The following is a 112301-nucleotide window of genomic DNA, read 5'->3' on the forward strand; positions in this document are numbered from 1 at the left end:
ATTATTATTATTATTAATTATTTTTTAAATTATTATTAATTAAAAATATTTTAAAATGCCTCTTCAAATGACAAAAAGCTAAAGTCATTTTCTTGTATGCTTTTATTTTCTTGTAGGCAGTTCTTTAAGTTTTCTTGTTTGTTTTTTATTTTAGTTAACTAAAATGTTTTTACACCAACTAGCTTTGGTATAATGTCGCTTATGCATATGACTCCAAATTATTCAAAAGTACATTTAAGAAAATTGCACTGTCAAAGAAATATAGTTTAAAATATTATCTAACAGTAGCAGCATATATGTGACTCCTCAATCATTGCTGGAAAAGTATAACACTTTAACATTAAATCTTCCTTTCAAAACACAGACTACTGAATTATTCTAACAACTATATCTATATATCATAATAAAATATATATTATTAAACGTGATGCTCTATTGGATTCCGATCCAGTGACTGTAGAGGAGATTTGAGTACAGTGAATTCATTGTCATGTTCTCAAATTCCACCTGAATGCCACAGCAGAAATCAACACTCATCAGACCAGACAACAGTTTCCCAATCTTTTAATGTCCAAATTTGGTGAGCCTGTGCAAATTTTATCCTCGGTTTCCTGTTCTTAGATGACAGATGGCACCCAGTGTGATCTTCTGCTTCAGTTTGATGAGCTGTTACATTCAGAGATGCTCTTCTGCATACCCTGATTATTTAAGCTACCATTGCCTGCCCAGCTTGAAGCAGTCTGGCCTCTGATCTTTGAAATCAAGACACTCTCCCCTAGAGAGCTGCTGCTCACTGGAACATCAGCAGATTGTCTTGATCATGTTTATATTCCTAAATCCACTCAGTTGCTGTTGTGGTTGACTAATTAGATATTTTGAATTTCTCAGTTGAACAGGTGTACCTATCAAAGTGGCTGGTGAGTGTATATATTTGTGTTCATACTATTAAAAACGTCAGGACCTTACATTTAATGTGACGCTAACGCCTGGGTCCATTATCTCCTTTATTCTAACTGGATGATGGATGCTGCTGATTATGGTGTAGAAGGTGTAACTTTTTACTCTTCATATACAGGCTTTAAAATTCACATTAATGTTCTGATGAAATATTTCCTTCTGAAAACGTAGAGGAGCAGAAAAAGGAAATACTCGAGTAAAGCATCTGAAACCCACTACTTCGTTACTTTCCAGCTTTTGTTTGGAGTTCCAACGAGGCAGTGATGACAACACCCGGCACTCCTTCTCCTCTTCCGGTCCTTGCCTCAGAGGGAAGGAAACCCCTTTGGGGAAAAAAAGCTCAACCTTCAGCCAATCAGCTCCAAAGCCGCAGACAGAATAACCAATCATTAGCCTGGACTAAGCTATGCCCCACCCCCCGAAGCCAGCTGGACTCAGCGCTGCCACAAACTCTCCACAGTCAGTAGGTCAGCAGCCTTCACTTACTTCCAGCGCTCTCTGCTCCATCACCAACTGTCCATCCATCATGAGGGAAATCGTGCACATCCAGGCCGGCCAGTGCGGGAACCAGATTGGTGCTAAGGTAAGAAAAGCTAGTGATGAAAAAAAAAACCCCACCTTTTCTCTTCTTTTTTGTCGTTATTTATTTATTTACCAGTTTAATAAAGTTTTTGTTCAAAGTTTTTCATTTTTAAATCATTTAAATTGCTGCTCTTTTTGTACAGTTTCAATACATACTTACTCTGTATTAAATCACGAAATTACATGGAAATAAACTGATTAATTCCTGTAATTTACTAAGAGGACTTTTGTTTTTTATTTTTTTAAATGTACAAACCTTTAACTGGACCCAGAACAATTGAGAGTTCCATTGTTTTCCCCCACTCCCCCTCCCCCTGACCATTTAAAAGTTACAGTATTCTTTTATACTTTAGCTAACCTCTTTGTAACCTACTTTCATCTAAAGGGGAATGTGCATATTTTGTGTTTTTATCATATGTTACATGAGTCTTGGATTTTTTTAGGTAAAAGATTGACAGAGCTGATCTAATCCTTTTATTAATAGATTGAAGCACTCTTAGGCAGAAACAATAAATCAGTGTAACAATAACTTTGCTATTACATATGATAATTTTTAATGAAGTATTATGAAGCTGTAGGATCTGACAAAAGAATGTAATACATGGCATATTAATTACAGCAATATAATAAGACTTCTGTCTAGCAGTAGTCTTTCATGCTTTCTCTGCACATGAATACAGTAACATTTGCAGATTTTTAACTGCAGGCAAAACAGTGACTCCAGTCACTGAGCTGTGATTAATGAAGCTGGGCAGACCGGAGCCGACTCACAGGGCCAGCTGCTGCCTTGGCTGCCTGTTGAGCTCGAGTCTTTGTCATCGAGGAGAAAGAAAAAAACAAGAGAAAAAAGGGTGAAAAGAAAGGAGAAATTTGCTGAGGCAGAGGAGAGGAACGCGGCAGGAGGAGGGTGAAGGGGGAGGAAGATAACAAGTGGTTCAGTGTCTACGCTGAATGCACAGATGAGGTCATTTAAATGGCTGCCTTTTCCAGGCAGTGTGACACATGCGCACGCCCCAGACCCCCCAAACCAGCAGTCCTCATCCCTGTTTACCCATCGGTAATAGGAAGGGTTTTCTATTTATCTGCATTTTGTTGGAACAGTTTAAAGGATTTCTTGGAAATCTACAGCTACTTACCTCAAGCTGCAGCAGTTAGTGGATCAGTCAAGGGATGCAAAATGAATCCAGTGAAATACGGTTGTAAAAATCCCCCCAAACCACAGTTCAAAACATGATTTTTAGGCCACGGTTTCAGAACATATTTCAGTTTTTCTTCAGATGGATTAAAAGAAAGAGAAAAGACAAATGCTTCGAGATTTGTCCTGGATGCTCTTTGATCAGAAAAAAATCCTTTATAAATGCTGGTCCAAGGAGAAGAATAAACTCCATTATTCTCCTTTTTGCATTAACTAAAAACACTCAGACATTACAGCTTTTAACAGCATGCTCTAACTCTGCATTAATATTTCAAGCTGCAACCACAGTATCATTTAATTTGTAAGCTTATTCTGCCTCCTTTATGGAAGTGTCCCAGTAAATTAATTCAGCAATGAATTGTTTCAGCTATATAAAGGAGACGTTTTCTTTAAAAACAAGCATGCAACCCTTGCTTTCCTTAGAAATTATGGATATTTTTTACTTTTTTGGAGATTTTATTGACTGATTAGTTAATTAAGAAGATAATACACAAGGTAAAGCTTTAAAATATTGTACATGCAGCCATACAGTCACAGTTTTATCAACTAGATTTTTAGTAAACTCTACAATTAAATAAGAATGAATCACTTATACAAGAACTACTTTAGATATCATAAAACAGCTTAAACATTGCGTGCTATGTAGCAGCATAACAGCCACCAGGTCATGTGATTTTAAGAATGTGATTCTATATATAACTTGAATTTTATTCGTACATTTGGCCTGTTCTGCCCTCGTACAGCTCAGCACAACAGCGGGTGGGGCAGCAGCATATGGGCTGACTTAGTCTCTGCTACTCAAAGGTCCTGATCGGTGAAGACAAGTGTATTTACAGCGGACTTAGTGAGGCTGAGGTCATTTCACAATGGATTAACTGTGCCTGAATTCACCCGCTTACCCAATCCGACCCAAATCTGCTGAGCTTTCCCACGTTTCTGGATAACTTCTCATAGATACGACTGAACAGAGGCTTAGGTTTTCAAATATTGACTTCAAACCTGCCAGCTCACATGCGGTTTGCAGTTTCAGAAATCCTGAAGTGTATGTTTTTGCCTTGGACAAACCAACCTTTCCCCTGCTTATCTCTTTCCCTTAGACACACACGCACTCTCACAGATTAGGGTCACTTGACTGAGCTGGTGTGACAGTCTGTTGATGTTTCAACCCGTGAAACACAAAATCCTCTGAGAGAGTCCTGACCCTCTGACAGCAAATAGAACAAAAAGTTTTACTACTTTAAGCTGTGGGCAACTTTTTATGAGTCTGTGTGTGATTCACTGAACCAGCTGGAAAAATCCAGGTGGGGGTAATTACATGACTTCCTCCCTGCCTTTCCTTTCTAAACTCAAATCATAGCTGAACTACAGAGTAGAGCTGAAGATAAGAATGTCCAGTTTTCAATTTTAAAGAGACACATTTATTCCCACATGACACTATAATTTATACGTTTAAATTTCTGTCTCTCAAGCAGATCCAGTGAAGGCTTCATCCAATGAAAGACAGATTTCTTTCTTTTCTAAAAAACACATTAAAATATTTTCATTCAGCCAGATTAATGTGCTGTTAGCCTTTTAAATAGCCGCAAAACTTTAAACTTCAGGGTAAAAACAGCTCATAAAAAGAACATTATCTGGTATCAGTTTATCTTTGAAGTCTTTTTTTAAGCAAACATGTTAGCTCTAGCTTTCAGATATAAATATTTGTTGCCTTTTTCGCAGTTTTCTATCATTAAACTCACTGAACTGTATCGGAAGTTGTGAATTTCTCAGCATTTTTAATCTAAATGACAGATTATGTATTCATCACGTGACTGCGTGATTAAAATAAATCGGAGCTGCCGTGTGTGCTCGCTCTTGTTTGCTTCTTTTATGCTCGTTTCTCATCAGCCTCCTGTACTTCCTCCTGTTTTCCTGTCCAGGTGTCAAAGCTTTGAAACTGCTTTGGCTTGTGCTTCTTCCAGGAAGTTTCACTCAGAGCAGAAACCAAATATATCCACAAGACGTACCTTTGATTATTTACTGGCATGAGACATAAAAGGACTGAGTGTATTTTGTTACAGTCAGACCAGCTGTGGCAGACCCAGAGTTTGTCTTCATATCCATCTATTTTCTTCACCACTTATACTGTTGGGAGTGTTTGTAAAACATGTTTTTACAGGGAGTTTCCTTGAAATCAAAAGAGGGCTGTTTGCACTGTTATCAGATTGTCTCGTCCACCCTCTCCATGTGATTTGCAACGTTTGCAAACTTGAGTCACATGCAGGCATCTTCTTTACTGTTTCTACACTGTGTTCACACTCAGAGACTTAAGCTGAAAAAACTCTGTAGCCTGACATCTTCTGTGTAGGAGATTTATTGAGGGACTCAATAAGAAATCTGAGCTATAAGTGAGAATCAATACTGCCACTGATATTGAGACATTATTAAAAGCATTTATGTCTAATCTAAGAGCTCCACAGCATGTTCAGCCAAAATTAGTTTAATGGTTGGAATGGAACCACGAGGTGACTGTTTGTCGCAGGAAATCCTTCCTGCGGTCTTACAGAACACGTCGCTGTTTTTAGGTGATCTTGTGAATGCTAACTGTGATCATATGTCAGTGAGTCTTTGGGAAGCACAGAGGTCAGAAGACTCTTGTTTTTCTTCTAAATTTGTTTGCAGTTATGTCCTAAATAACACCACAAAGACACCTCTTTGTGAGATGTTTCCTAACTTTGAAAAACCTTATTGAGCACTCTGTTAGCTCTTTAGTTATGATGACACATGGATGGTACAGGGGTTAAAAAAAAGTGCTTAGTATTATGCTTGCTTCACATCATTAAGTGTATAAAACACTGACTTGTGGATGCTTTCTGTATTAGTTCTTGCAGTAACAGCTTGTCCACCTTTATTTAGTTCTGGGAGGTGATCAGCGACGAGCACGGCATCGACCCGACGGGCACCTACCACGGAGACAGCGACCTGCAGCTGGACAGGATCAGCGTGTACTACAATGAAGCCACAGGTGAGTTCATCCCGACTACAGCGAGGTCTGTGTTTGATAAAATGAAAGAAGACATCTCCTCCCTGTGGAGACACCGGCTCACTGCAGCAGAGAAGCAGAAGATGCAGATAAAAATAAAGCAATGAAGCACTAATTTTTGGTTCGCTGGTTTCACATTGTTACAGGTGAGGATGTGTTATCTTCACCTGTTCTCATGATGACATTTATTAGGGGGGCATGTTGCCTTAAAATGCCAGAAACACTAAACAAGCATGCATTAAACAAAGGTAGTTTATCCTGAAAAACATTTGTACCAAACTCTGTTTGACACAGTGATAGTGGACTATGTCAGCCTTAATTATTCCCAGTCAGAGCCTCAAATGTAGCCCAGGAGCCAGAAGGAGCCTGCCAAAGGCTTCATCCCACTGCTCTGGATGGCTTTAAACATTGCAGTGGAGTCAGTAATTACTCATTTAGTTTCAGTAGCATACATTTTCATGGCGTGGTGATGCCAGCATTGGCTTACTACTACCAGTAAAAAAAAAAATAGAGAAAGTTAAAAGTATTTCTGGAACCAGACGAGTTGTTCAAAACATAAAAACATAAAATACTGTTTCTGTTTGGTTCTGAAAACTTAACGTCTGCCTTTTACTTTGGTTTAAAAATTATATTGAACATGTTACGCTCTCTTAAAAAGGTCCTAAAAAGTAACAACAGGGGTCCAGGTTGAAAAAGGAGACAAGGAAGCAAAACTGTTAAATTAAAGGGTTTTATTAATGTTTCTACTACTAACTAAACTAAAAGAGACGAACAAGCCGACATCACCTTAATTAAATTAAATTAGTTTTTCACATCCTTGCTTGTTTTTTGTTTTCCTAGTTTAGATTGTTGTTAGTTGTTTGCTTGCTGTAGTGCTGTCTCAACAGGACCTCATAACCTAGTTTTATTCCCTCTTGTGCTTCTTGTCTCCTTTCTGAACAGCAATAAATCTCTTGAACCTCGAAAACCTCTGAGGGCTGTTTGTTGTAAATATAACTTGTTATCCAGAGGTTTAACTTGTCCACCCTCTTGAGATCAAACTCGACTGTTTGCGGCCCGTGAACTAAAACGAGTTTGACACTTCTGCCTTCAGTTGTTGCATAAACCTAATTTAACCTGACAGCCTAAAGCAGCCCAAAGTAAAGCTGAAAAATCACAGGTTGACTCAGGAGCTAAGAAACTAAATAAAATGGGCATTTTATTTTAATGAATGAAAATGAGCTGGATAAGCTTAGCGGAAAGCTCACAGGAGTAAACGGTCTGTTAAATATGCAGTTTAGCCTCAGTGTGTTGAGTCTAGACATCCTGTAACTTTGCAGTAAATGTCTCCATCTACTGGCTACATGAGATACTACAATCATCGTTCAGCTTTCTTTCTTTTTACACTTACAGCTCCTACAGGTTTACATACTTTTTGTTAATCTTTTATTTCATCTCTCTTTGTGTCTATTTTAATATATGCAGGTGGGAAGTACGTGCCCAGGGCCATCCTAGTTGACCTGGAGCCAGGAACCATGGACTCAGTCCGTTCTGGACCCTTTGGGCAAATCTTCAGACCCGACAACTTTGTCTTTGGTAAGAACACCACCTACTGAACAGGATGGGCTGCACTCGCTGAACACATGAACTGTTTACACATGAACTTTGGTCAGTTTTGGGACAATCAGGTCAGATTGTCCACTGTTTTTTTCCTCACATGTAGCACGCAGCAGGTACTGGTCTGCTCCACATGCACTCACATCACCGACTGTGTTATTAAAGTGAAGGAGCTGCCTGGATAGAGTGGGCAGGAGGGAGCACATTTGACTCCCACTCACTAACTGGGCAGGTAGCTGCTCTATGGGCACATCATCACGATCAACAGTCACTTGGACATGTAGAGTGGGGAGCTGGGCGGTTAAAAACCAGCTCATGTTTGACTGGACAGCACTGGACATTTGCATTATCACATGCGCCTCTTCCAGGTCATCTCTAGAAAAGTTCAAGCCTGTGGTGCATGTGTGAAAACAGCTATAAAGTTAAAAAGTATCAGATGGTCTGGAGCTGTCAGGGTTTGGACTCCTGATGAGTATCTGTGCTGCTCTATTTTGTGGCTAAAGTCACATCGAGTCCATCGGTCAAATTTAGCTCAACAGACTGTCCTACATGGCACAAACAAGCTCACTCCTGCCATAAAATCCCAGCATGAAACCCTCTGGGACCTGAGCTGACTGATTCTGACTCAGTACGATGCTTCAAAGCCAGGCTGACTTTCCTTTGTTGCTCTTTCCTTTCGCAAACAGTGGGAAAAATGTTTTCTTAAACAGTTTGACTAAAAACTGAAACAGTATAATCAGCTTCACTTTTGTTTCCCAGGTCAAAGTGGGGCAGGAAACAACTGGGCTAAAGGTCACTACACGGAGGGGGCCGAGCTGGTGGATTCAGTCCTGGACGTGGTGAGGAAAGAGGCCGAGAGCTGCGAGTGCCTGCAGGGTTTCCAGCTCACGCACTCTCTGGGAGGAGGCACCGGCTCCGGCATGGGAACCCTGCTCATCAGCAAGATCAGAGAGGAGTACCCCGACCGCATCATGAACACCTTCAGTGTGGTGCCCTCCCCTAAGGTAGAGCATTGCCCCACAGGATGCACTTTTTAAAAATGACCTTTCAGTGCTTACTTATGGTAGTTTTAGAAGTCTGAGCAAAGGCTGCACAATAAAAGATCAGAAAAGTGAAGCCGTAAATCTGTGTTCGCTCTAATAATCAGCACGAGGCAAAGTCTGTAAGACCTCAGCACCTCAGTAAACACTTTCTTGATGACTTTGTGTTTTCAGTTGCTAGTTTTAAGTCATTTTGAAAATAATATAATGTCCATTTTGTAAATTATGTCCCAACAACAGTCAGAAATGAAGATAAAGCTGAGTATGAGTGACAGGTTGGCATATTTCAGTGCCCATATATCTGTGTTCAGCACTTTGAACTATGGGAAATAAATCTACTGCACAATAAATCGCCTGTTTGTTTATAATAAATGTTTATGCTATTTCTGCATCAGCCATGAGTATCGACGTTTCCTCTCGCTCTGTCTTCAGGTATCAGACACGGTGGTGGAGCCCTACAACGCCACGCTGTCCGTTCACCAGCTGGTAGAAAACACCGATGAGACCTACTGCATTGACAACGAAGCTCTTTATGACATTTGCTTCCGCACCCTCAAGCTCACTACGCCCACCTACGGCGACCTGAACCACCTGGTTTCGGCCACCATGAGCGGCGTGACCACCTGTCTGCGTTTCCCCGGGCAGCTGAACGCCGATCTGAGGAAGCTGGCCGTCAACATGGTGCCCTTCCCTCGTCTCCACTTCTTCATGCCCGGCTTCGCCCCTCTCACCAGCCGGGGGAGCCAGCAGTACCGCGCCCTCACCGTGCCGGAGCTCACCCAGCAGGTGTTCGACGCCAAAAACATGATGGCGGCTTGCGACCCTCGCCACGGACGCTACCTGACGGTGGCCGCCGTGTTCCGTGGGCGCATGTCCATGAAGGAGGTGGATGAGCAGATGCTGAACGTCCAAAACAAGAACAGCAGCTACTTTGTGGAGTGGATCCCCAACAACGTCAAGACGGCCGTCTGCGACATCCCGCCGCGAGGCCTCAAGATGGCCGTCACCTTCATCGGCAACAGCACGGCCATTCAGGAGCTGTTCAAGCGCATCTCCGAGCAGTTCACGGCCATGTTCCGCCGCAAGGCCTTCCTCCACTGGTACACCGGCGAGGGCATGGATGAGATGGAGTTCACCGAGGCAGAGAGCAACATGAACGACCTGGTGTCAGAGTACCAGCAGTACCAGGACGCCACCGCCGAGGAGGAGGGGGAGTTTGAGGAGGAGGTGGAGGAAGATGCCTAAGTGAAAGCAAGAAAAAATGATAAAAGGAGGGAAAAGTTAATAATCAAAAACAAACAAAAACATAGAAAAAAATAAAAAATGATGTGAAATGAAGGAATGTAGGAGAGCAGATGAGGAAGGTCAGAGGAGGGTGGAGGTCTGAATCGGTTAATAGGACAGAAGAAGAGCGGAGAATGTAGACAGAAGGAAAGATGATGTCATGACCAAATTAATGTGCCATGGTTTACTGTTTCGCGTGACGCCACGTAAGCTGGTTTGATCAAAACTAGTCTCCCAAAATCTTTGTTTTTAATTCTAAGTGCAACAGACGCACTTTTTATTTCACTACATACAAGGATTTTCTTTACTGTGAAGGATTCAGCTGCTGTTACACTGAGGTTAAACCAAACCCTGCTCCTACATTCAATCAAACAAGCTTAGTGTTTGACCTGCGATCAAAAACACACTTTCAGCCTCAGTGGAAAAATCATCTTCGGACTTCTTTGCTGATTTTGTGCAGAAGAGGTGGAAAGTGTATCTGTGACGCCTGATTCAAAACAAATAACTGAGCTGTGCAGTCGCACTGGGCGGCCTCTTCATGTTTGGCATCAGCTGATTGTTGGTTTTGGTCTTTTCATTGAGTTTGTTGAACAAAATTAGAAAATCATGTCGGCGTAATCAAGGTTATCACATTGAGTGTTGAGATAGTTTCAGGTGTGTAACCTTGTAGTCAGTTTAAGTAATAATAAATCATTCTGTTATCAGTGTTAATGCCTTTTATCAGTGTTATTTACCGTTTTGTCTCAGCTTTCAAGATCAACTCTCAGTGATAAATGTGATTTTGGGCAGCAGGTGAGAAAACGTTATCAGTATTTCTTCTTCTGAGGCAGATATGCTTAATTAGCTGGATAATCTCTCATTTTTGACGCTTTTGTCGCAACCTTTTTAAGACTGCATGAGATAAAGAGTCCTGTGTGAGTCAGTCTTACGCTTGCAGAATATACTTTTTCTTTTCCGGACATCAGGGTTTGCACCTTTGTGTAAACGTCTCTCCAGCCTCTGTGAACTCAGAGAGTTGTTTTTCTACAGCGTCGTGCTGTCATTCGCTTTTGTGGGGAAGAGGCATTCTGGTCTTACTAGACTGAAGGGAGCCATCAGTTATAATCAGGCCATTAATCTTTTCTTTTTCTTTTTTTTTAAATGGAAGCACAAGATTGAAAGTTAATGTCAAAGACGGGAACATCTGTTATCTTCTAGTAAATACAGATTCTTGGAAGTGGTTAACCACAACAAAAGTCACATTTAGTAAAACGTCAAAGAAAATGATTTGCTTTCCTGTGATATATACATTGGCAGAGCGTTCATAGCAGCAGGATTTTTCTCAGACGCCAGCCAACGTTTTGAGGAGAAACACACTGCACATGCTCAGTGTCCATTATACTAGTAAGTACAGATCCCTTGAAGTGATTAGCCACAACAAAAGTCCCATTCAGTGAATTTCCAAGAAACAAATTCATTTTTAGATATATATTTATTACCAACCAATGTTAGAGGAGAAGCGCACTGCACATAACAACTGCTCTGTTTTCCTTTCATACCACATCTCAGGCTAACAGAGCCTTCAGCTCCTCTGTGTTAAAAGCATGTCGGCTGTTGTTGGATTAACCAATTCAACGGGACATTTTCCAATAAAAAAAAAGTATTTAAATTCAAGCAAAGAAACATAAATCTGAGTGTTTAAAAAGTCAGAGTGACAGGAAAGATCAGCGTCTTTGAATTGTTAACGTTGTGGATAAAAGTTGAAAACTTCCCTCACTATTATTATAACCTCACTATTCAGGCCAACATCTGAAGATCTGAAGTCTAACCTTAACATTTCCTGAAACATGTTTTAAAAATAAAATGGCCAGGTGCTTTTATTTTGAAAGACAAACCCCCCAGCTGCTTTGCAGTTTTATATTTCGTCCTTTAACATATTAATTAAATTTTTCATTCTCCTAAATCTTTTCACACTGAGCCACTACAGTATTCACGTGAACTTCAGCCATGTTTTCTTTGTGTTTCCTCTGTGCTTCATGTTGTTTGTACTTTTTTTTATTTTGAAGCTCGTTTGAAACTGTTTCATTTGGTATCCTGTTGACTGTGAAACATTTGGGAGAAATAAAAACACATTTATAGGAAAAAAATCGCCTGCCGTGTCAGTCATTATTAATGATCAGCTTTTAGTCTGCTTGTAAACAGCTTTCAGCGTCAGCTTTCAGGAAGTCGGTACAATATTATAACAGCAATAAACCGAGTGAGAGCTGCAGGCAGAAGCAAACATCCAAAACATATTTTCCCATCAAAGCAAAGTTAGATTTCTTGAGCTGAAAAGTGTTTTTAATCTCATTTTTTATTTATCTCGGTATTTCTTTAAGATTAAGTTAGTATTGAGTTTATAACATGTAAGGAAATTATGAAAGATTTTAATCTGATTTCCACAATAACTTAAAGTCGTCTTCCCAACAAGCTAAAACATAAATATCATACGTTTGCTATAGTAACTCATTGTGTTTAACAGATGGCTATTTTATTATACAGCAAGGTTTTAGGTATCAAAGTGGGGATGCTTTCAGAAATTTTTAGCTATATTTATTAGTTAATATGAAATAAGCAGGAACTGTGAGTGGATAGGATAGTGGGGGTGAGAGCTGATCAGTTTTAAACAAGCAGGTCTGAGAGTATTTGCTACTTAGACAAGAGTAGACTTTAAATTTTGGGCAGAAGGTGGTTTCCAGAAGATTTGGGACGTGTTTCCCAACATGAGGGACATAGCAGAAACCACATAGTCTCTCAGTCTTTCCTCATTTCCTCATGGTGTAACATGTGGGAAACTGGAAATCAGAGAACAATCCAACAGGAGTGGGTGAGAGTGAGCCAGCCAGACTTTCTGATTGGTTTAAGGTGAAAGGGGAAATTGGAGAATATAATGAAGTGCAGGGCAGAAGTAACAAATTAGCAAACCAGAAGATACTGTGGCTTGAACAGGAGGAGCAGGGCCAGGTTTAAAGATCTCCCATCTATACTTAAACTCCTGTTTTTCCTTTCACCTTACACCAATCAGAAAGTCTGGCTGGCCCACTCTCACCCACTCCTGGTGAGAGTGTGTCTGCCAGAGAGCTCCAGAGAACAGGGAAGAAAAAAGGGACAGAGGAGGCCATAACAGCTACACAGGTAAGAAACAAGGGATTAAATACAAATAACCAAAACATAGTCAAACAGGGTTAAAGTTGATCCTGTTTTCTGCTAATGTACATCTTAAATCGGGGTACCTATACTGTATACACTGCAGGTGCATATACTTAAAACATGACACATCAGTAAATACATAGATCAATAAGCACAAACACAACTGACTCAATAAAAATTAGCAGGAGTGATCCCTTTCACTCTGTGGGGGGAGGAGGTTACCATCTGCTGCAGTGCTCGTTGCTCTTTGAAGATTTTCATTATAACTCCTCTGTGTGTTTGGGGTCGCTGTGCTGCTGCAGAGCAAATCTGAGGCCCATCAGAGGCTCCCCTAGTGATGAATGAGCATCTAAACATCTTCAGCACGTATGCACGTCAAGTCTGGACAACTAATTCAAGTATAATAATGTCCAGACTCCACAAATAGGCAGATAAATAGCACTTCTACAGGGCCTGCACCTCCGGCAGGTCGAGGCTGTGATTCAGTCGAAGGCAGTGACGCTGGGGGCTGGCATAAATCAGGACCTTGGACAGCATCAACAGAGAAGTACAAGTCAGGAAATCGGGATCTTGGTCAGCACCTCCTCAGTAAGCCGGGAAGATGAAAGACCGCACTAATTTACATCCAACATAGATCTCTTGTTGATTTATTGCTAACAGTGTAAAACAGAAATGACCCTCTGGGTCAGTCCAGATTTTTGCATCCATTCTAAGACAAATAAATAAATAAAGTAGAATAGTACAGTGCATTAGACTATGAAAATGTTTCAATAAAGTAAAGTCTTTTTCTCACATAAATGAAATGTGATGAGTCAAAGTGGCTCAGTTAATATTTTTTTTAATAAAATTAAAATATAATATTGTAAAACAATTATTTTTAGAAACTGATAACAAATGTGTTCAATCTAGTAAAATGCAATAAAAAAACAGAGATTCTAAAAACAGCCCAAACTTATTGGAGAAGAGTGCTGTCAATCATTCTCTGGCACAATGACAAGAGCTGTTCCAGTACTGCTTTTACTACTTTTCTGCTTGTGTTAAGATGCTGGTGCAGTAACATTAAGCACTGCTGCTTGTAAACAGTTGTTCCACACTAAAATGAATTTAAAAACACCTACAAACAACCATGACTGATGAGCACCTGTGGCCTGGTATACAGAGGTCTAGTATACCTCCAAATTACATCGATGAGTTTATTCTACTATTTAGCAGCAAACAAAAAGAGAACAGCTGTTTTTTAAAATGCTGTTTTAAAGCAGAGCTCACCCAGCTGGGTGATGGCTTAGAATGGGAAGAAAGGATGCATATTAAGTTACTCCCACCTCATGTATGCTTTTCTAGCTGTTGATCACACATGTATGCAATAAATTAATCTGATGAAACACAGAAGCACAGTCTAACAACTTGTTGTTATTTGGCTACACATCTGCAGGGAGTTATTTTCAATACTTTTGTGATTTTAGACTAAAAAGAGATAACTATACACAGTTAGAAGTTGCTATGGTAACTTGCCAGCCCCTTACGTTACAGCTCAATAAAAACTGGAAATTGGGTCTTTGCACCTCATACTGACATTACTCTCTGCGAATACATGATCAGACTTTATTACAGGATGCCAGCTTAAACTGAGAAACTTGATCTGATTTGCACCTGCTCTCTTATATTAATAACTAATATGCCAATCTGCTTTCTATTTTTGTCTGCCCTACATCCATTGGTTAATAATTTTCTGCATTTGCAATGCACATTAGCATCATGTTATCTGTAGATCTTTAGGATATGTTGAATTTACTGTAGATATGCAGCATATTAATGCAAATGCTGAATATTTGCATTAATACACAACAGAGGAACTTTTATTATTGCAGCACTGGAGCTCTATGTGTGCACTGTGACAGTTAACAGTACGAAGCTGCCTAATGTCTTCATTAGAACATAATGCAAATCTTTTTACCGACTCAGCAAAATGCGTTTTAATGACACTCCAAAAGCTTCTGCATGTTTTATACAGCTTAAGGGGTTTTCTTTTTTTTGCAGCGTGTTAATCACATTGCGCTTGTGATTAACAGGAGACCATTCACATGCCACTTATTGATTTTAAAAGGTGTGCCTGTCACTTCCTGTAATTGGCTTTCTTCATTTTTGATTTGTAGTTATCTACCACTTCATGGGTTAAATATGTCTGTGTTTTTATGTAAATCTTGTTGATTGCAAAGGAACAAAGCGCTTTAATGTAACTGAAAAAATAAGAGACGAGCACATGCTGTTAGAAATAAATACTATAAAATAATAATTATGTAAATGTACGAAAAACGACAATGCAAAAAAATATAAACATAAACATAAAATAGTTTTCGATGGTAATTTTGAACAACAGGCTGGAGAAATCGTGCATGTGTGATGGTGGCCTGAGGTTAAACTGCAGAGCGGTTTCTTGTGGCTCCGAGCCAGAATCGACGCTTTCTACCGAAGCTTTCCGAGCAAGGCCGAAATGAAATGGTCCACAAACCCGACATCAACCGAAAGTCCTCAGCCCACTCCCGAATCGGCCTCATTGAAGTCTCTAGTTGTCGAGTTGGGGGGTGATGGGGTGGACGAGATTGGTGAGATAAAGAAGGAAAAACATTTCCATCACTCCTGAGCCCCTCCCTGTCCAGTGATTTTCGGATCTGAGGCTTGACAAAGGTAATTACCCTCATCCATTTATAATTGCATATTACAACGACTGGTCTTTTTTCCTCGTGATTTCGCTCAGTCAGGGAGGTAGTGGGTTAAATTCTGCAGTTTTTCTTCGCTGTTTTGACTATTTGCTTGTGTTGAGCGCTCGCACCGGTGATGTAGGGCGTGTAACCACCGGCGGCAGCAGTTACAGGGATTTCCTTCACACAATAATAAAGCAATTAACGCTACATTAGGGGCAAACTTTCTGAATTTCCCGGGAAAATTGCAAATTCCACAGCATTCAGGCAGAAATCAAAGCGCTGCGTTTGTTTGCATGGTGCCACTGCGCACAGTGGCTTCCTCCATTCTCCTAATTTTGGCTTAATTCTGTAAATTCATTCGTGTTTCTGCTGACGCCACTGAAAAAGCAGTCTTTGCACTCATGCTGATAATCAGATCGCCAAGTGGTTTAACGCTCGAAATGCTGTATAGCGTATGATCCCGTGCTGCCCCTGGCTGTGGTGCATTATCGTGTGCTGTGTTCGGGAAATACCCGTCTGAAAACAGGGTATTTTCCAGGCAGAAACGGTTATGCAATGCACTATAGCACACACCACAGCCTCCCGCTGAAGGGCTGAAGTATTGGTCACTGAAAAGTCATTTACATTTTATTAAGAAAATGGATGGATGAATAAATGCTGTGGTGAACTGTGGGAAGCCTTGCTTTTATTTTGTGGTAAATACATGAACCAAGCCACCGGTCTGTGCGTCATATTTATGAAAAATGCTTCTTATTAGGGTTCGTTTTGCTACAAATCTCCTCTAAGTGACGTGCCAATATTTGATTACTCTTTACTTAAACCATAAATTGATGGTTTACTGTTACCCCTCTGACATCTGTGAATTAATGAAACAAAGAGAGTCTCCATTCATGTTCACTCTGTCCCTTTACTCCCCTCCATTTTATCTGGACATACACAAATTGGGACCGGTCCCATTCATGCTGGTGTTGGTCGTGACACACCCTTGGCTGCACCAGCTGCTGCTTCTGGCTTTGTGAGCTGTATAAGGAGGGGTTAAAGGGGGGATGGGGGTGGAGGTGCAGAAGAGAGTACATGCAAGTCCACAGAGTGGAGCCAATCTTGAAGGTGCAGCATCTTTAGATTTGAAGTTCCACTGCTGATCACTCTGACTGGAAAATGGGTACAAGGGAGAAGCTTTGGATTAGCATTCTGAACATCAGTGATGTTCAGCATTTTCAGGTGGTGCAGAAGGGACCAGGTACCACTTAGGTGTGGCAGGTAGGAAATAGGAAAATGCTACTAGGAAAAAATAGCACTTGAAAATTGAAAAGTCATCGAGTTATAACCATCACAGCTGACCTCCATAAACATGCATTCCCAGCATTGTCAGTATAAAAGATGCATGCAGCCACCATCACTCATAAGTAAGGGAAGTGTCATTAGGAAGTTAAGCATTTTCTCTGTTCCCATCTTGGTGTTTTGAAAGTGGATGTCAGGAGTGCACATCAACTTTTACCTCTAATAATGACCAAAGCTTAAAAAACCCCAAACTTCAAGTTTCACTCAGTATGACCTGAAACCACTGAGAGAGCCTATGAAGTCATCAGGAAAATGTCTACTGAGATTGTGGAGCAAGCTAACAGAGAGCTGTTTTTACAAAGCCTTCTTTGGAAGTTTAGATGAGTCGCCCCCTGCTGGCCATTAAAAGTAATTCAGGTTTAAGGCTTTTCTGCACTTCTGTGGAAGCTACTTTTACCTTTTATAGCATCTTAAGTTAATTTCTTGCAAAGTAAAGGAGTTGGAGAATAGTAGATCATAGATCAACCCCCCCGAGAAATCAGCACCTCACCGCAGTGAAAGGGGGTTATAGCAAATTGGTCTCAGGGGGGGAATCAGACAAAGAGCGATGGAAAACAGAACAGCGTTCTCAGTGTCGGTTAACCTCGCCTGGAAGTGGGAAATTGGGGCTCTCTCTCTCAGAGCCAGGCCTGTAAGAGGTGTCTGGTGACCAGGTCAGTGTAGATGGGGCCTGTTTGGGCACAGCTCAAAAAAGATAACGTGCTTTAGCCCCCCTGTGGACCCACCAGTTGTGTCGGCGGGCACTGGGGTTCGAGCATGTAGACCCTCAGCATCACAGACTGGTTTCTGGAACACTGTGAGGCATATGAAGGTGATTTATCGTCTCAAATTCATATTTAAAGATTTCAGTGCATATGATTATATTACCTTTTATTATATAGTTATATATGATGCAGTGTGGAGGACAACACTGTGTCCACCTCTTATTTCCACCTGTGCTTGCACTGGTGCGACAACGCAGTTTTTGAGAGTCGAGGTACCCCAAACCTTCACTTCTTCTGATGTTATTGAGAAACTGTCACTGCTGTCTCAGTACAGGTGGAGGATATTTGACATTAGTGCACTATCATCACAGCTTATGAGTCAGACTAACCTTGAAAGGAATCAGAAGGATAATTAATGAGAGAGAAGACAAAGAAGGGAAAGTGTTTAAAGATAAGATAAGAAGTACAGAAAGACAAACAGGAAACCAGAATCAGATTGAAGGTGGGAGATGAGAGAGCTGATACTGAAACAGGAGGAGGATGGAGGCATGATGCTGCTGCCCTCCGTCTTGTGTGGGAGAGCAGCGATGAGGTGGAAAAGGCTCTTAAATCCGTCAGTCACGATTGATGTCAGACTGATGAGATCAGCCGGAAAGATGTACCCTCCGAGCCTCTCACCGCGGGGCGGCTGCTGGACGTGTCATACGCACTTCACTAAATGCTATGCCTTGTATAGTTTGATTGATCCTTTTAGTTATAATAGGAGACATGAGAGCTATGACCCCATTTAGACTCAGCCTCTATAAATGGACACGAGAGACTCAGCCAAAGGACAACGATTACATCTGTATAATAGGCTTCTTAGCTTATTATGGCTTTCCTCTGACGCAGCCAGTGAGATGTTTAGAAAACCAGAAACTCTTGAAAATGCATCATCATACCTGCACTTAGGAAGAAATCCAAACCGGTGGTGTCAGGTGTGAGTTTTGTTTCATGCACAGCCACTACTCCCACCGCACTTCACTGAATAGATATTTCATGTTTTTAAAGTGGATGTGTACATTTATGTAATCAGCAGCAGCCTGTCATTTTCCCGTCAGATGCATGCTTCCTCTCAATCAATGAATCAAACCTGTGATTTATGTCTTTGCTGCAGCCCAGCATGAGCACTCACACATGCAATAAACTAATGCCACTGTAGAACATTAAAGTGAGATGATTTAAACCTGCTTCAAAAGGGCGGCGATTAGAAAATATGCTATGAGTACTGTGTTTTCTGCAAAGGACTAAGAGCCTCTGGAACAGTTTTCCTGCCCACAGTAATGCTAGGGTGTCATTTTGAAATGTCCTCACATGTGTTGATGTGCTGAAGGAAAGTGCATGGGCTGTCACCTCTTTTTTTCTTTCTTTAAATAGCACTCTAATCCCTCGTCTGAAGGAGCTGGCAGAAATGCAGTGGCATTTTATTGTTCTCTCAGTCTGAAGATGCCGTGATTCCCTCTTTTCCACCATCCTGAACTGGATCCAGGCAGGAAAATAAATTATACTTCCAAATATGCTGCAGAGCTCTGAAACCTGCTTTAAATTTAATAACTTTTTGCAGGCTGAAATCTGTCATCAGCAGGAAGAACCACTTTATTTGAATAAAAACTGAATTATCAGCAGGTATTTGGCATTCCTGTTCATTTCGTCTTTGTTGTTCAGAGTTATGTGGAAGGTTCAGTAAGTTTCAAATTAAAAGCGGACATATTTAGCCCGCGCCTGTTTGTGTGTTTTGTTTTGCTGAGCAGGCGTTTTGAAGTCGGTTGTGTCAGCCGCCCCATTAGAGCAGCGCTGTCGAAACAATGGCAAGGATGGAAGCAGGTGGATTGATTATTGTCATCCAAGTGTCAGCCTGATTGCAGGTGTAGTGTTAGGACAGTGGATTTGTGTTGTAGATGAATGCAAGTCTTTGATGTGAATCTGCAGTTAATTTAATACTTCGACAGTATGTCAGTCTTTTACACCCACATGTCGTCGTGTTCCCCGACAGGATTATTACTAGCTTTTATAACAGGGTTGTGCGTATAAGATGGACACAGACGGCTGTAGACACGAAGAAAATGAAGTAGTGACTCCTGTAATGCTTCTTTGACGTTCTCCTGAATACTGCATGTGTAGCTGGAGCTCATAGTGCAGCACCTACCTCTTGTCTGTGAGGGGCATTTAGTTAGAAGAACGGTGGCTTAAATGAAGTTTGGTCTTAAAATTAAAGAAGCTGAAGCAGCTGGTTTTAGACAGTGAATATAATGGGGCGCTACACCAGCATAAGATGATAAAGGATTATTTTGACCTGTGAATAATGTAAGGGATGTTGCTTGTTTTTGGACTCCACTCGAATTTAAAAAATGAGTATAAGGTGCTGGAAATGAGCATTCAGACCTACTTTAACGACAGCTACTCTGAGTACTTGACTACTGTTTTTTAGCATTGATTTACAATAATGGGGGCCTGCTCAACTGGTCAGTAATACTTGTAGTAGTCCATGTGGAGATCAGAGTATACACCTCAGTGGCCACATCATTAGTCACACCTTACTGTATCAGGTTAGACTCATTTTTACGTTCACAACTGCCTGTATTATTTGTAGCAAACATTCAACAAGGTGCTGGAAAGATTCCTCAGAGATTTTGATCTGTGTTGGCATGAAAGCATCACACAGTTGCTCCTGATTTGTTGTCCGCACATCCATGATGTGATCCTCCCATTTCAATACACCCCAAAGGGAAAGATTGAGATCTGGCAACTGTGGAGGCCATTTAAGTACAGTTTTGTGACATGGTGTATTCTCTGGCTGGTAGATGGGTACACTGTGCTTGTAAGAGATGGACATAGTCAGAAACAATACTCAGGGAGGCTGATAAGGCTGATAAGAAACTATAATCCCCACCACCACCCTGAACCACAGATAAAAGACACGATGGAAACCGTGGTTTCATGTTGTTCATGCAAAATGCTGAAGCGAGCCGACTGTCAGAGTTCTTCTTCATTCTGATTCTCAGTTTAAGCTTCAGTAAGTCGTCTTGATCGTCTCTACATCCCTAAATGTTCATTAGATTTTTGCATGAACCAGTTTAAGTTGTTAATCTTTCTACTCCTTTTTGTTTCTAGCTGTTTCATCGTGTCTGTCTTAATCTTTCATCTAATTATCCCACCTTAATAACTATGCTACTACTGCTTAGTGTAAGCCGGTGCAGTTGCAGCTAAAGGTCAGTCCCCTCGTGCCAGCTGGCTCCTGTCCAGCTCATCATCCCAAAGTAGTGGCTGTGCACTCTTGCATTTAAATATCTCCTACTTTGTCTTCATTTACTCTTCATCTTTTTTCTCCTCTTGATTCCTCCCCTCGTCCTCCGTTGCAGTTTGTGATCCTGTGTCGTGAGTGGAAAGCCGATTATCTCCCAGCACCACGGGAGACACGAGGAGCCGCTGTTCAGCTCGCGCAGCACAACATCACGTTTTTGTCTTGAAGACACTTTATCTATAAAACTTGACTTAATAATATATTTGACTTTGCAACAGCACTATAGGTTTTCTTGCCAAAGAGTGTTGGCGGAAGTCTACTCTTAGATATTTACCGAGCTAATTTGCGAAAAGCTCCTCAATGCCGCACAGCGGTGTAGAGAATTTAGGGGTGGGCGGGGTTGGGTGCTTCTCCTCAACTTGAGGACAAAAATTGAAGTTGGCATGCTTCTACCTTAGCGAGGTGTTTCTAAATTAAACACAGAAGCTAACAAATATATCTTGTCAAATAAAATTACCATATGGGAAATGTTGCTTTTTTTAAAAACCTGGAGCCACGATCCTGCTATAAAAAGCCTTTTTTAATTTGTTTTGTATTGTCTGTGGGTTTCTCTTCTCTTTTGTGTACAGATCAACTGTTCAAGATGAAAGTAATCGGCGCCGCAGTGCTCAGCGTCCTGTTCTGCACGGGTAAGCAAGAACATAATCAGTCACCAGGGAGAGAGTTTAGATAGATGAACTGTTGAAACAGACTTCCTGCAAAACCACATTTGTTTTAACTGGGTGATTAGCATGGATGCTGTGAAAGCCTCACCAAAGAAGCTAAAACACATTGTGATCTAGTTAATTTCCACTTATTTCCTTTCATTTCGCCTGTAATGAAGAATCTGGCTCTTTGTTTTTGCATCCAGTCTATTGTTAGCTGTCATTATTGGCGGCATTTACATTTCAAATGCTTTAATGCTTTCTGCGGAAGCTGTGTGGTTTTTCACTTGGAACAAAGGAAATGATTTAAAGGTTTTTGTATAATCCAGCAGACTAAAAAGAAACGCGCATTCAAATAAACTCATTTTAAACTAATCTTTTGTTGTTTTCCCACAGTCCTGCCAGCATCTGCAAAAGGTAAAAATGGTTGTTTGGATGTTAATGCACGCCTGAGAACGCTCTTTGAGGATTATTATATTATATACATGACAAAGAAAGAGTGTTTGTGCTTTCAGGTTAAAACCAAGTCTAAAAACGAACAAAAAGAGTAATTCAACATATCTAATAAAAACATCTTGATTGCTTCTACCAGTAAAAACGGAACACAGGACAGCTTTCTTTGGCGAGGACGTCCACATCGATGTCCCACGCGGGAATGGCAGCGAGGTCATCTTTAAATCTGCGACCAGCGAGTCCTACGACATGCCGCTGATCACAGCGGGGAAAGTGGTGAATCACAACATTTCCTATTCCAACACTTTGGGCTACCTGGTGCTGGAGGACGTGCAGGAGCAGAACGAGGGCACGTACATCATCAAGGACACAAACAATCCGAACACTGAAAGGCACTTCAAACTCATCGTCAAGGGTAAGCCTCCCTCTGTCTTCTTCATGTGCTTTAAGTTAGATTTTTTAAAATGTGGTTTGGAAACAGGAAAAATGCTGGACACAAGAGATACGAAATATGAAAGAGACATTCTGTGCAGGCCGGCAGTATAACCGTGAAAGAAATTATAAATGTCCTCTATGATCGGTCTTGATTTTTTAAATTTCACCTGTCTTACAGCAAAGATTGTTCAACTCAAACACACAAAGAAGACCAGGTTTTACTTGCAGGAAGCCAGAAAATACAAATTAGTCACCATCTTAAAAGGAAACGCAACACGTCATGTTAGATGACTCAAAAGTGCTTTGGGGCATCTCATTTTTAAAAATGTGCTTTGTAAATAAAAGTGACTTTACTTGACATAAGCTTGATAAGATACACACTGTGCTTTACGTACATGAAGATACAGGACCCATGTTGACAATAGTGCAGAAGAGAGGCGAGAAGAGAGCGCTGACAGGGTGGAGTGAAGGGTGAAGACGAGTGTCAGGAGTGATTATGACTAAAGGATAGCAGCAAGAGTGAAGATGATAGCGAGAGGTGGTGTGTTTGCTGGGTTTTGTTTGGAGCTGACAAAAAGACAAAAGCCAGAGGTGGAGGTGGCACAGATGGAGATCAGTGGAACAGCTCAGGTTAAGCAGGTGGAGACAAAGTCAGAGAAACAAGAGATGGTTTGTACACGTGCAGAAGTCAGATAGTAGATATGCTGGACAGACAATGGTAAAGATGGAGCTGCCAGGCAGGAGGAAAAGAGGAAGATGACACCGAGCATTCATGGATGTAGTGAAGGAGGACATGAGAGGGTTGGGCTCACTGAGATTTCTCCTGAGAGTTTAATATTTACACTGAGGTGACTTTCGCCACAACATGACAAATTTCTCATCTTTGACTGTTTGTTCTGTGTGTCGATGATCAGACTGCGCCTTGGAGCAAATTGTCAAATACGGAGAAACCTACTACATCCATCTTAGCAACATTAAAGGACCCATCACCCTGGAGTTCAGGTATGGTCATCAGAGTTAATCAGTACCAAAGCTGGAATCATTTTCTTTACAGATTGTTTGAATGTTTTGAATGTGTGATGAGAAGATCCTGGAAATGGTTAAAAACAAAAGCCATAAAATCTAGAAAAAGGGAACACAAAGCAGAAATCTAGAGATAACAGATGGGTGGGTGACAAAGGCCAAAGGGCTGTATACACAGAGGACTGATCACACATTAGGAAACAGGTGGGAACATCCAGGGAAACATTAAGTAAAAGCACAGAAGACATACAAAGAAAAACAGTTACCAAAAATAAACCAGAAAGACACACATGACAGAGAGAGGGGACGACTAGAAACACACAAAGGAATAACAATAAAACACATACAGAGGCTGCTCTCCAGCTCCTTCTGTGCTACATCTATTGCGTGTTGAAATAAGCCAGAAATGAATTAATAAAGAGAAGAAGAAACAGGGCGGTTAACATCTCTGGAAACATCCTTAATCGCAGTCACTGTGTTACTTTATCTGTTCTGTATTATTCTGATTTTTCACAATTTTTAGGCCCAGTCCGTCTCAACTTAATCAGTCAGAGACGCAGTACACAACCGAGCCTCCACCTGTGGTGCTGTACGACCAGACGGGTGTGTTGGCAGAAGAATACATGAAACGCCTCAGCGTGTCGGAGAAGCGTGTGGTGCTGCACTCGGTCAGGATGACAGATGAAGGCAGCTTTACAGTAAAAGACAGCGAGGGCAAAGTCAAGATTCGGACCTGCCTGAATGTCAGAGGTAAGTGAAGATCTGAGCTTTACAGCATCCTGTCGGCTTTAATCGATCACTCGGTGTTAAAGTGAGTCATTCTGTGTGCGTGCAGATGCTTTGTGCCTCTGACTTCCTGTCAGTCAGTAGCTCTTTTCTTTGTATTTTACTTAAATTCTACCACAGCTCTTGTTTATTTTCCCTGAACGTATTTACACTTCATGTATTATTTTTTCTGCTTGGCCCACCTGCAGTGACTCTGCCCCCAACTGGGGTTTGTGTGTGTAGTTCTTAACCACACAAGCCTAAGGCTACACTTATAAAATTTTGCCTGAGGAGAAAAAAATCAAATTTAGTCAATAAAATAAAGTGTCAGGTAAAAATAAGTAACCTTGGGCTCTATGCAAGAAAAAAACTGTTGATGCACAGTAAGGCTAATTTTAAATATTGTTAGTTCAGAGTGTGATTTGAAATAGAGATTATAAAGTTTTTGCAATATTTTTCTACCTAATCAAAAGTGACAAAAAAGCCACGAGACAATCATTCAGCTGGTGTTACTGAACCTGCTTTTAATCAAGTCTTAACTTCAGCTCTTCTGATATGTTCCTGAGGAAATAAAAAGCACTCAATCCTGTGTTTACTGCAGTCACAGTAGTAACAGATGGCCTCCTCAGTTATTGTGTTGTGATTGGCAGTCTCCAATTTTCTCTTAATAAATATGTCCTGGAACCAGAAAAAGGGTCTCTAGAGGTTAAGTAGCTGAGTAGCTCGATGTGCCCGTCATTTATTAAAGCCTCCATAGTTTTTAATAAGTGATTTGCTTTTTGTGCTTTTCAGGTTTTCCTAGATTTTCGCTAAATGGTCATGTTGGCTGAGTGCCACTGTCTTAAAATCCTTAATCTCAGAAAAGGTCAAAGTCTTTATTAAATATATTAAAAAAGGTTAAACCCACCTATAGGGATTCTGAGCTCAATCAAAAACACATTTACTTTGGTGAAGGTTACAGAGCCAAAATATTACAACTGAAGACTGATAAATATCACTGAAATTAAAACACCGCTGAGTTTCTACAGCAACACGAGAGCTTCTGTGAGGCTGGTCTTTGAGCTAAATGCCAACATTTGCATACTTTCATGCAGATAATGTAGTTATGTACCATTTTAATTAACTAGTATTATAACAATATACGGCTAAGCCTCGTGGGAGACTTTATTATGAGTAATATAGATGTTCTTTTTCATAACTGTGTGGTTTTGTGTTTCAATGTCATGAGTAATTTATCTCATTGGGAGGATGAATGTCCACCAAATTTCATTAACCAAACTCATTAACCTCTAATCAGTTCATCCCATGTTTCAGTCCAGCCTCAGTGCAGCAGACTCATTGAATGAATGATTGATATGTTGCTTCATACTCAATAGTTTCTCCGTGCTCCACCAAGTCAGAGTGGGGTCCTTCCTGCCCACTGCTGTTTGTCGGGGGTGTGAAAGGGAACTGAAACGCAGGACTCACAGACACAAAATAATAAAGTGAAAACAAATTTTTTTATTTGGAGGAATGTCATAGTTCATAAATGAGGCTCAAAATGCAAAACAGATGTTCAACACACTCAATTGCAGGAACCTAAGAGGGAAAATTAACAGTTGCTGATACAAAGGACGAAGGGAAACTGGGGCTATATAAACACAGACACTGAGGGTTAATCATGGAGTTAGACACAGCTGAGCCTCAAAGCACAGGTGAAAGTAATCAGGAGAACGACACAAGTGAAGTAAAACTAAATTTAAAACACAACTAACTAACAAACTAAAACAGAAAGGAACTAAACAGGGAAACTGAAGACACAACAGTAAACTCAAAATGAGAAGTCAACAAAAGAAGAACCCGAGGAAACTAATACTTTTGTACGAGCAGTAACTGTAACTAAACGTAAGAAACAAAAAGATAATGTAAGACATAAAGACTCAAACAGAAAACCAAACAGATATTAATCTCTGGCTCTCTGCCACTGCATGTCTTTTATCCTGTCTTCCTTCTCTCATCCCATGCAGCAGATGGCCACGCCCCTCCCTGAGCCTGGTTCTACCGGAGGTTTCTTCCTATTAAAAGGGAGTTTTTCCTTCCCACTGTCGCCAAAGTGCTTGCTCGTAGGGGGTCATCGTTGTTTTTTTCTCTGTACGTATTACTGTAAGGTCTGCCTTACTGTAATAGGTACAGCGCCTTGAGGCGACTGTTGTTGTGATTTGGTGCTGTATAAATAAAATTGAATTTAATTGAACTGAATATTGTTTAATAAGATTTTAAAAAGTCCAAAAGACATACAACCCTGGGTCTCACTGGCCTAAAGATAATCTGGGAAAACATCCCTGTTTTATTATTATTAAACATTTCCACATGTTTACATGTAATTTTCACCAGTGCAGCACAATGGTCTGTTTTAAAGACAACTATTTTGCTGACCCCTTGTCTTGGGTTAGGACAGCAGGGCATCCACAGACCCCCACTAATGCAGGCTGGCTTAGAATCATATGATTACGTTTGTGGTGACACATTTATATCCTGTGTTTATGCTATTGTGGTGAGCAGCATCAGATTTAAGTTTTATATTTGCTGCATTTAGAAAAATTAGTCTTCCAACAGGTTAAATCAAGTTTAAATTTCTCTGAACACACACACAGAACTATGTGTGTTTTTTGGTCTGCCACAGATCACCTGTATTTCAAGCACCTCGCCTATGGAGACAACTTCAACATGCAGCTCCACCTGCCCTACTCCAGCGTCAACGTCGTCTTCAAGCCCAAATCAGACAGTCGGGGCCGAGCCATCGTGGACGAGGGGGTTGTGGTGACGCCGATGGACCCGCTGCTGGAGGGCAGGGTGAACGTGGAGGGTTCACATCTCACCTTGAAGAAGGTCCAAGTGTCTGACTCGGGCGTCTTCAGTGTGACAGACCTGGCTGGGCATCTTGTAGCTGCTGTCTACATAGATGTAGCCCGTAAGTGAAAAAACACACTTAAATGAACAACATGCTCTGTATTGCTGTTGGCTAACAAGCATAATAAACTAATTAGCATAATTTTTGTATTGTAAAAATGCAAATAAAGACACAGAGAGGGCTGCTAGCATGTTTGCAAGTCAGTGTAATACAACATGAACTACATGAACAAAGGCTGGAAGCAAAGAGAGACAGAGCACCGGGCTTACCATCAAACTTTTATCGTATTCAAACTCACGCTGAGAAGTTGGAGCATCAGAATCAATACAGAGAGAGGAAAGTGCCTCTGACTGATAAATGAAGGACAAATGATGCCTGAAATCATTTCCAGCTTTTTTGCAGCTAATGGGACCGTAGATTACAAAAGAACCTCGTGTTGTATTAAATAAGACTTGAAGCTAGCATTTCAAATCAAAAACTCATTAGGAAAGTGTTTGCTGAGTCATAGATGAACTGAGCTGTGAGATAGTTTCCTCAGCCAGAGGAGTCGCCCCCTGCTGGAAATGAAAAAAGCATTTTTTCTGCATTTTTTGCAGCTTAGCATTTCAGGTCCAGAGGCTACATACAGCTGTTATACATTCATTTCTGATTTTCCCTTTTTTAAAGAGCAGACACTGAAGCTGGTCTTTCTGTGTCACAGTGTAGTCATAAATATTAATAATTTAAGCAATAACATGCTGAAGGATGTACAACACTGCAGGCTGCTGACATTTATGTGCCTGCGTGCCCTCGATGTATTTCTATTTTTATATAAAGTGTAATACAAAGGGAGTCAGAAGAGCAGAAACCAATGAATAATAAATAAATTAGTGACATTTTACTTTAATACTTCCAGTTTAACATTTGTGAGTAATATTTATAAATATAATAAATGCAAGTGGATAAGAGCACCTTAAATCCCCACATCTGATCGTTTAATTCCTGCTGAGGAGAAAACGCATGATATTTATCATGGCTCTGCAATTGTGTTTTTCTGTATTATAGTTCACGATGTTAAATGCTTATTTATTTCTTATCAGTTTTATGCGGGCGATGTTGCCGGCACATGTGCACGGATGACTGACGTGTTAACAGCAGAAAATGATGAGATTTAAAGGAGGCAGAGATGAAAGCTGATATCTGTTCTTTCAGGGTTTTGAAGCATCATTCCTGTTGTCACAGAAGACTCATTATTACTCGCCATGGTTGTTTTTTCCTTACCCGTCCTCGTCTGTCTCGCTCAGCTTACAAGCTGCCTCCCCTGACTCTGGCCATCCTCGCGCTGCTGGGCCTGGTTGCCCTCATGCTGCTGGCGTGCCTGCTGTCCTGCATCTATAAAGTACATAAGAGGAACGAGAAGAACAAGAAGTTGACGCTTATTGCTCAGCAGGCTGGCAAGAGTGACGGCGAGGCTTTCAGACAGGTAACCCCCATCTTTAGTTCTTTATTTCTCTTGGTGGTGTAAAAGAAAGTGAGCAGCAGGACAGTGATGTCTGTGATGGGAGGGAGAGGCAGACGGTCCTGCTCCTGCTGTGGGAGTGAAGATGGTCAGCTGGTCAGCTTCCTCCCCTCCAGTGCTGCACCAGGCAAACATGTTCACACCCAAATTAAACAGATCACCATTGCTGAGGACGACTCAGTGGAATTGAACTACAAAGGAACATTCCCAAAACTGATATCCAGGGATGCTGACACAGACAAAAGGACCCCGAATTTAAATAACATAGAAAAAAACATGCACACCTTTTTTATAAACATAAATACACATACACACAAAAACTAGTTTTGATAAATTAAGACATACATAAAGACATCGGACCATGTATACATATGATTTTGGAGCAAGTAGCAAGTCAGGCCTGATACTGCAAAACTGTGATTTTTACTTCCATTTCTTGTTATCATACGATTCTTATTCTTATTCACTGATGAATTCTGGGTACTGCACACAGCTGTAGCTTACATACTTACCGACCTCTGCCAGAGTCCTTTGCTCTGAACTGCACAGTTGCAGAAGTGAGACCAGTGAATCCACATCTCCTTTTCTCCACCTCTTCTTCTTCAAATGATTTTTTAATTGCTTCATTAATAGCTTGAGGTGCAAAGAGTGACTTTTATATGTTAATGATGAATTTATTGCTAAAGACCAGAACCAAAATGAGGCTTGTGCATGTGCATAACATTTCATAATGACTAAGAATGTAAAAGAGCACAGATGCCTTTATAAATATGCTTTTCTGCTGTGGGCATTCACACAGTTTTATTTGTGAGTCTGCACAGAGTTTTATGCCTCTGGGCTGTGGTATTTTTTTAGAGACTGCACTGTGCAGGATACTCATGATTAGTTTCATTTTAATAATTAAAAAAAAAAGACAAATCCATAATAAATGTCTCTTAATTGGAGCAGAAATTGTTTAGAACCCACCAGGTAAAAAAACTTGATTTTCAGTTGATTTGTTCATGATTTATAGTAATTTAGTGCCATTAATCAGCCTTTAGAGAGTCTGTGTTGTTTTTAAAAAGTAGTTATAACACAAAGCCTTTTTGAGCTGTGGTTATTATTTTGTTTCTCATTCTTGAAATGTCAATTTTGAATAAAATATATTTTAATTATGCTGAGCCTGCAGAGACAAAAACAAACTGGTGACTGTTTTCCAATCAGCTCTTTAAAATCCTCGCTTTCTTTGATTCACCTGCTCATTACCGGCTGATCAACTGACGGATTGGATGATTTAGAAGAGTTGACAGTTAACCCCGGCTGCTCACCCGGCGTCCCCAGGAGGCGGTTTGTTAATCAAGTGAATTTATGGATTCCCATTAAAACCCCATTACACACCAAACAGATGACTCGCCTATAGAAAGCACCTAAACATCACGCTCAGAAATTGATCGCTGTGCCGAGGGGACGCCGGTTCGATATGAGCAACCAAACTGTTTGAGGAAAATGTTCAGATCAATTTTATGAGCATTTAATAGAAAAGGCAGTGAATGCTTAAATCAGTCTGCCTGATAAATGAAGAAATAAGAATTCAGTCTTTTGATGTAATTAAAAATAGTTGGCAGGGATAATCGTTCAGCTTCAAACTAATTTAGACAGAAAATAACAGTTTTTCACTGTTTTAACTAAAAGCTGACTGTGAGGTCATTAAAACTAGTAGAGCGTTAACACTTTGCTGCCCAGAATCCCCATTAAATGATCCTTTACACCGATTGGACCAATTAAAAACCTGCTGCAGGCAGATGGCTCACTCATTGTAAACAAACCAGCTACAGCCACAGAGACTGATGGCCCTGCAGATCCTATTAGAGGATACCAAATGTTTACAATAACAATATGTCACATTAATTACTTAATGGAAAGGCTAAATTCACAGTTGTGTCACGATGGATGGATAATTAATGTTTCGGATTTTGCATTTTAAGCTGGATTCTCATCAAAAATCTAAATGTTTTATGGCTTAATCTTAGCGCTGCTTCACATTTCAGTTACTTTTTTTATTTGTAGATTAGGTGACATGTCTTTAGCCCATGTAGGCGGGGTTTTTTTGCATTTACTGCACGATCCCCAATCCACAAATACATTTTAGCTTTACTAACCAATGACAATGTGACAAAAATAAAAATATGAGGTATCTTCCAGTCATCACAGAAACATAAATGCACGCATTGGTTTTTATGCTCTCTGTGTTTTTTAAAATATTTAAGATGTTAGATTGAAAACTGTTATGGTGCATTAATGTTGTTTATCTTGCTTCAGCTTCATGAGTGTTTAGTGAATTGAAAGTATGAGCGTGAATAGAGGCCTTCATGCTCTCAGCTGGATGTCTCTGATTTCTTGGCCCGGCTAACGCTGATGCATGTGCGTTGCGTTTTCTCCCTCTTACTTTAAGGAGCCTCACACGGAGCCTCTTCTTGGTGAGAGAATTGCGTTCTGGCCTCTTTTACTGCTGCTCCCCCTTCTTCGTTTTGGTGTCTGAACAGATGTGTTGCTTTTGTGGCAAATAAGTTCCTTGATCAACTGGCTTTTGTGCGACCCGACCATTGGTGACAGTTTCAAAAACGATGTGTTCAGTGTGTTTGAGATTGTATGAAGCCATTAAAGATATTGAGCACTGGCACACTCGATAAATCCTGGACACGAGAGAAACTGCTATCAATCCTAATGAACAAGCAGAGGTTGATCGAAGACCTAATTTGACAAAAAGTCGATAAATTACCGTAAGTGGATCTGGCTCTACGACTTGGAACAAACTGTTTCTGTGATCCTTGCAGACTTTCAGCAGTCATGTGACTGAGCTGCATCCTTTTTAATTCACTTTATAAGGTTATTATGTGGATGGAGTTTGATTGCTCTACATTAATGGGGTAAAGAATGCAATATTCCACAGTGGTCCTACAAAATTAGGCAGTTCCTCTGTTTTTACTTTCAAAAACTGAGATTTGAATTAAGAAAATCAGTTTAGATGTTATATCATATTCAGGTTTCACAGCTCAGTCAACTTTAGGAATTGTCTTGCAGGATTTCAGTCACAGTTTTGAGCCAGGTCGGGGTGCAAACACCAGAAATGCCCATTTTAACAAGTCATTTAATCCATTATTAAGTCTCAAGTTTTTTAAAACAAGTAATAATCTCAGTTGATGAAGAGGAGGGCTGTTTCTGCTTGGCTCCATCTGAGTTTGGGAACAACAGAAACAGCTTTACTTGCTTTAACAAAAAAAAACTTTGATTTTTTTAAAGTTTCCCTCCACTCAGAAATTTTATTTTCACTAGTGGCTCTGCCTCCAGTGTTCAAAGTTTGTCTGGAAATATAACTTTAAGGTGTTCAAGCAGGAATGATGATGCTACACTAGAAGTTAGCTGTGGTTCAATAGATGACTTTCACTAGCATGATGTGGAAACTTGAGGTTTGATTTGCACATATATTGAAAATAACCCTTCAGTGGTGTATAGGAGACACCTTATAGGCCAAAAGTATTACAATTTTGAAGCGGAAGACATTTGCGTATTCATAAATTCAGGATTTCCCATTAAGACGGAGGGCGACTATGTCATTTTAGGCATTTCCAGGAGGCTAATTAACCTTTTTTTAAGGGAAAAACTCGGACTCGAATCATTCTTTTAAACAGAGTCTGCACACATGTCTGGAGGGGATCTTTAAACTTCAGTATAGTGATTGAATGACCTGTTGAGATGGCTTTAACCTCCTCAATATTGGCGTAACTTCAGCTGGGAATTTCTAACTTTGAGAAAGTCACGCTGATATCACGTGTGGCGCTTTGGTTCCAGCATCAGTGAAATATTCCCGCTCCGTCCCTCCGCTTCTTCTCTCCCCCACTGCTGGTAAAACCTCAGAGCACTGCAGTTACTCATAAACAGTGTGGTTATGATAACTGCTCATACTGAAGCTTCACTGCTAGTGTAAAACCCAGCCAGCTAAGCGTGCACACGTTTCTTCTTCTTCGGTGGTGTTTTATAGTGTGGCGTGAATCACAAGGTAAATATGCAGTGTAATATTTGTGGGTGTACGTGCTGTTTGTGTGTTTTAGTCGCTAACAGAAAGGCAGTGTTGAAGAGTTGTGTGCATTGTATGTGTATTTTGTTTGTTTGTTGTTGTGTAGAGAATTTTACCTGTGCAGCCAAACAGCCCAGAAAGTGTGTGTGTGTGTGTGTCAGTTGTTTCCTTTTAATGTGTGCGTGTTTATCTGCATTCAGTGTTATGTGTTCATTTTTCTCGAGTGATGCAAAGTAATAAATTAAAATGTGACATGATGTGAGACACCCCCCATTTATTTGCTGCTTTTACATTTACTCCTTAATGACACCAGTCATGAAAAATTAGTCTATCACTTGATGCCCGGTCGTTATTCTTCCAGTTGCTTACCGTACATTATTCACAAGTAAGTTTCTTATTTTCACATTAAACTGTTGTTATAATTTGGCTTTGACTTTTGTTTTTCATTATAAAATATTAAATAATCCATAACACTTCTTACTAATAGAGCTCGGTCTTATACATACATTTTCTTAACTGCTCTGGTCTGTGGGCGGCTGGAGCTGATCCCAGCTGTCACAGAAGTTTTTTTTTTAAACTTTATGGTAAATGGCCTGTATTTGTATAGCACATTACTAGTTCCCAAGGACCCCAAAGCGCTTTACACATCCAGTCATCCACCCATTCACACACTGTTGATCGCAAGCTACATTGTAGCCACAGCTGCCCTGAGGCGCACTGACAGAGGCGAGGCTGGCGGACACTGGCGCCACCGGGCCCTCTGACCACCACCAGTAGGCAACGGGTGAAGCGTCTTGCCCAAGGACACAATGTCCAAGCCGGGGCTCGAACCGGCAAACTTCCGATTAAAAGGCGAACTCCCAACTCTTGAACCACGATCGCCCAATATTTATATTTTTACGTAGTGAAAATGGAGGCTGCTCATAAAGGTAACCCAGTAGCTCTAACACATAAATCAAACCAAAAAGTGACAGAAAAGGTTAAATGAAAGAGTTCTTTCTATCCCCTCAACTCCTTCTGGAGACCCTGCCTTGGTGCTGTCTCCTGCCTCTCTCCTGATGCAGTTTTTTTCTTATAATTCCCTGTGCATCGGAAAAATCTCAACAATCATATTTGCCCTGGTTAAAAGTTCAATAAAAAATGGATTCCTGTATCAGGATGTGACAAGCTGTAAATTAGAAAGTGTTTTCAAAGAGACACAAAACTGCAATACAGTGAAAAAGTCTGTAATTTTCCAGGTCACAGGTAAATCAAGTTAAGCATGTGTTTGTGTGCTTATTGGGTAATCTATCAGGTTTGTAAAGTGATCTGATTTAAAGTCTTATTAAAAAACATTGTTTTATTGTGTAACATTCTGCTCATTTATTTATGTATAACAAGTTTAAAAATGGTTAAATGCTGTGTTCTGGATCCTGTCGGGGGAATTCCTCCTTAGAAAGAAAGAAAGAAATCTTACAAGCGTGAATCAGGTCAAGACTTTTCCTTTATCACATATTTTACATGCACAGGAAATGTGATTGTAACAGGATTTCACACAAAAAACCACAGCTGTGATTCTCGGTCTTTCTACAGTCTTACTCCTCTTTATAAGTTCAGGCTATGCCTCGAAGCCAAGCTCCTAAAAGGATTAACTCTCCCCTGGTTTTAACAGATAAATAGCAGGCTGCTGGCCTGAACCCTCCATTTTCCAAGAAACAAATTATGTGGAACATTCAATTATGATTTATTATCTAACATCTAACAATCCTTCCAAGAAATGTTCTCATGTAAAACTGTTTCAAGTCTCAATTTAGGCTTAAAACAGTAAAGTTATGCATTACAAGAACATAGGTTTTCTAAAAATATGCTACATATTACAAAAACTCACTCTCTTTATGAAGCAATATGTAATTTCAACTAGAATATGTTGGACACTTTTTTCATCCAAATTGGGGAAACTCGTTTCCCTCCAATTCAAAAAACAAGAAATAGTTTCGACGCTGTTCACAGTTACAACTTAAAGCTGCAAAAAGTCATTTGAGACTTTACAGATTTAAGGCGCTATGGAGCAATATCACTTCTTAAAGTGTTAATTAAAAAAATCTGTCAGCTGCTTGGACAAAAGCTCTGAAGTTGCTCACCAAAGATGGCTAAAAATACCGCGTCATGGATGCTTTTCAAAATAAAAAAACATCCTTAATTTAGCCTTAATTAAGTTTCCATCAAAGGGTGATTCTTCTCACTCTGTTTATTTTAACTACATTTACACTACAGTCACTGTTACAGCTCACTACTGTTAAATAAATATCAGCTGCTGTTGCTTCAGTTTTAATCAGGACGTTAAAAATTTGAGTTGCTTTTGAGTTTGGATTTCTTTGCTTTCCTTGTGTTTGACGTTTTTGATTTTTGTGATTGTGTTGTTGTGTTTGTGGTTTATGACTTGATGATGTTATCGGTATTTCCCTGCTCTTTCCTTTCCCTCAGTTTTGTCTGTGTCTTCAAGCCTTCTGGGTTTCCCTCTGCCTCGTTCATTCAAGTTTAGAATATTATTTCAAAGTTTCAGCGTATTTATCTTCACCTGTATCTTATCTCTGTACTTATATAGTCGTGCCCTCCCTTTAGTCTTTATCTCAGCCCCTCTCCCCTGATGTGCTCTCCTGGCCGTCCTGCATTTATTTCCCTGCACCTTTTCTAACAAATATTTACCAATAAAACACATCCTGACCTGTGATTATTTCAATTTTTCATGATTACTGATGATTGTGGGAGAAATGTTAAAGCAGCAGAGCCTTCCAGCCCTCACTGTATTTGTCTCTGTGCGGTTACTTTTTCTGAGTGTATGTTTGTGAGTCCTAACGTTTTGTTTGTGATCACCAGTGATGTACTGTACATTTGTGTTAATCTCTAATGTGTGTTAAAGCTGTGGTGTTGTGTGTGAGCTTGATGTGTGTTTGCGTGTTGACAGCCGAGGTTGAGATGACAGCAGGCGGCCTCGCTGTTATGGATTTTCTTGTAGCTGTTAGATCTCAGACGTGCGTGAGAGGATGTCAGCAACCTTTCGAGACTTAACCCAAGAGACCGACATGAAGCTCAGATCAATCACGCCTGACTCATCACCTCACCTGACCGCCTGTCTCATCCTTTGCATTTTATTACATCCATCTCACCGTCCTGCTCTCCTCTCTACATCTTCACTATCTGCTGATTATTTCTTCCACTTTAAGTCTCTTCTGTCACATTTACTGACGTTTATCTTACTCCTGCTTGCTGTCTGTCAAATACCATGTTTATCTTTCCAGCTCCCTCCTCCCCCTCTATTTGTACTACTTCTTTGCTTCCCTCGCTGGTAAAAAGACATCAGATATGGAACTTCTTGCTAACATATCAGCTGCATTTATTCAAAAAAAGTTAAAAAAAAGTCAAAGTTTTCATCCTTTTTATGTTTAGCGGATATTTTAAAGGAATTTTTTTTTTAAATTTTGTAAACTGGAGACAAGCAGTGTGCTCCTTCAATCATTTACCCTTCAAACACCACAGAACAAACAACAGTAAATTTCCATGCATGATAAAAAAGTTCTGCGAGTCCAACCATAACAGTAACTTTTAAAGCAATAAAATTTCTTTATACTCTTGAAGGTCATGTTCTCATACATTTCTAAACTGTTTGATGAACCATGAATTCCTCGAGTCACACTGTGCCACGTCACGTCATTGCTGACACACAGCGCAATAAAAAGGTGGAAATGTTTAGTCCTCCATGTTTAGCCCGCCCATTGCTCTTGGCAGATTTGGCTTTTTGCAGCTTTGCATCCGTCTCCCAGATTTTATTAGAAGAGATACGGTGCACACTATAAAACCACAAGTTGAAGTGATCAGAACAGGTGTTCCTGTGGGAGCTGAAAAAATAAGCAAAAGAGTACCAGCTTTACCAGAAAGACTACCTTGAAGTGGATGCCAACCAAGTTTTAATCAAGTATGATTTTATTTAATTAATAAAGGATCTTGAAGTTAATCTTTTTTATCTGCACAGCCTCCTCAGCAGGATTCTCTCTCTAAGCACAAAGTCAGTCGTTTGCTTAATGCCGACTGTAATCCACACCGTTCCCTGTCTGTGTCCTTATCCCTCCACTGTGCTGACTAATGGACAGTTTATTTAAAATGCACAGACCTCTCCTGTTTACGCCTTCACACTTTTCTTGTACACATCTCCACTCATCCCGATTTTTCTTGCTTTACCTTCTTTTTTAGCACATCCATCTGGCTCTTTCTTGTCCTTTTTAAAACTTTCAGAGTGCACCTTGAGTCCATCTACTGTATCTTCAATCTGCCCCCATGCTGTCTTCCCTGCAGTTGAAGTGAATAGGCACTTGTGAAATATTGTAACTCCCCCCTGGGCTCTGTTTCCTCTCAACCTCCATCCCTGACATGAAGACAAAGAAGTGCTCTCTGTCATGTCACACAAGGATCCTTTTTAATCTGTTTAGGAGCTTTCTGTGCAGTTAAATGTAGCCTGTGTATGTGTGTCATTGTCCTGTAGTAACGTAAAACATGTATGATGAAACGATGTGTAAACAGCTGCTGTTGAGGGTCGATTTTTACATGCATCCTGCATGTTTGTATGTGTCTTTCTGTGTGTGTGTGTCTGCAGGTGGTTCGTGAGGCTTACAGCAGGTTCACCGAGGAATCGCTGACACAGTCGATGTGTGATAAACCCATGGAGAGCACAGAGGTCACCATCAAGGTCAGTGGTGGAAACAAAAAGCCATTAAAATGCAAAAACATGTTAAAATGATAAATAAAACATAGCAGAAATTAAAAGATCACAGCTTCAAACTTGGTTTTTTAGCTGCAAATTCATAGATATTTTAATAACCATGCATCAACATAGTAACACATAATCTGAAAGACAGATGAAGAGAAAGATGATTCACATCTTGGCTTTCAATGGGCAAGTTTGTTGCACAGCTGAGCTTTATTCACTCTCATGGTTCTTACGTGCTCATAAAACTGTACAATCCCCACGACCAGCTGGAGAACTTTGTGGCGTGTTAACTTTTTAACTTTCGTATTCAAAGTTTGAGCTATATTAGATTTTATAGACCAACACTATAAAAAAAATATATATGAGACATTTAACATGATGGTCTGTGGATGTGAAGCAAGCAGTCAGCCATCTGTGCAGTGCACAAGTGTAAGGATTAGCTGCTAAGGAATTGCTCTGCATTCCTGGGTATAGCCTGCAGCTGTGCAGTGGTCATTGGTTGTGGCTGCCAGTGATGATTACATCGACCCTGAGTATCTCGGGCCTTTTCTGCTCTGACAGTGTTTCCAGATTTTCCTGGGATGCAGCTGTATGGCTGGCAGAGAGGTACAGGTTGGAGCAGCTGATCTTTGTCTCGTCACATTTTCACCAAGTTCAGACGTGGTGCTCTCAGGGTCATGTAAGGCTGCAGCAACAGTTCAGACCTGCACGCCGGCATCTGGCATGCAAATAAACTGGCCTGGAGCAGCTTTGTCATTTGCAGCATGATGACACTGATCACAGTGTTGTGCACACACTGATTATTTGTATTTTTGAGACCACTGGCATAATAATGTAGTAAACTGAACCTTTTCTAAGGAGTTGAAGTGAGCGTATTTGTACTCGGTAAACAAATTACGGCCCTGCCATTGACTAAAATCAACAGGAACCAACAACTACTCAAGTTTGTGTTATGTAAAGGTTTAAAATTATATGCTGAGAAATGGATTAAAACAAAGACGGAGAACATATTCAAATATTCATGATATAAAACTCATGTTGCTTTTTTGACTACACAGCAAATTCAAAAGTGTTAAATGTTTTGGTGTTAATAGTCTTCTTGCAAAAGTAGAGTTAATTTTACTCTAAGCAGAGTCACATTCTTTTAATGTAACTCTGAGGTGTAAAATGATAGTAGTTGAAATCGAGTGTTAAAAATGAGTGTTTCTCTGTCAAATCTGGAGGTGTTACAATGGAAACATTAACTCTTGACCTCTTAACTCTGAACTCCTACAGGAGCTATGACACCAATAGAGTGAATTCACAGACTCCGCCCCCAGCACGGCTCCAATCGAAGCTGAAGTGAAGCCGTTTCAGAACATTTTGCTCTACATATTTGAGTTGTTTGCTATGCTTGGTAAGTCATTTTTTCAAAGATTGTTTCAATTATTATTATTAGCTTTTACTTCTGTGGCTCTTTGGAGTTGAGACAAAGCTGTGTGAAAGGCATTAGCCATGTTGCTCGGTGATAGCATAATATTCTGTTTTAGCTAGCTGAAAGGTATTGTTTGCGGGCAAATACCACAGCCTTGAAAAAAGCTTGCATGTGAATTTTCAGTCAAACTTTTGGTCAAATACACCTAAAACAATGTCTAGAATGTGAAATGTTGGTATAATGGTGCTGCTTGAAGCCTGAAAACGATCGCCCATAAAAAATAAAATAAAAATTAAAAAAAATAAAAAAAAAACACGAGCAAACAGCAGTAGCAGACGTCCTGACTGGATTCTACGTTAGCATAGATCCCTCCAGAGTTTTGTGCACACGGTTTAGGTAAAAATTAAAAAGGTTGCGGTTTTACATTTAGTTCAGTATTACCTGTTGCCTGTGTCCTTGTCTTTTGGGAAAATACTTTACACAAGTAATGGCTCAAAGAGGATTCCTTTTTCTTTTTTACTGTGCTGCAATTGTTTACTGGATTATTTGTGCCATTAATTAGTGTCAACTAATTTTTATTCAATCTCCGCACAGGATATGCTTGTGAAGATGGAATATGGGGGAGAGCAGAAGTGCGTTGAAGTTCCACAAAGGGATGAATGAAGGACATGCATATTGTATTGAAGAAATAAGTGATGAGAATTCTGTTATTTGCATTTACCATGTCAGACCTTTTGATAAACAAAATTCTAATGAAAGTGAGAACATGTACACTGTTACATCTTTCAGAAAATGTTTTGAAATTGTGGTGCACAGTTCAGAATAAATGTTTTTCAAAAACCATTGCATCTTTTTAGTAAATGTTTATTTCCAAAAGAAATTTCTAGAAGTTCAGAACAGTAAAATTCCCGCTTTTTAGAATGAATTAGAAGATAACTCTTACGTAGTTAAACTAAAATACTCTTTGAGAGTTAATATATAAACTCTTAACACCAAGTGTTAAATTATCAACTCCAGACAGATTTGGTGTTTAACACTAAATCAGAGTTAACGTACCAACTCTCCAAAAAGAGTTAAATTAACACTCTCTGGTGTGGACCCATATAGACACTTTAATAGTGTTGAAATCAAATCCGACAGTGTTAATTTGGACATGCTGGATTTGCTGTGTAGTGTAAACCTAAAACTAGATGCATTTTTGTTCAGCTAATAAAGGATAATAAGAATACTGGTGTGTAGCCAGATGAATAAGCATTTTTGGGCTCCAGCTTCTTATCTTTGTGCGATGTTGTTTGGTCCTGGTGTGAAAATCAGGCTAATAGGTCAACAGAAGAAGAGTTTCACCATCAGCTTGTATAGGTTACATAATTGTTAGTGATAAGAGCTGTAGATACAAGAACGATTAGAGCAATATCGTCTGAGACTGAAGTCTTGATCTTGATTATGAGAACAATCTGAAGCTTAATAATGTCCAACACCTGGTGTACTTTTGGAAAAGTTTGCGCTCAAAGTAATATATTAATCAAAAAAAGATTAAAAAAGATTTAAAGACAGAAACATCATTGCCCATCTTTGTGTTTGAGATTGCTCAGAAACTACCTGCTATAAAATGTCACCTCAGTGCCAAGAGTAATTAAAATGCAATCGACCTTACACGCTGCACTCGGCAGTGGAACAAGTTTATAACTGCAATAAAGGAGTAAAGAAAGTGAAGTGGTCAAGGTTCAGGGAGTCCTTTAAAACGGTTGATTCAAGCTCCTGCAGGAATTCTTGCTCTCCAACGTGGAATATCACAATAAAACTACAGTTCTTTTCTAAATTTGTTGTTTCAAAAATCAACGCAGCAGCATCTGGATAAAATTTAAATTAAATTTAGTCTATTGTTACAAACATGTCTTACAGTTAATGTTAAATTGAGTTTTGTTGTCTTACATCAACATGCATGTGACAACAGAGAGCTTTGAATCTCAGGAACAACAACAATGAAAATGTGATTTCTACATTTAACACTGAAAGCAGGTGTAGCCCACATCTTACAGGCCAAACATTTAGTATAACTCTGATTTGATCTATTCGGGTGTTTTCTTTATCATTTTGCTGCACCTCTTTGTTTGTGTCCATGTAACATAAGAGTAGGGATGGCTGCAGGAGATGGTGAGGTAAGTCTATAAATACGGTTGGAGAAATGTACATAAATTATTCACTTTTTTCCTCTGACCTAAATTTTAACCACTTGTTTTTCTTCCGTTCTTCGATCCTATATCACCTCCTTCCTTCGTCTCCTACGCCCTGTTGGGGGTATCTGTTTTGTACTCGCTTCGACTCCTGCTTCTTTTGTCTTTTCATCTCAGCCCTCTGTCCCTGTATAATATTTTCCTCTTTACCCTTCTACCTGGCTTTCTTTTGCTTTATCGCCTCTCTACTTTCTAGTTGTTGTTTTTTTCAACTTTACTTTGTCTTACTTTCATCTTTTGTTGGGTCCTACTTTCTCCTCTTTTACTCTTCTTTTCCTCCTTTATCTTTCCTTTCATCTTACTTTGCATCCTAACTCTTCTGAATTGTATATTTATCTTGCCTTTCATCTTCTTCTGCCTCTTTTTATGCAGGGCCTCGAGGTGTCCAAACCAGGCCGCTACCACACTCTCAACTCAGATAACTTTTTGGAGATGAGTGACTCCGGAGTCGAGTTCACCAGCTCTGGCCTCCCACTGGACAGCGACACAGATGCTGCGATGACCTACGCTTCCCACAAGCCCCTGCTGAATGCCGCTTCCCCTCCAGCCATCTCTGAAGGATCGCACTCCGAGGGCTTGGAGGCCACTGTGGTCCCTGATGGCGACCTCAGCGCTAGCCAAACCCCTGACTCTGCCTTGAGCCCCATCTCTAATCCTCACTCGCTCGCAGCTGCGACCCCTGATGGAAGCCTCCGTGGTGCTGCATCGCCGGGAACCGCCTCCAGAGGCACTGCTGAGTCAGATACGGCCAAGTCGGAGGGAGGGGCTGAGAGTGGAGAAGGTGAGCAGAAGGAGGAAACGGCCCAGAGCACCTGAGAGGGAGTACCAGGGTGTATTTTTTTTTAAGCTCACCTCTCCCAACATATCCACAGTCATCTGGCAGGAACTTATCATATCTCACACCATCAAGTCCTTCGTCACTGCATTTGAAGCAACATCACAGACAAACGTTAAAGCTTGGATCCAGATGTCTAGCCTAGCCTAGAAGAAAATAACTAAAGCAGCAGATGCTCAAAACGCACAATGCAAAATTTAAAGCTCTGAAAAATGAAAGGTAAAAATAGAACCCCCCGAGCTGTATCAAAAGCAGCTCCGTGCATCTGGAAAATGCATGCATTTAAATTAAACATTAGAGTAGCTATCATAGTTCAGATCTACAGGACATTGCTGACATTAGAGTAGACTGCATGCCTGCTAAAGAAGCATAGGCTCACAAAAGAAGCTGTGATGACACGAAAAGGGTAAAAAACATTCATCACTTTTAGGGAAACGGCTGAAGGGGATCAAATGATTATGATTCCTGTGAAAACTGGTCAAAAAAAGGCGACAGCAGTGTGACAGTTTGACAGGTAGAGCCAGCGCGCGTCAAGGAATCAGACATTATTTTCTAGGACCAAGCCTACTAACGACAATAACAGCAGAGAGCGTCTCCCTTTCCAATGGCGAATCTCAATGCGTTGCCTCTGACAGCACTTTTGTCTGCTCTCACTGCATCAGACAAACACAGTGATGATTGCATTTCAGCCCACCCACACGCAGCCTCACTATTATTAACAGTACAAGCATGTCAGAGAGCGCCTCCACATCTCTGACAAAAGTGCTTGTTTCAGCAGTCATTTACCCAGAGAAAAATCTACTCGAGGTATTATTTCTCAAAAACCTGCAAAGTGAAACAAGCTAGATTAGATTGAGTACCCTACTACTAGGTGGCTGTTTCCCTTTCTCTTATATCCAGTGTGTCAAATCTGCCAAATTCAAGGCATCATCTGGAGAAAACCGCCTAAACGTCCACTTCATCTCACTCGCACTAATGATAAAAGCTAAAAAAAAGAGGGGAAAAACACCCAAAAGAGCAACAACTAACTGCAGAAACTGTCCTCATCTGTTTTACCCACCCAAGGGAGTTGTCACAAGCCCTATCAGAGGAAAATAAAATCCAGAGACTAGCGTTCAACACGTCTGGGGCTTTTGGAACGGCTCCTGAGAACGTAATTGGATTCTCGGTCTCTTTGCAGACGGACCAATTCACGGACACCGTCGAGTGAGGAGCGGTGATAAAAGAGACGACAGAGATGGAACAGTGTTCTATTCGGCGAACAGATAAATGACTTGCATGATTTAAAGCCCCCTATTTTCATCTCAGCCCCAATCCATCTCACGGTGCTCCAATTATTGTAGCCCGGTTGTTTGCCAAAATGAAGTGAGTGGAAAGGCACAGTTTGGATCAGTCTGCGATAACGATGCAGCCCGCAGCCTCAACAGAAGGAGACTGAATAAGTCGTGAGAAGTGTAAATGTGTGTGTGTGTGGAGGGGGTGGTTCGTGTAAACCGAAACAACATTATTAGACACTCAGTGCTTCGTATGGAGGAATGAGTCAATTCAACCCATTAAAAACAGGAAATTAAAAAGAGGAGAAGATACAAATCACAAATTAAGAGTTAAACTTGTTGCTTGTGCTTTATGAATCCCAACTTATCACATAATTCACTATATGATAGTCCAGTGTTGTTGACTTAGCTGTTACAATGTTACAATGTTACAAAGGCATCGCTCAAAATCTGTTCAATCACTGAAGTAAGAGCAATATTTAAGTTTAAGTGCTGCACGGCCACCTTTCATCCATTCAAGGGCATTCGAATTGTGAAATCGTGCTGCAGATTTGAGCTTAAAAAGTGTGATTTTAAAAAGAGGCCACAGAATGGGCTGGAGATGTAGTCAAATCTCTTTTAAATTACATCCTTGAATAAAATTAGCTTTTTCTTCTTCTTTTGAAGGGGCTTCTTTTCACATGAGGAGGTTTGGTAAATTAGCGGTCACTTAAGAGCAATCAAAACATTTTGTGGGAGAACACACACAGACGCTACAGGTGAGAAATGGAATAAGTGACGGCAGATAAAAAGTTTTTTAAAAGAAGCATGAACAGAGTCAATTAGATTAAGCTCTCTCCATCCTAACAACTGCTTCTGACTAATTGGTTCCCCTTCCTCGCTGTGAAAGGAGCTCGTGGGCTAATCCAGGTCACTGGAAGCTGATTTACACCGCAGTACGAGGCATCTCACGGCGCTGACGAAACGGCGTCCAGGCATGTCCTGTCCTCCGCAGGGCCTGACAGTCCGTGATACCACCAGGGTTGTGTCACGGAAACATCAGGCACACGCTCCACCCTCTGAATCACACCCGAACCACGCTTATCTTCATCATCGAGTCCACATTTCGATAGCACTATTATGGCTGCCATTGACAGCTGTTAGCAGTACGGCTACCTCATGCTGTAACCGAATCAATGTCAACTGGAAAAGAGAGATTTACGATCCAAACCTCCCAGGGTGACTAATAGCGGTCAGACAGGTGCAGATAATCGATGCCTGGCAAAGAAAAGCACAAAATTTAACAAGTAATCTCTTTTTTTAAATGTTAAAAAGGGTCCATACTGTATTTAAAAAGGGTAAAAGATAAGAAGCAGCTATTGTAAATACAGTAAGGTGATTAGCAAACACATAGACTTTTTATTAGCTCGTTCCCTTCTTATTCAGGAAAACTTAGTTTGAGTTGCGTATTTCAGTGTCATGTGTTTACAATGACTTGTGTGCCCTACATTAATGTGACTGAATGATTTTATATGGCTGTTTTCTATGGATGTGCTTTTGCTCATGTGTAAACTGAGGGGCTTCCAAAACTCTTGTTAGGTGAGCAAATTGATGGTCAGTGGAGTTTCAATTAATTCTAAAGCAATATTAGTATTATAGCACTTACACATTACTATCACCCACAGGAAAGAGGAATCAGGCGTAGCACATCCTAACATGATCATGTTCACTTAGGTATCCTTTTTTCACAGTTGTAAATATACAGATATGTGATCTGCATGTGTATAGTGTGAAAATACTAACATATTTCTTACTGCAAGGCTTATGCAAGATTTTATACTATTAAAAAGCTGCATTTATCCTTTAACCACACATCGACAGTAAGCAGAAAACTATGCCTTTAGCTGGGAAGACTCGTAGCTCATGCCATGTTTGTGTGTTTGGGCCTCGGTCGTGATCTGTGAAGTCCTTTCATCAAAGCTGATGTCAGCAGAGACTCTGCCGCCTCTGGGGTGCAAAGCATCAAGAGCGCTGTTGATTTAACCTCGCACTGCCTCCGAGACCGGGGCAGGAATGTCGGATTCACATAAAGTTCCAGAAATCCAACCAAATGCAGGCCAGTAGGATATAGTTACAGGATAATAAATTGATGATATGTAAAGAAACGCATCTGTTTCTCATAAATACGCGCACGCTTCTTTGGTTTCTTGCCCAAATTTGTAACTCCAGGAAAGTCCCAGGTGATTCTGGTCGTGCCTGAAATCATTCACTCATTCGTTATAAGCTGATGCCTGTAAAGGAAGTTCTGTGTAGACAGCTGTCTGTGATCAAAGCTTCTAATATCAGTCAGGTGACTCTCTGCTGCTGTCACAGAGTTAAAACATAACAGCATCAGCTTAATAAACTGGCAGTATTTTGGGTATTAATGCTGATTTTCTCAGTGTCATAAACAGAACATTTTACCTTTCAGCACAGCGTGCGATGGCATCTTTTGTAGTAGTTGTACTTACACTATTTAGTAGAGCATTGTGGTATATTTTAAGTGCACGATAGGGAAAAAGGATACCAGACACTTAGACGTAGCATATATATTCACTATATATACACAATTCACTATATTCATATATATGGAGAGAGAGAGACATAAAATTGTGAATGATTTCTGATGCATCGTTTGCTTGCATGTTTTCTGATGCATCGTTTGCTTGCATGTTTTATATAATTATTAACTAGTAGCAGAGTTGGGATTTTTTTCTAAGTTACAGAGTGTCTGAAGGTTTGTGATAAGGTAACATGAAGTGCATCCTGTACCAAGGCCAGGGCTTATCAACTTTAAAGCATCAGATACACGTTCCTCTTGTGATCATGCTGCACGTAACCACCAAGATTCAGATAATTCAGCCTGTTAATTTACAGGCTAACCTTCCTTAGAGACAGCTTAAGCCATTTATCTGGCATCTGCAAAGCTAGCAGCTAGATGGAAACGATGCATCTTAACTAGGATGCTGTTCTTGTCGTGCTGCCAGACGTGTTGCAGTTTTACTGTGGCACAAGAAACATAATTAGCATATTATTCAAAATGTTGCTGTATGCTAAGTCGAATTTTTTAAAAAAGCTCCATTTAACCACAGCGGGGTATATCTGCTGCACAGGCTGCCAAGATATTCAGCAGATATATGGAGTCCTTTGTGGAGCCCCAGATACTGCTCAAGACAAATATCTGCCTGCTATGCTTACTGTTCGGTCTGAGCTGTTATGAAGTTATCACATCAGAATATCTGAGATGCATTCATCAGGAAGATTTAACATTTACGTGCAGATATTTCAGATCCTGGTTGACGTTTTATTTTGTGTACTTCAATTTTGAGAGCAGCATACTTTCTCAAATGCGTTTTACTTCATAAAGATGAAAGGTTTCAGATCGAACATGCATCGTAAAGCCTCTTTTGGAGGGCACTTTGTGCTTGGCAGGGTGAAAGGACACCGCCCTCCTTTGGATCGCAGCCTGTGCCTGCTGGAATAATAAAACTTTAGGTTCAGGCAATCACGGCTGACATAGGCTTTATGAAAGGATTTCACTTGCTGTCATTCATCCTCAGTCTGATGTTTTCTCTTTCATTACACATCTGAGCTGCTATTCACAAAGCCTCTCAGAACAGAAGTGTTGATCCGTGTGTGGGTAGGGGGAGATTTAATAAAATGTTCTTTCAGTTCTGGTAGATTCGCTCTCCTGTTAATCTACTATTCTCTGTAAATCCAAAGAATGTAATAAAAAAAAACACGAAATGATGTCTGCAGTGTGGCAGTGCGCTAATACCTCTGATCATAACAGAAATACGCTCTCGCACGAAATATCCACACTACTGTTCACTGCAGCTTCTGACTCTCACATCAATTAAATTTAATTCACTCCAGTTCAAATCAGTGGCTTTTGTGATTGAATTTAGTCTCATCTCTGATTCATGACGGATAATTGGAGAAACTAATTGGAAAGCACTTATCACTCCGTCACTCTGAGTGCAATATTTTACCACGCTAATGTTGCCGGTAATCTTTTGGACAAACTGATCCCGGTTCGGCAGCACTTTGGCTCTGAGCAGCATTGTGAATTATTCAGAAATGCGGTGTACCATTTTCTGCTTGAAATCTGTTTTGTAGTCAAACTTCTGACCTATCGCGAGCCTCCCAGCACCTGCGGATGTTTTTCATGTAAGAAAAGGTTAATAAATGTACGTATGAAAAAAAATCATATAATAAATGTCTTTACTTTGAAATAAATGTACTTGATCTCAGAGGAGAGAAGTGGATATGCTTAAAAACTCACCTCCTTTGAATGAATGACTTTCATTGTCTGGGCTTTTTATAGCATCACATTGAGCACCAAAAAACTAGTCTATCTGTGCTTAGTATTTCTCCTTACTCTGATATTATAGCCTATACCTGCTGTCCGAGTATACCTAAGAGTTAGTGTAACTGCAGCATGCCGACCAGTAGATTGCTTGTGGGACAGCAGACGTGACCTAATATTGATAATAATAATGTGAACTGCACTTTTCTGTACAGCCGGCCACCAGAGTTCACTGTGAACTCGTGGCTGTTGTTTCCCATGATCCTCCTTAACCTTACAAAACAAAGTCACCTTTCACTGCAGGGATTCAGCTGCGAGTGTGAGTTGAGGATGAATATCAGTGCTTTTTCACATGTACTTTTCTGCCATATGTTCATAAAATAGATTTTCCTTCAGAAGTGGATGTTTGTTGCATTTATTAACACCCAGTATGAAATAAATGATAACCGTGTGAAATATTGAAGAATTTTGCCTTTATTTGATTTAGTCTTGAAATGTGTTTTTATCATATTTAACTTTTTCATTTTTGTTTTTGACAAAAATAAAATGGCATGCATTAAAATGAGATTGCCTTTGATCTGGTGTTCTCCTTTAACACACAGCTGAATGTGCATAGACTGAAATTCTTAATTGTCAAGTTGATGTCTATTTCAAATCTGAAATGCATGATCTGACTCTAAGTGGCATTAAAATTTGTATTACAGATGTTTAGTTTATGTGACTGGATATTACACTGACACTGGGTGCACCTTTCATCATGCCCGGTCTGTTTATTAAGTCTACCTGTGTGTTTATCTCCTTGGCTTAAAAGGATCAGGTAGTCAGGGTGGTTCTTGAAGCTTAACTGGATCCTCCTTGTTGTTTTAGCCCATCAGAAGTATTGTCATTGTCGATATTACCGTAGCTTTTTCTGCAAAAACACATCTCTAATGTTTTATTTAGGACTGTGTTTGAAGTTGTTTTTTTTTTAGCGTGCTGGGATCGTTTCACTTTCTCTTTCAGTTTGATCGCCCCGTGATCTTTTGTCTCCGTGGACTTTACACTAAAAGCTAGAAGGTGACTGTTTTTTATCAGCTGATTTGAAAGTGAAGTGTCTCTCTTTATGCTGAGCAGTGGGGTTAAACGGAGAAAGTAATTGAATGGCAAGCCTCTAATGTCTGATGCAAAACAGTCTTTAAGCAGGTTAACTTTTTTAGCCTGCATTTTGGAGGAAAATGTGAGAAATATGCAGGTTGTGCTGAGTTCTGACTAATTTTGTGAAGAAAAAACACTGAAACATAGAAATCTGTGTTAATATTGTGAGTCTAGGTCACAGGAAGTGAGACAGAACGATTCAAGGAGACATGATTGTACCTGTTTGAATGATACCAGGAATTCTGGTCCGATTGCTTTCCTCTGTTTTTTCTTTTCTGATGAACATCTTGCTTTAATTTGAAAAACAAATCAGGTCTTTCAGGTCTCACATGTAGTCATTGACTCTAACAATACTTCAGTGTACTGCCATAAACAAGCCTGGTTTGCTTGAAGGAACAACAACATGTGCTTATTTGTATTACCTTTGAGACCTTTTGGCATAATGGCACATACTTTTGTAAAGCTCCTCTTTTTTTCTGTAATGAATGAATAATTCCAATTAAATGAATTTTCAACCCAGAGCGAATCACGAGATTTATATTTTTGTCTCGCTGCTTTTTTAGGTACTCTTTCCATTTCCTTCATTCAACTCAAGTATTTTTCATTTGAACTTCAATAAAGGATTAGCACGCATTTCCAAAACATATCAGAAAAGCCACATTATATATAAATGGTTTTAATCTGTAAAAGAAGGTAACTACTTTCCCGAGAAAGCACAGAGCACATTTTGAATTCTTTAAGTTCACCTAAATATACCCAGAAGTAATAGGAAGTAGTGATGAAAGCACTCCAGTTGATTGTGCAGTGCTTGCCTGTAGACATCGGTGCCGCTTAAGTCCTTTTGCATAATATTATCTCAGTGCTTTAGAGGTTGTAGTGCAGACTTTTAAGAAACATTATCCCGAATCATAGATAATGATAAAAGGCAAAAACACACCAACAGGAAACATATTTCCTTATAAATATAATCACTGTATGGGTTCCCTCTAAACAGGCACTAATAATAAACAGTTAAATGAGAATAAATGCTCCCTCTGACTCGCTCCTCCTGCTGCATCAAATTAACAAAATTCCCATTAACAGAATCACATAAAAACAACACAAATACAAATGAGGACTATTAATGTGCCTGCTGCTACTTTGACATCCTGCATTCGACAATGTCTCACTTGCTGTTCCTTCCCCTTGATGTTTGTGTTTGTGCAGAATAATAGCGTTTAGCCATGACTGTGAGTTGACCTGAAGACTCTTTTGTGTCTCTTTCTCATCTTAAATCAGACTTTAATATGCGTGAGTGTAAATAAAATCATTTCAGAAGGCTTGTGTAAGTTTTTCTGAGGACTTGGCACAAAGGGTGTTTGAAGCATCTTGGAGAATTTACTGCAGTTTTTGTGGGTTTAGTTTGTTTCACAGACTTCTGTCCATCGAATCCCAGATTGAGACCCACATGCAGGCACTGGGAAAACATGCAAACTCCACGCATCAACATCCCGACAGCCTGAGGGTGAAACCAGAAACCTTCTTGCTGTCAGGCAACGCTGCACTGCGCTACCACCGTTTTTCACTTTTATGCTGTCTATACTTAAACTTAGTTATTCTGCATAGAGCTACTGGGTGTGTACAGCATGAATAAGTGTGCTGCAACTTTGAGGAAACCACTCGGTTGGATAAACTCAGTTCTGTTGTATTGAAAAGCCCTCTAGACTCAGTTTATAATTCCAATTTGATCAGACCACCAAACAAAGGCCTAAATGAACACAGATTTTTCTAGAATATCTTAAAGACTACTCGACAACATGAGGAATACTTTCTTTTTCAGTTGTTCTTCTCATTTACAAAGAGACCCATTTATAAAACAAATGAGAATAAAGAAGATAAATAAGCACAATTTTAAGAAAATGCATCAGTTTTACCACATTGATTAAATCTATTACATTATAGTTTATAACAGTGGAAAACCACAACACCTGCACATGTGGAGTTTTTGGAATGAAGTATTAGTATTTTATATTTTTATCATTTAAATAAGTTGTCTAGCTCTGGAAATACTTTTAACTTTCTATGCACTTCCACTCCTGTGTAGCAGGCACATGGAAGCTCCACCACATGGGAATAGCAGTTCATTTTATTAGAAAATTAGAGTAATTTTGAACTTCAATTCAATTTTCACACTTTGCAAAGCCAGCGGGCTGAACTGGATTCGTCGGCAGGGCAGTTCTGGCAGGCCGTTGTCATCCGCTGGGATGGCTGTGGCTCAGAGCGGGTCATCCACTAACAGGAAGGTTGGTGGTTTAATTGCCGGCTGCTCCAGTCTGCATGCCAAAGTATCTTTGGGTAGGATACTGAACCCTGAGTTGTGCTTATTGGAGTGTGGATGTTAAATATAGAGTTTAAACGTAGAAAAAGTGCTTGTATTAGTGTGCATGTATATGGGTGAATGAGATATAATGTATAAAGTGCTTCATCTCATTCATGCTATAAAGTGCACATAAGCTGAGTCCATAAGTGCTTTAGAGACAAACACATTTCCATTTCAGGTTTTTACAGAACCCTGTTTCAAAATACAAGAAAATGTCAAAATCATAGTGTGGTTATTAAAATGTGTTCAGAATTTGCAAATTGACAATGAATCGTCTCATTAATTATGACACTGCTCTTATTAATAACCTCTGGCCCTCTTCCACAGTGTGTGTTTTTTATCCTGTCTTTCTGCCATCACCCCCAAATGGTCGAAGCAGACGGCTGCCCCTCCCTGATCCTGGTTCATCCTGTTAAATAGGAGTTTTTCTTTGCCACTGTCATCAAGTGCTTGCTTGAAGGGAATTGTTTAATTATTGGAGTTTTCTCTGTTCTTGTTGGGTCTTCACCTTGCAATAAAGCACCCTGAGGTGACCGCTGTAGCGATCTGGCGCTATATAACTAAACTTATTAAGTTTATATTATTGCCTGTACAGGCATACACAGTATATTGCTACAGCGCTCAGTTATTATACAGCTTTACTTAGATTTAGTAATCAGATCTATACCAAACTTTGTAGTGCTGCACAGCACCAGCATCTACCGCACTAACAGTATTTTCCTCGCTTTTTCTTAACTTCAGGTCCTGTTCACAGCTCTTTGTGAGAACAGTTTAAGCTGCTTTTAAATATGTTGCTTTGTTGTTTGCTGTTTCTGTGTTTGAGTTTAACCCTTATTTGTCTGTTAAACTTCTGTAAACTACTTTTACTGCTCACTGTGCAGCAGTTTGGCCTGCTGAGCTTGAGTAAAGTGGCTAGCCCAGCTGTGACACTTGCGTCGGGCCTCCTCCTCCGGCCGGGCCGCTCCTGCTCCCGCTGAAGGCGCCCTGGCCCGCAGCCAATCGGGGCGGGGCAGGACGTGACGTCGCTTCTCGCACAAGGAAGCTCCCGGAGTGGCGCGCCAAATTTCAAAGGACTTCCTCCTGGGAGGAAAGACGGCGAGAAGACCCACCGAAGTCCGGCAAACAGCGGCGACAGAATACCGCAGAAAAATAAAGTTAAGCCGGTGTTTTATGGGTGAAACGCCCCCGCTGAGCCGTGGAGTGAGTCAATCTGCGTGGATCTGAGGATTTAAAGACATGAAGTCGGTGCGCAGCTTTGTCATTGTTGTAAGTGGCTGCTTTGACTTTCACTCCACCTACAAGGAACTAACGTCAGCTAGCTTCAGCAACCACTGCTTATCTTAAACCTCATTTTAACGCCAGGCAATCAGGGCTTCGTCAAATATGCGCATTTAAACGAGAATATATTGAGTTTTTATTTGAAAAAGCGAGTTTTTTGTGTGAATTTGTTTCGGTTTGTGTGCTTTGCTTTGTGTGCTGATCCCGTGATTGTCAAGGAGTCTGCAGGCAACTGATGCACGATGCAGCCACCTCTTAAAAAAGTGCAGCTGACAGGGTTTTTCTGCTCTGCTGTACAGTTAACACAAGTGTGATATCCTCTTACTTCACCTGCTGCACCGTGTGATGTGACAAAAGGGGTTTTAAGCTTTTCTGTCCTCTCTAAGTGTCAGATAAGTTGTATTTCTCAGCTGTTTTTTTTCCTCCTTCAGACACGAAGTGGAGCAATTAAGAAAAAGCACCTTACATCTGAGTGACTTTTCTCTTGTTTTCTTTCAGATTAGACAGTCCCCAGCTGGTGCACCCTGTCAGGCTTCCCACATGTGAGTCGGCTCATGTCAATTGATGTCAGCGAGCCTGGGATTTTAATCTCCTCCACACACACAAACGCACACGCACAGAGATCAGGCCTCTGCTGACAGCTGCTCAAACCTGAAAAATATTAGTTTTCCAGCTAAAAGTCACACCTGTTACCACCAGGTTTACTTTTCCGGGGTTTAATATTTGCGGTACATTAGCGTGGGCTCGGTCCGCATCACAGCAGCTCTTTATTCTTGGGCCCACCGTCTTCTAGCCTCCACTCCACGGGGGATTTAGTCTGTTTAAACTGGGCCTCATAACAGTGTGGGAGCTCATTTCCACACTTGACCGGCTTATATGCTACTCTATATCCTCATTACTTATTCATGTATGCACAGGAGGACACAAGAAGACATCAGCTTTCCATACTAATGCAAACACCTGTTGCTCAAAGCGGCTGCACCTGTCTGTAACCTTCACACTCGCTGCTTTCTGGTGCATGTCAGGAATATTTTATCGTCAAGTATAGATCGCTGGTAGCTGTCAGTGCTCTTGGGTCGAACGCAAATGGCTTCATTTTAGCTCTTCTTCACTAGCACAGGTTTGTTCAAAAATGGATCGTAACTTGCTCTAACTCAGGGCCTGTCACAGATCAGGGGTGGCCTCTGGGTGGGGCAGGTTGGGGGGGGTTTCGTGGTGGCAGACAATCGCAGGCTTCAGCCATGCTGGCTGGGGTGCAGCCGTGCTTCCAGCTGCTTCGGATCGGGTCGTCGGCAGGCGAATCTGCGCGGGACCTGTACACCTTCAGGCCGGCGCAGAACCACTCGGTGTTCCGCCTGGGTCGAGCGGCGGAGCTGTGCGACGTCACACTGGACTCGCCGTCGGTGTCCCGCATCCACGCTGAGCTCGAAGCCGAGAGGGAGACGGGCGAAGGAGTCGAAGCTCAAGAGGAGGAAGGATGGAGGGTCCACATTAAGGACAGGAGCAGCCATGGTGAGACACGAGGGCTGAATCACACACAGCATCACAGTCAACCTGAGATTCTCACACTTTCACACCCTCCCTCAGTCATTGTGGAAGAGAATGAGGTAAAAACACACCTGTTTACAGGAATAACACCACTTCTACTGAGAACGGAAGAAGTATTTTATTAAAGTCAGGTTGAAATGAGTGTGAAAACACATTTCAGTGAACTGACATGAAAAACAGTCCTCAAAAAATTCTAAGAATACAGTAAAAAATGTCCTTTAGTTTGAAACTTTGACAATTTATTCAAAGTTATCAATGAGGCTTCAGCACGTCTGCAGGACTCTCACTCAGCAGCCTTCAAAATGTGTCGCATCTTCTCTGGAAATATAAAAATCAAACTAAAAAAAATGAAACTAAACTGAAACAGAAATCTTAATTAACCCTCCCCTAAAGCTCTGTTGTGCACTCGAGCAGTGAAAACATTCTTCTTCTTATTTACCGACCGAATTATCAAAACGAAGTGAGCAATTACGCTCCTGAACGCAGCTGTAGGCGTGCAGGTAAAGACTCGCGTGCATCACGAACAAATTGCTCTATCTCTGGAACCTCAACTTCAAAAACTTTTCTTATCGCTGCCCCCAGAACTTTTATTTTATCGGAACCGTTACAGTTACAGAATTTTTCAGCCCACCGAGAAGCATTTTAGTTTGATTTGTTTAAAAACAAACAAACAATCAAACTCAAATTAAAGCGTGTTGGTGATAAGGAATTAATTAAACTCAGTTGTTCCTGATCTTTGACCCTGATTTTACCATCCATGCAAGTGTGAGCACGAAGCATGACGTTAGCTTCAAATGGATTGTGTACACGTTTTATTTGTAATTATAAATTTGAATGCATGTATTTCTCCTCTGCAGTGCTGCAATTCCATCTGTTTTAAAGATGCTGCTTATTTCTGTGCTGTAACTGATCTAAATGGCAGTCCCACTGTTTGGTTTCAAAACACCAAAAAATTTGATAAAAAAAAAACAAATCAGCAGCCGTGTCCTTCTTACACAAATCCTCACCTGGTTCCTCAAAAACATCCACAAACCTTGTTGTGAGCAGTTTCGTGTAGGAACTGTTTACTACTCTGTTACACCTGCTAGCGTATCATTCTGAAGGAAGTAAATGGGCATTTAGCCGTGACGAGGGGCTCCTGCTAATGACAACGTGACAGGATGTAAACACTGACGGGGTTGCCCCTCAGCTGTGCTGTAATGTTGGTGCCATGGTTTGTTGTTGTAGTTTTTAGAAAGCAAATTGTCCTAATATGAAATGATTTAAAACAAGCTCACGATTTTTGCAGATGTATTTATTTCTTTTTGGGGTAACTGTGCATTCTGGGAAGAGACTTGGCTCCACTTTTGGTACTGCAAGACAAGTTGCCATCTGGTTCAGTTAAATTCAAGTGAAAGCAGCATCTCTACAGCAAACCAGCAGAAGATAAAATATGCATTTAATATAGGGGAAAGTTCCTCTTTACATCTTAAACAAAGCATAACGTGTATCAGCTTTGAGGTGCGCAGTGTAAGACACCTGACCTGTGAGTGTATGTTTCAACACCTGTTATAGGTGTTGATTAAAGAGCACAGGCTTGGACTCTTTCATCCAGAGAGCTTTCTTCCAGAACCTCAGAGCAGTCCAGCGTTTGGAGGAGTTTCTGGATTTCTTCTTAGCAGCTGCTCTCTTTAAGCATCGTTTGTTCAGTCGTCTGCTCAGGTCTATCTGGAGATCTATGAATATGATCTAGAAGCAATTACCTGTAAAGGTCAGAGGTAAATGAGCATCCTTCTGTCTGGTCTTCTTCCTTCTAGCACTGACTTTTAGCCTGACATTCTCTTCAGCCAGCTTTCGTTTTCTTCTTCCTTGACGTATTTTTGTAAGTACGGCTCCCGGCAATCAACTCCGAGGCATACTTGACCACACTGCAAGAACACTTTTTACCCCATTTGTTTCAAAGGCCGGCCTGCATCACAAAGTGGTTTAATACAGCCTCTTTCCTGTTCGGCACGTTCTCTGCATTTTAGACACTTTACTGTTTTTGAACAGGAGAGAGAAATTTCTAACTGAAGTCGTGTTTTTGTAGCAAAATTTGAGCCAAAACACAGAATCTCTCTGAGAAGTCAGAAATCAAACAAGCATAAAATTCAACCACTGAAACAAATGTATCTGCTCAGGAATGCAATTAAATAGTTTGGAATTTGACATCTTAACTAAAAAAATAATGATGCGTGTTACTTTTTTGTAAAGCAGTATATTTGAAAATTCATGGATAACAGTAACAACAATGATGTTTTAGCATTGAAATGATGAACTGACCAGTACAGAAACATGGAGTGATTTTGGTAATTACCAATACTGTGGTATAAACCTGACACTGGGTAGTGATAAATATGATAAATTTGTCAAGCTTCTGGTTGTCAACTCAAATGTCTAACGAGCCAATCACACGGCAGCAATTTATTTAGTCACATACATGTGATCAAGTTGATCTGCTGAAGTTCAAGCTGAGCTTCGGGTGAAAGGTGATTTAAGTCAGCGGTCCCCAACCCCCGGGCCTCGGACCGGTACCGGTCTGTGAGTCGTTTGGTACCAGGCCGCGAGAGTTGAGGCTCAGGTGTGAAACGTATGGTTTTCAGGGTTATTTTATTATCGGTTTTTATCGTTTACTGTTTTCCTGGGTCTTTTCACGTGTGTTATGAATAAATTTTCTTTTTTTCGGTACCGGTACTAGTTTTATTTTGATGTATTTATCCGCGACACCTTAAAGGCCGGTCCATGAAAATGTTTTCGGGCATAAACCGGTGCGTGGCGCAAAAAAAGGTTGGGGACCGCTGGTTTAAGTGACTTTGATGATGTTGGACATCAGAGGACACCAGACTGCTTCATACAAAGGAAACGGTAGCTTAAATAACCGTTTGTTACTAGCAGTGTCTGCAGAAGAGCATCTCTGAATGCATAACATATCAAAGCAGATGGGCCGCAGCAGCAGAAGACCGCACCACCTGGGACGCCACTATAAACAGGAAACTGAGGACACAGATCCAATGGGCTGTATCCTCAGAACTGCACTACAGAAGAGACTAGAAAGGGAAAGGATGACTCTATCCTGGCTCGTATCAGTCGTTGAGGCTGCTGGTGGAGATCTAACGGTGTAAAGGATATTTTCTCTGTACACTTTGGGCTCCTTAGTACCCACCGAGCCTTCATTAAACACTACAGCTTACCTCAGTGTTGTTGCTGAACATGTCTATTCCTTTATGACAGCAGTGTGCCCATCATTTGATGGCTGCTTCCAGCAGAGTAATGCACCGTGTCACAAAGCTCAAACTGGTTTCTTGAACATGACAATGAGTTCACTTTACTTGAATGGCCTCCACAATCACCAGCTCACCTTCAGGATGTGGTGGAACTGGAAATTCACAGTGATGCGCAGCAGCTGTGTGAAGCTGTCCTGTCAACATTGACCAATATGTCTGATTAATGTTTCAGCACCTTGTTGAATTTGAACCAAAAAGAAGGCAATTACTGGTATTAACGAGGTGTACCTAATAAAGTGGCCACTGAATGTGTGTATGCATTGCTTCACACCATCCAGTGAGGTCACAACACGTGATTCTATATTATTAACAGGATATATCTGATCAAAAGATTACCTTTGTTATTTAAATGTCAGAGTCTATGAATATCTGTGGCGGCGTTATCAGATGATGCTGACCGGTGTCAATGCGAGAATGCGCGCGGCTGCTCTGTGCAGCTGAACGGGCCGCAGGCTCACCGTATAAAAGAAATGTTACGCTTAAGAATAGAGCTGACAGAAAATATTTGATTAATTGTTCAGTTTTCAGACGGAAAATAAATTAAATGTCAGGCGTTTCATAAATGGATTAATCAGCGATGTCAGTTTACAAGCAAACATGCCAAACATGTCTCCGTTCCACATCTTTTTCTACTTACAAATCACATTTGGTTTGATTACAGCTGTTGGTCATGCAAATAAAAAGAAAAAAAGTTTATAAAATCCTGGCTGATTCTTATAGCCCGGTAAAATAAAAGCTTTAACTATTGCGTATCCGAACAGTCGGGGCTGACACGAACAGATAGATGCATAGATTTCTGTCAGATGCCGTAATGCAGAAGCATCATCTGTCACTGAAAATGGACCGACTGTGTTTGCTGCAGGACCCCAAAAAGCCCATTCAGAGCCTGCAGGAAAGAAAAGAGCCATCAGCTTCAGCCTCAGTTAGAAATAATAGGACAGCCTGATGGATACAAAATTGTGCAAAAAAGGCACCACAAAAACAGGAGTTTAAGACATTTGGTTTGAAACTTAACAATACCTGCCGCCAGGTGCATTCTGCTGTGAATGAAGACAATTAACATGTTACGCGTTCACACGCCGGCTTTGAAAAGCAGTCGCACCGAGGAGGTCCATTTCATTCGGTCTCAACGGGTCGTTCACAGCTGAGAGTGTGAAATTGACCAGTAAACTCAACTTTCAGGAGAACAAATAAAAGCAAATGTACAAACAGAAGAACCAAACAAAAAAATTCATGAGTAATTCAGGACACAAGATAGAGTCTGAACCTCAGGTTGCTGAGAGTCGTCAGTGCAGTCTGAAGTAGACAGGAAGATGCACGGAGTGAGGAAGGGGGAGATTAAGAGTGAGCGTTGCGTCTTCATTCAGTCGCTGTCCGACAGGCTCAGAATCTAAACTGCACCCTTACTGCCTAATTTTTCAAGTAATTTCACAGTCTGTTTCCCACATTTTTCATTTTTGCTATTAAAGTTACATTTTAGTATTCGCCCCGCATTTCTCATTTTGTGCTGTGCTGTCATGGCCGTGTGATTGCCTTGTAGCCTTCCAGCTCCTCAGTTCTGGGTCCATCTCGCAGACTGTTTTACATTTCTCCTAGATTCTGGAAGCTGTAAACACACAGTCACCGAATGACTTTATTTCAGGGCTCTGCTCTCATGATTTATTCTTTTTTTTGCCCCTGTCAGATTCATATATTAAAAAGCTCTGTGAATATCTAGCCTCCGGTAACGTCGGCCTTCAGTTGTAAAACTGTTGCTCGTTTGTGTCTTCAGAGAGTTTCCCACTACTTTACATGTCAGTGTGACCTCCTAGAAACCTCTAAAACGTTTTATTTTGAGGGCTGATCTGTGCCCGGCAGTGTGTAGTTTAACATTTCTTCAAATCTTCTTGGTCTTGTGTTTCTAGGCACATGGGTCAATGAAGTCCGCCTCCAGCCGGGCATACAGTGGGAGCTCTCGGACGGCGACACGCTGATCTTCGGAGGCCAGACTGATCCAGGGAACCCGGAGTTCTACTTCCTCTTCCAGAAGGTTAAAGTTCGCCCGCTGGACTTCGATGCAATCACGCTTCCAAAAGTAAGTCCGTGGTTTGGAATCAACTATTTACATTCAGTATGAAGCCAGACTCATGGTGACACTTTTCTTAAAAAATAAAGATATCGAAGGTTCGTGTTTCTCACCAAGTCTGGGGTCAAAGGATAAATCTGGACATGTTCTGTCTGCTGCATGAGTAAATGCACCATGTGACACTGCTAATGTCCATATGTCAACATTACACAGTTCAGACATTCCTCAATATTATTTTTAGCAGTCTGCATTGATTATACAGGAGGGAGAAACTTACTAATCGACAAGTCTAAAAGTATGAAAATTTAAAAACTCAAGCCAAGTTCAACAGACGAGGTTAAACAGTGAGTTTACAGATATTTTGTGTCTATTTCAGTCATTTTAAACCTTTCTTAAAAAGTTAAATTGTTCTGTTGAGTAAATCTCTAGCCTACAGAGCCACTGTTAACAATTCACTCCTGCATTAGATTAACGGGTGCTTGTAAATCAGCTGTAGGTGTGTATAGTCGTGTGGCAGCCAGTCCAGAGTGTGCCGTCCTGATACTCTGTGACAGACGGGCTCCAGCTCCTCTGCAACCCTGAACTGGAAAAGCTTTAAAGAAAATGGGCGGATAGATTCGGGTAGTGGGCTCAAAGTCTTTTTCCAGCCTCTGTACTATGTTTGCTAATGTCTGCAAATGTTAGAGGATTTCTGAATGAATAGTTTGCAGTAACATTAACGGTAGAATGACGGCCTCAGAATTGTGGTGCCCATGGATCTGTAAGCTTGTGTGCTTGCTCTGATTCTCCTTTATGCTAAAAATACAACAAATATTCCTGAAAGTTACATCTGAGTCTCGTTTTCTTAATGCACGTAAGAGTCAGATTCTGTAGCACCAGCAGCCTTCTTTGCTTGCAGGCTAACGTCCCCCAAGGCAAAAGATCACGTGACCCATGATGTAGGCTACCAAAGGAGCAGCGTTAATGTAGCGGCTGTATATGGGGGAAGAAAACGAATATTCCCCAGTTGCGATAAGGACATTAATTTTAGATGCTTGTCAGAGACTGTTATTATAGCTTCTTGATTTGGTCCCTCACAGCCCTGCTGCTCTAAATACTCACTAGGAAACCAAATGTCTTTCAACAAATGCACTTTATGTGTTTCTGTTTGAAGGATTTGTTAGAAATTACAGTGACAGCTTAAGATGGGATTTCTTACAAAGATGAAAGATGTCAGTGGTTTTTAAATTGTTGTCTTTGGTCTGAGTGCCACAGACAGGTGAGTCGATACAGAAACTAATGAAAGGACTAACATGCCTTCTTCTACCTTCTTTTTTTTCCTGTAATATGTTGACAGTAATGAAAATGTTGATGTCGACTCTACCCTGTAATTTTCATCCCACTCCTGTGTCAAAGTGTGTGCAGCCATCGTTCATTAGGTGGTGCTGGGCACTGTTTGTATTCAGAATGCCAATAAAAATGTACCACAATGTCTGGTAAACGATAACAAGCCCACAGAAAATCCCCAAAGCATTTTATCTATGAAGACATGGAGGCATACTCTCACTAAATGAAATTTGAAGATTAAATCATGTGCAATCGTACTTTTCTACTTCAATTAAAAAAGTGCTGATGCATGGAGTTGATTTGCAGCAAGAGGCAGAAGCAGATTTATTATCTCAAAGGTGCCATGACTTTTCTGGAAAGAAATGCATCAGCCAGACAAATTAGACTCGCACCTCTGGATATTGACATTTGGCCTACGCTTCGTGAAGGTTTAAATGAAATATTTATATCTGGTTTCCTAGGCGGGAACCTTCTCGTCCGACTTGCAGAACAGGATTAGGACCAGCTTGGACCGCAAGGTAGCTGCCAACCTGGACCTTTCGAAGCTGTCCATCAACAGAGCCACGGTCATCCTCAACTCCATCGGCAGCCTGAGCAAGATGAAGGGCAGCGCCTGGACCTTCAAGAGGAGCCACAGCCACGAGGGAACCGTCTCTGACCCCGGCACCTCGACCTCGCCGCCTCTTGCCGTGGGCTTTTCCTCCCTGCTCCCACACTCCACTCCTCCATCATTCACCTCTGCAGCTTCACTGCCTCAGACGAAGGCCCTCCCGCAGACCTCCAGGAGCAGGAGGAAGTCGGCTCACACGGTGCTGCTGGAGGACGACAGCTCTGACGAGCCCAGAAGTCGAGGAGGTAAAGCACAGCGGCGTGCTGCAGAATGACACTGCTTACTCTCTGGAGCTTTTTGACATGAAGCTGCAGATTTTTACCATGAAATTGTTTTTGGCAGCTTTTAAAAAGACTTAATATTAGTTTATGAAGTTACTGCTTTCTTTTCAAGGATTTTACTTGCAAAAAAAAGGAGGGAAAAGAACAAATTAGTGGTGTGATTAGCTTCTGTCTCCACTTACATTACCTTGCTCTCTTTCCGTTGATCTTAGTTTTGGCAGGAGTTGTGGAGGATGGACAGAGAGCACGGGGGAAGAAGAGGCGGAGGCTCTACAAGTCTGAATCTGAAGGTTTCAGCTCGCCGCCTCCTCCTCAGCTGCAGCCCAAAACTCACAGCGACATCCGCAGGCCGCTGGAGGCCAAGCCCTTCCCCGTCGGTATCAGGACCATCGGCAGCTTCCACGGAGCCATGACAAACAGCAGACTCAACGAGCACCTCTTCCAGGCATCCTTCACAAGCAAACAAGAGGCGGAGAAGGTGAACAGAGTCAAGACGGTGGTGCACGGAAACATCGCGGCCTTCCACCAGCAGAAGCCTGCCCATTGCTCCCCGACCGCAGCGAGAGGGAGGCGGAGAGCCAACAGCTCCCCCGTATTCTCCCCATTGGTGGTGGGAGGGGAGAACTACAACCTGGCCTCGCCGTCGGTGAGGATCCGCGCAGACGAGAGAGTTAGCGTGCAGTTCAACCGATTTCATCATCCAACAGGGTGAGTTTGGAAGGTTTTTCTAAAAATTCTCTACAAAGCACAGCCCTGTATGATTTTCTGTCATATATACAAACTGTACAATGTTGGAGCTTCATATTAAACAAGGCCTGAAGCTCCTCTGTGAGGCATGGAGTGGCAACAGTTTAAAAAAAACAAATGTATTTGTTCCTCCTTTTTTTTTTTGTGATGTCACCTCCAAGCCTTCTCATTTCTTCCTGTTTATGTTTTCCTTCCTTGAAGTAAGCGACGCGGCCGCCCCAGGAAACACCCCCTCCCCCCACGGCCTTCCCTGCCCTCTCCGTCCTCCTCGTCTTCATCCTCTACCTCCTCGGCCTCCTCCTCCTCCGGCTCCTCCTCTTCCTCCTCGGACGAGGACGAAGACGACGAGGAAGAGGACGACGTGATGGTTGGCACGGTGGAGCCGTGCGCGGCGCCGCGGTGCCGGCTGCCCCAGCAGGACACGGTGCAGTGGATCCAGTGTGACGTGTGCGACGCCTGGTACCACATAGACTGTCTGCACGTCGACCGCAAGAAACTCCTGATGGACCCCAACGCTGACTTCCACTGCGGCTGTCGCTGACGGCAGGGAAGCCAAATTCTGGATGATTAAATGAAATCAAAAGCCTCACTTTGAACTTTAAAGCTGACACTTTCCCCTCCTTAAACGCTTCTTTTCCTTCAGTCATAAAGTGGAAATTAAGATTTTTGCCTTTGAAGACAGGCTGCGACTTCATCTAATGACCGCTGAGCCGCTCTGCACGAGCACGCGGCGCTTTTCTCTCGCCTCAAACACGGCTGTTAATTCAAGAAAAGAATTTCCTTTGATATTTTTTACATCCTGATTTTACAAAGTTTGAGCATTTGTGACCCGACAGTAACAGAGTTACTCCACGAACCTGGAGCCCACTCAGCCTCAGAGCGTAGGCTTTTGGAGGAGGAGGCAAAACTCTAATGAAATGTCTCAGTTTGGATTTCATTATGGCTTTGACTGCCTGGAGAGGCGCAATCAGAGCAGGAAAACACAATGTTTGAGCACATCTCCAGCGTGGCTGTCCAGGGAGCAAATTGCATTCAGGAAAATTCAGGCCATTGCTGGACTCTATAAAAAGCTCTTTAACGTCCTAAATCTTGTTCCGCTGCCACCTTCACAATTTCAAAGCCATTAAAAACAATGTTGCTAGGTAATCAGACTTCATTGGAGATTTGAGTGCGGCTTTCTTGAGTGGTAGCTGCTGTGTAGGAGTAGATCTGTAATCATTCGACGTGAAATGCCAAGAAATGTGTCAGCAGACTCGTGTTGACGCTGCTGATGAGAAGTGCTCCTGGGATGCTAATCAAATGTTTGAAGGCACTTCTGTAGCAGCAGCTGCTGGTTTCTGGGATGTGTTTGTGACTGAGTGCAGGCTGGCAGTGTGGCTGCTGCTGAAGGCAGGACTCATTACCAGTCAGATGTCATGTCGTATAATCCGCTGATGTAACAGGAAAAAACAGACTCGTAAAAATGATCTCGTCGCCTCTGACTGGTGGGATGAGTTTTGATGTCACAGATGATTTTTAGGGTCGTCTCTTCAGCTCTGCTTCCACTTTCAAGAGACTCTTCACACTACTGAACCCTGTGGCCAAAATGGGTGCTTCAGTCCTGAGTGAAAAGTGCTGGACCTGACTGAACTGTCTCTGAACAGCAGACATCTTCACTTTGGTGCTGCGTGTGAGTATGAAATCAAAGTGTGGAACGCCAAAATCTTTCTCAAGCACCTTGCTTTTTATTTAATTCCAAATTTCTACATGTTCTGGCTCATCTGGAGTGGAAACGTCCTCTTTTTCCCACTCAAATCTGCTCCACTCTTACAGTCTTTATAATGGCTCCATCTCTGTTCACATGCGATATGATAGTGTTGTAATGAAAAGTCTGTGCTGGTGTTGTATGTGTTTTTTTCCCCCTTTTATTGTACCACAAATGGGAGCGCTGCAGCGAGCTTAAACTGGGAAAATTTCATTTTTTTGAGCAATAACATCAAAAACAGGATGATAAAAATACAGAAATATATATATATTACATGCTAAAGTCGATAAAGGTTGATGTGGAGTGCAACATTGATTGCTTGCAGTTCACTTAACCTGGATTTAGTCAGTTTCACTGGTGCTTGGACGCTGACACAGCCTCTCTTGCTGCTTTGCTAATTGTCAGAAATCCAGCAGATGGTTGAGGGAAAAATATATTTGTGTTTGTATATATTAAAAAAATCTGTGCACTGATTTATCACTTCATTCTCAATTCAGTGGATTAGTTAAAAAAGAAATCCAAGCATCTTAATGTGCGCAAACTGTTTTTAGTAGTTTGAGTATTTTTGTCCGTTTTAATGTTCAACAACATATCACAATAAAATGAGTTTCTGAAAGACCTGAGGTTTTTTCACGCTGCTGCAATAATACAATATTAGTTATACACAGATTAACAATATGACCTCGTGTGAAATGCAAGGTTTTTGTTTAACAGTCTTAAAAATAAAAGGTTTGTTCTTTCTCTGCAGATCTTCAGGCAGTTTTGCTTTCTGGGGTCTTAAATTGAGTTTGTTTGCAGTTTTCTCTCTCTCTCGATATTTAAACGTCTGTTTACGCCTTCATGGCTTCTCTTACACGTGTGTCGTCTCCACCTCGCTGCTGTTCGGCGTCGTGCTGCTCTGATAACGGCACCTTGGCTTGCACCTGTTTTTCCGCTTTCATGTGGCTCACCAGACAGTTAGAGGTGTCTTTAAAAGGATGCTTGTGTGACCCTCGCAGTTACAACTGTTTTAAAATGAGCCGTCAGTGAGGGCGTGAAATGTTTTAATTGCTGAGAAGTTAAAACGGGCAGCGTGACACAGACTGTAAGTTTTAAATTACATAAATAGAGACTCAAAATGTGGCAACGATGAAAGTGTCGACTGAAGACACTTTTAATCTTTCTCTTCTTCTTTGAAAGCAGCTCATGGAAAAGGTGAAAATGAAGCAGACACAATTCCCCTCATAGATTTTAAAATTTACTCTAATGTATGACGGATGTGCTGTTGTACTGTAACTAATGTAACTAATTGCTACCTTTACAGCGAAACCTTCCTGATGTAAGTTTGTTGCAAATTTTGTGCAAAAATTGCACTTTTAGGTTTATTTTTAGGAAAATCTGTTTCCTTTGACTTGCAGTGCTTTTTACGGCTGTTACTGCGCATGTTTTCACGGTGAAGCAGCTTTAGAGACGAGTGCCTTCTCTTTAATATAATGGGCCTAGATGGCCTTTGCCTCGCAGTTCTCACTGCAGCGAAAATTCAATCCGAAAAACTCCGCGTGAAATCATAAACCAGTTACTCTGGGAAAAATCCACAGACGTTGTCACGAGCCGTTTCATGTAGAACTTCTTTTCTCCTGCTGAACTGCATCCAAGCATGTGGCTGACTGTCATTACGGCCCACAACACGGGGATACCTCTAATATTTACATCCTGTTGAGCCATCTCAAGGACGAGCCTTTTGTTGTGCATATTTTTTGTACAGTCATGGTCAGCGGATGTATTTCTATAGAAAGAAAATAGTTCCCGTATCAAGCTGCTCACAGCACAGAGTGTGGATTTGTTTGAAGGAGCTGTAAAGGGACGTTGGCGTATTTTGGTGCTGTGAGCCATCAATAACTGACGCTACAGGCCAGAGGAGAGGTGCTTAAACCTGCTCGGATTCATCGCATCTTTCAGATCCGCAGCAAAATGCTCTGATTCAGTTTCTGAGTGACGTTTATAAGAAAAAACTAAAGGATGAAAGATGAATTCTTGATTTGACTGATTTGGGAATCCTTTTTAGACAAGCAGAATAAAAAGGGAATAGGAGATAACATCAAGTACAATTAGGAGCTCAGCTCTTTGCCACCGAGGATATTTTAGCACAATCAAAATATGAGTTCTTTAAATATTCAGTGTTTACTTCCAACATTATTCTTTTTTTTTTGTTAGCGTCTCTTCAACAACAACAATCGCCTTCATACATGTTTAATGTGAAAATAAAACTTCCTCGGTTTCTTCTCTGTGGTCAGGAAGCAAACATCATCGAAGCCACGAGGGAGCCGCATAAGTGGCTGTTTAATAAATTAGCCTCGCGTATGCTAAACACATCAGAATCAGTCCTTTATTTTTTCCATTTGTGGTGCTTCGCAGATAAACACGTCGCTCGTATCGCCTTTCGCAGATTAATGAAGTTTGTAGCAGGCAGACTTTCTGATCATTACGCCGCTGTGGTCGCCTCATTGTGCTCAGTGTTTCCTTCGTGCCATCTGCTAAAACTGCAGCACAATCAGGCGCTGGCTTTTCCCCCCTTTTCTTTAAATTGAGTTAATTCTGGACGGGACTCTTGAGATGAAGCTCCATTAGCAGCGAGTGCAGATGTACTCAATCAAAAGCATTGTTTTGCATTACACAAACTGGTTCGTATGAGAGCTTCATAGCCCTGTTTTACGCTTTTACCCTGCCTTCACTTTAATGATCACATTAAAATACGGAAACGGTTTGACTTTATTTGTTTTCTGTCGGTCTACAGAGTTAAACCATTCGTCATTATTCTCTGAGATGCCGTTGACATCAAAGTTAGCTGGAAAGAAATAAAGAAAATTCACAAAATCCTGTTTGCATTGTCTGTTTTATCCTAACAGGCTCGACTTTTTTCATGTTCCCACAGAAATCGTTCCCCTTTCTTTTGGGAAGAAAGAGGCTGTGATCTGAAACACATTTGGTTTATTATAAATTCTTATGCATCCGGCTCAAGTCGTGACTGATGAAACATTGATATTAGGAATTTACATTTTGTTTTCCTCCGGTCTTTTGTGTTGTTAGAAGGAAAAAGGAAAAACTTCTGATCTCAAGCAGAGATGTGAAATATGTGGTTATTATTTTCATTGTTGTTGTTTCCTCTGAAACAATAATAGAGTGCGATTCAACACACAAAGGAAACATCCTCATAATTGAAGCCCATTATCTCACATATTTTAATTTTTTTTGTTGCTTTGCTTCATAATGGAGGGGGTCTTATCTGAGCTACCCATGCATGAAGTTACATTTATTCGCAGAATTACTGCTTACAGTGACGCCGGTTTGGTGGCTCAGATGAGATGAACGTGAAACGTGGGCAAACATACACACGGGTATTTAAATATTTGTGATGTACAGCACAAGGATCCAGAGTGTTTGGCACCATCACAGGAAGTTGGCTCTGGATTTCAGCCTCCAGGTCCTCAGGCTTCCTCCCGCTGTAAGGTTATTGGTGAATCTGGGGAGGCTGGGGATCCATTTACTCCTAAAGACCAAGGATGAGCTAAAGGACAGACCAGTGTGAAGTGTTGGGTCAACATGTATTATCAGTGCTCTGTATCGGTGATTGTCCACTGGATGGGTCGTGAACCTTTTTCCCCAAAGAATATTCCCTCACACTTGATGGTGGTGGAATGCCAAACTCATTTTACCTCGCAGGCCACGTGCAGACAACACTCCCCTCTCTGTCGGTGTAAATGCCTTTAAGTAAACATTTAACTCCCAATTTTCTGAATATATAAAAAAAAAAAGTGCAATTTTAACACAATGTCTCAGATTTTCTACATGATAAATGTGTAAAATTACAGAAAAAGTCCTGATAGCTCATTGCCCGGGCTTTTCTGTTCTGGTTAATTTACTTAATTTATTTGAAATTAAAAACCTTCAAAATCTACGTCCTCTTTCACATTTTCCAAAAATTTTCAGTTGGCCAGTTCAGAGTCTTTGCCTGGCTGATTCTGGCCTCAGGGCCTTATGTTTGACACCCAAGGTGTAACACATTGATTCTACAATGGCCATGACCCACACCGACTCTCCAAAAAATATTTCACCGGTCAGCCTTTAGCCTTGAGGATTCGCCATGGTATCGTTTCGACAACTTTATGCAATATCACAAGTTTTATTTCTGTCCAGAGTTGCATTAATTTTTCACCAAGGTCTTCTATTGATGGTGGACAAGTCAGACCGCTGTCCAAAGCCTTCCCCAGCACATCGCAAAGCTCCTCACTGGAGTTAAATTCTGGACTCTGTGGCGGCCAATCTGTGCATGAAAATAATGTATCATCCTCCTTGAACCACTCAGGGAAGGAAGAAAATCCACTGAAGCAAAAACCTGGTCATTTAGTAGCATCGCTGAAGCCAGACCTCCAATCCAGTGGAAATGGGATTGGAGGCTTATTTAAATTGAGGTGGTGAATGTTGATTTTTTCCCCCCTTTTGTGAGGATTTTGTGATTAACAGCATTTCCATATATTCAGTGTGCATATAGAGACATTGCCATAATAGAAAAAAAATGCTTCCAGCTGGAAAGAGTTGGCCATTACATGTCTTTGAAGGAAGAAGTGAACCCAAACCATAGCAGACAGAAAAATGTCCCCTCAAAGCGTAACCTTCCACATGTCCCCTTTTGTGGTATCCTACAGAAACATGTTTAAGGAGGAGTTCAACATATAAAATCCCTCTAAGAGTCAGTGAGTGGCAATCACCACAACCTCAAGCATGTAGGACCAAGACTGTGGTTTGGGGAAGTCCTTACTGAGGATCGACGGTGGTTTCCGGGTCAGGCAGATCCTCTTGGTGCCACCGAGACGGGCCGATAAACCGAGAAAGGAGGAGGGAAGCTGGGGCATGGAAACGACAACAAACTGGCATGTAGGGCAGGAAGGGCATTCATAAATAATACAATCACAAGCAGAGGTTATAAGCTGTGGTCCGACTCCTGAAATTGAAGTAAACTATCTCCATATGAATCCTCATCAAACAGTAGAGAAACAAATGCACACCTGCTATACATGACTGCATGATTATGCAGTCAGCCAGTTGTGCAGCCGGAGTGACACAGATATAATCGTGCATTATTGCAGAATTGTTTTGTCACAAGTTTATCCATCCAGTCAGCTAAGAGCAGAGTGTGGGGCTGCAGTGGCTACACTCACACCAAACACTCACAGTGGAAGTCTGGAAATAAAGCCAAGCCTGATGAATGTTTGCTTCAACAGCATTAATCCACGGATCCAACCTGTCTCGTGTCAACAGTCCAGACTGGCGGTGTAATGATGTGGGGAAGGTTTTCCTGGCATGCTTTGTGCCCGTTGAGACCAATAAATCGTCATTTTAAACCCACAGCCAATTCTGAGGATTGCTGCTGACCAGGTGCATCCCTTTATGGCTCCGGTCCCATCTCCTGAAGGATGCTTTCAGCATAATGATGCGCCATGTCACACAGGAAAGTTCAATGGCCTCGTCAGTCTCCAGATCAGAATCCATTAGAACACCTCTGGGGGGATGGGAGAAATTGGATCATTCTCCAGTGGGTCACACAAAATGAATTCACAGATGCCACAAAGAGGTGCGGCAGCTTTGAAAGCAGTGGGAGGCCCTGCACGGTTTGATGTTCCTACTAAAAGAGCTCAGTGAGTCTAAATTTGCTTGGGGGAGTTGAAATAAATGTAAATCATCAATATATGTAAACAGCCTTTCAATATACTGCGTGATCCACTTCAATAGACTACTCCCAAAGTTCAGCCTCACCATTCACACAAAGATGGACTCAGCAGAGCGACCTCAGTAGCTTGTAAACAAACGCATCAATCAGTGTAGCTGCAAAACTCCACTGCAAACTGTCACAAGGACACACACAGCGCAGAAAGTCGTGAGAAACGGTTTGCAGTTACAGCTTTGGAGCCAGAGACATCTTTTCCATTTTACATGACTTTGTGTGGAACAGTGGTGAGCCTTAAACATAAACTGCGTGTTGTTTCCCCGTATCAGTCAACACATCAGGAACCAGGATACTTTTGAGCAAAATGAGCTGTCACACCCGCCTGCTGGTGTTTTGTTGTGACAATCCACGTAACAAGGACATGAAAGATTAGTTATGTCCTCTTCTCCGGTACGGCTGCAGGAGAGGCTGCTCAGATTTGTTTGCATTTTTCATTGGTCACAAAGCTTTTTGTAATCTCTTCTCATTCCAGGTGTTGACTCTTCACTCGTTAACCTCAAACTAATTGGATTTGCTGCACAAGCTGACTTTAGGAACACTTAAAGTCTGTTGTTTCACCATTAGTCTGTGTTGTTTGTCAGTTATAAAGCTCTTCTAAGACCGCAGTTTCTGTCTGAGTTATCAAAAACACCTGCTGGTTTGAGAGTTTGACTATTGCTCTGTAAAGAGCCATCATATGGTGCCAACTTGAATTCACATAATCCATCATTTTACAAAAGAAACCACGCGCTGATTTTCAAATAGAACTGAAAATAATGACCTCATCTATATTTGAAGCTAATAAGAGACATTAACAAGGACATGCAATGATGTAATGCAAAAACTGAGTCAGCTAATGGGGTCATTTCTAATAAAATGTCCTTCAGTATCTTTAAGATTGTGATAAGTGGATGATGAAAATAAAAATGAAAGTTTTCCTGTTTAACGGAAGTGAAAGGTTTCTTCTAATGTCACCATGCAAAGAGGCAGTAATAGAGCACGCACACATGCACACGCACACATTATGAAATCACCTTATGCATCACTCAGCTTATTTGTAGCTCACGACTCCAAAAACCCTATTATGTGCTCATAGGCCAGTGGGCAGATGGAGAGGCGATGGAAAGATTATAGAGCTGAAATGTCCACTGCCTTGACCTGCAAAGATGGAGGGAGACAATTACATTTGTCTGAACTGTTTCCATAGCAACATTTTCCCTCTCTCTCCCTGTCTTTCTCTCCATTCCTTCTTATTTATTGGAAATTGAAGAGTTGCAGGAAATCAGTCAGCCTTCCATCCTTTAATAAGCGCCGACACCTTCTTTGCCTCGATGATGCATGGCGCGAGGCAGAGGGCGCACAGCTGATCTGCTCATTTGAAACTGTGGTAGAGGGAGTGGAGGCGCATGTGTGTGCGCTGGATCCAAATCAGTAATAAGCGAGTGCGCTCCCATTGTGTTTTGAAGCTGGCAAAAAGGAGAGGTCACGTCGAGATGAAAGCAGAAGCAGAAACTGTAAAGTCCATATTCCTCTTCCAGCAGTTTTCCAGCCTGTCTTTCATGCTCACTCACGCGGTCATTTTCCCTCTCTCGGTCATCAGAGCGCAGCAGAAACAAGCCAGCACTCCTGGGCTCTGGGTTGAATGTAATGCTGGCATTGTGAGATTCTGCTCCTACACTGATAGTGCAGTGTCACTCTGACTTGTAGTGCAGGTAGATTGCACCATTTCTACTGGATTCAAATCAAATCCATGAAAGAAAAGTGCTGAAAATGTAAAAGTTTTCAGCCTTTTTTTGTTCGCCAAGAGTCAGAAACTGCTGCTTTTCAAAGTCACCGGTGTTTCTAAATTATGAAGGTGTCCCTTGGCATCAGCGTGTAAGCACTCCAGGTTCAGACAATAATGAGATGGGTGTCTCACTCTCAAAACATCCTGTGTGCTTGTAAAAGACCCCACTGTTTCACACTAAAAAGCAGTGAGTAAGCATTGTTTTTCAAAGTGCAACTAACATCTATACTTCAATTCAGACTGTGTTTTAGCCTAAACTCTGATCTTTTCTTAAACTTTTTTGGTTTTTGCTTCCTAATTCTAACCAGCGAGTGAAAGCGACAATGTTGATTGGCTGACTTGACTAACGTCTGACACCCCCAGTTTTCTAAAGCCACAAGTTATTTCTGGCCAGGTGTGAAAACAGTCATGCTGAAGCAAATCATGTGTGTAATTTGAAGACAATCAGAGTGGTGGTTTTTGATGCTGTGGGATGAGAATGTTTTGGATTTTAATAAACATTTACATTTGCAACATTAATGCAAAAATGGACACGAAGTACATTAGTCTAAAGATTTTTTGTAACTCTGATTAGTCTCAGAATATATAAAACTGGCTACACATACACTTACTTTTACAATATAGATGTACTGAATCCAAAAAAATGCCAGAATGTTGCAGATTTTATTTATACAGAAGAGATGTGAGAGCAATGAATAAAGAGGGAAGTTATCATATAGGTACAGAGCTTAAGAGGTACTTCACTGACTTTGTTTTGTATGGGGAATCTTTGAGAGGCTTTTTTTAATGCCTCGTCTGAGTACGCCAACTGTATGGATGTGGAAAAAACATCACAGAAGCCCCTTTGAAGCTCTCAAATGCAGCAGAGATAAAATATAATCCTTTCTGCTTATAAGCAAAGCATCTCGCAGCAGTCGTTTAAAACACTGCTTCGTTCAAACACCACACCTTCAGTTTTGCATGCAGGCTTTCAGTCAAAAAGCAAACTACTCTGATGGCATCATCTTTATGATTTTTCATATTATAGCCTACAGCTACTGTCTCGATTTGAGTGGCAGAGCAAAACCAGCTTCAGTGTGTAAAATCAGTGAAAAGCTCCAGGCGTTTGAATTTTTTAAAAGTGAGCTTCATAAAAAAACAGCCAGACCAGCTAACAAATACCAAACTGGTGCAACTCCAAGGCAGCCTCTTCTTCTTAGATTTTCATTGTCGTTTCCTTGCAGACCAGCAGGGGGCAGTGCTGTCCTGGCGCGCTCCAGCGGACACCCACAGAGGAGCGTTAAAGCAGGCAGCAGAGGACGAACACAGAGAAACAATGTGTGGAGCCACTCCCTGCACATTACACCCAGAATGGAAATCATAGTTTTCATTATTCCTCTCAGAGAGTGCAACTGATGGCATTTTGAACGTTTGTGAGTGTGGGTGGAGTGAGCAGTGGGAGGTGTTGGGAGGGAGGGAGGTGGGTGAAGGTTGTATCTAAATGGTTTTAATGGATCACAGAGTTCAACTTACTGCCATTGTCTCTTCATTCAGATGATGCTAAACAGACGCTGCTGGAGCCGCTTTAGCTCGCCTGCGTGTTTTCATTTGGTTTATATCGGAGCTGATTTGTGTGTGTGCGTCCTCCTGAGTCTGATGATGATGATGATGCAGTGTGTCCTTTTGGATGCTGCAAAGCTGAAGGCTTGCCTGCATCATGCTAGTGTGTGTGTGTGCATGCCTGCAGCATCTCTGTGTGAAACGTGTGACTGTGTGTGAGTTTCCCATTTATGCCTATAGTATGCAGCCAGTTGAAAAGCAATGAGGCGTATTTGTGTGTGCACTGGTGCTGAATGTCTGCGCTGTGTAGTTAAATGTGTGTGTGTGTGTGTTACAAGCAGTCTTTCTCCAGACTGAGCCCTAACAGGATCTCAGTCTGTCGATTTGTCCCAATAGCCTCTCACTTTTCACATTTTGCTCTCTTCTCTTCTTTCATCTCCTGCTTTCTCTCCTCTCATTGTCTCTTTTCATCACCACTCTCCTCTTCCCTTTTTACTTTATTTTTTCCTCCTCCGCTTTCATCTCCTGCCACCCCTTTTCATATTGTTGTTTCCTTTCACCTTCTCTCTCCATGTCTCCCCTCTTCTTTCCTTTCATCTGGTCTCTTCCCCATTCCTCTCCTGCTGATGTTTTCTTTCGCTCCTCTCCTTTCCTTTACATTCCTCTCTTTTTATCACTTCACTTCCTCTTTTATCTCAAATCTCCCTCTTCTCTCATTACCCCCTCACTCTCATTGTTTTCTCTCTCTTTTCCTCTTCTTTTGTCTCCTCCTGTCATCTGCCTTTCTGTCTTCCTTGTTTGCATCCTCTCTTCCTTTTATTTTGCAGATTTTCCCTCTCCTCTCCTCTCTCCCCCCTAACATTTCGATATTGTCTCACTTTCACTGTGCCTTTTTGCTCACCTCTTCTATTCTGCTTCCCGCTTCCTTTATGCCAAATTCGATCGATGACATTCTTCTTTCTCTCTTTTTCGCTCCCCCCTCCCCCTTCTCCCCTCCATCTCTCACTCTTTCTCCCTTTCAAGTGACAGGAAATGAGATTCTAGCTTACTGGCTTATTTCCACCTGTCCCCAGTTTGACCTTTGCATGTGCCTTTCTCTGTTTCTAACACACACACCTATCCACCCCCTGACACACACTCATGCATATACCTTCCTCAACTTTCCCCGCACGTACGCTTCCCTCAGCGGAGACAGTCGGGAACGTCGGCTCACGCACTCGCGTGTCTGTGCACACACATTCGCAAAGCAACAACCATTTTACTTCGACACTTTTCCACCCACATTCGCGAACACATGGTTCACTTCATTCCACTACATTGTATCACCTCACAAATCGCTCTCAATTGGCTCCAGCTAGAAGAACACACAACCTCTCTAAACTGTTTAATAACATCATTAATCATTTTGCTTTGACTTCGCGTTGGCACAGCCGGCTCCATAAGTGGTCTGAAAGTGGGTTACCATTTAAGGGGCCCCCGAGCTATGACAGGGTCTCCTAAAAGTTCTGAATTAATTGGTCTTTCATCTTGTGCTACATGGTCTTATGTATCGCTATATACACGGACACAGACTGTGCGGAGAGAGGAATGAGAACCAATCGCAGCAGATATCCCAGTTTTTAAAATTTGGTTTTAAAGGCTGTTTTGCACGCTTGAAAAGTGCAACTCAGTCATGTATTTTTAATAGTCAAAGATGGAGAGAGATATTCACCACGTCCTGCAAATTATATCCACCAAATTGTTGTGATTTAACCCACTGATGTCCACTCTGCAGCACCAGTGCAATGAAAATATATCAGACACAACAGAGTTTTGCCACTATTCACGAGGGATTGTCAATTTAATCAATTCCATTTATGTTATATCATTCCAAATCACAATAATAGTGGAGAAGCAACAAGACAAACCCTGAAAAGGGAGAGATTTTTCCTTGGTTTTGCTTTCTGCTATTATCCTTGTTTCTGCTGGTGACATGAAACAGTATCTGCAACCCATTCAGATACTGGTCTCCCAGGAAGGCACATCCGGAGGAGATACCAGGACATGTGTGTTACAGGAGGAGAGCCGGACAAGTACCAGCGTCTGCTCCGTTGTGTGAGAAAAAGCAGCAGGAGGACTACGTCCTACTAAATGAACTCACGTAGATAGCTTAAGTTCAAGTTTCTAACTGTTAGAAACAAACTCCGTGAGGCTAGTGTGACAGTCAGACATCCTTTAGTGGCAGCTGTGCTGACAGCACCTGTGCAGGTGAAACAAACACACAGTGGTTTATGCTTCCATTAGAAACACTGATATCCCTGAAGTTTAACTGGCTTTATATTTCACTAGCCTGGCCCACGTCCTCATTTAAGATTTGACAGTGTTTTAGTAGGTAAAAGTGAATGCTTTGACATAAATTGAGCTGCGGTTTGGGGAAGGCCACGAAGGGGATTGGCGATGGCTCCCGGGCCTGGCAGATCCCCATACTCTAAATAGAAATGAAAAAGTTAAAGAATTGAGAACAAGGAGGGAGGGAGGGTGGGGCACGTAAATGAGAATGAACATCTTGCAGAACTGGGGGAAGCTATGTAGATGACAACTGGAAGGAGCGTGTTTGGAGGCGTGGTCCTGCTCCTGAAATTCCGATACATAATCTCCAATATATGGAGGATCAGTTGTTCCCTTAGTTGAGCAGTCTATGTTGATATATGAAGCACATTTGCTTTCTCATAGCTGTATTTATAGTTAAACTTAATTTCACAGAATTACATTTCTTTTAATTTTCTGCTATGAAAGTGCTTTGAAACTTTTTTTCATAATAAGTCTTTATGATTTAAATCATACATTTTCCTGAACATGAGATCATGGGATCTAGAAGTCCTTGTGCTTTTAACATATCATTGCTGTGTTATGGTTATAATTATTGGTTTTGTGATGTCTCTAGTTTCCCGTACATTATTTCTTCTGCTGTCTCTGTGGTAATTATTTGCCTAATTTCCCATTTTGATTTGTTTAGTTTGGTTTCTCATGTGTCTTGTTCTTGCTTTTCAGCTCTTTCCGCTTCACTGTGATCACCTGTCCCACCCTCATTAGTCTCACCTGTGTTTGGTCACCACTCGGTCTTGTATTTTGGCCCCTACCACCAGCAGAGATGCAGAAAAGAACATCAACCACAGAGGAACCCAGTGTCCTGTAAGTGGCAGGATTGACTGAGTTTTATCCAAGTGTGGCATCTCCATGAACTTCAGATCCAACATCGCCCTCACACAAAAACCGATTTGACCCTAAACACCGAAGCACAAGCTGAACAACATCTTGTACCTGTGCAATGCAGTAAGAATTGCTCTGACCTTTCAGAGGAGACCAAATAACTACTTATAGGAGGGCCAGCTCTCCAGGACAAGCCTCAGCTGTATATTTCCACTTAAAAGAGACAGCAAACTGTTTTCAGGCTACAAATGTTCACATTTTGCAGAGGAAATAGAAGAGTTAAGGAGGCCATTCATGTAACCATCACTGAACAGAGGTGATGGGCTACAACACAAATTGTAAACCACCCAAGCTCAAGATCCTAGCCCAAGGTGCTTTTTGCATATTTCAACCGACACGATCACACAACGAACCAGCTCATGAGCATGTCGTGGTGGGTCAGAACCATCTGCGGTTAAATGCCTGAGACTCGCCATCAGCATTTAGAACTGAAGAAGTCTTCTGGATGAGGTGAAACATCTTCATGAACCTAAAAGAAGTCCAACTGCCTTCAGCTCAAGCACCCACGCAGACATATTTTTACCGCAACCTCCCACACAGCAGCAAGTGTGAAAAAATGGGTAATTCCTTTTTGACTAATGACTGAGAAATAATTCCAGTGCTGAATAGCCAAAGGTTAAAATGCAGCAGTGCCACAAAACTTTTTACTTTGTTTCCTATAGATTTGAGAAGGATGCACAGTTAAACGATATTACTTTGTAATGCCAAACCAAAGTTATGTATAGTTTGCATGTTCCAAACATCAGCAGGTAGCTTTGCTTTGTTTTGTGAATGCATTTTCTCTGTTTAAAAAAACAAAAATCAGATTAGTCGTCAGTGATTTTGTCACAGCAGCATGCTTGACATTTTCTACAGTGGATTTTGTGTTCCCACCTAAGGGGGGGGAAATCTGTGTTTTTTTTTCTCGGCATACTAAATATAGTCGTTACTCATTAATCAGTAAAGGGAAAATGGGTCACATATCACATTTCCTACCAATTAAATTTATACAGTCCAACAGTTTTGATCTGTGGGAAGTTCTAAATTTGCTTTTTTTCCCACTGTGACGTGTGACTTTATTTATTTTTTTGTTTTGGGGAACAGAAAGCTGAACAGATGGGTTCTACTTGTCATTTTTGTGCAATAAGAGGGTATTAGGCTCATTCTCTCCACTGACTACTGTTGGGCTACAAGAAAGTCACCATGCTTGATGCCAAGTTGTCGTGATTCCTGTACATCCAGCGCAGAGCCTCTAGTTTGTCCTAAAAACCTCCGTTGCCTCTCTCTGTTAGGGTGTCTGTATGTGAGTTCCCTGTTTGTGTGGAGCCCCACTGCTTCTCAACAGATTCAAATGCACACCTGACACTCATCAGCTAATCAAGCTCGTCTGTAAATGTACACCAGCTCATCCATCCGCTCTCACACTGATTTTTTTATTTTTGTCAAACAGCAAGTTTGATGAGATGTTTTGGCTCCATATTTAGTTCTCTAGTGCTTCTTAGCTGTTTGCTTCTTTGACTTTGCTCATCCTGTCTTCATTTGCTCGAGATAACAGCATGTCAGGCTTACAGCTCTTTGTTAAGCCTGTCAACTCCCTGTTGACAAATCCTACCTGCCCACTGTCAACCAGCTCCTGTTCATTTGGACGTAGCATTCTCAGTGGGAGAAAAGTTTCGTCTCTCATCCAAATGACTTCAGTCTCAGCTGACTGCAGGTTTCTCCAACCTTATAAACTGTACATTTTACAATGTACAATGACTGAAACTAGCCCACTGAATGACCAATGGGCTGTGAGGTCAGTTCGTTGATCATTAATATGCAAATTGTCATGACCAGTAATCAACAACCACTCATCTAAGCCCACTGATTCATCTGGAAAACCCTAAACTTCCTGCTTGGACTCACACTGAGGTTGAATCTAGACTTTCCTAAACAAAGCCCTGCTGCACCCTGGTTTTATAAAATGAAGAAACAAACCCAGGTATCTTTGTTATCAATGGGTGGGTTTATTCACCTCAACAGTGGAAACCGGGCTAAGGGGCTAAGCTGGTTATTAACCCAAGCTTTATCAGCGTAGCTATGAGCACATTCACATGAAAGAGGTGAGGATGGCTGCACCTGAACAATCACAAATATGGATAAGTCTGCTGACAGCAGAGAAGCTGATCGTATGAAGGAGGATAAAACTATAATTTCAGAAAAATAGGAACAATTTAAATGGACCACAGACCGAAAGCAGCAGTATGAGTGTATACAAGTATTGAATTAAAGTGGCGTATGAATATGTGTGTGTTTGTGTGCATGCTTTAAACACTTTGGTCCGTCCAGACTGGAAAACACTACATCAAAACATTTAAAGCCACAAAGTATATCTTGCAAAAATTCTCCCTTTTATGCAACTTTAGTGAAATAAAGTCACATTTAAGAATCTGCAGGAGAAGACAGAGACACTCATAAAAACTTTTGACCTCTGCAACATCAGAGTGATGTTGGGGACGTTGACCGAACTGCTGATGTGTAACCTGGAACATAACGTGTTCTGGAGCAAGTTATGTACCAGGATTAACCCTGAAGCCCAAATCCTACTTCACAGCTGCCAGCTCTTTGTGTCTTACACTTTTTCAGATTTGCTGTTCTCTGACTGCTCCCAAGATGATTTATTGAATAAATCACTTGTTTGAGGAAACCTTAAACAGTTTACACTCAGTTAGACACAGTTTGCAGAGCTCATTTAATCTTTTCGAAAAACTCCAAACACATGGTTACTCACTAAAACACATTTTTGCACAGTTATTCACATGAGGCAGAAGTTAAACGTGATTACACAAAATTGTTCACACTTGTAACAGATGTGATGAAACTCAATTTTGCAGGGGTGAGTTGGAGGACGAAATCAACAACGGATGGAAACAATGAGAGACACGAAGAAGAAAGATGGGGGAACACAAAATCCAGTAAATTTAACTGTGTTAGACCATGTTTACCATGTTTGTTTATGGAGCAACAACCCATATGAGATAAATCAGAGGAATGTGCAACATGAGACTCGAGTGTGTCCCAGGCTACGATTTACTCATGAAAGTTTTTCCCCACATTGTGTTTACTTGATTCATACTATAATTATGTTGGATGAATTAAAAAAAGAGTTGAAATCTCCTACTTTCACAAGTAATCTGTAGTTTGATAAAGGTATAGCGGTGTTATACAGACACAGCAAATACAAAACATACACACGTTACTCAGGAAAGCCCAAAGTAAACAGTTCAGTTCACATGATTTTGAATTGTTCTAGTGACACTTCTGCACATCATGTTGTAAATAAAAGACGTTTAGGGCCCTACTTTCATTTTGTACTCCATGCTTTGTAACTTTAAGCGTAGAGGTTTGGTGTAGCTGCCAAAAAAAAGCAGAAGATCTGAGTTTGATCCTTGAAGTTGCATCAGGAAGGATATCAGGGGTAAAAAATCTGCCAAGTCAAACATGGAGGTACCCACTGTTTTTCTGTGTAACTTTTATAGAAATGCACAATGGCCAGCGGAAACTGTCAAGACTTTGGTTGCATGTTGTGAACATTGCTTTTAACTTATTGTTGCATTGCGTAACATGTGCTCGGTAGTGTTTGTATTTTGACTGGCTGTGTGTGCGTGACCTGATGCTATGGTGTAGGTTTTGGGTTCAGATAAAAATGTTTTGATGTGTTTGCAAAGTTTTGCCAAGTCAGAGTTTACAGACTGCAGTTTAAAAATTGGATTTTTGTGCTTACAGTGTTGAGAAAAAAGGTGAACGGTTTCAAGAGATGTGTCTTAGAAACTGTGAAATGTTTTAATTTAACTTCTGATACTTCTGATATCTCAGTACTGCAATAAGAAAAACACCTCTGGTATTTTTAGGAAACTTCTTTTGGAATGACACCTTTTAATTCCTGCTTTTATCACTTCTAGTACAAAAACTGCATTTTTTCCAAAGTGCCTTGCAAGGATCTTAATAGAACTTTTGTCTTTGCAAAAAATATTTATAAATTTATTGTACATAATCTCCTGGTTTTATAAACTGTTTAAATAGTTATCATCTTCACTTTTAAGTTAAGATAAATTAAAGAACATGTGATGCACTTGAAAGCAGGAACTAAGTTTCAAAATTGTCTCCTGTTCAGATAAGATTATATATATTTACAGCAAATTTGCAACAATTACATGTTTGAAGAGGAATGTATTGCTGCTGGAAATATTTTACATAACGAGGAAAGTCTTTAATGAACAACAAGACAAGTGCCCTTGCAAAAAAAAAAAAAAATCCACCAAAGGCAATTAACCTTGTTTATGCTAATGGTTTGCCACTCGGTTCTTGGTTAACGATGGACAAAGAAAAGAAAAAAGTGGAGGCACGTAAACATTTAACCCACGCTTCAGTTTTTCACCATCCTTTAGCAAAGTGTTCTCGATGCTTAAACCTAAACGGTGGATTGTGCATAAAAGATAGAGCCTCCTACTTTCAAACAGCTTAGTCACTGAGTGTAATCAATAAAGCAATTGTGCTTCCTTACATTTACTATTATAAAAAAGTAATTTGTAGGCGTCAGTGTCTATCAACTTAATAACTGCACAGGCTCCAAATGACTCCAGCTGTACAGACGAGTTGACAAAACATCCAAGCTGTCTGGAAGTGATTAAGTTTTAACCAAAATAATTTATCGTCTCAAGGGCTGTAATTTCACTCCTTTTAATTGGTGTCTGGTTTGAATCCTAATAGTATAATTTAATTATATATGTGTATGATATTATATTAAAATTTATTATTGAGATATTGAAATTTTAGCTGGTTTAAGTGTCACACCCTTCACTTTTGCTGCCTCCTAGAAAGTAACTCTTTCCCTGTATATCTCTGTGCTTCTGCGTGTGTGTGTGTGGCTGCCAATCTTCTGCACTGTTATATACCATAAATACCAGTCTTCAACTCCACCATGTCACAAGATTGTTGACTCGGCTTCCCAGTTTAGTCACAGTCAGGCCATTCTCGCTTGCTTGGTAAACTGTTTGCTAATCCTCATCCCTCTTTTCTGGCAGTTTTTTTCCAGCCTGACTCGAGCTATTGTTTCTTTTCTGCTCCAGACTCGCACACTTCCTGCACTCTGGATTCTCCTCAGCTAATGTCTGCCTTCGCTCATTCTCTGGCCCGTCTAATCTCAGCTCCCCCGTCTCAACATCAGCCTCGGCCACAAACTGCCTGCTCCAAGCCTCGTTGCTGGCTCCACGCTTCCCTACCTCAGCTCACTCCAGGACTTAAAGAGACTCTATAATTCATTCTACCAAATCCATTGCTAGTTTCTAATAAATTATTCCTTTGCCTCTACTTCCTGCCTTAGATCCCATGATCTGCATCTGGGTTTGCCTTGACTGACAGCTGCGGTCAAGTCCTGGATCAGACTCCATGCTGTCCCCCCAATTCACATTTTCAGGCTCCAAATCTGATAAAACGACAGTTTAATACCACACCAAGTTTAAGCTTGGAGAGATCTCTGAGGGATATCACACACAGTCTCTTGCTTATTCACAGTGCAGTAAAACACTGAGGAAAACACTGTGTTGCAAAAGATGTAATTAATTTCCAATTACCGGCAGTGAGAACCACAACTGTTTCCAGTAAACACAACAGTACTGTTTGTTTAAGCACTGATAGCTAGAACGGAAAAAACACAAAATTATGCATCCCAGTACGTGAGCCACAACCATCTGCACTTGACTTCAGACTAGATGAATAAGGCATGTTTGGATTAACTGAAAATTAGCTTTATTTTGCTAAAACTGGATGATATAACTTGTTTATCTCTTGCAGTCCCATGTGTCCTACAATTAATCCTCTCAATAGCTGAAAAAATGGTGACAGTGTAAATGATAACTGGTTACTATTAAAGACGCATATTCAAAAACAGTTTGATTTAATGTTCAGAAATATCTGAGATCGATTTGATATTTCTCATAATAACAGAGAAAGTTTGGGACATTACACAAAAACACTTCCTGACTAGGGCTTGTAACATGCTCAGAGACCCCACTGCTTACTGTTTTACTGTTCTCACTGCCTCTTAGCAAGAGGCTTAGCAGCATTTAAAGAACAACAGTTAAATTGTGCCCCTTCTTTCCCAAGCCATTAGACTTCTAAACTTATGCTATCTATCTATCTATCTATCTATCTACCTACCTAGCTAACTAGCTAACTGGCTAGCTACCTATGCACAGAAACTTACCTACCCAGCTGCTACACCAGTGAAGCAGTCTGGGAAGGTCAGCTGCTTCTGTATGTGAGAAAGATGAGAGAGATCCAGTTCAGAAGAAAGAAGACCTACATGGCCCATGTCTATCGTGGGACAGGATGTGATGTGGTTGGGTAGTGCAAGTACCTGGACATCCACATCAACTCAGGCTGAGCTGACCAACACAGAGGCTGTACACAAGAAGTAGATGAGTAGGCTCTATTTCCTAAGGAAACAGGAGTTCTTCAATATATGCAGTAAATGGAAGATTATCTATCAGCCAGTTGTCGTGAGTGTGGTGAAATTAGCTGTGGTTTTTTGGCACTAACGTACTCAATTAACTGATCCGGAAGGCTGGCTCTGTGATTGTTGTGATCTGTGATTATTTCAGTATTGCTTGAGCCTCTGCAACAAAATAATTTCCTAAATATGAGATAAAGTATTTCTCATTTATTCTCATTAATGAGCATTCACATAAAGGGAAACTTAAAATTAGAGTGTGGATACAAAACAAATAAGAATTAATAGTTTCAATAATTATCACTGACACATTGTAAATTTAAAGAAATGTCATGGTCCTGGGTCATTTTGGCCCAGCGTTTTGTGTTTCCTTGAAGTTCATTTTTGTGCTTTGTGTTTATTCTGATTTTGTATTGGTTTAGGGTTGAACCTGTAGTTTGGTGTGTGTATTCAGCCCTACCTGTGTCTGTCCTTGGTGCTCTGTTCATGTCCCCGTGTTGTGTTGTAAATCAGTCTGTGTGTTCCTGCTTTACTTTGAAGGCTCATGTTCTGGATTTCCTATTCTATTTTGAAGGTCTGTGTCTGTTGTCATTGTGTTCAGCTTGTGTCCTCCGGTCCTCATGTGTATTAGGTTCAGCTGTTCTTCCCTCCTGTGTGTGATTACCTGATTACCTTGTGTGTGTATATTTAGTGGGTGTCGGTCTGTGTTCATTGTCGGCTCGTCTGCATTCTATGGTGTTCCTGTCTCTGCGTCTCTCTGCCCCGCACCCCTTTTGTATGGTCTCAGGTTTGTCATTTAGTTCTCCCAGTTTAGGTTTCTTCAGTTGTTTTGTCATGCCTCACTGCCTGTTTCTGCCATTGTCACTTTGTAAATAAACATCACTCGTATCATCAGTCACTGCTGCATTTTGGGTCCTCCCTTTCCTCCACACCACACGGCTCACTCCGCCAGCCGTGACAAGAAAAGCAATAAATGATTAGGAGGAAGTGATTTTCTGGCTTAAATCATAAAATGTTAATTTCATTTCGGAAGGAAATGCTAGAAAATCCTCGCGGCCAAGTTTCAGCTCGTGACCTTTACTTATTGTCCCTCTTATTTCCCTTTCTTCCTGACATTTTGCTACTTTCACTATCAAACAGATGCAAAAACACCTAAAAAATGAGTAAAAAAAGTGTGTCAGTATGGATGAGACCGACTTTTTACATCAGTATGCTGATCCTAGGGAGGGCTCCGGCAGAAGCAGATCCTCAAGAGATTTAGCAGTTCAGCTCGGTACATCCCGAGAGTCTTTCACTACAGGCTCAGATTTTTAAAACTAAGAGGCAGAAACATGGCTTTCCACTGCAGAGGGACAGGAGCAAATTAGTAAGACAAAGAAACCCAAGGCTAAATGTGTTAAAAAGAATTAATAATTTAAAGGGCAAGTCCTTCCTCTGATATGCTCAATCTGTGATGCTCGTCTCAACCCACAGGTTATTTTGTAATGAAATGTTATTATTTTATTGAGATCGCTAGATAGAGAGGCAGAGAAAAAGTGGTTTAACATAATAGAACAATCCTAGTTTGTGTCCAGTGTACCCTGCTCTGGTTGGTTAACGGTGTCTGTTTCGGGCCTGTTAAAGTGCAGCCTGATAGCTGTGGGGACACACGAGTCTCTGTGGCAATTATCTGTCAGTCTGCAGCAGAATGAGTTCCTGCAGAATGTTTGCAGTAAAGTGGTTTAGAGTCGCAAACTCAGGAATAACTCATCTTGGGGAGAGACAATATGCATTTAGTATGCACAGAGCTACCCACAATGCATCTCCAAATTGTACTCTTTAGGAGGATTGAGATAGAGAACTTTTGTTTCTGCACAATCTTCTTGTAGCGGCATCAGTTTGGAGCGCATTAAATGTTTTCTATCAGCCAAGGCAGACAGATATTTAGCATAAAAAGCGATTTGAATCAGGATTTGCTTCTGCAGCAAGTCAGTTTTTATAGAAATCTGATTAATTTTGCTAGTTTTGTTACTTTTCACCATAAAAAGAGATGTGAATTCTTCTAAAACTAATCATGTGAGGTGTATGTCATCATCAGATGAAGGAATCTAATCCTGTGCATTGAGAATATTTAAATTTGTTTTTTGGCTTTTCGGAATTGTTTTCCTAACTCTTAGCAATTACTAGACAACAAATAAGTTTATCCAATTTGTGAATGCACGGGAGGCTGGTGCCTATCCCAGCTGTCATGGGACGAGAGGCAGGGTACACCCGGGACAGGCCACCAGTCTGTTACACAGTTAACACAGAGAGCAAACAGGAAAGAAAGAGATATTCAATTAGAAATTTTAGATTTACTAATTAACTTAACCCATGCATGAAGGAAGTACCCAGAGAGAGTCCATAGAGACACAGGGAACGTGCAAACACACAGAAAAGCTTAAACCTTGGACTTTCTTACTGTGAGGAAACAATGCTAACCACTACAGCACTGTGCTCTTTTAATTTCATTACAGGGGGTTGCTACTTTTTTAGAGCAGCAATAATGCTGAGAGAAATGAAATTCATGAACTTGGAATCTTGGATCTTATTGTTTTCACCTAAAATTGGTTACTATTTGATTTGTTTGTTTTTTTTAGAGCTCATTGGTTTTTATTTCTTCAGCCTTAAGTTTAATGGTGGACCGTTTTGAAGAAGAGGAGGATGCAGATGTAGCTTCTTACCAGGGTGCCCTGGTTCCTTAACAGCTGACACAGAGCTTGTTAATCCAGGTAAACTCCAAGGTGGTATGATATCAGTTCCAGATGTTTTGCAAATACTCCGAGGTCAGCAGCACAGGAACCCCCAACTGATGTTTGGAAGACCTGTAGTGTTACCATTGTGCCTTTTTGTCCCGGGAGGCTTCAATACCGTGATTGCAACTTTGTGTCCAAACCTTGAACTTATCACAAGGCTGAGAAAGAAAAAGGATATGTTAATGGTGTAAGCAGACGGTGGGATTTCATCTTGCTTTTCTCTCTCCTGTCGCTAGTGAACAAGACCCTGATATACTTGAACTCCACTCAGGACAGTAACTGGTCCTTGACTTGAAGTGGGCACTCCCCCCTATTGGCTGAGAACTATGGTCTCAGACTTGGAGGTACTAATTCTCTTTCTTGACACTTAAGAAGGTCAACACCACATCATCTGCAAAAAGCAAGGATGAAATCCTGAGGCCAGCGAAGTGGAGACCCTCAACCAACGTGGCTAAGCTGAGACATTCTGTCCAAAAACTATGAACGGATGACGGTGACAGCAGAGTCCAACACCAACCGAGTCTGAGAGACAGAAAAGAGATAACAACAGCCATCTGTTTGCGTATCCTTGTGTGTAACAGTTACATTAGATATAGTGATATCCTTGTAAAAATAGATTCATTTTACAGATCAGGCAACTTTGTGATGATTACTTTTTGCTGCTATTTAAAACTCTTCTGTGCGCCAATTCATGTAAGATAGGTCCAACAAACCAACTTTATTATATGAATTTTAACAACACAATTTTTGTAGAAAGGAAATAAAGCCTGAACATGAGAACAAGCTGGTCAGGTTTAACCAGACGTTTACACTCAGGGGTCTGTAACCTGATGGGGCGTGGCTGGTATACAGATTTGCCACAAAGATTTTTAGCTGTTGTCTCCAGCTGTATATCCTTTATTATGCAGCCCGCATACAGTTGGTGAACCGACTCCATCTGCAGAAATTTTGACAAAGAAAACAAAAAAAACCCAGACAAAGCACACTGTCATTCTCAAGTAATATATGCATACCGCAGATTTCATCGTTATACTTGCACAATCTGTTCGTGTCTAGGTGTGCACTTAAAATAGGCTCCACTCAGTCTCAACCACCTGAGCGTTCTCACTAAGTTTCAGTGCACCTCGGCCATACTTTGTATTGTTTGCACAGTAAATATAAACCTTCCTATAATACCTATCCATATTTGATAAGTATGATCATCAATATTTCCTCCAGGTGAGTGGTATTTTCCACAGGAGCAATAACCACACAAGTATTCGAAGGCAGACGCTAACATTTTTGCTAGACAAAGATGATCAGTTCAGATTAGCTGCCTGTTTATCTTGGACGAGATCTCAGCATCCTCCTCACATTTGAGCCATTTTGCTGACACTTTCAGCACTGGAGGCAGTCGCAACAAATGCTGAAATCAATCTTGCAAACCCGGTGAGTCGATAAAGATCCACAGTCTTTCAAAATAAAGTCAGATGATAACATCTTTGTTGAGGGCCGTCACATTCCTGGGAGAAAAAAAAAATTGGTTCTGTAGATATATAACAATAAATGGCACTCAAATCTACTTTATCCACTGTGATGGAACAATATACCTGAAACATCCCTATGCCCCCAGGGATCACGTAAGACAGATAAAAGCCACGCAAACAGAGCACGAGGCAGGGATAAAAGGCAGGTGCAGCTATTTTTAAATAAACAAACCAGACAGGAGCGTGATCAAGTCCTTTCCAGTTAGTGGACACTCTGCAGTCTGCTGTCCCTTATCCTCCAGCATCACATTAAAGCAGAAGAGAAGCACGGAGGAGAGAAGCACCGGCAGCGCAATTTTATGCCAACGAACAATCAAGTGAGCTGGCACTTGGAGATCACTCATGCAGATGAAATAGGGACCTTTCAACAATACTTGGTTGTTTTCCTCAAATTTGGTCTGTTTTCAACGATTCACGTGGGAAGTTTAAGTTCCCTCTAATGGGGCACTTGCGGCAAACAAAGGCTGTGCTGTTCCCCGAAAGCTTTTGTGCGTGTGAAGTAAGGCATCAATTACTGTCAAAGCAATTCAATGGTAGGTGAGCAGCAGTGTCTGATTGATATGACTATTATGATAGTATTGTACGGTTGGGCTAACTTTTTATGCAGTGATAGCTCAATAATATTCTCGTGGAAGAAGTCAAGCAGAGAGAAGAAGAAAGAAAGGAAGACAGAAGACGGGGAGAAAAACAGAGCGGGCTGATGGGTTAATTGAATGGATTCAAATTCCCATTTACTCAGAGGAAGTTTGTAGGGGACAGCCTGCCATTGGAGAGTAAAGAGCGAGAGGGATAAAAAGAGAGGAGAGTCGATGAAATTGAGAAAATGAGACGGAAAAGACAGAGAGGCTCAATTTAAACGAACAGAACAAGGAAGAGTGAAAAATATGAAGATGGAGACAGAAATGTGGGGACATAAAAATTGTTATGCGTGTGCGAGACATAAAGCCTCCTTTCAGACACGCTTCAGTCTGTAAATCGGCTTTTAAGAGTACAGTAAGTGAGATCATTTTGAGTAAAAACTGAAGTCAAGCACTTTTCATGTGTGATCAGGTATTTCCTTAAGGGTTTTTCTTCCTTTGCTAAATAGGTTTTTTTCATATCATCATCTGTCTTTTCTATATTAAGCGTAACGAAAACGAGGCGTTTACGAAGCGTGGCAGTTTATTTAAACTCTCTTATGTGTTCCCTTTGGGAGGGAAAAACAAACGATGCATCATCAAATCATGTATCCATGTATAAATAATTACATTTTCAAGAACAAAACAAAATGAATATATAGTGGTTTGAAATGATATTACTGGATCAGATGTGCCTCGTGTAAGTAAAAAACCCAAACACGAAACACAAGAGGCTCCTTCTAGACTAACACAGGCACAGACAAGATTTTTCTTCTTTTCTTTTTGTTTTGACTGACATGTTTGCTTACTAAATCTGCCCATCTTCATGTTTTATTGTCTGAATCTTACATATCTTTGTTTGACTCTGTGCGTTTTCTTTTCTTCTTGTGAATCATAGCCACTCAAACTTAATTCTCTTTCACATTTTGAGCAGTTCCAGAAAAATCGATGTTTAAAACGTAACATTGCACTAATTTAAAAAGGTTTTGTGGAAGAAGTATTTAGATCCTAAAAAATACACAGCAGTGTAAAAATAGAAATCAGTAATAATGCTTCATTTAAACATCCTGCTTATCATCTTCAGATTCATATATACGTACTGTTGGATCATAATTATTGATTCAGTAATTAGTACATCACTCTCATCAGTGCTGTAGGTGTAGATAATTATAATGACTGTGTTTTCTCTTAGTTAGATTGATCTATAATAACAAAGTATAATTATCCCCCTGGAAGTAGGAGATGGGTACACAACAATCATAAAGGGATGAACATAGCAACAATACTCAGGTAGGCTGTAGCATTTAAACGATGCTCAGTTGTGCTAAGGGACTGAAGTCTGTGCCAACAACATCTCCCCACACCATTACACCACCAACAGCCTGAGCCGCTGATGCAGTGAAGGATAGATTGATGCTTTATGCTTTATGGCTTCATGGTTTATGCCAAATTCTGACGTTACCGTCCCCGCATCACAGAAATTGAGACAAGATACTTTTTTTGGCCCGTGTGAACTGTAGCCTCAGCTTCCTACTCTCAGATGGGAGGAGTTGCAGCTGGTGTTGTCTTCTGCTTTTGTACCATATCATCTTAAAAGCTTGATTTGTTGTGCTTTCATAGATGCTTTTCTGCATACCTTGGTTGTAATGAATGGTTATTTGAGATGCTATGGCCTCCAGCTTGAAGCTGTTCCATTCTCCTCTGGCCTCTGGCATGAACAAGGCATTTTTGCCCAGAGAACTACTACTTACTGTATGTTTTCTCTTTTTTGGACCATTCTCTTTAAACATTAGAGATGGTTTGCGTGGAATATCCCAGTAGATTACAGGTTTGTGAAATAGACCAACTTATCTGGGCAAATATACACCCCTGGTCTGGTTCATATTTAAGGGTAGCAGTGCCACCCTGTACCACTCGTGTACATACGACCCTGCTCACCTTTTACGGCTCTGTGCCCTCAGGGTGGCCTAACACTTGCCTGTGTCTTCTGCACTCATATACACATAAATGATGTATGACACATTAGCTCTGCCACGTTTTTAAAAGGGTTTGTGTCAGACTATATAAAAGGTGGAAGTAGCCACAGTGACATTAGCCATCGATGAGTGAAATAAAACCGTCAGCTACAGATTCTGCAGGATCTGACTGAGGACCTGAGACACAGGATGCTCACACTGTAGCAACACGTCAATCACATGGTAGTTCCACCTTAAAACACACCATAATTTTACATCCTTTGACCGTTCTGGGGAACGCAGTTTACAAAGTTAGCTTAATATCGTATTCAGTAAAACATGAGACTACTAATTAAGACCATAACTGTTTACAGTGGTCACATGATAAGGGAAAAGGTGCCTTTGCAAAGGCTTGTATACAACTAAACTTCTTTGTGTACTCAGATGGGGGCCCCCTATTGGCATTTAGAAAGAATGCATGAGTACCGACTTCACTTTTGAAATTACTGTTGTTTACAGACTTTACAAACTTATGTTTACTGTCTACTATAAAATACTGCAAGACTCACAGTATGTCATTTATGTATAATGAAATGCGACTGTGACAACAGCCTTAAAAATATTCCGACTGCTTTGCCGTAGAGTGATTTTAGTTGATCAAATTAATGGAAAAACACACAACACAAAGTTTTCTTTTTCCTCTTCTCTTTGGTGGTTCAAGGAACAACCAGAATCATATTAGGAATATTTCAGTGGATTTCAGCTTCAATCAAGCTATATTGTATGAAACTAAAGTAAATTGAATTGAAGCAACTTGAACGGAGCCGAGACAGACATCAGCTCAGACTTGATTTAGAAGCCAAGAGCAAAGAAAGAGAACAAGAACATTTGATAGAGAGGGAAAAAAAATGCAAACGGCGCACATGTATACGTTCAGTGTCCTGTATAAAATAGTCCAGCTGTACAGTGGCTCACAGGAACACGGGAACGCCCAGGGTCACGCTGGCTTTGTCTTCCTACTTTACATGATGGTTAACCGAGGTGGGGGGTTTGGAAGGACATTAAAGTTTTATGATAGCTTCTGGTAAGGGAGAATCACAGTGTGCTAATACATCACCGAATGACTTTGTGGGGCTGAATATGGCTGTGCGTGTCAGATTAAGTGGCTCTGTAATTGGACGAGACAGTTTAATGGCTTCGTTTCAGCCATTCTGGGGTCAGCCGGTGAGAGGGGTTAGTTTGAGTTCGCCACAGGTTTGGAGATTAAAACACCGGCAGAGCTGAAATGACATGACCCACTGTGACATGGCAGGTGAACAGGGTTGATGCACAAATTCAATTTCAGACCCATAAACTACAAAGATTGCGCTGTTATTGTTTTTGTCCTTTTTTGAAGGCTTTCTATCTCCTTCTCGCCCACCTGACTGTGATGAAAGATTTCTGCTGCTCACCCACACAACTGTAAAAGCTTGTACGCACACACCTACACAAATTAAAAACACACCAAAAGAAATAAATAAAATAAAATAAACAGTTTCCCAGCACGCACGCACACACACACACACACACACACACACACACACACACTCGCAGCTTTTAGAGCTAAACTGAATATTCCTCACATGCACTTTAACCCTTTAATCCTTAAACACCTTTTTTTTCTTGCATACTCATCCACGTAGCTTGACTTCCTCACATCTTTTCTGATGCACACACATGCACTGAGCCATTACTCACTCAGCAGCGCTTCACAGCAGGTATATGGCAATCTTTTTCAGGCTTCAGACCGCAGGTGGTAAACCAAACAATCAGCAGTTCTCACCATGATATCAGAGCAAACTGTCCTCATGCAGCTCAATTGACTTTCCCGTGACAGTGTAGGAAAGACAGTTTTCTACTTTTTCTTTCAGTGACAACTTGAAAACAGAATAATAACAATAGCACCAGTGGTCAGTTTTATCTGGAGTTTGAAAACAGTGATCTATTCATCTTTGTGACTGGGAGACAGAAACTTTGTTTTGACCCAAAAACTTCTAGCTTCTCCAAAAAAAAATCGTTATCCATGACACCAGTGACCTGCAGTCTGCAACCCTTTTCTTCCATTTATATATGCTGCTTACGCTATCACATGTTCCATGTATGTGCTGCATGTCACATGGTGGATGTGTTGTGATCACATTACATGTTTCATACTTTGCAGCTTTATTCCTGTGAATTTCTCATCTCATGCTCCTTGTCCTCCAGCTGTTTTCGTCAATGTCATATATCCCATTTAAACACTTTGGAAAGCTGTGCCCTTTCCTTCTCTGACACTATTATTTAAGTTTCTTCAAGCATACTTTTCCTTATTTTATTTTTTTTAGCTTAGTGGTGCAGGCTCATATTTTATAACATTGCTACCGTTTTCTCCAGTTCACCTTATGATAAACTTGCTACCTGATAGTATGAAGATTTCAGGCAGTGAGCGCAAGCCAGTGGGTTTGAAATGAGTTTGACTCACTATGACACCCATAGCGGTAAGAACGTGTCATGAATCTGACGGTGATTTTGTGTGCAAGTTCATTTTTTGTGCAGGGTAAGAGCATTTTCATGCCAATATACTGAATGTGGTCCATCATCTTCTGTGCCATATGAAGTATCATAAATTCTAATAAGCCAATTTCCATAAACTTCAAGAAAAGGAAAACCTGATAGCACATAAAGAGCGCTCAGTCTGTTGCATTACTCTTTCTTATACCAAAGTAGGCGTTTCACTTATCTGTATTCATCCAAAGAGCTTTATACATGAAAGAAATATGAAGCTGCAATTGACTTTTTCCTGTGTTACAGCTGTAACCCTGCTACCAGTTTTCTTTTTCACTAGTTATATTGGTTTGAGTTTAGCTGACACAAAAAAGGCCAACATGTGCAACTCCGATGCCGATAATGTCACGGTTTGCACTGGCAGCCTGTGCAGAAGGAGGAGGAGGACCCAAATGCAGACGCTTGGAACGAAACTATAATTTAACAATAATATATATCATTTAACAAAAGGCGAGCTGTTTGTGGCTCGGAAAAGGTACAAAACAAAAGGCAGATGCACAATGACGCAAACTTAACTAGAGCTAAACTAAATGCTAAACACAAGCGACAACGAAAACCTTGAGCTTAGAAAATCCTGGAAACAGACAACCTGACACTGCAGAAAGGAAGACAGAGGACTTAAATACACAGAACGGCAATGAGGGAAGTGGAAACACATGAGGAACACAGCTGACACAAAGGAACATAATGACAGCACAGAGGAAGTGAAACTAAACACTGAACATGGAACACCAGACCTCTTCAAAGTAAAACAGGAAACATAATGGGATGCAGACATGACAACACATGATTGACGACGTAGTTCATGCAGACACGGAACACATGACAGACCAGGACACGCGGACTTAACATAACAAACTGACGAGGAGCACGCACACTAAAAATACACACGGAGGAAAAAGGGAACTGGAGACATCACAAACACATGAAGGGCGAAGGAGACTTAAACACAGGGGGCAATGGCACAAAAGGGATCCAAAAAACAATGAACTAACACTGCAGCATGGCAAAATAGAATGAGCTGAACTTAAACATAAACCATAAACCATCAAAATATAAGACAAATTAAAAACTGGGTCACACGACCCAGGATGGTGACAGTAATGGTGTGGTGAAAATAAAGCAAAGCACTAACATCTAAATCAGGGGTCTCAAACTCCAGTCCTCAAGGGCCGGTGTCCTGCAACTTTTCCATGTGTCCCTGTTGCAACACACCTGAACAAAATTAGTAGGTCGTTAGCAAGACTATAGAACGTGACTGAGTTTTGATTCATGTTATAGCAGCTCATGAGTGAATGAACATGGTGCAATAAAAGTCCTTTTAGAAGTACATTACTTTACTTAAACTCACTTGAGTAGGGTTAGGGGTTGCCACTTCAGCATGCAGTCTTGGTAATGACCTACTAATTATATCCAGGTGTGTTGCATCAGGGAGACATGGAAAAGTTGCAGGGCACCGGCCCTCGAGGACTGGAGTTCGAGACCTCTGATCTAAATAGATGCACCCCAGGCAGTGTAAACACATTTACAATTAGCTTTGTTTTTCTTGTAAAGTCACTCATGACTAACTGTAATCACACAATTGTTGGTCACCACTCAGATTTAGATTGTTTAAATTGCACTTGATTGGAGTTGTAGCTTGTCAAAACCCTGCACCTTGTTTATGTTAACCAAATGTTTATTTTCAGCTACAAACTCCCGTGGAGCAGCCGAACAATTCAAAATTGTTTTCTCATGCAAATATGACAGAGCCTCAGAAATACAGGCGCTCTATGCGTGCTTTTAAATGCCGCCTATAAAATGACAGTTTTTGAATTTCTAATTAATCAGAGCGCTGCCCCGCATGGATATTAAAAACTGGCATGAAGCTTTGTAACAGTTCATGTGTCACATGTACACTTTAAATAGGGAGCTTTTCTGAGGTACAGATTTACATAAAATAATTAATGTTCCTCTTTATGCTTTTATGTAGGTCTGTGCTAGAGCTGGAACAAGCACCTGAGGAGGATGAATGCACACAGAACCTGATGAATTTTTACTCTGGTCTTCTTAAGGTTGGCCGCACTGAAGGCTTTGTTTTGGACAATAACATCTTCTTGGCATAGACTATAATAGAATTATGAGAAACATTAAATTCTTTGTCCCCATGCAAATAAATCCAATCAAACAAGTTCAAGTGTTAAACGCAAGCAGCTTTGAAGTGTAAAAACACAAAATCCTAAGAGTGAACAGGGAACAAACCACCACATTAACCCTGAGCAGGGACGCTGCAGCCTGAATTAGACAGACCCAAGAAAAATAATGGTGCATTTCTCTCGAGAGAACAGGTAAAAAAAAGAGATTCGATTTGAATTCCCTGAAAAGCGGTGGCATGGTGGAGCGCACTGTTGCCTTACAGGAAGAAAGTCCTGGGAGATTTCAGGGTTCCCTTTGATTGGGTCCTCTCCCCTCAGGGGGTTGTCAGATGGCTTTCTGGATTCCTCTCATAGTCCAGAGACATGGATGTTAGATTAGCTTCCAATTCTAAATTAACCGTATGTGAGTATAAATGATTGTCTCTTTGTATTAACCCTTTGAAAGAAAGCTGATCTATCCAGGATGTATCCTGCTTCCCGATCCATGGCAGCTGGGATGGGTTCCCCTGGATGGATGGATGGATGGATGGTCCATTTCTTTCAGCTTCCAACAGTCCTGATTGGAAACTGCATGTTTTCCTTTTTGCTTCCAACTGCAACAGAGGTTTCTCAAAAACAGGTAGTTTTTTATTACACCTTTCCTTCACAAATTCATTGATCAATCAAGATTCTTTCTTGTGAAAAAATGATAGGTGATTCTCCATTTAAAGGTCGCACTTCTTTAAAGAACAAGCACAGCAGGTTAAACCTCTTTAGTGCCTCACCAGTGCTCACTTTTCTTGGTACACGTGATATTTTAGATCCAGACAGGCGTCCTCAGCGATGGGTCACTGTTCCCATGGCTTCACATTCATAAAGCTCTCTCTTCACAGCATGTCCTGGCTTCTTTTACAGAAAAGACCACTAATGAGTTCACTATAATAAATAGGTCTAAAAAGCTCTCCGATCCTACACCTTTTCTTCTAAATTTCCTCTCAGTGAAAGGTTTTACTGTTTGCCTTGTTATCATTCAGACAAAGGATCTTTTCTTTTTCTGCTTTTCTTTAGAGATTTAAGCGACGTGTCTACAGCAGAGCAGGTCATTGCATTTAAAAACTGGAGCCATGGTAGCAAAAGCAGGAAAAATGTGCTTTTAGACTTTGTTTTTTCACAAATGAGAAACATCTAAGTAATCTCATGAAAAGTGATGCACAAAGACCATAGGTGAAGGTATTAGAAAAAGACTTCTGTTTTCTCAGGCTACCTTTATTGCTCTCTTTGTGAACAAGAAACATCCATAGCTAAATAAAAAAGGTTCTTGTCTGTCCTCAGGGTGTTGTCAGATGGCTTTCTGGGCAAATGTAGGTACAAGCAGCAGTGAATTAGGCAGGCTGTTGGCGAGCAGATAGACCGAAAAGAGAAAAAAAACATTACAACACTAAAAATCTCCCGGACTGCAGTGCGGTGTTCCAGATTGATTATTCTCTACATAAGAGTTTTTAGTATCTGAGAAGAAATTTCTCCTTTATCTCCTTTCAGCATTTAAAACAAAAGCAGATGTCTGTTTTAGCTCCGTATTCTCACTGGTGGATTGTGTAGCCTCAGGAGTGCTGCAAGCCTCTAAACACAAAACCAGTTAATTGGCCATGTGCTCTAATACTGTTACAAAGGCTATTTTTACCTCTCAGTGGCTTTGTATATAGCAGTGTGGAAGAGTTTGCTTGTGTTTCCAAGTATACATGAAAGTTTGCTGACAATCAAGAGCTCATTTTCTCTTCATCTCCTCTTCTTTTTTTTTGTCAGTTCGTGCGTGTGTGTGCGTGTGTGTGTGTGTGTGTGCGTGCACGCAGTGTCAATAGAAGACAAATATGTTCCGCTGTTACTCCCACGTCAGTTCCAAGGATGATAACAAATCATTATGTGATAATGAAATCCGATCACATGAATTACTGAACTTGCTTTCCTTCATTAAAGTCTGTGGGATGAGACGCCAAATCTTTAATCCAAGTTGAAGCAGCCTGCAAATAACTACAAGAAACAAAATGCTTTTTAAATAGAGAGACGTGACAGGAGGATGAATACATGCATCTGTTCGTCAAAGTTTTGTTATTAAAGATAAAATAATAGGAAATAATGTAAATAATCTAATCATATGATGATTAAAATGATTCAAATAATGATGTTAGTTGTGGTGACACTGAAGCCTCAGCGTTAGCATTTTGGTTACCACCATGTTGTTTTTGGGAAGTTACAGTAATCAACAAATCTGGTTCTAAGTTATCTGCCAGCAGACTTCTTAAGCTTGGTTAGCAGCATGAATCCATAATCTGTACTGATGCAACGAGCACCAAGTGGGCTGCATCACACAGTATTCTGGATTATTGGTCAGATAATTCCCTTAAAAACGCTTCAGAAGTCACTGACACAGTCAAGAGGTCCAATTTGGTGAATTAATGGACATTTGGCTTTACAGACAGCTGCTGGTTACACCTCCCTGTGTCAACACTCTTGTCATTCAGAGACATCCATCTAGACTTCGAGCAAGCAAAATCCAACTTGGCGAGTTATAAATATTTAGCCCATATTCAGTTGTTAAATAAGTGGGAAGTAGTCCATAGAAACCCAATTCAAGCTTATAAACAAGGTTAGGAAAACCTGCAGGCAGCTGAGTCTGAAGAAGTCACTTGGATGAGTGAGAAAAGGTTTCTTCCTCTGAAATTTCTACATCCAGATGAATAGAATCAACTTCCTGGGATTTTCTTATCTGGGTGATTGAGCATGCATCAAGACACCTTCAAGTAGCCATTTAGGGAGTCACAGTTGAACTTGTTGTGATGCTAAAATTGTTTAAATATTTGCTCATTACAGTCATTATGCATAGAATAGAACCACAGTTAGCTGCTATTCCACCTGCATGTATCCAATACCTTATATTACTGACACGCAGGTGGGGGCGTGAGGTGTTGGTGGTGGTATAGGCAGCAGTGACAGCAGATTAGATTGTGATGGAGGAGGTGAGGATAGATACAGTGATGGAGGAGTAGAAATGTACCATCATTAACTTCAGCAGGTTGAATTTCTTCAGCTGCTGCAGGAAGCACATCCTCTGCTGTGCTTTTTTTGATGAGGGAGTTGATGTTGTTGTTTGGGAGACGACGCTTCCCAGGAAACGCGAAGACTTCATAGATTCAACTCGGCAGTCATGCAGGTACCTGGGATCTTGTGGGGAGGGTTTCATCTTGAAGTCTACAGTTATCTCCACTGGAGTGAGCTTCAGGCATAAGTCCATACACAAGGTCACCAGACTGTCAGTTTGCCTCCTGTAGGCAGACTCATTCCTATCTAAGAGGAACCCGATGAACTGGCACCATCTGACAACTTCAGGAGTTAGTTGCACCGATGACTGCAGGTGTCAATGTTAGTGTGCAGAGACGAAAGTATGAGATTTGAGGACTGAGCCTTTCACAGACAATCATATTTCCTTTTATTTGAGTGAAATTCAAGCGTTCATCTTGTGAAGTTAGTACAACTTCTGTTACTATAAAGTCATACTCTAATACTATGTAGCTTCTCCTTATTAACTGATTTGTTAGAGTCAGATGAGATTTCATTATTGTGTGGAACATGGTGGTATAGCACTTTTTGATAGGTCATTTCACTTCTGTAGGTGCGATCCAGAAAAGATTCATGTTAAGTTGGATTCACAGTAGCTATAAATCGACTTGCTGTTAGCTCTGATCATAAGGTGTGTGATAAAGTCACAAGGAAAAAGTATGCTTCTTGAGGTGAGATGGAGAGTGAGAACTGTGAAACATGGGAAAAGTGCTTGTTAATTGGCGGCACTTATGCTGCTGCCAGCATTTCTGCTCCCTGTCAAATGCATTTTGTCTGTGGTCTAATTATCCTTTTAATATGTTTGAAACCTGGTCATTTGAGTAACTCTGTGATGTAGCTGCATTACAGGCACAGTCCAGAAACAGCAGTTAATTACATTGTTATTGAATGCATGCACAGAACCTCTTGAAACTGAAGACAAGGCGAGACTTTACTGGAAACGGATACTTGTTTGAATGGCTTTTTTGTTAGCTCCCCAGCTCCTACTCGTTCCATTGATTGGGAAAGCTTTCTGCATTCACTGGTGCATTTTGTACATTTTGGAGATAACCATTGTATTGCCCTTGATATGATACAGTTTTTCTCCTGAATATTATGCTTGAAGAAGTCATCTTACATCCACCGACAGGACTAGAGACATTATGTGTTGACAGCCTGAGTTGTTTATGAATGCAGGAAGAACGACTGTAACACAATCTTCTACAAAGAGTGTTGCATTATCAGCTGTTTTATAGCCTTAATGCTGGCTGTCAGGCTCTAGCCTCAGCTGTGGCTGCTCATACACAAGTCTGTGCTGCAGCAGTTACAAAGATTACTAGAGGAGCTAGTTCATCCGGCTCCTGCATCAGCTGCTCCCGAGGCTGATCGAGACAGGCGGTAGCTGTGATTATAACTATATCCATGGGTCGACGTGCTGCAGCTGATGACATGGCTGTAGCATTGGTTTTGTTTTGGTTGTTATGATTATGGCTATGATACATTAGCTTAGATGTGCCAAATGGCTAACTGCATGCACGTAGTATGTGTATGTGTGCAGTAGATTAACTTGGCTGTGTGGACTGAATGTTGTATTGAGTTACTTGTAAATTTATTGCTGTACTCTCCTGACTTCTGCAGTGTGCTGGTAACACATCTGATTAAAAGCACCGCAGATTCAAATCCTGGGTGGCTTAGTGTTGCCGCCTTGCTAATGTTCGATACTGCACAGACATACTAATAGCACCCGGGATTCAACCACAAATGCAGCCAATGTCCAAGCAATCACCATATTACAACCTCAGCCATTAGAGCCAGGCAGAACAGCAGCAGTGCAGCGTGTGCTTCCACATTATCCATCCTGACTGTAGTATCTGATTTAACCGAACAAGTCCAACACACCAATTATTCATATGAATGAGGGAGAATAAAGCTTAATGTGAGGTAATGCAAAATGCATGTACAGAAAAGAGAAATTGTGTACTGGGAAAGAAAAGTTAATTTAAGGGGATGTAAAGTAGTACGAAGGAAAATATGCAGGATTTTCTAAAGGGTAGAGTCCCGCGTTTTGCTTCCAGGGAGAGATTTTTCATGACAGCCAAATACAGGTTAGTAGCATTTGCCAAAGGTCTTTATTCCAAAAATGAACCAGGGAGTCACTCTGATCTATAAGCGCAAAAAGTACAAATAAAAAAGTCACATTTTTCCAGAAGTTTCTGTTCTATTTTGATGCTTTTTTGCTGTGAACCCGGGGCCCCGTTGGAATTCATTGTACCCACTATGAATACAAGATGACCGTAGCCACCTCCTCCAGCGAAGGAGAAAGCTAGAACCTTTTAAAGGCACCTTTCAAATCCACAGGGAACCACTGTTTGTCTCAAAAGAGGGAGTATTACTTCAACATATTTTTCTTCCCAATAACGCTTTCATCTCAAAAGACTGCTGAAAACCATGAGTGGATGTATTGATGCTTAAACTTGTGAAATTTTTTCTCCATTCTGGCTCACTGTGATCTCCTTGGGCCTCTAAAGTATAAATTTCTTGTCTTTTTAACTTAGGTCATTGCTTTTCACATCACAGGTTCCCCGGGGACACCTTAATACAAGCATGAGCTCAGTCTCCACGTGTATTTAATGTTGGCTTTTAATGGGAAGAAGTGGTGATTATTAAATTATATTATACCAAAACAAGCACGTGTTTGCCAAGTTTCAAGTCATTATAAATGCTGAAACAGAAAAAACATGGCACTTAATGCTTTGCGCATAATTTGTATTCCCATCAAAAAAGATACACATCTGCTCACTTTACCTAGAGCACAGGCTCTGAATCATCAAGTATTCATGCTAAACGTTCTCATCTGTTTTTGTCGGCAGAGTCCTCAGTTGCTGCAGACAGCAGATAAATCCTATTTATTTAGGCTCTGTTTTATAATATTATATTGTTTCCCAACACTTCTTTTGCTGAATGCTAATAAAGAGTACAAAAAGATGAAAAATAGACTAGACTAGTAACATTAAAGTGACAGGAAGAGGAATCGATATGATATAGCACGTGTTATGGCATTTTAAATGACTGTAGTCCTTTCAGTGTTTCAAAATATGGTTTCATTTTATTCTTAAGACACTGAACACACTTTCTTTTAGACCATTTGCATTTATAAATGGTCTAAATGGTCCATTTGCATGTAAAATGGTAAGACCACTGCCTGATTTTAAAATATTTGCTACAAAATCTTAATTGTCAAAGCATCTATTGAAGGGCAATAAATAAAAGTGGAATATATATTGTTTATAAAAAGTAAAGAAGCACATAGATTCACAATCTCTTTCTAAGACATGATGTTTTTGAATAGCATTTCTGGTGTATTGATGTGCAGGCATGAATGCACCAAATGATGTCCCTGAAAATTCTGTGTTTTTATGTAAGTAACCTTTCATATTATTGAAATATAAGGTTAATATAAGTTTTCATATCAACAAAATGTGACTTTTAACCCATTTAGCACAGAAGATGCACCATCACATATTGCACCAGTCTTCTGCTGTTATAGTGTCTGCATAATTACTGTACTATAACAACCTGCTGCACACTGCTCTGTGTCTGCTCATGATATCTGGATCTGATTTTTATTCACACTCGCATTTTATTTGGTCTTATTATGACAGGCTGTAAACCTATTGCTGAGTGTGTTTAAGAAAAAAAACCCCATAAACTTGGATAAAAATTCTTTTTTAATTAGACCGGCCTCTGCTTGAGACGCTGCAGTATCAAATGAAAGATAATTAAAATATAAGACCTGTTTGTGTTTCACAGTTGTTGACAGGGAAAGTGTAATCAGTGCTTTTGTTTTCTCGCACTTTCTCCACACTTGTCTTTATCACGTCTCGACTTGAATATGAAGAGTGCTGCTGCAGTACTTTCTTCAGGGAATATTAATTATGGATACTGGCTTATATACTACTGTACATGATTGTGTGCCTGCGGTCTGCTATCGTTCTCAACTGCTGCAGTGTAGAACTTATTTATATGAATATGAGGAAACACCGAGGGCAGAGAGAAGAATACACGAGTCGGGTACTAAAAGGACATCTCTGGATATCTGCAGCCAGCATCACAACAAGATAACAAGATGAATAGCAGCACGATGGAGCATATGTGCATAAATTACAACTAATAGAGAAGATCAATTAAATAATGATTAAAGATAAAGTGCATAAATATTTCAGGCTGGTAACATGACATCATTAATTTCAGTTGTCATGCAAGTTTAATAAACATTCAGATGTAATTAAATGGACAAGACTGGCAGACTGATGAGCATTCCTGTTTTCACAGGGAGTCACGTTTGTTTTTAAAGTGAAAGGATCATAAACGTCGTATATTCTTCCTGATATGAGCAAAAACACATTTATTCTGCTTGTCTGCTTTCAAGAACCAGCTCTGAGACAATTAGATGATTTGCTTCCTTTTGATCAACTACACACTTAGCGGGTGCATGACATTTGCTACTTCTATACTGCGGTTTCAGAATTTCCTGCTTTTATTTCTCATGAATTAAACGGGGCTGGGTTTTGGACAAAAAATAGAAATTTATTACTCTGGGAAATTGTTATGGCCCCTTTTTCACCCCCTTTTTCAAATACCAGTAAATGAAAAAAAAAATAGATACATGAATTGGTTATGAAAATTAGCTGCAATTATATCTAAATATCAGTTGTGAACCCTCTGCAGCTTTTTTAAAAAGACCAGCATCATCAACACCTCTGCACGTGTGAGTTGCAGACAGTTGTCTCCTCTGTGGTCTCATCTGCTAATGGTAATTACACCAAGTGTTTGTAATTACCCTGACAGTGATCTATTGATGTTTAAAATGCTCTTTTACCATGCTACTCACCAGGGAAAGTTTTTTGAGGTGCACATGTTTTCTATCAGCCACGGTCTGGTACACACTCACACAGCCACTTCACATTCATTCACACCTGGCCACTGCAACCAGCGCTGCACAGCTGGCCGCGGGGACAGCGAGGCAGTTAAGATGCACCTCTGTGGTAACTGCTGAAAGGGAAGGTGACCTTGATGTGTCTCCTCACGTTATTCTTCCAGTGCATTACCTGCAAAGCGTGCGACAACGCCATAACAGAATCAGCAGACACCTGTTTACAAGTCCCAGCACCAGCGGAGATGAATGAAATCAATACCCCGGCTCCTGTGCAATTTCTCCGTCGCATCGCCAGCCACAAGTTTATATTATCGTGGATCTTTACAGTGCAGAACTGATTATGAGGCACAGTGCAGATCTGCTTACTTGAAAGATTGGTAATTATGGGCGGCAGAGTGCGGTATTGGTGGAGTGCAGATACTGTAAGCCGTTAACCATCCTTTGAAACTGTTACAGTAAGCATAGAGGAAGCACCATGCCTCAGAATCAATGCTCATCATAAAAGCTGGTAATGGCGGGGAGGTGCTTAGTAGAAACATCTTCAGATCAACTTAATCGAGGCTTGAATCAAATCCACAGCATAAAGGAAAAGAACGGCAAGAGTAATACATTTTACTTGGCTTCTATAGTGCTCTTTACAGCACTCAAGCACTTTACATACTCTGTAAGATCTTATATAACGGAAAAACCGGCTTACTCTCATGTCTCCATTAAAATGTTGCAGGGCTGAGCAAAAATTAGAAACCATCAGCAAAACAAAGCATGAATAATTTGGCCTTTTAACAGCATTTCCTTATAAATATATTTATCTGATGTGATTGGTCATGTTTTTCATCCCCTTCAATGTTAAAATTTGAGAGGAACTGCATCATGATTTGAACTTTAACCCACGTTTAAAGCCCCATAGAGTTTTCGGTCTTCCTTCTGAAGTGAAGATGTAATCTTGAGCAACTGGACTGCTTTGTGTACAGTAGACCACTACTGCACAAGCAACCACTTGTTTCTTCACCCCTTTTGAAGTCGTCATTTCTCCAGTGAAAAAGTGGCTTTCCCGTTGCTTGCTGTTCATTTTGGGATGTTGTCTTCCTTATCCGTGGATTCCTGGAACTGTACCTTGCAAGATGAAGCCTGAGGAATTGGAGACATGGCTGTACTATCTCAACTTCCACTTTGTGAGAACTCTGAGATTAGCGTGACATCAGGATTGTTTACATCCCGTCTTTTGCCATCTTTTCAAAAACAAACATTACTGAATGATTTTAAGCTTTGTTGCTTTTCTGCACAGATGATTTTATGCAAAAACCTATGTGTGGAGGTGTAATATATAACAATAATTTCTGTCTAGTCATTGTTTAGTCTTGCTTTATCTTGTCCTGTTATCACTACAATCTGCCACTTGGGAGTGTGGGTGGGAATGAGTCTCTATTCCCTCTAAATTGTGTTTTTAATGAAGCAAATCCTCAGTGACTCCTCTAGTCTAGGCACTGACAGAGACTTTTAGAGATAGAAATGTCAGCTTGGTAATGTTATCGGTCATTGATAATGAACTAAATAAACACCCCGTCCCCTCCCCGGTGACGTTAAAGTCTGTCTGCTCGCGAAAACTTTTATGAAGAAACAAAGAGCTACAAATCATTAAGGCTTGTATGGCGGCTCTTGGAACTCGATGATGATGTTGATGAGAGGGAGAGTCTGTTTATGGTTGTGCCAAAGTAACGCACTAGCTGGGAGACAGAGAAGCACAAAAAGCAGACTAATGAGACAACAAATGGCAGCTGAACTCCACGAGCACTCTTGTTATACTGTATATTCCTCTTAGGTCATGTCAGGAGGCAGCCGAGTGCTCAGAGATGAAGGAGCAGAAACTGAGGTGCCACAGTAACACCGCCTAAAGAGTCTCTTTGTATTATAAGTCGGCTGTAACTTTTAAAAGCGAAAAGGAAGACACCGCCTGAACTGAACTCTTGCTTCCCTTTGAGTTCCTCGGTTAAATTTTCTGTAGCAGTGATCATATTTCTTTGCATTGCGAGTGAGGTCCTGTTATTTCGGCACTGTGTCTATGAATTATGTAAATTGTCACGATAGCTCTGCATCAGTGCTGCTGAGACAGATTTTTGTGCGTGTTTGGATACAGCACTTACAATTCTGCACACTTCTTTTGAGAACCGACACCTGTGCCAACATGTTTTGATAATTGGAAACAATTAAGCTGTCTTGCAGAGGTGAGTTTTGAAATGGTCTTCCTGACGTGCAGTATTCATAGACGTTAATAACTCCTGTTCTTGGATTGACTGGGACACACCTGAATGGCAATTTGCTGTGGATAAAAAGCTCTGCGTGCATATGCTGACAGGTGGCATCAATGTAAAAGACTGATGAAATACACATTTCTCCTACTAAACTACTAGCTACATTCAAAAATATGTTATTATGAATATGTCATGCTGCCTCTCATGTTCACTTTACCCACCTTCAGCTTGTTCGTGTCCACTGTTGCTTCTCTCTCCTGCATTATTTTTCTCTTAATCCCTCTCAGGACAGCATTAGTATTACTGCATGAGCTCAGCTGATTTGGTCTTTTTACCTTCAGACCCTGAAATTCTGATTTATTCCGGAACACATATATTAGGGACTTTCTCTGGCAAATGTGCCAGAAAATTCTGTCCATCGTACCCTGACTTCACAGAGAATGAGATTCTGCCCTTAACATCATCCGGTGTTTCAGACGTCTGACATTTCCATTTCCCTTACAAGACTCATACAGCTAGTGCTGTAGAATGGCTGTATCAGTCTTTAGGGTAGATAAAACTCAGAATATCTCAGCTCGGAAATTATGTTGCTGCTGCACCAAAAGCTGGAGTATATAGGCATGTTTGTCTTTCTGTTTTTGTGAGGACATTCATTGACACTGATGCATTCACAAGCCAAGTTTAACCATCACAACTAACTGTCAGACCCTTATCATAACTTTAATATAAGCCTGCTTCTAACTTTCTAGCGTTCATAACCCTCAAACAGGCCCTGAGTGGGTGTGAAAAAATTAGAGCCAGCCGAGAAGTTTTACCTTTTACAATATTTGGTGACTCAGATGGTCTAAAACTCCATGAAGATGGCTGTACATACACTATTTTCATTTATCTATTTAACTGATATCATTTCTTTGTGTATGGTTCTCAAGAAAGCTTCGCAGCCAAGGCACAATCACACATCTGTAAACTGTGGCTATAAAAAAAAGGCTACACACTCCCACAGATGAGCATTGCATGTGTTAATATAATCAAATTAATTGTATTGTGAGATATATACGTAGAAAATGAAAGGCCTAAATTAAGTCATTTTTTCCTCATGTAGTGTTTCTAAGTGTAGGTTAGTTAGAATCTGTATAGGCTCAAAGTCATTAATTTCTTGCAGCAGCTCATTAACCAACGTATTTTTAGGCTCAAAAGCAGAAGCGAGACATCAATAATCAGTTTTAAAAGGTTTAATGAACTATCACAGAAATTCAATAGGGCGAAGGCTTGGAGCAGGTAAGTGATTGCAGGTGAGAGGGTTTTAGGCCAGAAGAAGTTAGTGCTTGGCCAATGTGACGACAGGGAATTATCTGTAGATCAAGCTGTGGCTGCTGGATCGGAGCTGGAGTTTCAATTAGTGATTCGAATGCTCTTTTGTTTCTGTTTTGGTAGCAGGTGGTGGGGTGGGGGCTGGATGCTTGGAGAATACAGAAGTGGTGTAGGGTGGGCAGACATGCCAGGAAAATAAAAACGGTACTGTTAAAGCCTTTTGTGTTGACCAGCTCAGGTGTGCTCAGTGTCCAGGGAGGAGTTGGAGGAGCTTTTTTTGCAGGATTCAGTTTAATTTACGTTAATTTACACAGCGCTAAAATTACAACAACAGTTGCCTTGAGGTGCTTTATACTGTAAGGCAGGCGTGTCCAACTCCAGTCCTTGAGAGCTACTGTCCTGCAGCTTTTAAATGCATTCCTACTCCAACACAGCTGAATCAGATGATTGGATTACCTCTCCAGCATGCCATCAAGTTTGGCAAAGGCCTGGTAACAAGCCATTCATTTGATTCAGGTGTGTCGGAACAAGAATGCATCTAGAAGCTGCAGGACAGTAGCCCTCAAGGACTGGAGTTGGACACCCCTGCTAAAGGCCCTAAAACCCAAACAGCTCTCTGTGAGCCTTCACAACCGTGGGAAGGAAAAACTCCCTTTTAATAGGAAGAAACCTGGAGCATAAACAGGCTCAGGGTGAGGCAGCCATCTGTTACAGCTGATGAGGGGAAAGAGAAAAGAGAAAGCAGGGGGAAAAGATAACAGTCTTTCTCCCAGCTCATGGTATTACTGGCTTGTGCTGCTACTCTCTGCTAGTCACCACGACGGTGGTAATTAAGCCTGTTGTGTCTTATACTTCTTTTATTTTTCATCCTGTAACCCTTCTTTGTTCTCCAGTTGTCTACCAGAAACCTGTGTGTTTCCTCTGTGTTTGCAATTCTAAGTTTAATGGTCACTTCGCATTTTCTAACGCAGACCCTCCAGCTGGATGCTGCACCAATAAAATAAGAACAGACTTACCTGAAAGCTGCCTGCTCGCTGTTTGCCGAATCTCCCTCTGCTCCCTGGGATCCTTGCCTTTCTGCCAGTTCGTCCTCCAATTGTCCTGCTTAAGATGCCAACAAATAAGAGTATTACATTGTGATGCAGAATTCTCGGCCAGTATCAGCATAATAAAGGGATGGCTCAGGACCATATGATCCAGCCTTAAATATAACATTTATCACAAAGTGCCTTCAAAAAGTCTTGGCTCTAATTTTAAAAGTAGAGAAGATCTCTGCATCTTGAATTCAAACTGGGAGCTGGCTCCAAATGAGAGAGGCCTGATGGCTGAAGGCTCTGCCTCCCATTTTATCTTTATAAACACAAAGAACCACAATGAAACCAGCAGAATGAATGCTGCGGAGGCTTCAGCTTACAATGTGCAAGGGATTTCACACTAAATAAGGGATAACAATCAGGTAGGAAGTGAAAGGATGAGCTGGTCCATGTATACTGCAAATAAGTTAGATGATGGTGAACATGTATGACAGCTGACGCACAGTTATCCAACAAACTCTGCCTGTGGGTGGGGGTGAAAGATGAGCTGGCCCAAAACCAGGCCTGTCCTGACAATGGCAAACTCTCAGAACCTCTGATGTCACTGATTCCAGTCTTGGGCCGAGCACCAGCACTGAGTCTGTGGAAAAGATATAAGAGCATAGTCAGATATTAACTCTGAGTTGGTTCACTCAGTGAAATTTCAATTTAGGCTCATTTTCAGTCAGCTTAGATTCTGCTCTTGGTTGGATGGATTTCTGGTGTGTCTAAATTATTGTCTGGCTGTGCAGCAATTCGTGCAGATTCGAGATCAGATTATGAATGATAAGGTTGCTTTGATTTTATTTGATATAGCTCAATGCAGCTTTGACTCTATTTTGCTTTAAACAGGCAGATTGTGTCTTTTTTTTTTAAATTCACCCCAAATTCTGTTAACTTACACTAATCAGCAACACTGCATTCATATTATTTAACCTCCTGAGAAATGGAAAAAAGAATCTTCCCATTGAACTAAAAGAGGCCGCTGAACACATGAGATATCAATGGAAAGCCCAGGATGTCCTCTATTTAGTACATCAGGACTTAGGGCAGCTCAAATAAGTCAAAAGATAAAGACCAAAAACAAATGTCCAATACAGAGGATATAAATGAATAGGCCTGTTTGCGCTTTGTGTAAGCTAGTGTAAAGAGTGACTGTGAGCAAAGATCAGACAGAAACTAATAATAATTAGAATCTGAATTTTTTTTCATGTGGGATTCAGCAGTTCACTCTAGCATTCATAAATTTGTTGCTGTTTGCATTAAGTAGACTTGTTAAAATAATAAAACAGCAGTACACGTAAGAGCTCTTTTAAAATCAGTCAAAACCAGAAACCAACACGTAGCACTCTGAGAGCACAGACCCGCCGAGGCAGCTCACGCTCTGTGTAGGACTTACTTTCAGTGTGAATAGTGCTGTATTTTCTGTATGTTTGTTTGTTCTTTTTAATTGTACTATAAGAAAATTGTAGTGCAATAGAAATAGGTGCAAATTGCAGGCTTTTGTTATTTGCCCTGTTGAAACCCATTTGAATACACTGTCAAGGTTTTCCTGGCTGACTCACTCATTTTCTCTTTTTCTGTTGTAGAATAGAATTGAATAGCCCTTTATTTTCATTGCACATGTATGCACATAATGGGTGCTCCATGCCAACTGTGGCAGAATAAAACATAAATAGTAAGACAGCAGGAATAAATAAGAAAAAGGAAAAATATATTCATTCAAGATGAATATATACAAAACAGGAGGGAGGCACACATTTGAGAACAGGTTGCAAAGTGCTTCAATGTATAAAAGACTTGGTCTGAAAGAGTCTGTGTGTGAGTGGCCTGAGCGATGAAGGTTACTAAGACCATGGCTCAGATTGGTGAGGTGGGGGGTAGTGTTTGTTAACAGTGCGAATGGCCCAGGGGAAGAAGGTGTTTGTGAGTCTGGAGGTGTGGGACCTGACTGACCTGAGGCACTCACCAGAGGGCAGCGGGTCAAACAGGCAGCCAGGGTGCAAGGGATCACCTGTGACCGCCCTGGTTTTCCTGAGACAGGAGGATTTGGTGATGGCTTCCAGGGGTGGCAGAGGGCAGCCAGTGATTTATTTTTTTATAAAGGTGGTGTTAATTACCCTCTGTGCAACCTTTCAGTTCTCGGTTGTGGTCCCTGCGTAGCAAACACCCAGGCAGTAGGAGAGCACACTCTCCACTGAGGACCGATAGAAAGCCAGCAGCAGCTTCTGGTCCAGGTTCTTCCTCCTCAGGACTTCTTTATGGTGTTGTGGATCCAGGTGAGATCCATGGAAATGTAGGTGCCCAGAAACCTGAAGGTGGATTCCACCTGTTCTCCATTTAAAATGAAAGGGGAGTGGACCACTCTGTGCCTCCTCAAGTCCATGACGAGTTCTTTAGTTAAATCAACAATTTAGCAGAAGCTGAGAGTAGTCAAATCATGAAAATCATCTGATACGGTTAAAACAAACACCAACAGGACAAATTCTCTACTTCTGTTACCCCCGTCATACCTGACAATGACGTTGGTTGGATGGATTGGTGTACAGTCAACAATGTGTGTTGTATATATGTGCGTGTGAGGTAACCATGCCTTGTGCTCCAGGGATGGGTCTTTCTGCTGCTTCCCCACCTTTCAGCTCCATGCACCTGGGATGATTAACTCACCTGTGAGTAATTTTGTGATCAGCTGTCTGATTGTTAGACTGGAAACAGTTGGTGGAATTGTTGCTTCTGAAATCTGCATGTTTGACTCTGTGACCTCGACTTACTTTCAGTTTGTCTCTGCGCAGGAAACCTGGAGCTCGTGAGAAAGTATTCCTGTGGAGAGATGAAAATATGGATCTGTCTGAGTTAATAACAACATATTTCATGTACCTATATGTTGTTAATTAAAAAAAAGACTTGTAAGAATCCTAGTTTCTAAGTTACAAGAGTAATAGTAAAATAGTATTTCTATTCTTGTATGAAACACAGCTCTAGATACCACAATTATGACCTTCATATCAATCTACTGACCAAATGTGACACATTTGAAATCTTTACACAATACGTTATGTGTTAACCATACACAACACACTTGTAAAAATCATAGTTTGGAGGTAGAAGCATTTTTTTCCGTTTTAAACCAATAAATTATTTACCTGACCTTGGAGACTTTGGTAGATGTAAACCAAGTTTCAATGGACCGTCAACATGACCCCACTCTACACTCCTACACAGTTTTATTGGAATTCATTTAAAACACGCAAACACTACCAAAGACCTACCACAACCTTCTTGGAAGAAGTAAAAAAAAAAAACATTAAATGAAATTCAAAGCATTGCACTGAAATAACCGAATAACTTTCACTGGACATCTGAAGTGGTGTGTCAAGTTCAGAGCTGTTAACTCTTGTTTACAGAGTTTGAAAATAACTTTTTAAAAGATTCTTGTTTGTTTAAAACTCTGCTCTGTTTACTTTAGCCTGCCTTCTTAGATGCTTCTCCTGTGGAGCAGTTGATTGTCTGATGATCTGCTTTTTATCATTTTTTTGTTTCTGTGTTTTGAAGCCTCGGGTGGAAATGCTCAGTTGGCTCCTTGCTCTTGCCTTGGATGGAGTTCCCCCATTTGAGCAGTCCTTCCCACTCCCACCTTTTATCTGGAAATAATATGTGTGGACTGTGTCAGGCTGGAGGTTCCAACTGTTCTTTCCCATATTGTTGTTGCAGCTATGTTAACAGTTCTGAACCTCCTCACACACCTTACCTGGAAACCTGTTCACTTGTTGCCTCCAGAAACTCCCAGAACTACTCACCAGCCCCATGTAGTCTGTCAAAGAAAGTACTTAGCCGCTCACCTGCCTGCCCGCTCTTCAAGCGCTTTCTTCCGCCACCTGTCTGATACTCGCCAGCTACCTTCACACTCCCTCTGAGCCTCCCCTCACTTCCAATGCAACCAAGACCTCTGGTTCACTCTCATTATTCTCATCATCCTCTTGGGTTCCAGGTAATCGCTTGTCTTCTGTCTAACAGAGCTTCCGTGTACCAGTCCAAAGTGTCTCTGAATTTGTCCACCAACTGTCTGAACCCATTAACAATTCATTCTTTCACCGCAAACAGTACAAACCTTTCTGCCGTTGTCCGAGTCTGCTCTTTGGGCCCGCTTTTTGCCATAATACAACATTGTTGCTGTGTGGACTGCCTCTATAGTGATGAGCATGTAAAGTCATTATGTTGCGTGAACCTGGTCTTTATTTCCTCTTTGTGCGCAGCAATGCACAACATTCAGAAAGCACTATGGCGGGGGAAACAAGCGTGTCAGTACACCCTACTGGTCCCCTTGTGTTTTCAGTTAACTACCAGTGCAGCACATGCGGTTATGCGAGTGAACAAATACTAGTCTGCTGTTGAACTGATGCTTCAAAGCCCCGGCCAATTTTTAGTTGTGTTATGTTATGTTCAAGGAGTGTCCTGGCAAATTGCAAACCCCGTTAACTCTATCACACATTCTGTGTAAAGATAATTATGGAAAGAGGATTAGAGGGTTTGTTACTCAGAAGACCATTTACAGAGTTGCAGGTGTTCATTGCAAAATATAGCTCTGAGGAACATTTGTGTTTGCATGCAAATAATTGTAACGACTTCTGTATTTTTTACCTTTTCCCATGAGCACCTTTATGGCTCCAAATATAGCAAAGTGGTGTGTGACCATGTGACGGTACTCAGAATATATTAAATTTGCTTTCTGAGCATTTGGCTTAAACCACTGAACATATTTCTAAGTGTGCTTACTTTCTTTCCATCTCTTTTATATCCCTCTTTTAACCTTTCTTTATTTACTCCCTTGATCCCTTCTCCAATTCCACCTAAAGTCCAAGGCTCCCCTCATTGCTCCTTTCTCTGTCAAAGTTAATTGTTTTCTGTGTGTTTTTTTTCTTTTTTCTTTGGTTTTCCCTTCATGTTGTTTGATTGAATTGAGAGGACTTCTCATCGTCACTGCTGCAGGGCTAAACAGAGAAAGGGGTGCCAGGGATAAAGATGGCAAGCCAGAGGGTGACTCAGTCTTCCTTATTCCAAGACACTCACTCACTCCCTCTCTCTCTGTCTCTCTCTCTCACACACACACACACACACACACACACACACACACACACACACACACACACACACACAAGATAACACTGATACAAGTAGTTTAACACATCCAGACATGCGTTTGCAGGCCGACACAAAATGTAAAGTGCATTGAGGAAAGAAAAAGTTTCATCCTCATATGACCCATGAGCCTCACTAGAATGTCCTTACGCAATGTAATACACAATATATAAAACAACGCCACACATGTGCTCATGTGCTCACCTCCATGCTCAGAAACCCCCACTTTAATCTGTTCT

General features: G+C 40.9%; 3 protein-coding genes across 3 annotated transcripts; all 3 read left to right on the top strand.

Moving 5' to 3' along the window:
* Nucleotides 1-1432: 1432 nt before the first annotated feature.
* Nucleotides 1433-10316, top strand: LOC146609296 (tubulin beta chain-like). Its single transcript, XM_085347008.1, has 5 exons — nucleotides 1433-1540; nucleotides 5630-5738; nucleotides 7221-7331; nucleotides 8112-8356; nucleotides 8825-10316. Exons 1-5 carry the CDS (start codon nucleotides 1484-1486, stop codon nucleotides 9635-9637), a joined length of 1335 nt encoding a protein of 444 aa, XP_085203134.1. The 5' UTR covers nucleotides 1433-1483; the 3' UTR covers nucleotides 9638-10316.
* Nucleotides 10317-21514: 11198 nt separating this feature from the next.
* Nucleotides 21515-41898, top strand: LOC146609297 (uncharacterized). The gene is made up of 9 exons (XM_085346759.1): nucleotides 21515-21560; nucleotides 21972-21992; nucleotides 22168-22443; nucleotides 23378-23465; nucleotides 24010-24236; nucleotides 26914-27201; nucleotides 28425-28603; nucleotides 37321-37413; nucleotides 41455-41898. Exons 1-9 carry the CDS (start codon nucleotides 21515-21517, stop codon nucleotides 41896-41898), a joined length of 1662 nt encoding a protein of 553 aa, XP_085202885.1.
* An 11626-nt stretch (nucleotides 41899-53524) lies between these two features.
* On the top strand, nucleotides 53525-62709 carry tcf19l (transcription factor 19 (SC1), like). Its single transcript, XM_085346735.1, has 5 exons — nucleotides 53525-53801; nucleotides 59044-59213; nucleotides 60992-61385; nucleotides 61634-62129; nucleotides 62370-62709. Exons 1-5 carry the CDS (start codon nucleotides 53531-53533, stop codon nucleotides 62707-62709), a joined length of 1671 nt encoding a protein of 556 aa, XP_085202861.1. The 5' UTR covers nucleotides 53525-53530.
* The last annotated feature ends 49592 nt before the right edge of the window (nucleotides 62710-112301 follow it).

The sequence above is a fragment of the Diplotaxodon limnothrissa genome, linkage group LG22 (assembly GCF_057381915.1).
Source record: "Diplotaxodon limnothrissa isolate DT_005_m linkage group LG22, D_limnothrissa_male_GT1.1, whole genome shotgun sequence".
Classification (NCBI taxonomy): domain Eukaryota; kingdom Metazoa; phylum Chordata; class Actinopteri; order Cichliformes; family Cichlidae; genus Diplotaxodon; species Diplotaxodon limnothrissa.

Coding starts and splice junctions, on each gene's coding strand:
- LOC146609296 (XM_085347008.1), top strand. CDS start 1,484: ATGAGGGAAATCGTGCACATCCAGGCCGGCCAGTGCGGGAACCAGATT. Junction 7,332..8,111: donor ACCCGACAACTTTGTCTTTG/GTAAGAACACCA, acceptor TTTGTTTCCCAG/GTCAAAGTGGGGCAGGAAAC. Junction 8,357..8,824: donor GTGTGGTGCCCTCCCCTAAG/GTAGAGCATTGC, acceptor CTCTGTCTTCAG/GTATCAGACACGGTGGTGGA.
- LOC146609297 (XM_085346759.1), top strand. CDS start 21,515: ATGAAAGTAATCGGCGCCGCAGTGCTCAGCGTCCTGTTCTGCACGG. Junction 21,993..22,167: donor CCTGCCAGCATCTGCAAAAG/GTAAAAATGGTT, acceptor TGCTTCTACCAG/TAAAAACGGAACACAGGACA. Junction 24,237..26,913: donor GACCTGCCTGAATGTCAGAG/GTAAGTGAAGAT, acceptor GGTCTGCCACAG/ATCACCTGTATTTCAAGCAC.
- tcf19l (XM_085346735.1), top strand. CDS start 53,531: ATGCTGGCTGGGGTGCAGCCGTGCTTCCAGCTGCTTCGGATCGGGTCG. Junction 59,214..60,991: donor ATGCAATCACGCTTCCAAAA/GTAAGTCCGTGG, acceptor CTGGTTTCCTAG/GCGGGAACCTTCTCGTCCGA. Junction 61,386..61,633: donor CGAGCCCAGAAGTCGAGGAG/GTAAAGCACAGC, acceptor CGTTGATCTTAG/TTTTGGCAGGAGTTGTGGAG.